This window comes from Parasteatoda tepidariorum, chromosome 12 (genome assembly GCF_982258835.1).
Source record: "Parasteatoda tepidariorum strain Cologne lab strain chromosome 12, Ptep-v5.0, whole genome shotgun sequence".
In the NCBI taxonomy this organism is placed as follows: domain Eukaryota; kingdom Metazoa; phylum Arthropoda; class Arachnida; order Araneae; family Theridiidae; genus Parasteatoda; species Parasteatoda tepidariorum.
This window is the reverse complement of record NC_141766.1, coordinates 6,236,010-6,346,718: the sequence shown is the minus strand read 5'-3', so window position 1 is coordinate 6,346,718 and position 110,709 is coordinate 6,236,010. Positions and strand designations below refer to the sequence as shown.

Below are 110,709 nucleotides of genomic sequence, written 5' to 3'. Positions count from 1 at the left end.
TCAGCATACTTTATTTACTTTAGGTCAGTCTTTGAAGATGATTAATTTTTATTTTGTATTTTTGTGGGCACCACATAAGCAGGAACGTAATTAATCAAAATTTTTGCAATTTATTTTGCAAGGAAACTATTTCACTAAAGAAAAAGTAGGGGTAAAAAAGACTTATGCAAGGTAGAATTTTTTATGAATACTGATGCACAAATTATGTTTTCACAAACATATTTATATTGAGTATATTAAAACTTGATGCAAAATTTTTTTTTAAAGGTTTTAGGAGCAATAAATTTTTATTTTCATTTAACAAGGTATATAAATACCTTTTTGCATTATCTAAAAGAGATCGATTTTTTTTCACGCTGATTCACTCGAAACTAAAGCGTCATAGAAACCTTTTAATTACAAATTCATATTTCTCGTCCAAAAATTTTCTGTAGTATGTATTTCTGAGCTTCATTCTGTTTCCATTATTTAATTTTTTTAATTACCGAGCACCGAGATTTATAAAATAATGCATTACAATTTATTTGCGCAAAACTATTAAGAATTTTATTTATAAACTAAAGAGAGAACTTGTTAGCAATATAGGAAATTGTTTTTTGTTTCCAATTGTCCGAAAGACTGGGTCACTAAAAAGTGGATAATTTTCGTATTATTTATGCATAATCTGTACGTTAGAGCTATAGAATCTTATTTACCAAAATGCAGACACAAAAAGTGGGTTATATTAAAATATAAACCAAAAAGTAAGTTTCAAAGGGAGAAAAATCACAGCAATAAAATAAGTAAAAATTTAGTTCTACAAAATCCTAGTGTTTAAGTACTCTTAGTTCTAAGAAAAAATATAAATTATGTGCACTATATTTAACTAAAATATTATTAAATATTAAGCTTGATGTGAATCAATGATGAGCCTCATTTTCAACAATTTTACGATCCTTATTTGTTGCATTTTGTAAATTAGAGAAAAAAAAATTTAATTTGACATTCTTCATGACACAGAACTTTTAAATTTCAAATTTCAGTGTTGCTTAACATGCTGCAAGCAGTAAAAATATCGAACCTCCTCCACTAGTTACGGCATTCAAAATATCACGAACATCTTACTTTTTTTCACATTTACAATAAACATTCATGATTCCTGCAATGTTCCTTTAAACTATTTTTTCAATATGAAATAAATATGAATGTGTTTAAGGCAGGGAATAGGGAACTCCGTGCATTTATAATACAACATTCTAGCTGTGTTTGTTTTCAAAAGTATTTTGTATTATGAGAGATTATAGTTGACAGTCAAAGTCATCTCTACAGCATCCCTCTATAGTAAAGCCACCAAGAATGGACACAGGACTTAAGAGTCCAATTTATTTTATATATATATATATATACAGGGCCAAACTAACCATTAAGCATACTAAGCACGTTTGTACATTGTTAAGTATGTAATTTTAAATGAAAAAATACAAAATTTAAAATGAAATAGGTGGAATAGTTTTCGAGAAATCAAATTTTAAATACACGACTTTTCATAATTTATTAACTCAGAAACAATTCGATCTATATCATTAAAATTTTGTATATTGTTATTTAAAATTACATACTTTAAAATGATGTAAAAATTTTTGAACATTACAACTAAGAAAATTTTGCATCTACTATTCGGAAAAATAATAAATAATCATAAATATTATTTATAAAGGAAATTATCTTTGGATTAACAAATTTTATAACTAAGTAGATGTATCTTTTGATTCGTTAAAAAATTTCTCTAGATTTAGCGGAGTGCGCAAAAAAGTGAAATTGACTTTAAGGGGTTCAAAATTTCGACTGCCTTTTTATTTAAACAATTGAGATCATATTTTCCAGACTGTGATAAGCTAACATCCATATTTTGAGGGTCAGAATTCCAAATCCGCGGGGAAAAAAAGTACGTTTTTCAGAGAAAATAAGTTTTTGTATCTGATTGAATTTATTGTAAAATTAAAATATCGTCTGAATTAATAAACTAGCGCATTTAAAATTTGACCCACTAACCCATTGAGTCCTAATACGGGAAAATCCGATTATTTAATGAAAAGTTATTCAGGATGTCCACTTTTTAATTTTGCACACGCCCTTTTTCAGAAAATATCGAATCGATTTTCAAATTCTCTCTATTTGCATTCTTTCCCTTCATGCATAAATTTATAAGTTCTTATATTTAAATAATATTGAATTTATCAGTTGTAATTTTTTTTCCTTATTTTCATGATTAAATATTTAATTGTATTCCTTTGTCAGAAAAATTTCAAACTCAGCATTATTTTTAAAGCTAAAATTTGCATCAATATTTAGAATATAATTGAAACCAGTTTAGTATAAATTGAAAAAAGGTTGCTCAAATTTAACTAGTTTAACAAGCTAATAGTTTCTCCATAATTTAATAGATTTAATTCAGTAATTTTTTATTTTAATAATTTTATATTTTAGTAACTTTATAAATTACTTTACTATAGTGATGCTTTCTGTAATTCCAATATTTTCTTTAAATAAAAAGAATTTTAACAGGTAAAAAAAGAGTAGTTGTAGTAATGAATAGTGGAGTGCACTGTTAAAATAAAAATTAACAACCAGTTTTAGTTAAATGTAATTTATTATTTTATATATAAAACATATTAGATTAATGCACTAGCTCAGCTTGATGTATTAAAATATTTCTAATTCTTTTTTAAAATCATAATTGAACAATACAAAACTTCTTAAAATAATATTAGATTATTTATGTGCAAAAATCCTGAGCACAATAAAAAATACTAGTTTAATTGTTAAGTTATTTTAACTATTAATTTAAAAATTGGTATGTATCGCTGCAAATGATTGATAACAGTCGCTTTTTAAATTTAACTGATTTAAAATCTTTTATTAAAGTGTCAAAAGACAACTTTTCTACATGATTATACACTGGTTATCATAAATTAAGGAAAAATCACAAAAATAGCGATAACTCTTTCAAAAGTAAGCCAAACCGTGCAAAATTTGCATATGTTGTCCACTAAGAGTAGCTGAGTAAAATTGCAATATGCAAATTAGTGGCGCTGCACTCGGCTTACGTCATCTGCCTGGAGCATAAAAGTCCAAGTTTGAGAGAAAGCACACAAATTTTACTGTGATTGCGACATTGAAAATCTGAGATAGCCAATTCGTAATAATGACCTCTAGGCATCATTTGCCTGAAGAACTACGATGGAGAGCCATCGGGAGACTAGAGGCAGGGCAGAGTCAATCAGAAGTGGCCAGATGGCTAAATGTGAGTCCATCTGTGGTTCATAGACTTTGGAGGCAATTTCAAACCACAGATTCGGCATCTAGGAGGTTCAGTCAAGGACGGCCAACTGTTACGACCAGTGCCGATGACCGATATTTGACATTAAGTGCACGCAGGAATAGAACCGCTACTCCGACACATCTTAGATCCTCTCTTGCTGCAGCCACCGGAAGGTTGGTGTCAACGTCAACTGTGCGCAGAAGGCTCCACGAAGGTGGTCTGTATGCGAGACGACCAGCCATTTGCGTGCCGCTCACATCACGCCATAGGAGAGACCGTTTGCAGTGGGCCCGACAACATGTCCACTGGACGTCAGATCAATGGAGGCCTGTTCTCTTTACGGATGAGTCCAGGTTTAGTCTAGAAAGTGACAGTAAACGTTATTTGATATGGAGAGAACCTGGGACCCGTTATCATCCATCAAACATCCGTGAAAGAGATGCATACGGAAGAGGCAGTGTCTGTGTTTGGGGAGGCATATCCTTAGGAGGGCGCACATACCTCCATGTCTTTCCAAGGGGAACCGTGAATGCTCAGGTTTATCGAGACAACATCCTTGATGCTTATGTGCGCCCATATGCCGGGGCAATTGGTGATTGCTTCCTGTTACAGGACGATAATGCAAGACCACACAGAGCTCGCATTGTTGATGATTATCTTCAACAGGAAACAATTACTCGCATGGAGTGGCCAGCTCGATCCCCGGACTTGAATCCTATCGAGCACGTTTGGGATGCTCTAGGGAGGCGTGTATCTGCCATCAATCCGCCCCCTCAGACCTTTGCCACGCTTGCAACTGCTTTACAAGAGCAATGGCTCTCACTTCCTATTGAACTGATAGACCGCATAATTGAAAGCATCACACATCGCTGTTTGTGCTGTATTGCTTCTAGAGGCAATCATATTCCATATTAAAGGTACTTTTTCTATTGCAAACCGATACTTCCAATTTGTTTATTTTATACATGTGCTAATTTCTATACTACTATTAATGTCTGATAATTTCTTTTTATGTTGTTTAATACCTTACTATGTGTTGTATATTGTGGGTAAGTTTCATAAAATTCCATGTGTAATTTCTTGAGTTATCGCGATTTTTGTGAATTTTCCTTAATTTATGATAACCAGTGTATTTAAATTTCACCTCGTTTGCGAGTGTGTTTTTTTGTAATAATTTGCGTTTAAAAACTCGCTGTGCCAGCTGACTATTAGTGAATTCACAATAAAATTAGTGTTCAATACAAGCATATTGTGCGTTATAAAGCAATCACTCTATCAGTCTTAATTTATATGACTTAAATACAAAACTCACTTTCAGTTGTTAATTTTTACAGAAGAAAAATCAAAATGATCTAACAGAGATTCAATTATGAAGTTAACTTATTATTAATTCAGAACTTTAGCTGTATATTCAACATATTAAATGTGTAGAATATTTTTGATTGTGATTGTAATGAATTAACTGAGTGTAATTAATTGATTGTAATAAATTTTTTATTTTGCATTATAATTTAAAATAAAATTTTAAACACTACGTTTCCGTTTCAACGTTTTAATTCTACGTTCAAGTGAGCGAAGAAAAAGAAAGAATTCGATTTTGCCACTCCTAAATCAAAAAACGCTGGACACATCACTTTCTAAAGACGGAGAGGGAAGAAAAAGCTTGTGATAGGATTATCACCAATTCCTTTCTTTCTCTCTCTCCTCCAGAAAGTGATGCTCCTATATTTTTCGTTTTTTTCTTTTTATTTCACCTAAGAAGCATAGTTCTTAAAATTTTTATTTTATATTTTATTTTTCTGATTTTGGACCTGTTAATGTTTGAAAAGGTCGAAATTCTGATTTCCAATAAAATGGAGATAAATTTTGATTTGCTATTTTTAGGAAACAAATGTAACTTGAATTGCCATCAGATACAGAGCTTCAGTTGAAATTTGAGGTTTCTACATATAAAGCGAAAAAAAGTTTTGTTTAACGAAAAATTCTCTTCACTGATAAAATGACGATAAACGTAGCTTTCAGTGATCCGGAAGCAAACTCTGTTTGTTGTGGTTAGGAAACGACTTGTATTCTCAATAAGTACACAGTTTAAGTGAAAATTTGAGTACTCTAGCTAGTTGGAATGTAGATGAACTTTCAATTGCATGCTACCATCGTTACAAATTCGAAAGCGAGTTAATTCAGTTAATAATAATAATAAATACTGTACGTAATGAGAAAACTTTTATAAATTCACGGAGAATCGTCATAAGTCCCAACACTCTCAGAGATGAAAGAAAAGTTGTTTGTAATTTTTATTGATTATTAATTCCGTTTTTGTACAGTATAGAGCTTCTGTTGTATGCTTTTTTCATTCTCTATAAAAATTCGTTAAAGTTCGATTTTTTTTTTTCATGAATAGTCACGTGAAATCCACAGTAAAAAAAGTTTTTTTCATTTAATTTTTAGAAGAAATAATAATTAAAAAATATAATTAAATTTTTAGCAAAATTATAATAAAAAACATTACGGAACACCCGGAAAGTTTGAATAAACAATTATGTTATATTCCATAGAATTAAAATGGAAAAAAAAAATAGTTTGTGGGTCAGGAATTTTTTTTTTTAAATAAAACACCAGAATTGTCAAAAATATTTTAGCTCGGCTCTAAGATCAAAAAATATGTGGTTAGCGTTGAAAACTCTTCAAAGAGTTAATTGTTTAATTTTGATTCCCGTTACAGATCCTCTGCAAAAACTTTTTAAATTTGCAGTTATATAAATTTACTTTTGCAACTTACTTCAATTTTATTAAAGAAAAATATTTTTTATTATTTTGTTGATATTTTAATTACTCTTTTAAGAAGCATAAAACTCCTTCAAGTAAGTGCTTAGGGCCTCTAACACTTTTAATCAGGTCCTATCTATCTATCTATCTATCTATCTATCTATCTATCTATCTATCTATCTATATATATATATATATATATATATATATATATATATATATATATATATATATATATATATATATATATATATATATATATATATATATATATATATATATATATATATATATATATATATATATATATATATATATATATATATATATATATATATATTTATATATATACATACATACAGTACCAGTCAAAACTTTAGGCTCACTTGTATTTATTTCAAAATTTTTAAAATAGTTAAATGCTTCTGAGCTTCTAACTCAAACATACAATTTATCAAACATAATCATAAACAAATATATCAAAACTCTGTTTTCTTTTAAAACTGTTCATTATTTTTTCATTTTGCATCGATTCTGTAGTTGATAACGAAATGAACGAAAGTGCATGTAAGTACCTATTCCAAAAAAAAGTGTAATTTATTTAAAAAAATTTATTAATTCTTAGTTTATAAACAATTTACTTTTCATTTTCTTTTATGAGGTTAATTATAAGTTTTGTTCATGTACATGACAAACTTTAAATATTGATATAATAGTCTTAATTAGCCAGAGTAAGTGGTATATACACTGGTGTGCAAAACTTAAGCAACAAGTGCGTTTTTTGTCATAACTCTACAAGAAATCATCCGATTGACATGAAATTTGAATATGATGTACATTATTTTGTACTTAAACGATGGTAAAAGAATAATGGTGCAGAAATGAATATGAAGCTTAAAGTAGGGAATGGAACAAAAAAAGGCTTTATATGACATATAGTGGCGTTACACATGATTGCCTGAAGACGCGTAAGTACAACTGGCAGATGTTCCCTAGTATGGGATATACCCTCCCCTTACTGTAATTGTTGCTTGACATCGTCTCTCCATGCTAAGCACCAGATTATCCAGGAGTTCTTGGGGTAAACGTCTCCATTCCTCCTTTAACGCATCTTTCAGCTGATGGATGTTACCAGGAGGATACTGTCGTGTCGCAAGACGTCTCCCTAATGCATCCCACACATGCTCTATGGGATTTAGATCTGGAGAGTAAGCTGGCCAATCCATTCGTGTGATATCTTCACTTTCCAGTAGCTCTTGAACATTAGCAGTACGGTGTGGCCGGGCATTGTCATCCATAAAAATGAAGTCTGTTCCAATGGCCCCTGCATCAGACGCACATGGGGTATGATTACCTCACTGCAGTAGCGGTCTCCAGTTACAGAACCTCGGTGGAAGATTTGATGCTCAGTCCGCCCGTTCAACATAATGCCACCCCAGACGACAACTCCAGGACCACCGTAACGATCTCTTTCCGCGATGTTATTGGGATGAAATCAAGCTCCAATCTCTCTCCAGATCAACTGACGTTGAGAAATGCTTGTAGCACTAAAACGACTCTCATCTGTGAAGAGGACGCGACTCCATTGATGAGGTGTTCAGGTTTCTTGTTCTCTGCACCACTCTAAACGATGCCACCGATGGCTAACTTTTAAAGGTATGCAGCGTTCAGGACGTCTAGCAAATAAGCCACCTTTGTGGAGGCGTCTGGCCACTGTAAATCTTGATACTTGTCGTCCTGTGGCTGCGCACAGTTGCTGAGATATGGCTCTCGCTGACTGAAAACGGTTTCTTTTCGCCTGGAGGACAATATAACGGTCATCTCTTGGTGTTGTTTTCCTTGGAAGGCCACCACCAACCTTCCGAGCAGCTGTACCAGTAGTTTTAAAGACATTCCAAGCACGAGAAACAACACTTTTGTTGATCCCGAACTCTTCGGCGACACTGGTCACACTACGCCCCTCCTCAAGCATCCCAATCGTTCTTCATCGAGTAAAGTCGTCTAAATGATTTCTTGAAGACATGTTTCTCAAAACAAATCACTTGCACTTTCAGCGAATGTCTTTAACTACGGTGCTCTTCATCCTTTAATCACAGCTTTGACCTGCGCGCGCCGACCCACAAGGTTTACGTGCACTTACATCACCTACGACGTTTTATTTCTAAAATTTGCATACAAATAATCTTTATACTGAATTTTTGCGTGCATATTATACTGCAATTTCATGGCTATCTTATACTTTGTTCAGGAGCTGTGGCTGAAAAACCACTTGTTGCTTAAGTTTTGTACACCAGTGTATTAAAAACAAAAGTTAAAATATTTTTATACAATTCATTACAGAAATATGGGTCAAAAACGAGAAATAAGTGTGGAAACACGTGCAGTTAATATTGCACTTCATGCAGAAGACTATTCAAGTTGACAAATTGCCTCTAAAACTAATACTTCTCACACCACTGTTGTCAGAACTTTGCAAAGGAAGAAAGAAACTGGCCAAAATAAGATAGGAGGATAAGTTTATCTGCATTTAAAGTAAGCGGTAGTGGACTCGAACAGCACCAGAAAATCCGAGAGGATTCGAATGCTACTCGGCAGAAAATTGTGTCAATATCTACTGTACAACGTCGACTTCGTGACTACGGTTTAAAAGGTTGTGTAGCTGCTAGAAAACCTCTTCTGAAAAAACAAATAAAGTAAAACGACTGCAATGGGCTTAAAAACATGTTACCTCTGGTCTTTAGAACAGTGGTCAAAAGTTTTGTTTACAGACGAATCAAAATTTGAATTGTTTGGAAGCAAACGAAGGCAGTACGTTCGTCGTTTAGTTGGTGAACGTATGACAAGTCAATGTTTACTACCAACTGTGAAGCAAGGTGGAGGTACAGTCATGATTTGGGGATGTTTTGCCTGTGGCAAAGTTGGAGAATAGAGGGTATTATGGATAAAAAAATATTATCACAGACTATTGCAGCGTTACGCTTTTCCATGTGGACAGAGAATCGTTGGTCAAGGATTTGTTTTTCAGCAAGATAACGATCCAAACATTCATCGAAATTGTGTAGAAACTACATTGCATCAAAAGAAAAGAAAAAAGTATGTACTGAAATACATGGATTGGCCCCCTCAATCCGCTGATATTAATCCTATTGCGCTATTGTGGGATGAACTCGATAGAAATGTTAGAAAAAGGAGATGTACCAATCAAAACAAGCTTTGGGAATCTTTACTTAGTTGCTGGAACCAGATCTCAGCAGGAACATTACAAAAACTGATAGAAAGAATGCCAAAAATATGTGCTGCTGTGATAAAGGCTAAAGGAGGATATTTCGAAGAATCCAAAATTGGTCGAAATTCATAAGTTATGCATGAAATTATAGTTCTTACCATATAAGCGTACCTACATTTGTCAAAATAAAGTTAATTTGATGCAATTTTCAGTTTAAAAACCTTGTTATTTGTCTACTTTTAAAAATTCAAGAGTGAGTTTAACCTTTTGACCGGTACGCATTCCTTTAAGATGGTGAATGTGTTAGGTTGTTATTTAAATACATCGTTAGATTGAAAAGGGTGCTAATGAATACCTCAAAATTAATAACCTCAAATATACCTTAATATACCTCCAGAGGTATATATGTATCAACCTGAGGTGTTTCATCTTACATCTGTGGAGATTTCGATACATACTACTTTAAGGTGTTTCGTTTTCATCCTTAGGTTATTACTTATCAACCTGAAGAATATTTTTTTTACACCTGTGGAAGTATTTATTCAACAACCTAAGGTGTTTCATTTAACACTTCAGGCTATTCTGTATCAACTTCAAGCGTATTTCTTGACAGTTGTAGAGGTAATTTTTTACTAACGTGAGGTGTTTTATGTTCTACCTCAGGTTATTACATTTCAACCTCAAGTATGTATTTTTATGCTTGCAGAGGTATTTTTTTCATAAACTTAAGGTGCGTCATTTTAAACATCAAGTTAGTATAGATCAATCTCAAGTGTATTTTTCGACCTTTGTTCGTTTTTTATGAACGTGAGGTGTTCTACTTTAGGTTATTATTTTTCAACCTCAAGTGCGGATTTATATAGTTGTTGAAGTATTTATTTATTTACCTACGGTGAGGTGTGACATTTCACACTTCTGTTTATTATAAATCAACCTCAAGTGTATTTTCTGACACTTGGAAAAGTTATTGTTTATTAACGGGGGATGTTTCATGTTCTACCTTAAGTTATTATTTCGTAACCTCAAGTGCATATTTTTGTATTTTAAGAGGTATTAATTTATCCACCTAAGATGCAACATTTTACACTTCAGGCTTTTATAGCTCAACCTAAAGTTGTTGTTTTTTAATACTTACGAAGGTAATAATTCACAAACGTGAGGTGTTATACGGTCCACCTATAATTTATTAATTCTTAACCTCACTATTATTTATATTATATATATAAAGAATAGGGTATACCTTTACATTTTTTCAGTAGTAGAGATCTTCATTTATCAACCTAAAGTTATTAATATTGCACTTTCGGCAGTAATTTTTTTTTTGTTAAGCTGTAAAAAAATGAAAAATACGTAATTCTTCTGTAATTTTAAAAGATTCAATTAAATTATTTTGAAATGACACTTATTCGAATACCACAGTTGAAAAAAATTATTTGTGGGAACTCACGTTTTTATAAGATAAATGTCTAAGGTGCTTGAATTTTACTCAGCTGACATTCAAAATACTTTTATTTACAACTAAAATTTAATTTATTTTTTTTACAAACCAACAAAATTTTTTAAATATTGATTCTGTCTCCCTGCTTAAACTTGGACGTATTGGAACCTAAGAGAAAAAAAAATGTGAGTTAGTACGGAAGTCATATTTACAAGAATAGCGGCAGGTTTTGAAACATTAAAATAATAGAAATTCGAAATTGTTTTTGTTTCTTTCATGACTTAAATTAACAAGATGAAATTAATTTTCTTTTTTAGATAAATGACATTCCACTTCTTTAATTTCTATTCAATCCTCGTACCTAAAAGCATTTGAAAGTATGACGTTTAAAAGTGTGTACATAAACTCAATAAGACAAGTCTATATTTGTAAACGTTTCGCAAGATTTACTAAAACTAATATTTTTTAAATCAATTTTTGAAGCTGATTCTGAAATGGACTTCTATTATTGTCAATCATATCAGAGTTTCGCAAAAAATAGTTATTTTAATATTTTAATTAACGTAATCAAGAATCAACAATCGTTTAATAACATAAAATTTTGAAGTTAGGTACCAATTTTTATGCATGTTTTACAACCAATCGAATAAAACTAACTACAAGCTGATAGGAGCATTTGTTTTAAAGTTGTAAGCAATTTTATGAGAGGAAAATGTGTACGATTAAATAAGAACGATTTGAAATAATGCTTTTAAAAGAGGTTGACAAAAATAATTCCTATGTAACTTAAAATACCGAGCAGAATAAAACTAATTGTCAGTTGCTGCAATCATTTGTTTAAATATATAAACATATCTCATAGGGTGAAATTTAAAAAAAAAATGCATATAACTTTCAAACAATAAATGCTTTTATTTGCAATTGATTTTATTCGATTCAGCATTAAAACCACATAAGAAACAATACCGACTTACTTCTAAAAAATTTAAGATTTCCGAAATTTGCAAATATCATAAGCAGCGAATCATAAGCAGTGAATCATAAGCAGCTGCGTACAAATGCTCATAAACCTTGAAACAAATTATCATATAAACTTGAAATCGGGTTAAATTTAATTCTGCTTAATATGGGTAAATTGCGAAAAAATAACGTGTAGTGAAATATAACAGTTCTCTGATCAAGCATGAAAAAGTGAGCTGATACAGTTATTAGTTTTCAGTTATGAAATATCAGCCAAACTATTGTTATCAACAATTACATAAATTCAGTAGTTTATAATGTGAGATTACTGTTTCTCTTTGTTATAAATTCTGAACTATTTCCCAGGGGAAGGCAGAGCAGTAGCTTGCTAGCCACTTCTTCTTCGTTGCTGCACATGTGCTATATACAGATTATGTCATCTAAGCAATATCAGGGTACTACTTGTGGATAAGCTCTGTTAATACACTGGTTATCATAAATTAAGGAAAATTCACAAAAATCGCGATAACTCAAGAAATTACACATGGAATTTTATGAAACTTACCCACAATATACAACACATAGTAAGGTATTAAACAACATAAAAAGAAATTATCAGACATTAATAGTAGTATAGAAATTAGCACATGTATAAAATAAACAAATTGGAAGTATCGGTTTGCAATAGAAAAAGTACCTTTAATATGGAATATGATTGCCTCTAGAAGCAATACAGCACAAACAGCGATGTGTGATGCTTTCAATTATGCGGTCTATCAGTTCAATAGGAAGTGAGAGCCATTGCTCTTGTAAAGCAGTTGCAAGCGTGGCAAAGGGTCTGAGGGGGCGGATTGATGGCAGATACACGCCTCCCTAGAGCATCCCAAACGTGCTCGATAGGATTCAAGTCCGGGGATCGAGCTGGCCACTCCATGCGAGTAATTGTTTCCTGTTGAAGATAATCATCAACAATGCGAGCTCTGTGTGGTCTTGCATTATCGTCCTGTAACAGGAAGCAATCACCAATTGCCCCGGCATATGGGCGCACATAAGCATCAAGGATGTTGTCTCGATAAACCTGAGCATTCACGGTTCCCCTTGGAAAGACATGGAGGTATGTGCGCCCTCCTAAGGATATGCCTCCCCAAACACAGACACTGCCTCTTCCGTATGCATCTCTTTCACGGATGTTTGATGGATGATAACGGGTCCCAGGTTCTCTCCATATCAAATAACGTCTACTGTCACTTTCTAGACTAAACCTGGACTCATCCGTAAAGAGAACAGGCCTCCATTGATCTGACGTCCAGTGGACATGTTGTCGGGCCCACTGCAAACGGTCTCTCCTATGGCGTGATGTGAGCGGCACGCAAATGGCTGGTCGTCTCGCATACAGCCCACCTTCGTGGAGCCTTCTGCGCACAGTTGACGTTGACACCAACCTTCCGGTGGCTGCAGCAAGAGAGGATCTAAGATGTGTCGGAGTAGCGGTTCTATTCCTGCGTGCACTTAATGTCAAATATCGGTCATCGGCACTGGTCGTAACAGTTGGCCGTCCTTGACTGAACCTCCTAGATGCCGAATCTGTGGTTTGAAATTGCCTCCAAAGTCTATGAACCACAGATGGACTCACATTTAGCCATCTGGCCACTTCTGATTGACTCTGCCCTGCCTCTAGTCTCCCGATGGCTCTCCATCGTAGTTCTTCAGGCAAATGATGCCTAGAGGTCATTATTACGAATTGGCTATCTCAGATTTTCAATGTCGCAATCACAGTAAAATTTGTGTGCTTTCTCTCAAACTTGGACTTTTATGCTCCAGGCAGATGACGTAAGCCGAGTGCAGCGCCACTAATTTGCATATTGCAATTTTACTCAGCTACTCTTAGTGGACAACATATGCAAATTTTGCACGGTTTGGCTTACTTTTGAAAGAGTTATCGCTATTTTTGTGATTTTTCCTTAATTTATGATAACCAGTGTATATCTATATACTACAAAAAAATATTTGAATAAATAGCAAATTATATTTGAATAAATAGCAAACAATTAAATATATACTATGCGTAACCTGTTGTAGGGATTCACCAGTAGCGTTACCCCAAGCAACGACGAGAAATATTCCGATTTTTCTCTCCTATTTCTAAACCTACAACAATAGCCTCTAAGAATATCCTCCGACTTCAACTATTAAAGACGCGTCTTTAAAACAAAAATAATGAAATTTATGTTTGAAAATTGAGTCATATTTAATTAACAGTGATTAAACTAAATCAATAAATGTCAAACATACTTACATCGAATTTCGCATAGACATTCAATTGTTAACACACACGCCATTCGCCGGCTCGCCCGGAACTCTGGTAGGTGAGCTAGTTTGCAGAAAGTGTACTTTAAACATCCTCAAAATTAGCTTAGGTATAAATAAACATGACTTCATGCACTTTTATAAATACCTCCCTTTCTTTAGTTGAATTAAGGTGAATTTTTTAATACCTCATATATACCTCTTTTGTGACAGAAAAACAACCTGGTAAGCTTTAGAAATCTCCTCATCAGTCTGGTTGAGATAAAGTAAATTTAAAGCAACCTTAAAATAAGCTAAGGTATAAATAAAATGTGTGTGATTTCATACTCCTCAACATATATGGCAGTACTTTTACTTTCGTTACTTGTACCGCCGGTACAAGTAAAAAGTACGTACTTTTACTTGTACTTCGTTACTTTTTAAATTTAGTACTTTTACTTGTACTTTCGTTACTTTTTTAGGGAAAAAGTACAAGTATTTGTAACGGAAATATCGAACGAAATCGTTACTTTTTTTCTAAAACTCGGTAAGTTTTCTAAAAAAAAATAATATTAAATTGAAAAAAAATTCTTATGTTTTTTTTTTTTTTTTGATTTATAAAATTAATGTGCAATATGCATGCATTCACAGCTAACTTCGTGTTTAAATACCTTCTGTTTCAACTTATACTGCACATTCAATTATTTTTTACAAGCTCAAAGATCACAAAGCTATCTGAAACCCAGTGTTTGCTTTGTTTATGTTTGTGCTTTTAAAACGCGTCTCTAAAGAGTAAAACAATCTTAAATCAATGGTAATTTAAATAAATAAAAATAATAAACTAAAAATTAAAATCAATAGATAAAATTTCTTTTTCGTGCAAATCCATAAAAAGTTTGAAATTAAAACTATATTTGATTTTAAAATTATATTATACGATTATATTATAAAATTATATTATAATATTCTTTCGAATTTAAAAATAAATTTGAATCCATAACTTTCAAAATTAGAAATAATTAAATAAATTACAGCAATTTGGCAAAAACTTTAAAGAGCATAAGAATATTATTCAATAAAATTTTAGGGTACTTTGAATTTTCGATTTCCTAGAAATGTACTTTTAAATCGTTACTTTTTTTGCTTAGTACTTGTACTTTTACTTGTACTTTTTACTCGTTACTTTTTAAAATAAGAACTTTTTACTTTTTACTCGTTACTTTTTTTAAAAATACTTGTACTTTTACTGGTTACTTTTTAAAAGTAACGTTGCCATATATGCTCCTCAATAAATACTTCACTCTCTTTAGTTGAAATAATGTAAATTTTTTATACTTCTTTATACTCTTTTACACTTCTTTATATTTTTTTTATAAATACTTCTTTTGTTACAAGTGTCAGAAAAACAACCTGGTATACCTTAGAAATGACCTCATCAGTCTGGTTGAGATAAAGTTAATTTAAAACAGCCTCAAAATGAGCTAAGGTATAAATACAATGTGTGATTTCATACTCCTCAATAAATACCTCACTCTCTTTAGTTGAAATAAGGTAAATTTTTTTATACTTCTTTATACTCTTTTATGCTTCTTTATACTTCTTTATTTTTCTTTTTATATATGAATACTTCTTTTGTTACAAGTGTCAGAAAAACAACCTGGTATACCTTAGAAATCACCTCATCAGTCTGTTTAAGACAGAGTTAATTTAAAACAACCTCAAAATCAGCTTATGTATAAATAAAATGTGATTTCATATTCCTCAATAAATACCTCACTCTCTTTAGTTGAAATAAGGTAATTTTTTTATACTTCCTTATACTCTTTTATACTTCTTTATACTTCGTTATTTTTCTTTTTATATATGAATACTTCTTTTGTTACAAGTGTCAGAAAAACAACCTGGTATACCTTAGAAGTAACCTTATCAGTCTGGTTGATATGAAGTTAATTTAAAGCAACCTCAAAAGGAACTTAAGTGTATGTAAAACAATCTTGTACACTCCATTTACAACCTTTATGAGGTATAATTTTTATGGTTGTTTTCCTTCCAACCTCAAATATACCTCATATAAGGGTGATTCTCACGAAATATGACAATTTACAGTCTCTTGCTTCAAGATCTAATACTATACTACTAGAAGAACTTTTTTTTAAAATTTTAATAAATAGCATTACTGTTAGTATTTTAAAATGACCTTGTACTAGCATTGACTGTTTTGTATATTTAAAAAATTTAATTGAATTTCAAAATGTCATTTTCCTGGTATGTCACAAACAATATTTCCATAGCTTCAAAACATCCCATAAATTTTTCAATATCAAATTTTTTTTTATCTCAAACGTTGTAAGCATTTATAGAATATATGCGGAGGGAATTATTTACAAAAACTTTGCTGAAAATAATTTTTTCTGTCAATAACATGTTCGTCACAAGAAAATCTGTCATTTTCCTGGCTACTTTTATTTAGTGATTTATAACCAAAGTAGATAGCGCCAGCAATCAATATCTTATGTTAATAGATTGATTAGAATACCATCCTATCTGAACATGTCTTATTGCATGAATAAAGTACCAACTTTCTGGTTCAAAACTTATTTCAAAAATTTTTTCAAGGAGAGTAGGTTTTTATGTTGTCATTTTCCTGTCTTCTTGAAATCCTTAATAACATAAACTGCATAGATTTACCTCAGTTTTTCAAGAAATCCTGCTGTCTTCTGCAGAATGTAAACATCTTAGGCTGAAATGTTAAATTAAAGTAAAGTTAAATGCTATATAATGGCAAATTGTCATTATCCTGGCTGTCATTTTCCTGGCTTATTAATGCCAGGACATTGAAACAGTTACCAGAAAATTTTTTAAACACTTGAATGTAAAGAGAGAAAGCAAATATTAACCTAATACCAAGTTTATGTAAGATTGTATTACACTTGAATGTAATCAAAGTTATTTTTTTTTTAATTTAATGATCGATTATTATACAAAAATTTATTCTGTACATATCAGCAACAAAAACATTTTTGATACTTTCCACAGTGGATAAAAGAATTAATTTAAGAAATTCATGGTCGATCTGACGCAAAGGCTTAAGTTGAGTTACTTACTATTAGCTTAAAATGACTGTTTTTCTTTAAACTTCTAAGCTAATATGTCATTTTCCTGGAATTCAAAATTTGGTGAATTTCTATTTAATTTTTTTTTCTTGAGCAAATGTCAATAAACTACACTGCTGTCTGAAAGATATTAATAAATGCAAGTAAATAAATATACAAAAAAAAATTATATTATTTCGATGACTTTAAATTTGAAGAAATTTTTTGTTCCGCGTTGTCATGTTTCCAAAGATTCACCCATATACATCAAAACAACCTCGATACCTCAAAACAATCTCAAAAATGCTTTGAATTTTCGTAAGGGTTACGAAGACAATTGGGTATGCATATATTAAATTGAAGACACCGTAAAATGCCCTTATGTGCCCTCAAATTTTGTCAAAAATTGCTATGACTGGATTAGAAAGGGGAAAGAAAAAATTCTAGATTGATTGTAATCAAATCTTAAATCTTGAGTATAGAATTTAAATACATAAATAAGAATTTATTTAACTAAGCTATCTTATTCTTTTTTATTCCCAAATAATGCTTATTTTTATACGAACATAAAAGTTAATTCCAATCGCCTTGCGTAAGAAAATAATTACTATGAAGGTTTATAACACGTTTTAAATAGTAGTAAAGGGCAAGAGTATAAGTGAAGGGCGAGAACTTGCCAGTAGTACTTAATAATTTCGATACAATCACTTTTTTTTGTCCTAATAAGAATGCTCTGAATAACTCTGTTAATGTTAATTGTGCAAAGCATGTAAAACTTTTGAGATTTTTCAAGCTCAGGAAAGATTTTGAGAAATTTTGTATCGCCAATGTGATTCTAAGGGTACGTGATGCATTCAGGACTTGTTAAGAAACCATGGCAAGTTTTAATTTCGATGTTTAATTTTATTAAATTAAGAAAGTTTCTCATAAACAATCAATTTAACAAAAAGCTTGAGATTTATTTAATTCCAAGTTCAAAGATTCTATACATACGATTTGCCTAATTTTAAGTGAGTTTTTAAACAATATTCTATATCCAACTAGGTAAATATTCCGAAATATATCTTATTTTAAATTCAAACTCAGTTGTCTGATTTAAAAAAAAAGTAGTGCTAAGTCTCAAAATAGAAGAATCGAAAAATTCTAAGAGAGGAATTGTTTTTAGATAAATTAATCTAGGCTTTTAATTATCACCTTGACCTAAACACACACAGAAAAATAAATGCATACAATTTTTTTCCGAAACATTTTAAGAAAATCTGATCCATCCATTCTCACTATATTTACTATTTAATCGTCTAATTCTTAGATATAGAATGCCCATAAAAACTAAAACAATACAAATTATAATAAAATTAAATTTAGAATAAAGTTCGTGTAAACTGCTACGTAATATTGTTATGCATTTGACATAATCCGGTCTTTCTAGTCCCACACTAAATTTTCAAAAGTTATTTGATAATGAAATAAATTAGTTTAAAACACATTCAACTAAAAAGTAAAAATTCAAATTAATTAGCCGTAAAGAAAGGATATATATCGAATGAAATAGAACTTAAAAACTCTGAAAACATTCGACATAGTCTTTCAAATTTTACCGAGAAATTAATCACAAATCAGAATAAAAATTTAGAATACGAGCATGCCAATGTTATTCAATACAAGTTATTTCATGCTATAAAGCAGAAATAAGTTAAAACACTAACTTTTGACAGTAACTAAAGCTAAAATGTGACTTTAAAAATTATTTCCCTTTGTTGATTGTAAATTAACATAATTGAAACAAAATTTATTTTTCATAAATATCTACTAACTTCAATTATATGCTAAATAAATACAATAATACTTAAATTCAATAATAACAGTAATACTTAAATTTAGTTGCATCGTAAAATGCAAATTTTTATTTTGCTAAGTCTTATATATACTATCTGAATTTTTTATAAATAAAAAAGTAACTTTTTAAAGGTTTTGAAGAAAGAACTTTTAAAATAAATCAAAAGTTTTTGGAAAATTTCGGTTATGACCTGAGCTCCCAATTGGTCTTTTCCCCAGAAATTAATGATTCAGACAAATCAGATAATAAATTTCGAATTTTCAAAGTATGCTGCCAGTTTTGAGTACAATCCGAACTCCGAACTCTACGCAAAAAAATTTAATTATTGACATACGGAAAATTCTTTGTCAGAAAGAAAAGGTGGTTATGAAAACTATTATGGTATATTGAAAAAATTATTACTACTAAGGAATATTTTCTGTCAGTATCATCCAATATGAATGAATCTGTCAATTTGCCAAAGTAGCAGACTCTTAGTTTTTGCATCGTTCCTACAAACTATCAATTACGGTTAAAAATTAAGAGTAATAGTACTTAAATTTTGTTTAGATGAAAAATTGTGTTTGAATTATTTATTTATTTACTTTTGAAAATCGTTAAATGGTACTTACGATATCACTTACATGAATGTGATAATGTATTAAAAACCATCTAAACTTTTTATTTAGAAAAAAAAATTACTTTTTCTGGGTGTTAAAAAAATGACTTCAAAAAATTATACGCTCATTACGATGATGCTTTTATGAGATAAAAAAAAACAAGAATGTTTTAAAAATTTAAAGAATTAAATTTAAGAATGAGATTTAGCATATATGAAATTAAAACCAATAAAAAACAGTTTATATGTCTTATTGTTCTAAATGGTGTCGAAGGGTGATTGCTCGGATTTATTATTTGAATAAAATGGATTGATTTTTTTTCTTTAATTTTAAATCCACTTATATTGTGGTTATCCTTAATACTGATTCCTCAGATTTTGATAAAATTCTTAAAAAAATAATAAATAATAATAAATAATAATAAAACTTACTCATATATTTACGACCTCAAATTTAGAGGTTCTAATGATATGGCGAGTTCATGAATCTTTTTTAAGAATTTAATCTAAATAGTACACACATTAGTGGTCGCATTCAATAGCATCATTGTTTTTTCTTCGTTTAACATCGAGTGTGCATAAAGTTTATTTGCGAGATCTGTCTATAATCTCCTGCACTTCAACTTTGATTAAGATTCAAAAAATTTATGTTATAATAACACCGTGTATAAAAAGTAGCAATCACGGAATACCCCATATTTGATTAGATAATTTTCATTTTATTATAAATTTTATCAGAGCATATATTTGCTAACTTTCTTAGTCGTTATTTGAAATTTCTATGTTCAACATGACCTTTTTCCTACTCGATTAAATGGAACTTAATTAACCCCTAAACGTCGGAAACATCGAAATTTCAAAGAACCTTTCTTTTTTAGAAAATAAAGCACACACATGATAATTTTTAAAGTTATAGATAACGAGTAAAAGTAATTTCTTCTTTTGTTCAATTTTAAATATTTGAATTCGAAAACCAGCACATGAATATTATATGACTAATAAATTTTGAGCACTTCATAGAAAAGCAATTGAAGTCAATACGGTTTCGTTGAGCATTTGTCGAGTTCTCCGCCTGGACCGAAGGGAAAATCTATTATATCGAAAATTATAATATCTATAATGGTGATACGTTTAGTTCAATGTGGTTTAATTGTTTTATTTTATAAAAGTATATAAATAAATAAATAAAAGAAAAATAAACTTTCAAGCGTAATAAAATATTCGTAGTGAAAAGGAATTTTTATACCAAATACACTATTGTACAAAAATTATCTTCGGTTTGAACTGTAGTAAAGAAATGGGTGATTTTAATTATAAAAGTTTCACTTTTTTCAATATTCTTTACTGTTTTTTACGAAAATCGGAAATATTTGCTCTCCCAATATATTAGAATTGTTTTTAAACCTTTTCAAATTGATTTTACTTTTTTATTAATCGTGGAAATCACAGGTAAATTTAAGTTGTTACCCTGGTTAAAGCTTCGTTTTAAATGCGCTAACTCTTAAACAACTCATTTTTAAATTACACAAAAATGCCAAAACATTTCTCCATTTTCATTTTATAATATTTTGATACCTATGTTTCTTTATGTTCTATATTTCGGAGCGTATTAAAATATAAGAAAATGTTTTTTTTTCTCTTATTATTATTTTCTCTCTCGAAATTTTACATAATCTGCAGCTTGTATGATAATTTGAACATTTAAAACTTGCACCTCTGACTTAACTTTACAGAAAATCTAATGCAACAGATTTTTATCGTATGGAAATGTAAACAACAACAATCTCGAGCTCTTTTTCAGGTTAAAAAGTATACAGCTGCTTACTACAGTTTATTCTACTAAGCGATATTTCCTAACAGTTCCTTTTGTTTTTAATAAAATAATTTTTTTTAATGGCGGGAGCTTGGGATGTATCGTCCCATTGGCCAGGAGTGCCAGAACCGCTACTCTCTTTTCGTTACCCAGTGAGCCCCTGAGGCGAAGCCCCGGCGGTGCAGAAGCGTCGCCCACGTCATACATCCACAAAACCGTTTATAGGGCGGTTCACATTCACACATAGGAGAAAGGACATAGAACACAGAGAGAAAGAAACATCCATGCCCTGAGCGGGATTCGAGCCCACAACCATCGGCTTCGCAGTCAGGCACGCTAACCACTCGGCCACCTGGTCGACTTAATAATTTGTTTTCAATAAAAGAAATAAATTATTTAATTTCTGAGCTCAAATCTGCTGTATTTCATAAGATATTAATAATATTAAATAATTCTGGCGATTTTAAAGTGAAAATTTGTTTTAGTTTTCTAAATAAAAAACCTCGTTTTCTAAATAAACAAACAACAGCTAGTTAAGCGGAAGTAACTTCACCCGGTCCGTACGAACTTCCGCTACATCGCTATAACCTTCTTATTATTATGTTTTGCTTCAGATTTCCAAACATTATTGGCGTTTTCTCTTATCTTGATAACGTTTGTTGCTTGGAAATTTAAAAATCTGTTTCATTAAATCGAAATGATGGCAAGAAAAAATTGTCAATAAAAAATAATATGAAATATATATTATAGAAAAAATAATATTCAGTTGTCTGATCCTTTTTCTGGAGAGTTATTTTAAAGTTTAAAATATGAAAGTTTTTAAACGACACTGTGTCTCTAGCAGCTAAATATTAAGTTAAGATATATTTGCCTCGCAGATATACTAATTATTCATGGCATTCTAAAAACATGCACAGCTTAAAACTTGTAACTTTCAGATATGACATTAAAAGAAGTACAAAATGTGGCTTTATTGTCAATTTGTAACAGAAATTTTATTTTCTTCAAAAAATTACACTTCCTAATGGAAATATTTTTTTTCGTTCTTAAATAAAAGCAATATCTTCAATTCCCGCACTCAAAAAAAAAAAAAAAAAAAAAAAAAAACAAGAGATATGTTACTTTATCAAATTTTCTTAAAATGCACTTATTTTATTTCTCGTTAGGGAGTTTAATTGTTTAAAGCAGGGGTGGTCAACACTGGAGCATCCTGAACATGGCAATTATTAATATAAATTTTATGTCAAGTCAATAAGTGCTACCGTGTTAATGTTGTTCGTTGAATTATTACACGTACAGTAACTTTTTTTCTAGATCAAATAAAGCTATACGTTAGCAAATATCACAGATGTTATCTTTAAAATCTTGAATTGTTTCTAGTGAAATTTAAACAATGGCTAACATTTAACCAATCACAATTTTTTGCTCATCATTTTTTTTTTATTTAAATGAGCAAGAAAATAATAAACAGAAAATTACATTTAATTACTTTTTTTTTTTAAATGAAATAATTTTACAATTACAAATAATAAGGAGAAAACTTACAAGGATACAAACACTAATGCAGGGCTGATTGTGCTCCGGAAGAAATCCGGATTTCCGGATTTTTCGCCAGCAGTGATCCTGAAGTTTCCAGAGATCGAAGGTCCAGACGTTTCAAAAAATTATTGATCACAGAAGTTTCCGGAAATCAAATTTTCAAAGGTGGAACTAAAAAACACAGTTTATTTTATTAGTTTGTGAAGGAGAGCCAGAGAGATACTTTATAAGCTTATATTCATGATTAATATTCAATTTTTATCAGTAAATAGTTGTTATAATCATAAACCCCAGGAAGAAAGACATATTTGTAAATTTTAATTAATTCTCCAGGTCATCATAGATATGTGCAAATGGTAATAGGTATGTGCAAAATTTTAAATATATTTTAAGTAAACTAAGAAATATTGAGAAAAAGGAAGAAAAAAAAACAATGTTTTAATTTTTTTCTAATTTTTTAATTTAAATCGTTTTTTTTTAATTTTTTTTTTTTAAACTCAAGAAATTTTCCGGAATTTTGATCTGGGATCACAATCACCCTGCTAATGTAATTTCTGTATTGTTTTAATTTTTACTAATTCTTTTATATTTAAAATTTTTTCAAATTTTTTTTTTTTTCAATTTAAATTAAGTTTGTGTGCCACATAAAATGCCTCCTCTGGTTTAAAGTAACTTTATTTTTTATATGTCAAATATAGCACACACGAATTTGAATTATTTAGTGTTAAAAGTCATGCTTCTCTATTCAGATATTACCTTAAATTTTACATTACATTAATGGAACATACCAATCTTATTTTAAATTACGCTTGATGAAATCTTGAAATTTAAAGAATAAGAATACTGTATATATTAGATAAAAAATTATTTTTGGAAAAATTTTAAGAAATATATACAGGAAAGTTCGTTTTGTTCAGATTATATATATTTTTTAAACTCAAAATTTCAGGAGAGGGATAGCATGGGCCCTTTGCTTCCTCACTGAGTAGAAACAAATATAGCCCATGCTAAAAAAAAAATAGTGTAGAGCTTCATTCTGTAATAATTCCAGGTAATGTTTGCGTATAGATCTTAATATTGAGTTATTTAGAGACTTTAAAAACAAACACACTTCAAAGAGCCTTTATTTCTTTTTCAGCTTTCATGTATTCAAAGAACCTTTATTTAGCTTTTATGTATTTTTCCTAAAAATGAACTTTTCATATTAATCAACGTTGATTGAATCAGTCTAAGTAAAAACATTAGAAAAGAAATAAGTTCCGGCTGCTCCGGAAGTTTATGCGGACCATTACGTCTGCAAGCGAAAATAAGCCCCGTCTGCAGATAAGGTGAATAAATGTATTGTTAAAAAAGGTGACATCATTGCTAGATTTAGAAAAAACTCGCTTTTTTGGCAGTCCCGATTTAGAATCTTTATACTTGCTTAATACTGTTTGTTCTTGTTGCAAGCCGTGCACCATCATACGTTAGTGGTAGCATATGGGTGATGTTTTCAGTGGAAATATGAGCGAAAACAATCTCGAGCTCGATACCTGCTCTAGCTCCGGTTAGAAATTTTGCAGCTGCTTACTGCATGTTATTCTGCGAGGCGATATTTTCAAACGGATAATTTTGTTTTCAATAAAAGAAATAAATTAGATACATTTCTGAGCTCAAATCTGCCGTATTTCATTAGATATTAATGTTATTATGAAATTCTGGTGAGTTTGAAGTGAAAATTTGTTTTAGTTATTCAGAAATAGATTGTTAAAAAAGGTGGCATGGTTGCTAGATGTTGAATAACTCGCTTTTTTTGGCAGTTCTGATTTGGCCTCTTTCCATTTGCTTATTACTGTTTGTTCTTGTTGCAAGCCGTGCACCATCTTACGTTAGTGTTAGCAGCACCTTTAGCATTGTAAACACAAGTATAGTTAGCATTGTTAACACAAGTAATAAGTAATCAAATACCACGCTTGCAAGAATCTCAAAACACAATGATCACGTTGTGAGCCAAATGGCTTTAAAATACACCGGAGACAGTAACCCGGAAGTATAGGCGGTATGGAGCTTGCAGCGTTCCCTAGTGTAGAAAACACCATCCATTGTATTTTGTTATGGTAAAACGTGTTTAAAAAAAGATGAATTATGGAGGTATCAAAACACTAATAGCAATTATTTTTTTAAAAATAAAGAATAAAAAAATATCTAAAATAGGTAAAAATAACTGTAACAGAAGTATTATATTCAACAGGGCAACAAATTGGCATTCTTTAATTTATAGCCAGTAGTAAGATAAACCGCCAAATTAAGGGAAACTTGAAAACTAATTTTTCGTTGCCACCGAAATGATAGGCATTTCACTTCCTTTTATAGGTTCTTATTATCTGTGGCATTTATCGGACTTTGCAACAGTTATTTAAACTTTTCAGTTTGTTTTCGAACGCCATCACCAGAACAGTTTCGAGCGGGCCCCGAAATATCGTAGCGGAAACTGACCCAATCTTTTGGTGTGAAAAACTTTTAGCCAAACATTTACGAGCAGCCGGTGTACGTGGAAAGTTGGACGCAAAAGTTGTGTTAAAATAGGTTGTGTTCAATGGGATGTTTTGTAGCTTTGTCCTTAGTTTTTTTGTTGTGTGTGTGAAAATTTGTTGATGAAAACAAAATGCTCTAACAATGATATATAATATATTGTAGTTGAAATACTCGTCAGTTAAGTAACTCATGGCCCAATTAAATCGGCAATCTTTGGATTATAGTGCTCAGGTGAGAATAAGTTATTGTAATTGCTTTGTGGTGCTATTTGAATTCAATATTCACTTTGTTTTGGCTGATTCAATTTTTTGATTATTTTGTAGATTTTAATCCAATTTTTCTGTTTTGAAAAATATTTTTTTTCGTTAAAAGTTTTCGGAAATGCGGATTTGAACTTTATTTTCTATTGCACTGTTGATATCGTAAATGATTGTAAGAAAAACGAAAGAAAAAATTTTCAAGTAGAAAGTTAGATGTTACCAGAAATAGATTGCCTTTAAAATTTAAAACAGAAGCATTAAAAATATTAAGTTAATTTAAAATTGTTTGAAACTTTATTTTATTCTGGCAAATTCAAGGAATTTATTGTCATCAACGTATGAAATGAAATCGTTTTATTGACGCGGAAACATATAGATTTATTGAAACAATGAATATTCACCATCTATTTTTCTAAAAGTTAATCAGTTACTCATATTTATCCATTATTTTCTTAAGTATTCTCCTGAAAATTTGGCCAATGTTTCATTTTGTTACAACAGTTGTTGATATTTTAAAATCATGAATTTTTCCTCACTTGATGATTCTTTTAACAAAAAGAAATGAAATGTTTGTTATAAACCTATTCATATTGAACAAAATAAATAAATAAAAAAATTAAATTGAACAATTGTTTTTGTTTAAAGAGGCCTTATTCCAATTTTATTAAATTATTATTATTTTTTTTTAAAACTGTTTTAATCGAAATTTTAGACAATTGAAATTTAAAGAGAAAAATATCTATAATTTTTTTAAATGGACAAACATTATCAATATTAATACAATAAATTGTCTAAAATGTTTTAGAAATTATAACTTTGATGAGGTACATATGTTTTTTAATTTACGTTATTTGTCAGCAGTTTTTCTGCTTTTTCCATTTCAAATTTTTCGTTCTTTCTAAAAACTTTTTCTTTTGGCAATTTTATATTCATGAAAGTTGAAATCAAATCAAATATGATTTATATTAAAATTAATTAAATTACATACTCAGTTTAAATGGAATGTAAATTTTATGCTATATACTTTTTTATTTATGGTTTTTCTTTTCCTCATCCATTGTTTTTGACATTTAAAACCAATTTATAATGTTAGGAATGTTAAATACCTATTTTTGATTTTAAAAAGTTGACCTTAATTTTTGTGGTAATTGTATTATTACAGAAAATAAAAAAAAATATCTCTGAAAGAATTGTGGGTCGAGTAAATTTTTATTATGTATTGTAATAAATATAACATAAAAATATTGTATTGATTAAATTTTTGAAAGTTTTATTTTTAAATATCAGAATAGATTATTTTTAAATGATAGTTTCTTTTTAACATTTTTCTTTTCTTATTTCAAATATTAAAATCAAATAATGAATTCAAATATTTACTCTTGAAATGTATTGTTGATATGAAATTAATCTAAAATTATTTGAGTTCATTGCATTTTCAAGTATTAAGATAAAACTTTTTTGAAAAATTTTTTAGACCACATTTTTATGACATAATTTTTAGACACATTTTACATTTTTAATATGAAGTTGAAAACATTTAATAAGCTTTTTTAAGTAGTTGATTATATACAATTATTCATATGTTTATTTAAATTGATACTTTTTAAGAAAAAAAAATCAAGACTTAAATCCCTACAAGCCTTGCATATTTCGGAAATAAAAATATTTTTTAGAAAAAAAATTTTTAAATTAATTTTTATGTTTATAGAACTAACATTTTTTTAAAAAAAAATTTATATTCAAAAACTTTTGTTCAGTTTTTAAAAATGTCCTTATTTTGTGATACCTTTAAATTAAATTAAATTTTTATCCGATAACTAGTGGAAAATTTTTAAATGGTACCTATATAACAGTGAAAGAGCAAAAATAGAAAATATCAATATGCTTTGCTGAATATTGATAAAAAAATATTTTTCTACCTTCTTAATATGGCCGTGGAGTCGGAATCAGAGTTAAGCAGAGTAAAAAGGAGTTTGAGTCATGGAGTTGCTAAAAACATGTCGACTCTGTCTCCACAGTTTTTTTTTTTGGACAGTTAGAAATTAGATTGAATTGAAAAAGGAAATTAATGATAAACTGAGTTATTATTTTTATTTATGGAATATTTATATTGATAAATACTTATTTATTTTCTATTTTATTGTCCTTTTAATAAATAAATGAGGAAAAAAGAAAGGTGTTTGCTAGACAATGAGAACTTGCAGTGCATGTAGATTCGAAACACCCAATTTTATTGAATGATGAGCAAATTAAAAAGACAATCGTCTATGAACTTTTACTAAGAATGAAAATTTTCCTCAGACCAATTGGAGTATTCAAATCCGACCAGACTTCAGACATTACAACTGAATCTTCCAATGATGAATTAGATTTTGAAGAATATCCAGATAATATTGAAAAGTCTTAGGCAAAACAACTGAAAATAAAGAACCAAGAGTGATATTAAAAATGACAAAATGCTCTTGTGAGACACCTCTTTTAGAACATCAGAACTTATACAAATCTGTCTTGAAAAGTTAAAAGAAGTTAAACTTGGAGCAAATTTATGGCTGTTATTAATATTTAGATAAAGTTAAAATAATCTACTTACTAGTGTTTCCATAGTTATGAATACATTAGCTGTTTTGTGTTCTAACTATAGTTTTATTTAGAAAATTAAAATATTTTCTTTATGAAAGAGAACTAAATATCCCTAACTAAATAAGAAAGAAAAAAAATATTACCATATTTTTATTTTTTAAAAATTTTTAACTGGAAGTTTACTTAGGATTTTGTTCTTCTTTTACTGTTATTAAGAATTGAATAATTTAGAATGTTTACACAATGGTTTTAAGTTATAATTTTAACAGAACTAACATCGAATTTTGCAATTTTGATTTTTTTTTTTGTCAGTTTTTATTTAAAACATTGTGAGTATAAGAATTTTAGTTATTAAAAAAAATTAAATGAATTAAAACAATTTTTAAGTATTATAGAAATTTGTAATTTCAGTTTTAATTATTCAATGACATTTCTTAATTTTACATAAATTTTATAAAAGATAAGCTATAAAAAGATCAAAAGTAAAATTTTTTTATCCAAGTAATACTTGCTCTGAAATATTACTGATCTGTTAGGATAAAAAGCTTTATTGATTGCAGGCACAAGATGTGAACATGTGTGCCTGTGAACATTAAATTATGTGTCATTTAAAAATTGCTACCAATGCCCTTTTCTGTCCATTTCAAAACCATTAACAATTTAGATGAAATGTACAAATTATATTTTAAATTAAAAAACCACTATCTATTGTTATTTTTAAATTATTATATATTAACTGGTGTTGTTAAGAAAGGCCGTTTTTTCTAATTCATTGTTCTTACTGTCCACTTACACAAAACACATTTTAAAAATGCAAACAAGAGTTTTGGTTCTTAATTATTATGTGTTTGTTTACAAAATATGGGTTAACTTAAGGTATAATTTAAAAATATAAGTAATACTAAAATGTTTTTGCAACGAAAAGTAAACATTTTTATAATAATTCTTAATATCTCTTCAAAATTCTAGATATATTTTTTTTTCCTTGAAATTTTTAATAAAATTTTTAATTAAGTATTATTTAAACTGTTCTCCTATAGTTGCTTTGATTCTCGATTCATAAAAAAAAAAAAGAAATTAAATATTTTCTTCCTGTGTTTTTAAAGCCTTTAAGTGAGGGACAGTAATTAAATTTTTCTTAGCAATTACAATTTTGAATTTTCACTAAATTTTTATTTTTTAAGTTTTTTTTTTATTGCTGATCATTGATTAATATACTTAAGCATATGGTCTTAATGTAGAAATTATCAACATTAAGTTAATTATGAGATGAATTTTTCCTAAATTTCTTTAGTAAAAGTAAGTTTTGAGAAAATCAACCTCAAACATTTATTCTATACTTAATATATTTATTAACAGATGTGTTCATTGGTAAAAAAATAAGACTCTCAATCTTGTCCCAGGGTGGGACTGGGAAAACTTCTGATGTGAATACTGAGGTAAATGACACATATGATTCTGGATAAATGCAAGTTGAAGAAGCGATGAACACGCCAGTCAACCTTTCTCAAAAAAAAAAAAAAAGAAAAAAAAAGAAAAGGGGGAAACCTTAAAATTAAAAGACATTGGCGAATGAAATTTTACCTTCGAATTGTCGCGAATTAAATATTAGCCTATCAGGATTAAATATTTACTCCTAATTTCAAAACATTATCCGTATTCAATTGTTCTAACAAACACTTTACAAGCTATTGCTGTGCAAATTACTTTGAACTCACTGACCACAATCTGCTGTTCATATCTACCATCCAATCAGCCAATATATTACAAACTGATTTTGATATTTACAACTACAATTGACAACTTCCAGCGCCTTATATTCTAATAGATTTTAATGGACACAAATATTCTCTGGAGAAATCAAGTATCCAACACTCGCGACTCTCACGTGGAGAAAATTAATCGATAATCATCAACTTTGTTTATTAAATAAAAATTAAAAAACACATTTTCCTTATCCAGCTCGAACTTACCATTCTATTGGCCTTGCCACCTGTTATCCTCTCATAGATCCGATTTGCCAGCTATCTGTGGAAAATAATCTATATCGCAAGGATCCCTTCCCGGTCATCCTAAATATATCAATATCATTATGACATATTAAATTTTTTTACAAACACCTTTCAGAATAGCACCTCTTAATTGCTCTAATTGTCTAATAAAATTTGCAAGGGTTTTCCATTAAATTGACCCTCTATACCCCCATACCTGGCAAAGATTCAAAAATCCATTTAACTATCGACCAATAGCGCTAGTTGTCTATGTAAATTATTAGAAAAAATAATAAATGTCAGACTTATTTATGTACCGGAGAGTCGCAACACTTTATCTGATAGACAAAGTGGATTTCAGAAATGCCGTTCGACAATAGATAACATTTTAAAACTAGAAACAGAAGTAAGAGAAGCTTTTTCTCAGCGTCGCTGTCTTTTTTGATTTAGGGAAACCTTCTTGCCGATCAAGGTGAGATTTTAAAGGACCTACTGATGTATAATAGTACTGGAAATATCTTTTACTTTATAGAATTTTTTTTTAACTGATCGGACATATCAAGTTGGATTGAAGCTAACTTGTGTTCTCCCTAAGCGTTTGCAGCCAGGTATGTTTGCTCTTTGATCCCTATAAATGCACCCTTTTTTTAAGATTAGCTGCCTTTTTATTTTCAGGAACTTTTCTTTTAAAGCACATGTTTTAATTAAAATAACATTCACACCCTGTGAAATTGATGTGTGGTGTCCACTATAGATTCACCCATAAATCTTGTCTAAGATAAGCGGCCTTTTCCTGGAAAAAGCGGAATAAATGCATGGGTTTAAACTCATGCCGGGAGAGAATACCATATGCGCTGTCCTCATCAAATTTCAACCTTATTAATTGCACAAGATAAAGGATCACATGCGTTATATCCTATGTTTCAATAAAATCGTTTTCTAATAGAGAAGTTTCCACGTTCTGTTCTAAATGTGAATCTCGTCAAACGTATGGATATTATAGATTTGTGTTTATTTGTACTTTTTTTAAGACCAAAATAATAAAATTATGCTGTAGAAAACGAAATTATAAAAAAAGAACTAGAAGAAAGCACCTTAAGCTGTAATTAAATTGAGTACTTTATAACTAAAAGCAATGTAAGTGTTCAATATGGAACATGTTATATTTTAATTATTAATATGGAGAATTACTTTTGTTTTTAAAGGAAAATGTAAGTTTTTTTTGCGTCTTTTTTTAATTCACTATATCCAATTCAAAATAAAATTGATTTTATTAACTGTGCGCATTATCACGCATTGTAACTAATGTAATCTTTTTGTGATTCTGACAACTACTTCAATCTTCTTTTGAGAAAATAGTAAGTTTGAAATATACGTGACTTCATTTTCAGTCTAAATCATATCTGTTTGAGGAATCAAAGTTAAATAGTTACAAAGCCAATTATTTCCAACATATTATTGTCTCCCTTCCACTCGAAATTTTCTGAAAATGTAATTTTTATTTATCGATCCAAAATTTATAAATATTATACTTCAAAAGAGCATATTTGGATAGTTTATTTTTTCGCTTCCTTTATTAAATTTTTATTTCTTGCTTACAATTACTGAAGTTATTTGATTTAATTCATATATAGTATGATGGTAAACGGAGCATTTACTCGCTTTTCCTCACCCTTTCTGTCGCTCTTCACAAAATAATGGAACAGGTTTAAATAAATAGTACTTTAATTGTTTCTAACTGCTTCAAGCAATAAAATGTTTTGTGCAAACAGATTCTGGGGTTAATGAAATCATTGACACGGTTCAATTGAACATCAATGAAATATTCTTGTCTCTTACGGCAAAATTTAAGAAAAAATTTCTATTTATGATTTCTGAAAAGATAAAAAATATGTTAAAACTATTTGCTGAGCATATAAATTACAGCTCTAAAATAAGTTTTAGTCCAAGAATGTCTTAATATATCTTATTTTAGTATTAAGAAGAACCTAAGATTAGAAAAAGAACAATTTTTCGAGATGATTCTAAAAACAGCACGATTTTGGAATCTTTTTATAATTTTATTTTTTTAGTGTTTACTTTTTTAACAAAATAAGGCATATTGAACATTTTTCTGACATAATAATATTTTGTGAATTGTACTAAAGTTGATAAATAATAACTTTTTTAAACAAATTTTTTCTCCATTATCTTTTTTAAAACAGCATATTTCTTAAAATTAGTGGGGGAGAATAAGTTTGAATGTCAAAATAAACTAGTAATTCCAGAATTTTTTGTGCTTTTAAAAAAACAACACAACCTGTTGTATTTTTTTCGTTGCGCACATAAGCATTTACTTTTCATTACACGAATAAATAAGAAACAATGAGAAAAAAAGAGTCAATTTATCTTCATTTTTCGAAAAAATAGTATGCTAAGTAAATAGCGTCTAGTAATTTTAGAGAGAATTTTTTTATTTATAAATTTTTAAAAGTTTAATTATCATCCATTCTAACCTTTCTTTCATTCAGTACTTGATAATAATGTAAAAACGAGAGTTTAATTTAAATGAAAATCTAAATTAAAATACTAAAGAAAGATTAGTATATTATTAAAAAATATTCTACGTGGTAGAGTGAAGAATAAAATTTTGAAAAATGAAGAAATAAAATTAAATAGTTGATAAAACAGTCACGTGAAACACGTTCAGACAGGTAATTAACAAGTGGTAAAAAATTTATTTTAAGATTAAGACGTTTCAGACGATAATAACATCTTGAGAAATTTTAAGATGTTTGAAAATGTTGACTACTTATTCGGCAACTCTATTCTGCATGAAATATCAAAATACGATTTCACGTTATCATCTTTGTTATTGCAATTTTTATTCAGAAAGATACAACAGTACTCTTTATAAAACTTTTATCTTCACTTCTGTAATTGCTTCATAATTATTAAATAAATTGATAAAAGTATTATTCCAAATCAATACTTACGTATGTATATTATTGAAATTGTATCAATTATTTAATGAACCAATTAAAAATAAAATTTGGAAAAAAAATGTATAACCACATTCTATTGAAACATGTTTTTATAAAACTCAACATTCGTTGAATATAATCTTTTATTCAACTCTCTTAGCTCAATTACGAATAAATTTTCAGACGACTTAAAAAGAAATATCCTATTTCATAATTAAAACAAAAGGATTAACGTTCGGCTAACAGCGGAAAAAGTATGAATGAAATGTTACGGCTACGCGTCCGTAAGTCAAGTTCCTCTTTAGCCACATTTAAATATTAATCGCCTCATTTCAATATTTCTACATTGTCGCCAAATTATTTTTTTAAAATAATTAATTTTAATTTTTCTAAGTTTCTACTTAATAAAAACAGGTGAAACTTACGGTTTTAGATTAGAAAAATACGTAGTTATATGGCATAAAAAATTAATGGCTCATAATTCAAAATTTTTTCATCCACAATTAAGTATTAAAAATAATAAACAATTATTAAAAAATATTGTTTGCATAAAGTTTTCTTTGGGTAAATGGGTATCATGAATAGGTGCATATTTTTTATTTATTTTTTAAATAGCTGAATTAGTTTAAAAGACATGACTGAAAACGCAGAAAAAAAAAAAAAAAAAAGGAGAACTGAACAATTCCAAATTTTCAGCCGCTCTTCTGTCTAAATCCTGCCCTATTAGGCCCACAAATTCCAGATTGCGGCTACCCTCTATATTTTGCAGGTCAAGAATCCAAATATGTAAAAAGAAGAAAAAAAATTTACGTTATTCGGAGAAAGTACGTTTTTGTGTCTGATTTCGTAACTTAATTAATAATTAGCATATTTAAGGTTACTCTCAGAAACCATTAAGATTGACCATTAAGCCTTTATTCTTTTCTTGCTTTTTTGTTTTTGTACTTAAGTTAAAATTTAATTTGAATTGCTTGTATGAAAGTTTATTGTAAGGTATTATCGTTTGTTATCTAATTTTGTCCGATGATACAAAATAATATTTGTAGAAAACCCTTTATCATTTTGAGTTTTCTTTTAAGAAGCATAAAAGGTAATTAGAAAATTGCTGGAAGCTTTTTAAAATTTTAAGATATTCAAAGCTTTTTTTTTATTTATTTTTTATGTTACCAAACACGATTGACTACAAAATTATGAAAAGAGAAAATTAAAAAAATTTTCCACGCCTGCGCAGTATGAAAGAATTACTTTAATTTCTTATATATTGCACAGTTTCTAACGATTTTTTTTTTCAAATTTTAAAGCTAAAATTTTGAAATTAATTTTAAATTGCTCTAAAAATTTTGTTTAATTTTATTGAGCGTTTCTAAAGAATTAAAAGAGTTTTTTTGTAAATATTTGCGTGCAATTATTGCACATAACCATAATAATTGTTACAAGTTGTTAACTTCATTACTGTATTTTTTGGCATAGGGTGTTCAAAAACACTTTTATCCGTTTGTAATTTATTGTCGGTCCCTCAAACATTTAACAGTTTTAAAATTTATTGCTATGTATGAGAAATCGCATGATCTAATCATCTCTAAGGCTATAAAATAATCCTTTAAGTATTTTTTGAGAAATTCAGAAAAATGCCAAAAACTCGACCATTTTTGTTGGGTAGTATATATATATATATATATATATATATATATATATATATATATATATATATATATATATATATATATATATATATATATATATATATGCACGTTTTAAAATTATTCTGACAGTATTTCTTGAGAAATATAAAAAAATCTATAGAAGTGTTTCCATTATTTTGTCCATTCCTTGTATTTTTCACTCCATATAAATTGTACATAATTGATTCCTAAAATAAATCATTGAACTTCAAACTTAAAATTCACAGCAACATTACATATAACCTATAAGGTTAAAAGTAATTAAGTCAAACATCGATTACTATTATTTCTTTAAAAAATCCTGTTCCAAACTGATCTGGTGTATTATAAAACCTACATGGTTAAACGTACACTTTTTTCGCGTTTTTTTTTTCCCTTACAAAATGTAATTTTTAATATTTTCTATCAAGAAGTAAATTGTTTATTACTAGTTCCGTTTATAATTATATTTTTAATGAATTATTGTCATGTTAAATAATATGTAATCTGAAATTTTTCCTGTAGAGTCTAGGAGAAGTGGGATAGGGATATAATAATGGGACTTAATAATAGTAATAATAATAAATATAGTAAGAATAATAAAAATGTTGCTGCGTAAAAATTTTATACTAGAGAGCATGATCAGAAGATTTTTCGTCCTCCTTTTTTTTTTTTTTTTTTTAAATTTAAACAATTGAAAACTCCATGATTTTTCGTCCTGGCGTTCTTTTTTTTTATTTATAAATTTTTTAAATCGATCTTCAGTATTCAGTATATTGACTACTTACTACTGCATTGTGAGAAGCTGCTTGTTGTTAAATTTATTAATAAAATTTAAGGGCATTGCATTTTTTTAAAATAAGGTTGATAATTTTTAGTTCACTTGAAACCCTCCTGGTAGCTCCGCTGCCTCTTCTGCTTTTTATTTTATTCGCAGAGTAATTAAAAGCCTTCTTATTCTGCAAGAAATTGCGTGTAATGTTAAATAGGCGGTTTCTTGCATCCCTCAACTTAAGTGGATTTTTTTAACTTTATAACCTGAAAGGGAAAAATTATAAAATTTTTTCCCCACGGAAAACATAAATTTGCTTATATGCTTAATATGTTTATATGCTTAATAAGTTTATATGCTTAATATGTTGCTGAAATTCTGAACCCCCCCTTTTTTTTTAATTGACTGGGCTATCTTATGGTCGATTAATATCTTTTAGTTTCTCACCCCTTTTTTTTCTTCTTATTGCTAAAAAATAATTTCTTTTTAGGCAGAGTTTATACTTTTATTTCTAAGTTGGTATATTAGGACCACTATTCAAACAATTGTTTCCCTTTATTTCGATCTTATAGTTGTATTTTTTATAGCTCGAAATCTAAGTTTAAAAAAAAAGTCACCTCGTTTTTCGCAAACTGATTGGCAGTTTTATCCCAATTATTAGAAATTATACATAAAAAAGTAAAAATGAGTCGTTAAACCCTCAAAAAAACTTCGTTAGGTAAACACGGTTTATGACCCTGAAGAAGTCCTCTTTCATCTTTTTATTTTATTTTGTCAGATTTAATTTCTTTGCCTGAGTACGCAATGTAAATATGGTATTATCGGTTCCAGGTTGCAGCAGTTAGAGCCAGGAGCTGTGTTTTCTCTGAAGCTTTAAATTTCCTCAGGGCTCTTTTTGTTTCTTAATAATTTTTTAGTCTTTTAAATTTTTCAGGTTTAAATGAAAAAAAAAAAGATTTTTGTTCTTTTAATAGAGATTTTTTTTATTTATTTTAATACAGATAATTTGTGTCTACCTGATATATTTTTATTTAATTTTATTTAAAATTTAGTTTTGCAGTATTAATTTTCATTTTAATATCTAATAATTACGATATACTAATCATAATATTATGGAAAATTCATTTTAATTTTTATAATTAGAATACTATTGGCCTTTTATAGTAATAATTAGTATTATTTTTCTAATAAAAACTTCAAATTAAAATATGCAGCTCAAAATCTCGCATAAATCTATTGTGAAGAAGCCGGAGTTTTAGCTAACTATCTGGGAGCAGAGGTGGAGCATTGAAAATTTTTCGGTTCCGGGCCCACTGATCGGTCCATGCTCTATTGCCGTTGTAAAATTTGGTTATTTAAAATAATATCTTTAAAAATTTTTATTCAAAGCAGTTTTGGTAACAGAAGGATAGTTTTAGTTACCATAGTTTTAATTATAAAAATTTAATATTTACTGCTTAAATAGTCAACATTATTCTGAGTAAAACTATTTCATTATTCGTGTTCGTTCATTTTCAAATTATTCTATATTTTGGATTTTGTTGCTTTGAATACGTATTATAAGTTTTTAATGCGGAATAGCCGCATCGTGTTATTTTGCGTTAAATTCTACATTCAATTCAATCTAACTTAATTTTATAAGGAACGGTGTTTGATTTCCGAGTAAAAATAATAGATTTGGACAATTTATATTGATTTTTTTTGAAAAAATCATGATAATGAAGCAAATTTTTAGATTCTCCGAATGATTGAACGTTTTTTTTTTTTTTTAAATTTTATTGTAGATAACTGAGCCGACCGGCCTGTGTAGGGGTAGGGAACTGCCCTTACATCAGAAAGGTTCTGGGTTCGAATCCCGGGGAAGGCATGGATGTTCTTTCCTTCTCTGTACTATCTGTCCTTACTGTGGGAGCAACGTTAGCCCACCTAATATGATGCCCCTGTAAGTGTGGCCAACAAATCTGTCCTTTAGGTGCCAGTATGACCTAGGTCATTATCCAGGTGGGCATTGAAAAAAAAATTATAGTTAACTGACCCCTTAAAGATCAAAACAAAATAGAACGATGTCTGATTAACAAAACCTAAAAAGCTTCGATTATGGTTGTCTCTCAACTACAAAGATAACGTGACAAATTTGTCTCCAAAAAATGTTGGAATATTGAAATCATGGTACTTAGTGTCTATACGCAAGTAATCTAAACATTTCATTTAAAAGCTTTCATTTTTGAGTCTGGTTCCGATTTGATCGGGTTTTAGTTTAATAATCTGCTTTACCATGCATAGAATTGCGTATCAAGTCAGTTTTTGATAAATAAAGTGACAGTTTTAAATAAGCTTTGGTGTTGTTCAACGTTTTTTTTTTTTCTTTGACAAAATTTTCTATCTAAAATTCAACCTTTTTTTTTAAAGATTAAGTAGTGTTTTCTCTAATTGGAGCAATTCTAAAACAGCTTATTGATTTTCAGTGTTCAAGTTTTATTGCGTTTTTGTTACTGTTCTAAATAGAAGCATGATTTATTTATTTATGAACGGAATTGAAATTCTGGATGCTTCCAATTAGGCACTTGTGGTCTAAATATTTTGTGTTGTTTCAATGGTCTGTTAATGAGGCAGATGTTCCGCTTTCTTTTTTTTTCATCCTAAAGGCGATGATTGGGTTTAAAAAAGTGAACCGACCATTTTCATTATTGGATCTCTTATGTGAAAGTAATTATTTATAACCTAATTGATCATGAGCTAAATATCGATGAGACCAGCAGTAGGCCATTCTTCCTCCTCTTCACACCAACTGGAAATCCTCAACCGGAAACTGTTCTTTTTCTTGGATGAATCCTTCGATCACATTTGGGACAAGAAAGCATCCGTCTTTTCAGTGTCTTTAAGCAACAATAATCGGACCGGCCGATTAACTTGGAAGAATCATGCTTATTTTTCGTTCTGCTTTGTTGGGTGCCTGAAGCAATACGCATGCGTGAATGATTGTCACGTCTGTTATCGCACAATTATTGCGGTGGGAATGTCGACTTTACTTAGATTGCGGCCGTTACGGGTGACTACCATTTGGAAAAGCATTGTCCTTTCAACGCTCCGCGAACTGGAAGCTATGTTGCACTTTCTTTACCTATCTTTGCGTGAGTTCTTGCATTATTTTGTTTGAGCAAAAGCATGGCTTCCGCTGCTGCTCATACGTACCGGAGTTATTTATTACATGATAGAAAACATCAAAGCGTAAGTTCATTTATTATGATTAGAGAACTTTTACATAAAATGTACTTTTCTCGTGGTACAAATGTGGGAAGCTGAATTATCTTTATTTAAATTTAATAAATTTATCTAAATCTGGGGAAAGAAACACACTTCATTATCATTTATTTTTAATGAACATTTCTTTAGTTTAAGTTTAGTTTAGTTTTAATTAATATTTCTTTCTAGTCTTTAAAGTAGAATTTTGCTGTTATGTGAGAATTAAAATTTGTTCCGTATCTTCGTAGATCATCTGTTTTCTAGCAAGTCTAACCATGCTAGAAAAATGTATTTTAGGTCAAACATAGGGAGCATTAGTAGGGGGGTTTGCCGAAACACAATTGTTTTTTTTTTAAATATGAATGCCATACTTACCTACTATTCTTTGAAATATTTTTATTCATTTTAAGTTTGAAAAAGTTTAAAATATATTATACTATAACACTATTTATGTTTTTTTTCTTCTCAAATTTATTTATTTTGAATATGATTTTTGTTAAGCTGAGTTATTGTGATAGTGAATCTTTTTAGCTATCTTGTAGTTATATTAAGAATTCCATTTACGTTATCTGCGTGTAATTGAAAAAAAAAAAAACTTCTTCACGATTGATTCTGAGGAAAGTGGCTTGACAACTTTGCTCCTTCTATTGCTAATGATATGAACGCTAATATAGAATTTCAAACAACTGATAATTCAAAATTTATTTTAGTATTTTATTTATTTTTTGTAATATGTAGCTTACCATATAAAGATGCCAAATATATAAAAATCTCAATTTTTAATGTTTTGTCGCTTGCGTTGATTTTTCAATTGCACGGCAGTAATAACAGTTACTCTTTTCTAAATTTATCATCGGATAATTTTTTTTTCTTCCAATGCCCACCTGGATAATGACCTAGGTCATACAGGCACCTGAAGGGCCAACGTTGCTCCCACAGTAAGGACAGATAGTACAGAGAAGGAAAGAACATCCATGCCTTGCCCGGGATTCGAACCCAGAACCTTTCTGATGCAAGGAGCTAACCCCTATACACAGGCCGGTTGGCATGATCGGATAATAAAATGACTGATTATTCTATAGATGTAACGAATATTCGGCCCCTATTCGGAATTCGTCCCTTTTGCCGAACATTCGTTTGGTCGAATGCTCGGCCAAATATTCAGCAAAATATTTTTTTAGAAAGGTGTTTGTCGACAATTTTTTAAAAATATTTAAATAGATCTAATAAGAAATAATCTGAAATTATAGTTTTTCTATACATTGTTAGAAATACTTTTTACACATATTTTTTAAGTTCTAAAACTTGCGCGCCGCTAGCAAATTTATGTTCTGGAAGACAAATGGAAAAGCGAAATCGGAAAAATAGAAACTAGATTACTTAATACTGAACCACGAGTTTTGTACTGATGATTTTGTAAAATTATATTCAGGCAAGCCAATTGCGTCATTTTTTTAACACTTACATGTTTTGTTTCGTTTTGGTAATTTTTTTTTGTTTTTATTGGCTCGGCCTTTTAACGGAGCATTTCTAAAAAAGAGACGTATTCTTTTATTATCATTTTTTTCTTTCTTTTTTGTACGTTAAGACAGATAACTGGGTAACACAAAAATCTGAGATTTTCGACGTTAAACTTAAATTTTAAGAAAAATTTTTTTTTTCTGTTTCTCTCTTGCTTTTTCGTTAACTTTTCTTTTTATCTGAATTTTTGTAAAAGTTACTTTTTCTAATGCGCGTTGTTCTTTTATCGTCACTTTTTTCTAAAATTAGTCAGCGTTAAATTTTTCGTTTAAAAATTAAGATCGATATTTTTTTTGGTTTCTATTTAGCTTTTTCTTTTCAAAAACCTTTTGTTTTTAACGACGTTTTTATTATGACGCAGCAATTAAGAGAGTTTTTATTAAAACTTAGTTTTTTGGAAAAAATGAGATGTTCAGCCTTAAAATTTTCTTTCGAGAATTAAGATCGATTTTTATTTTTTCTGCTTCGCCTTTGTATGTAATCTTTTGTTTTCATGATTGCGCGGCATTTTTATAAGTGCTTCTGGTAGACTATATATATATTTTTTAATGTTTAATGGTTACTTTTTTTTTCTAGAAAATATTATTTGAAGCGGTTAACTTTTCTTTTAAGAATTAAGCGGATTTTTTATTTTTATATTCGGTATTCGGCTAATTTTTTTTGACTGAATATTCGGTATTCGGCCAAATCACTATTCGTTACATCCCTAGTTTATTCTTAATAATAATATTTATAAACGTGAATTTCTAAAATTTTGGATCCTTTTAATTGTTTATTATGCTTCATAATAAAATTATTTTCTAATATTGCGTCATATCTTTTCCTTTCCCGATTTGGTCATATTTTTATATTAATTTCGTTTTTGTGGTTGAAATCTAACATTAAGGAAAAATTATAGGTTATTTCAATTATTAAGAATCCAGTTAACCATAATTTTTTAACGGTATCTAGTAAGCATGAAAGGGTCGAAAAATACACGTATAATTTTTGTTTAAAAATCTTATTCTTATTAAAGTGTTGAAATTAAATATGAGCTATAAATCTATTTTACTGGTAACGTAATCTCTTGGATTACAATTCCTTTTTTCTTACTTCGGGTGGTGTTTTGCATTACAATAGGAATTTTCCTTTACAGGATTTTTTTCTCGTTTCGTTTTATATAATATTAATTATTGGCTACCAGTAAACCAGTATTATTTCCGTATGAGTTGGTAAAGAACTATTATTTACACGAATAGTCTGAAAATTAGCTCTTCTTTTTATTACCCTGACGAGCTATATAAGTTCTTTCGTTTTTACCAATTTTTAACTCAGAGAATTAGTTATCCAGCAATTTTTAATTTCATGCTACTCTTTTTTTAATATACACGCTTTCGATATATTTGCAATTTCACAACTTGATTTATAAAGTAAGTTGTGCTAGCACAATGACCTCTTAACTTCTGGATCTTAGCGGCGCCCTTTATGAGTTGTTTCCTATTAAAAGCGCAATGCATCCTCCCCGATATCTTACATTAAATTTTGATTGTACTTTTTTCTCAATGTGCCTCTGAACTTACGGATTTGTCTATTTTTTTTGCATTTAGACTAGGTTTAGGATTTTAAGTTTTGTCGGTATTTTACATTTTTGTATTTGTCTATATTTTAAGCATTTATCAATATATTTTTTTGCATCAAGTCTTTAAATTTTAATTATTTCCTTGTAGTTTTTTTTTTCATTTCGTCTGGCAATTTTAAGAATTTTTGCAGTTTTTTTTTATTTATAATTTTTTTTTTTCATTTCGTTTCCGAATGTTTAAATTTTTTTTTCTTCATTTGTCGCTTAATTTTATAGATTTGTCTACATTTAGTTTGCTTTTCGTCCCTAAATTTTGAAATAAATTAGAAAGTTTGAAAACTAATTTATTACTCACGATATAGTTCTATTTATAAAAAATGTTTCTGTAAACTGACTTGGTCAATTTTTGTTTTTTAAAGATACTTTACTTAATAGTAACTCAATGATACTTTTAGATAACAAAGGTATGTTTACATTTTTCAATAATAATTTAACTGATTACAGTCTCAATAAAGTTTCGGTTATTTTCTGTGTATGAAGCTTTTGCTTTCTAGTATTGTTATAAATGTATTTACAGTAGTTTGAAGTATGTTTCTGTACATGATGTTTTATTCTCTGATTCGTCAATATTTTTATTCAAGCAAAAATCACGGTATCATAAATCGAATTAATGTAGATATAAGTAAAGGCCTTATTGTAAGACAGTTATAGCCATAAAAGAAGATTTATAAAATAAACAAGTTTTTGAAAATAATTGATTAAAGGTAATAGTTTCTTGTTTAGGTGTCTCCTCAATTCTAAAAAGTCATATTCAAAGATTTTTGTGATTATTTTTAGCATGATTTATTTAATCGTGTTAATCACAGTGTTTTGAATTATGAGGTAGATAAAAAACTTTAAATTTATTTGTGATAAAGTACATATCTATTTTATTGTTTAAATAATGAAATTACAATATTAGAAATAAACAGCTATTAGTCAGTATTCTTTTTTAATTTACTTTTTAGAAAAACCCCAATAAAATCAATCATATATTTATAAACTCTCCTTCCAATGTCTCAAACAAGTTTTAAACAAATTTTGCTCAAATTTTAAGGTAATATTTTTGTAATTAATTTTAAATTGCTCTAAAAATTTTGTTTAATTTTATTAAATATTTTTAAAGTTATAGCAAAAATCATAAGACAAAAAACAATACAAATACAAATTTCTATAACTTCATAATACTAATCTATATCTTTATACAAATTTCTATATCTTCATAAATATTTAAATACAGGCTTTCAAAATTTGTGTAAATATTACAAATCTACATTTTTTGGTATAGGGTGTTTAAAAACAATATTTACTGTTTTTAATTTATTGTCGGTCCCTCAAACCCTTAAAAGCTTTAAACTTATTGATATGTATGTGAAATCTCATGATCTAAACGCTTCTGAAGTTATAAAATGGTTCTCTTAGTTTTTCTGGAGAAAAAATGTATTAGTATAGAAATTTTTCCATTACTTTGTCTGCCCCTATATGCTCATTGCTTTTCTTTGTTCGATGTTATCTTTAATCAGTTTTGTATATTATAGCCTCCAGTACAGTCAAAATATAAATTTAATTGCTAAACGATTTCAAGAAAATTGTGGGTCAAAATTTAAAACTGAACTTTGAAAACTGTCTGTATTAAATCAATATCTTTTATAAAGTAGTGTCTTGCTCAGCGTCCATTATATTAAAACGGATATATCGGTTGAGTTGTTTAATGCTTTTTTTTTGTGAAGCATGTTTTGGGTTGTTGCATGTAGTGATTTTGCCTGTATGTCAAGCGTAACTAACGAATAAAATAACATCTGTCGTGCCACCTTGAAAAATAAAGAAAAATAACAAATATTTAACGGATATGTGTGGTTGTCAATAGGGGACCTTTATATGTGTTTTCTAAGATTTTCTATTTATTATTTTGAGAAATTTTTAAATTTAATTCATTGTTTTGAAAAATGAAGAAGCAATGTGTCTCTAGATCTGATGGCGCATTGAACACAGGCGTTGGTTATAGGAATGTTTTATGGAATTTTCTATTTTGAGAGAATTTAAAAATATAACTAGAGAGGTTAAATATAACTTAAAAAAAAATACATTAGCTAATCAGTTTTTAATGATTAGAGTAGATAAGTAAAAAAATATATATTAAATGGAAAAGTAAAATTTTTTTCCTTTTACTTATTTTTTCTTCTTAACCGCTTCCCGAATTAACTCGCGTATGTATATATTGCAAATATTCATTATCCCGAAAAAACTCGGGCGTAGCAGAATTTGGCATTACGTTTTGTTCTATCACGTTTTTACTCGGCCTGAAACAAAAGGAAAAAAAGAGTAAAGAAAATGGCCTTCGCTTACGAAAGTGAAATTAATTCAGGTGATTTTTCAGATTATGGGAGGTGTGGAAGGTGTACGAAGACTAATATTTTACTTCTTTCATTTGCCCGAGATAACGCGAGATAGTAAAACTACTGATGTTAATTAAATGTTTTTTACTCATAAAAAAGAAAAAACTTTAAATTTCAACTTGAAACTTTGTATTACTTACTTACTTTGTATTACTTTGTTTTGTTTTACTTCCTTGTATTTATTAATAAAGTAAAAAAAAAAAAATTAATTTTAGAATTTTTTTCCTTCAAAAAAGTTGGTTAAGGAAGCGTTTAATTAATAGGTAAGGTTAGTCTCTGTATGCAACTTTTGATTCCACCAATTAAAAGTTTTATTTATCTGTTAGCTAAAAATGTTTTTCATACAGAATAATTTCTGCAGATTTCATATTTTTATCATGTAAATTATTAGACAGAAAAAAATCTTTTTGTAATTTCTGTTGTCTTTTTCCGAAAAATGATCTTGGAAAAAAATCGATCTTTGAACCCGAAAAATGATGAAACAACTGGATCAGCAGACAACTTGATTGTTGGCATTTAATAAAAGAATCTTCTTCAGGTTATTGCCTGAGGAGTTTTCTTTCTTTCTTTGATTGGAAATTAGCTATGCAAGAATGGTAGCATTCATTTTTTTTATTCTATTGTTTAAAATAGACTGTTATGTATGTTTTCAAAAATTTTCCTAACTTAATAGCTTTTTTTTTTTTACAACTTGCTCACAAAAATAACTATTTAAATGAATCTTTGTTTTGAAAGGAGGATATTCGAAGAGCGAACAAATAAATATAAAGGGGTTCCGAGTAATAAAATTAATCCAACGCTATTTAATAGCTTCAGTGGAAAAATATATTTCTTTCTATCCAAGTAAACATATCAAATCTTTTTAAAGAGAAATATTAATACAATATTTAAAATAATTTATACAGTGTGCGGAAAAAAATCTTTTTTTAAATTTTTTATTTCCAATGCCCACATTTCGTCAATTAGGCATTTAAAGGGCAGATTTGTTGGCCACTCTTTCAGGAGCACCATATTAGCAAGGCCAATGTTGCTCCCACAGTAAGGACAGAGAATGAAACCATGCCTTACCCGGGATTCAAACCCAGAACCTTCCTTATGCAAGGACAGTTCCCTGACCTCTACACAATCCGGTTTGCGGAAAAAGACTTATTGCATCGTAAATGTTAACTAATTTCTTCTTAATTTGTGTGTCTATCTCTTTGATTAGAAAATATTTACTAATACATCTCATAGTTTACTTTTTTTGTGTGGCTTTTTTAATGTGTCAAGTAAGAGTTATTTTAGAATTGTTTACTCAAGGAAAGCGACAAATCGTTGTACGCAAAAGTTGGGCTTCGGCTGTCCCTCTACATCGATACTTTCATACAGAATAAATGTATTTATTAGTTAAAATCTTCTTTTATTATTATTTCTTATATTTTGTCACTTTTATATTTTTAATAAAATTGTATCAAAAATTGTTTAGCCGATTTTTTTTTCTTCCACACTTTGTAATAGCAATCTAGTCTCAATATTAGTATTAATTTCCAAGCTATTAAATGTATCGTTTTTTACAAAAGCTAAAAAGGAGACAACTGAAAAAAATTATTTTAGGAATTTTTACGAAATTACAATAACTATACTTCTTATATTTTTCGAAATCAAAATTTCTGGAATATATTACGTATAGTAAAAACTAACTGTGTCGAAAGCTAGTCTTTTGCCTTTTTGACTTAGTAATTTTTAAAATTTAAATTTTTTGCTTCTATTTATATTTATGCTCTTCATTTTTTAAGCCAAGTGAACAAGGTATGAACCTATAAAAAAAATCAGTTTATTTAAAAAATAAGATTTATTGTCGTATGTTAAGGACTCGTGTATACCTTAGTTATGTTTTAAAAGCGTAACAGTGTCATTGTTTGGCTTTAATTTAAGGTTTTTAAGATTTTAAATTTAGTCTTTTTTATTGTACCTTGCTTATTCATTAAATTTTTTTAATTTTATAAACTTTTGCAATTTTTATGCGAAACTTTTTACACTCGAGTATGCAGGTTTGCTTTTCAGGTTGCAAAATCAGGTTTGCTTTTCAGTATGTATATGCGTCTATGTCTATACTTCTGTTATTTCTGTTCAATCAAAAATCTAAGGTTGCATTCACACCGGTGCAAAAAACAAAAACAAAAGAACAACTATAATCCGTACTGTGTGCTTGTAGACATAATGCACCAATCTGATTCTCACTCGTTGGGCGCTAAAATAACATTTTGATTGGTGCAATATCGAAACGCATGATACATATACATACGAACCGTATTGTGTAAACTTGAAAATTTTTTATTGAGATAAAAGTAATTAAAATTTTGCAGTGAGTGTTTAAATGATCTTTGATCAGTATTTTGCCCATGGTCCCAGCTTCTCTTAATTAGGCCTCGATCATTGTACAAGCTTATTTAACAGATAAATGGTGCCATGAAAGATTCTAGATGAAATGTAATTAATTGTTGCGTTTAATTATAAAGCAGTCAAAAGCGGGATATACTGCGCTGAATAAAAACATTACTTACGCAAGATAACAAAATCAAATATTATTACCAATTTTGATGAATAAATTAGAAAGGAAAATAAAAGTATGATTGATCACTGTGGTGCTTCGGAGCCCGTATTTACATAAGAAATTTATGTAACCGTTATGTATTAAGTTTGCAAAAGTTGGGTATGAAAAATCACTGTGTTTACTAACTTCAATCGGTTCACCTACAGTTATTATAATAAATCGATGTTTATAAATCGTTGTGTTAAAAATCTGCTATGTGGTTGGCATTGTTATACATCAGTGAAGCAAGGGTGTTCTGAAAAAGATATAAAAATATGAGTTTTTATTTTTTGTTAATTTCATTCACATTTCCTGAAAGACATCCCTCCCCCCTGCTTGTATCAATGTGAAATAAATGCCTGCTTTTATTTATTTTTGTCTGAGGCGTTTACCTAACACAGTATTTTGACAGTAAATAATATTCTTATGGGAATATTCTTCTGAACACACTTCTGCCGTTTCAGGGATGTAAACAAGGGTGCCCTCAAAAAGTTGTTAAGTGGGTTGGTTCTATTCACCGATCCGAAAGTTAAAAATAATTTTATATTTTCTTTAATGATATTTCACTTTGTACGTATCATCAATTAAGCGCAAGAGCTACATTTTTCAAATAGAAAGTTTGCTGATCTTTATTAGGAATAACTGACCTATAAACTAATCATAAAACTTTTTTTTCTATTAGTTAGTCATTTGATCCAAAGGCTCCCATTCTTTAACGGTACTCCAGTTCTAAAGATCTGTGGTATAATATAATAAAAAATTATTCCTGCTACAGTTGGCAAAGAAGGTATTAGAAAGAAATGAGAGAATAAATATTATTGTATAATGCAACTTTTAGTTCAAATTTAAGTGTAACCACTTGATTAAGTTAAGCACACTAAATATATCTCCATGCTCTTGGAGATATCGTAAATATTGTTCACATCTGTTTTAGATTGAATGATATATCATTCGAGTAAGCAAATTTGTAGTAATGAAATCTTATTTTACCTCCAAAATAATTTTCCTTCTCCTTTTTTTTTTTACTTTTGCACTAACTATATATAACTTGTATGTAAGATTAATTTAAATCTGAAAGTGTTCTCCCTAAACGTTTTTTAGAAGAGCGGTCTGCCCTGTTTGACTTTTGATTCCTATAAATGCACCCTCCTTGCCCTTTTAGTTAAGATAGCCTTGTTGTCTTTTTATTTTTAAGGAAAATTATTTCTTTTTTTTTTTCAAAGAAAAAAACTCTCCTCCTTGGCACCACATGAAACCTGTGGTGTCCACAATAGATTAGCTCATAAATCTTGTTCGAGATAAACTTCCTGGAAAAAGCAGAATAAATGTGAGGTTTTAAGCACCTGCTTCTGAATGTCTTTGCCTCTTCATAGAAAATAGGAGTTGAATCTAGTTTCGAACATGTGGATTTTTTAGATTTCTATTTTCTGAACTTCTTTAAGACCGAAATAATAATAAAAAAAAATGCTGAAGGAAAAAACGAAATTAAAAAAAGAATTAGAGAAAAAGCATCTTAAGCTGTAATTAAATTGAGTACTTTATTACTAAAAGCAATGAAGTGTTCAATCTAGAACATGTTTATTTTAATTACAATGATATGGAAAATTACTTTTGTTTTTAAAAGAAAATTTTAGGGCTCTTTTTTGCTCCTTTCTTTTTATTTTTATTCACTATATCCAATACAAAATAAAATTGATTTTATTAACGAAGCACATTATCATGCATTGTAACTAATATAATACTTTCGAATAAATGTTAACAGTTTTCTCCTTTTTGTAATTCTGACATCTTCTTCCATCTTCTGAGAAAATACTTGTCTACAATTTTATAAGCTAAAAGTATTTAATATTCGTTCTGATTAATATGCATTGTTTATTTTATCTTTTAAGTGAGATTTTTTTGTTGTTGCTATTTTAACAGCTCTATTCAATGAATGTTTTTATTTATAATTTTATTCATTTATTATTACGTTTATTATTTTATTTATTTTTTCAAGAGTGTGTTAAAATTTTTCTTTTCGTTTTAATTTTTTACAATACAGACTTTCCGCTTTTTTTTCTTCTTCTTTAAAGCGCTTGAGCGCAATTATACGTAGTTCATTTTCAATCAACTTCCATCTTCATTTGTCACTGATTATTATTATTATTTTACTCTTTCATGGCTTTGTTTTAAAAACTTAAAATATTTTGAAAATTTTCTAAAAACAAAAAAGTGTCCCCACCCCTTCTTCTCACGTCACGCCTATAAGTACATATGTTTCCTTATTTGGAACCCAGATCCATCTGTTCAAATAATTAGTTATTTTCAGTTCAATTTTACTTCATTTTATAATTATTTCATTTCTTATAATATGGTTCAACCTAGAGTTCAGTCATGAGTCAAGAGTGTTTACTTTTGAAAGTGCATGCTTTGACTTCAGCCATTCAAATAGATCCCCATCTGCATGGTTACTGATTATTTTTAAGTGAAAATCATTATTCTATTACTTCATGTCGCCTGTTTTAAAATTAGTTATTCGTTTCAATGATTTATAGACTTTTATGTTTAAATAGCAGTATGCGCGACGTCATTTTCAATTCAAATCATTTCTGTTCATGTAACTGATTATTTTGGATGTAATTTAACTTCATTTTATTCTGTAGAGTAATTATTTCGTTTCTGATTACTTGGTTTAATTTAGATTTTAGTCATTAGTTTAGAGCGTTTACTACAGAAAATGCATGCTATTTACTTCATCCACTTAAGTTGACTTATTTTGATCAATTTTGCAGTGAATCTGATAATTTTTCTATCATTTCATATCACTATTTTAATATTACTTATTAGTTTCTATAAATTTGAATTCCGGTAAGCAAATATGCGTGACATCATTTTCAGTCTAAGTAATATCTGTTTAAGTTGCTGATTATTTTGAATGCAATTTAATTTTAATCTTAACCCATCTTCGTGGTTAATGATTATTCTCAAATGTAACTTAGCTTTATTTTCTTCTTTTTTAGAGATATTTTCATATAACTATATTGTAATTTATTATTTTATTTTTTAAAAAGTTTAAGTTATAATTTATGGGTTACGTGTTTTCAAATCCATATACGCCTTTAACTGTTTTATTTATTTTATTATTATATTTTGTAATTTAGTTCGGAATTTAGTTATTAACTGTGTACCCAACACCGTGTACTATTCCGAAATAGTGGTTGCAAGAATCGTCTGTGCTGCTGCGGATATCTAACAAAATCCAGATTTGTTCGCTGGCAATGAGAGCAAACTTAGAGCATCTTTTGTGATATTTTCACTTATCTAGCACACAGCACATGTAATATTTTTGACCAATAAATATTTCAGATGATCTCATCCTTTTATCTCTTTGCTTCTTGTCATACTACTTTCTCTTGAAGTTTGTTCCAATAATCCTAAATATAGTTAAATTCACACGATATTTGGTCTCAGTGACACAGGTTATAAAACTCTGAAGGTATTAAATTCTTTTTTTTTCAATAATTTGTATTACATTTTTTGAAGATATTGTACTATTAGATCAGATTATTAACCAGGGATTGGATTTTTTCGGAAAAATTATATATATTTTTTTAAAGACACTGAAAAAAACATGAAGTAACTAAAATCTAAAAGTGACCAGTACAATTGTTTAGCAATAAGTATTAGCTTAAATTTAAAAACATTAAACTCAATATAGTGCAAAATTTGAAAGTTTCTCTTCACATTTGCCCCCTTAAAAAAATAATTGTTTTCTTATTTTACTTTTATTCAAAAATATTAAAATATATTTAAATTATTAGAATTTTATTTTTTAATGGATTAAGTCTTATTTTCCTGAATAAAATATAAATTCGTACTCTTACATCTAGGTAAATTATGTGTACTTAATATATTTAGTTATATTCCATTTAAAAATATTTTAATTCACTGTCTAGATATTAATTACATACTGGTAAAATTATCTGTGTATGAAGGTTTCATTTTCATTACTATTACAAATATTTACTTTGATAGGATTATTCACCACTGGTTAATTTTTTATTAGTTGTTTTTTTGGGGGGGAGGGGGTATATTAATAAACTTTCTAGTGATTTTAAATTTTACAATGAATTTTTTAAATAAATACCTTTTATTTAAAAATGCACTTTTAAGTGTTCATTTTCTTATAATTTTCAGTTAAAAAAAAAAACATTTTTAATTCTTTTATCAATTATTATTTTTTGTTTACATTTTTGAAGAAAATTATACACTCAGAATTGTCTTTTAGCATGCCTTTAACTATTTTTTAAAAACGCCGAAATTTTTCTGTTATTTTGATTGAGTGAGAATTACTTTTTGAAATATGCGCATAAAGTAGTATAAGGGGTAGTTTAAAAATTATTGAGGATCAAATTCAGTTATTACACAATATTATTCTTTTTGATAAGTTTTAACGGTGGTAAGTGAGTGCCATTTCAAAATTCGCCTTTTTATGTGAGGAAGCACCTTTTTTATTCCTTGATCGAACTCTGATATCATACGTATATAACGGGTGATGTGTCAGCTTTCGGTATATTAATTCGAATTATAAAATATGGTTGTAAATAACCATTTCTCAGCTTTTTTATTTTTTTAAAATTGGAACTACAACATATAACTACAGTTAATGCAGACATGAAGTTACAAAGAGTGTGAAAACGCTCAGTCTTCAAATGGAATACTAATTTTTTTTGTCGAAAATATCAAAAACTTTGCTACTTTTGAGCTTTTATTTTCAAAATTGAATCTGATAAAAAAACATATTTTAAATCAATAATGACTAATGTCCGCCTTTTCTTACTCGTTTCTATTGAGAATGTTTCTATTGAAATTTTTCTGTTTTAATACACCATTTCGCTGCTCAAAAAGCTAGAAAAGTTATATATTTTTTGCAATTTTTTTAATTAAATTTGAAAACCATATTTTTTCTTACATTTGCTGAATCTTGGATAGATATTTCCGATTACTTTGATATATTATTCATACCAGTTAACTTACATTTCCAAATGTATATAATTCCTTTACTGTAAGGGTTTCTTCTTTCCTTCATGTTTATTTACATCGGGAACGGAATTTTTAAAATAAGAACGGGAATTCAACTTTGATGCCATAGAAATAAATAATATTAAAAAGTTCAATTAATGCCCATTTGCGAGTGTCTGTGGAAGGTAATTCCTAAGAACGGCCGGGAATAATATTAATAGAAAAATAAATAATTAAATATTAAATAAATAAATATTAAATAAATAAATAAATAGTAAATAAATAAATAATAAATAAATGTTAAATAAAAAGCAGGGTTGGCATAATTTAAAAAAAGTTACTTAAAAAAAAAATCATTGATTGAAAAAATCATCACGATTTTAGTAGATTTATGTAGAAAATATTATCTACACAGAACTGCACTATCTAATATGTATATATTTAAGGCTACTGGTATTATTTTTGCATTTTATCAGTTTCGATCGTTAAACGCGAATTTTTTTTTTTTTTAAATCTATTGTTTGATTGTATTTTTAAAATAAAACATGATTTTTAAGGACCTTGATAAAATGCCTCAATGTTTCGCCCAAAATCCTAAGCACTGGATGTACTTCCTAAATATCCATTTGCATTAAAAAATAAAGTATCGTCAAGTAAGTTCGAAGCAATGTTTCTGTTTTAAGTTTGTATTGGAAAGAAATCGTGCCCGAAATCTCAGCTGTTCCATATTGACGAAATCTCTTACATTGAAGAAATTGATGGGGGGTTTCATGGGTGACCTTCTGTTGTCTTCACCGGATGCTATGCTCCACGCGTCACTGCCAAGCACTTTTTTTCCCACCTCATGCGTGAGAATCTACTCCAGGTGGAAGGATCACGTGACCGCAAATGTGTACGATTTTTTGACATAGATTCTAGACATATTTTCTGTTTGTTTTACATATTTTTGCCACTCTCTTTTTATGCATTTATTTTTAATTAGCCTTTTTTAATGAATTTTATTCGAAATATTTTCTTTATTGTTATTCCGTAGTTTTTTACAATTTCTTTGTATGGATTTGTTGACTATTTTATTTTGGGTTCAATGCGGTAATATAAAAATAAAACCACTGTGTATCGAAGTATAATATTAAAAAATAATTTTATTTTTTATATTAAAACTAATGTGTTTAAACACTAAATTTCAACGGCAAATTAAATGAGAATAAGGGTTACCTTCTATGTCGTTAGATGAGTAATTTAAAAAATTCTATTTTTCGTCGAAATTTAAGTAATGAAATTTTATTTTAAATAAAAATTTTTCAATTTCATTTAACCCTCATTGATGCTTAGCTTTTTCCTCTTTTTGCATTTATTTTTTCCCGAGGAATGGAAGAAAAATGAATTCCTAAACTATTTATTTCACTTTTTATGTCTCTATGAGGAAAAATAGAAAATAAAAACAAATAAAAAACTCAATCTATTTTTTCTTAAACATCAATTTGATATACTGCATCATATATGATACATTGGGCAATAAAGCCAACGTATAATGTTGATTAACTTTTGTATTTATTGGTACATTTAATTTATCATATATCATTCTGATGCAATAGATTTCCTCAGTTACATACTATCTAGGAGTCTTTAGTGTTTAAAAATCTGCTTATGCTCTAAATATTATTTTTCATGCAAATAGCTGAAGCAAAAATAAATCAAATAGTGAGAAATTTAACTCCTTTTATACATATTTGTTTGTATTATTAAAAACGATCAATTACATTAATAACAAAACATTAATTTGTATCTAAGTCCATAACTGTATTTTTTTTAACTATAATTGTTTTCACCAAAGTGAAGTTTTAAAATGATTAAATTATGTTTACTTTTTAAAAAGGAAAGCCTCATATTAACTGTTAGCTAAAAGTTTGGAAATGAATGACTTAAAAATGAAACGACGTTCCGTCAAATGTGAAACATTCGGTAAACATTTTCAATATAGGATCCGAATTAAACATTTTCTGCAAGGAAAAAAACTGATATTTGAAATTGAATGTTTTAAGAAAAGTATATTTTGCGCAATTACTATTTCTGCTATTTTATACTATACAGTTATTTTGGAACTTTAGTAATCTCCATATCTTTACATAAGTCTTCGGATACAATTTTTAACCCCTTGCAAACACACTACTTTTTTATTATTTATTTTGATAATCATGTAAACCCTAGTATCAGTAGGCTTTTCAATCAATCACTTTAAATTTTGAAATGGAAGGGGTCTCTTCATTCGGATCAAATTTCTTATAACCCTTTGCTAAAATTTTGATCCGATTTATTTGCCCTCAGAGGGATAAAATAATTTTTAAAATATAGTTTTGAAAAGTTTATTTTTTTAATGTGTGAGGAAATTTATTGTATTCAAGATAATACTTTATTAGTTCTTACAGACAATAGCATAGTTCTTTCAAAACCTTTTGAGGTTGAGATTACCATTAAAATCGCTGAAGAAGAAAATAACGCTTACTGAAACACTTTCTGCCAGAACATAAAAAAGTGCTTTCTTACAAAGGGGATAAAAAGAGCGTCTGTGGATTTAATAGTGTTAATTCTCCGCCTTCTTTCAATTTTTTTTGTGATGTAGGAAGTGGGGAAACTTGCATTTGTAAGTCACGCAGGTGTATCGCCATAATTCTCCCCCATACTGCTTTTTTATTAACCTTTTTTTTAGGTTTCTGCACTCTTTGAACCACTATATTTACTCACTGCGTAACAGCCTTTTCATTTGTTGATATATATAATATAAACTTTTTTTTTTCTTTGTCGTTTTGGTTGAGGAAATCTCATGGGTGTTTTTAAAGTCTATTAACACTGGAAAAATATTAATTTAAAATGTTGGTGCTTATTTTTTTCGATTCTAATTGTCATTATGAATTTTCCTTTATTATTATACATTAAATTATAATAATCCGTGGTGATGTAGAGCAGAGCATTTGTAATATCGAATAAAATTGACATTCATTTTTAGGATATTATACGGATAGATAAATAATAAAAAACAAACAAATACCAAATCGTCTTTATAATTAACAAGAAAGAGTGCAAATAGTTGGGAACACATAGCAACAATATTTTGTATAAAAAGTACTATCAACAGTGGCACTATTACTCCATATTTTAAGAAATAAAAAAATATATTATTTCCTTACCATTTATCCAAGCGGTTTCCTATTTTTCTTTGATCGTCTTTCTTTTAACGTAACCTTCATAAACTAAGTTTATTATTAATTCTGAACATATTAACCAATGAAAGACTTTTGAAATGTGAACAATAAAATTCTTTCTTAGTGTTATTAATAATAAAAGAATTAGTGTTCTGAATTAGTGTTTGGTGTCTGAATTAGTGTTTGGTGTATGCAAAGGCTGAATTATGGTTTTTCGTTGGTATCTAAACATAAAAGAACTGCTATGAACGTTGAGAAGAGTTATCGAGAAATTTTCGAATTGAGAAGTTCGACGGAAAGAAAATGTTTAATTTGTTCGATGAAGAAAACTAATGCATAGCTGCCACTCTATCGCATTTTGCGTAAACTTTCCGCTTTTTACTCCGATTTCCAACTTTTTGCGTCCGGACTAAAATCTTACGTATTTTGGAAATCTATATCTAAACTAATTTTTTCCCCCTTCGCTTTGTAATGACTCAAATGTGAGTTATTTTAAATTAAAAAAGCGCATTAATGATACCGTATTTAAAAGTTAAAATCTGCGTCTAAATGTAAAAATTCGAATAATAACTACCATGTTTGGCCAACACCTGGTTTCGCTAACAGACGAATTGTGAAATAGACGGAAGTGTATAAAAACATATCTATTGAATATCATGTACCTGTGTCAGGAGTCCTTACTTGCCAATTTTTATGACGCCAAAGACGATAAGAGTCTTTAAATGGAGAACTGATTTACTTCTGTTTCAATCGAAATAAATTCTACGTTATGTGAGTGAGTGAAAATCAGAGATTTTTCCATGGGAGAAAATCTTCTTGCTCTCGTAAAATATTAAAATAGGGTAATTCAACAAAGTAGTAAAAACTAATGAAATGTTTTAAAAATAATCATGCAAGATAGCGAAATTGCTGTATAGATATATTATTGAATTATTTTTATTACATTGATGAATTGATTCATAAAAAAAATTAATTAGCATTATCTTGAATTTAAGATAGAAAATTTCTTAGTTCCTTAAGTTCTTTTGATAGAGTATTAATAATTCTACAACTCAACATCTATTTAAGATTAATAATCCGATCTTTTATTAAATTGAGTAAAACAGTACATGATCTTTCTGAGAGTTTTTTGAACTATTAATCGGAATTTTCAACTCTGTATTTTTTTTCATACGTTATTAATTACGGTTCAAAGCAAAATTATTAAAAAAATTTTAAAATGTTTTTGCTCATTCGCAGTATGAAAATATAACTTTAAATGCTCATAACTTGCGAAATTTTTAACGAATATTTTTCAAATTTTAAAATATATTTATTGTTAATTAAAAATTACTCTAAAAATTTTGTTTAATTTTATTGAATATTTTTGCAGTTCCAATAAGAAAATCGAAATCAAAAAAATTAGTTTTTTATAAAAAATGTTCAGATCTCCATGAATATTTAAGATTTACAGAATTTTGTTTAGTTATTTCATATGATAATCAATGTAATTGACATGAGTTACTAACTTATTGCTGTATTTTTTAGTTACAAACTTATTGCTGTATTTTTTAGTTACAAACTTATTGCTGTATTTTTTTAGTTACAAACTTATTGCTGTATTTTTTAGTTACAAACTTATTGCTGTATTTTTTAATTACAAACATATTGCTGTATTTTTTTGGCATAGGGTGATTCTTTCAAAACATTCAGAAACATTCTTTTTTGTTCGTAATTTATTGTCGGTCCTTCAAAACCAAAGCTTTAAACTTTACTGATATGTTAGAGAAACCGCATGACTTCGAAAGCTGGAAGTATATTAGCATTATAATACATTAAATACATACAATCCACAATATTTTGTACATCCATGTCATTTGCAAGCTGCACCAACATACAATAGCAATAAATTTGAATGAGTTATTGATTATTGAAAAAAAGCGTAATATTCTTGAACAATCTCAATACAAAAGTTATCTTTTACTACTCATCTATTCCATTATTCATTAATGCAAGGGAAACACCCTGCTCTTTTTAATTCTTCGAAAGAACTCTGGATTCCTGCAGGGGTTTCATTTTGTAACACTGGACAAAATAACTTTCCTATGTTTTTTTTTCCGCAAATTTTTTATCACTCTGGTGATGTAGGTAATTTCATTTGTTCAGAAAATTTCGTTTTTTTTAAAAAAAAAAAGAAAAAAAAATTATAAATAAGATCAGATTATTTTTTCTAAGTTGGATTTTTGAGTCAATAACAGATATTGTTATTTTAAAATTATTTAATCTTCATTTGATTATTTTCGAAAACAATAATTTATGAATGTTTAAATTTGTATTATAATGAGTAAGAAATAACTAACCCACTTGTAGCAAAAAAGACATAACTGGTTGTATGTTTTTATTACCTCTCTCCATCAGTTCAGTTAAAATTCTATACATTGTACACTGAGATTTTTAATATAAAATTTCATTAGAAAAGGACCAAAAACTATGTATTTATAACTCTACCAAGTTAAATTTTAACAACATAGACATGACACAAAATTATTAAAAAACAAATTCATGACATAGCAAAGACTGGTAATATCTGGTATTCACATACTTTTGATGATCACTTTGTATTGCTTTGACAAAAGTTTGAAAGTTTTTGTTAATTGTTTATCAGTTTGTTAGTAATCCTAATTAATTAGTAATCATTTATAATAATATTATTTTAAAAAAATTGTAAAAAATTTTAGAATCATTTTACTGTTTTAGTAAAATTCTATATTGCTCTCACAGTTCAAAAACCGTTTCTTTAAAATAGTGATAAATTATCTCTATTTCTTTTACTTTAATGATCCAAATCAGTTATTATTTTAAATAATTCACTAAAACAATTATTTATATTTCTGATTTTAATCAGATAATTTAAATTGATGAAATCTTAGATGAGATTCACATGACACTGTAACGGTTTACAATTATAGTGATTGAGGTAATAATTGCAGGTTGCAACAGAAATGCAGGTTACTCTGGATTTTAGTAAACTATTTTTTAATGGCAATAAAATCTAAATATGAAATAAATAAAGGGTAACAAATATTAGCAAACTGTTTGAATAAACATATATCATACTGATATCTGGTGATGATAGTTCTACAGACTGTTGTAGTGAGAGTGGATTTGGGAATCCTTATAAAATTTTGGACTTGGATTACCTTATAAAATGCCTTATAAATAGTTCACGTGTTCAAATACTAAAATCTTGGAAAATTATAAATTGATACAAATTTTATTTTTAAAGGAGATGGAAACTAAAGCAATCTTTGCTTTTTGGGCAGCAATCAACTAAGAATAAATCTGTTGCCTAGAAACTTCAAAATATTTTTCTATTAACTATTTTTAAAAAAAAAAAGCTTTTCCACCCCCACACAATAAAATGAAGAATAGCTTCAGTTTTTATTTCGTTTTATTTTTATTCTCTTAACTCAATTGTCTAGCAACAGAGTATTTCTCTCTTGTCTAACCGCGGCTAGAGTATGGTTATATTAAATTTGTTATGGCGATAATTCTTGGCTTCTTTTTGGGACGATGCCAAATATATAAAACTTCCTAGCTCCCGAAATTTCCCGAATTCTCTATGTTAAGGGCCAGGAATCCAAATAAGTAATAAAAAAAAAAATCTTTCTTTATTAAGAGAAAGTGCTTTTTTTGTATCTGATTTCGCAAATTAATAGTTAGCTCCAATTAATTAGCATATTTGAAGTCACTCTCAGAAACCATTATAATGACACATATATACATATATATATGTGTATATACATGTATATATATATGTGTGTGTGTATATACATGTATATATATATGTGTATATACATGTATATATATATATGTGTGTGTATATACATGTATATATATATGTGTATATACATGTATATATATATATGTGTATATACATGTATATATATATATGTGTGTGTATATACATGTATATATATATATATATATATATATATATATATATATATATATATGTATATACATGTATATATATATGTATATATTTATATGTATATCAGGGGACTGTTTAGAAGAAATTTGGGTCCATTAACGGACCCTTCACAAAATATCTTTTCATGAAAATGGACCCTTCACAAAATAATTTATCTTTTAATCGGACCCTTCACAAATTTGTTTATCTTCATTATTGTTTCGTTAATCGAATAAACCCTTCCCAGTAATAGGGGAAAGAAAGATGTAAACGAACTAAATTTTGTCTTCGGCAGACGCTTCTTCCTTTATTAGGCTGAAATGAATATTCTGCGTTCAGCAGTATAGGCTAAATACCAAATATTTGTATGTTGCATCTCTAATTTAGTAGCAGCAATTGCTGTTTATTTTTTGAAATTTAATTTTTTTTAATTATAATTTTACAGTGTTGAGCAATAATCTTGTATGTCTTTACAATTTAAAAACTCATTGAAAAAAGTTTTTTGCAATAACAGGACCCTATTTGCACAAATTCACAAAAGCAGGACCCTGGTTGAAAGAACGTGACTTAACGCTTAGATGTCTTAACAGATGTCTGGATATATATATATATATATATATGTTTATATGTATATATGTATGATTTTTGACTATAAAAATACAAGGGGTAGCCGTAGTCTGGTAAATATGGTTTCAGTAATTTAGACAGGAGGGTGGTTCATTGGAACTCTGGATCCCTTTAATGTTAATTTCACTCTTTGCGAATTTTTAAATATCTCAAGAATTTTTTTAAGTGAATTGAAAAAATTTTGCACACAATTAAAACATTCGTTTATCTATATATAATTCCTTGTAAAAAGTAACTTTTAATATTTTATTATTAATTTGTTGTATCATTTTATAAGTGTAAAATAATTTTGAATTTTACATAATTTTAAACTATGCTCTTTTAAATGACAAAATACAAACTTTGAACAAAATCGGTCGCATAGTTTAAGTTATAGAATTTTAAAAACATGTTTTTTTTATTGTAAAATTTTATAACTTTTAAACTTTAAACTATTTTTCCAATTTTGAATTATTATATACAAGTTGTCCCAAGATTTTTAAGACGAACTTGAAGAGAAAGTAGGGAACATCACAAGGATGCAGATTAGCATAGCAACCCATAGTCACAAACATCTTTGTTCGCCCCTAGGTGGTGGTGTTGACACAATGGATTGGGTGCGGTAGACCGGTCCCTTAGCCATAATGTTCTCCTAATTTATGCAGCATGGATTTCTTTCTTTTGGAGTGCACTAAAAGGTGCTGTGTACGTGACACCTGTGGATTTCAAAATGGATCTGGTGGCAAGACTCGTTTGTGTTGCTGCTAATATCCAACAATATCTAGGTTTATTTATTCACCAATTCTTGGCTCGAGAGTGTAGCGCATGAATCACTAGCAATGATGGAATTTTTGAAAATCTTTTGTAGCATTTTCACTTATCATCTACCACAACACATGTATAAATAAATATTAGATCAACAAATATTTCTGATGATCTCAGTCTTGTCTCTTTGTTTCTTATACCTGTCATACTACTTTCTCATGAAGTTTCTAACCATGGGTTACTATGCAATTCTGAATCCTTATGATGTCCCTTACCTCCCTTTAAAGTAAGTTTGTCCAAATAATCCTGGGAGGCCATTTACAAATATATATATAATATTGAACACTAACGAAGTTTTTTTTTTCCTGCTCTTTCCCATACCATATTTTCCTATTCCTAAAGAAAAAAAATTTTCTCTCCTCGTTGCGTATTTGTCAAATTTCTCATTCCTAGTTTTGTTATAATATAATGTTAAAAAATAGGAATTTTGAAAGATCACGAGAAATTCATAAAATATAAGTTCAGAATTTTGATCTAAATCTAAAACCACATTGATTTACGATGAAACCACATAGATTTCGGTGCAAAATTAAAATAGCATGGTCAAAAATCGTATGGTGATTTTAGGTACTCATATGCGCGATTCAAGAGTCATGAGTCTTTATAGTTTTGTTTAAACTATTTAGAAACTTTTTAAAATTTTCGCCATAAGATTTATAGCTTTCAGAGATTTGGGAGACCAACATTAAAATATGAAAGAAAACAGGTATTTTTGAACACCCTATGCCCGAAAGTCAAGCAATAAGCTTGTAACTTGTATCGATTACTTAGTTCTTAATTGAAATAACTGCGTAAAATTTTATAAACCTAGAGTATGAAGATTTGGGCAGTTTTACAGAGAAACTAGTTTTTTTGCCTTATGTTTTTTTAAGATATAAGTATTTTAGGTAGTTCTTTTATACTTCGTATGCCCCGAAAAAAAATTTTCTTCTTAATTTTGTTGTGAATCATATTTGATAACCAATGTAAGAACTTTGAATTTTAATATCGTAAAAATTTAAAAAGTTCAGATAAGTAGTCATAAGTTAGAAAGAAGTAGTTTTTAAGAGAAAGCTCTAAATTATCAGGGGTTTTCCACAAATTATATTTTGTTTCATAAAACAAAACTTAGTAATAACAATTGATAATACCTTACAATAATAGTCTGGAAATTAAAATATGATGGTATAAAAAAAAAGAGAACATGCAAAAGAAAACATACTTTTATGGGAGATGATCCCCCACTATGATCTAATTTTTCCCACAATCTCATTTTTTGATCCTATTCTCCACAATCTCATTTTTATTAAATCTTGTTTAATTGTACAAAATGAAATGATAGGAAAACCAATTATCTATTTGAGCTTTCTTTCAAAAAATACAAAAACTAAATAGATAATTGCTTGAAACTTTTTAAATTTTTAAGATATTTAAATCACACTTTTTTCAATTGCTGCCTAATACTACAAAATTAAGAAAAAAATTATTTAAAATTTTTTCTGTGCTTGTGCAGTATAAAAAACTACATTAAATACTTATATCTTATGCAGTTTTTAACCATTTTTTAAAAAAATTTTAGATAAGTAATTTTGTAATTGATTTTAAATTTCTTCGAAATATTGTTCAATTTCATTGAATATTTATTAAGTTATAGCAACAAAAAAAATTAGTTTTTTTTTATAAAAATGTCCATATTTTCATAAATATTTAGTAAAGGTTTATGAAATTTTATGCAGCTATTAAAAATAACAATTAAAGTAATCAATACAAGTTATAAGCTTATTGCTTGATTTTTCTGGCATAGGGTGTTAAAAAATACTTGTTTTCTTTCATAATTTATTGTCGGTCTCCCAGACCTTTGAGAGCTTTAAATATTATTGTTAAGTATTAAAAATCACATTTTCCAAACATCTACTTTCTTTAAATAATCTTTAAGTATTCTTTGAGAAATTTAGACTATATTCAAGAACTCAGTGTTTTTTCCATTATTGTAGGGTAGAGTATATGTATATCAGCAAGTAACAAACCATTGGACATGTAAGCTATCATCTTAATTGTAATAGTAAAACTAATTATTCACATAACCAGGTGAGGAAATCTTCTGAATATTAAAAACTTAGAAAACTGATATATCTATTAAGTTTTCAATATGAGCCAATAACTATAAATTAAAAATTTGAATCATATTTACAAATAATTGTATAATATCATTGTATACCATAACTTTTTTACAGCTGTATTTATATACAGAAAATAACTGAACTAAAGCTCAAATAACCAGAATTATGAAATTTTATTAAAAAAAATAATCAAATATACAGTAGTGGTAAGGGTATGGTAAAATAAAGATTTATCTTACCAATCTTTTGTCAATTATATTATTAAAATTTGATTAGGAAACAAAACAAACTATTTTACTTATTTCACTTTGTATGTACAGTTTTGAGATCAAAATAATCAGTTCAAATGAATTTAAGGAATAAAAAAGAATTTTTCCTGTAATAAGTTTTCAAAAATCAGAACAATGAAAAATTTGTTTCAAGCAATTGGAATATATTTCAGTTGTTCCTTTTTTAGATGGAAAAATCCAAAGATATCAAGTAGCATGATCAATTTACTAACTGCAAATATTTTTTAGTTTAGTTGTAATACTTGAGCCCACCTATAGTATCAATTGATAAAGATTGAAATGGTTGCTCTGTACTTCATAACAACCCAAATCTTTCTTTGGTGAGATTTTTTGTTAATTGACAAGTTTAACAACATTTAACATAGAGTTATTAATTATTATATTAGATCAATAGTAGAAAGGTGTGATTAAAGCAATAATTTTTTTTAAATACCAACATGACCATATGAGTTTTTTCTAATATATTCATTCTTAAAAAAATGGTATTACTATTTTATGCAAACCTTTTTTCTTAATTTTTGGTAAATCTTTAATTGTTGCGAATTTAGAATAATTTAAATTATCATTTAATTATATTTAAATTCGTAATGAGTTACAATTGGATTATTATCAAATAAACTAAAAAAAAAAAAATACAGTATATCTAGAATTCATATGAGCATCAAGATTATTTTGACCCTTAACATATTTTACTTTATCATAGATAGATAATTTTAATGACCATCTTAAAATCTACCTGTAGGATTTTTTATTTTCTTTAACCAAGTCAACACAGAATTAATATGTTTAATAAATTTATAATAGAAATAATTTTATTTCCATGCAAATAACAATGCTATTTATTTAAAGCATTAATATGAGCTAAATATTCTTATTCAGTACATAATAGAATAGTTTCTTTCATGTTGAGATAAACATTTAGCTACTAGCTACATCTAGTTAGCTAACAAAAAGCTGTGGGGTGCATTTGGCAATCTGGATAAAAACATCTAGTTCCAAAACAGCAATTGCTTCTTTTTAGGCATCAACATACATAATGGATAATTAGGCATGTATAATTAGGATTGTACAGAGTTAAAACAGATTTAAAAAAATAAAGACAACTTAAATTGATTGAATGATGTTTTACATTCTATAGTTCAATTCCATTTAACATTTTCCTTATGGAGATTTTTGAGTGTCAGTCTAAGTTTTGGATAATTTTTAATAACTTTATGTTATACATTTATACTACCAAGAAATCGTAACATTTCTTGGAGATTTCAACTGTCTAATAGCTTCAATATTTGCATTTTTAGGTGAATATTCACCGTTTTTTATTTCTTATCCTAAAAATTTTATTTTAGTTTTAATTTTTAGGATGACATTTTGAGAATTTAAGATTAAAATTATCAGTTTCACATATTTTAAAAATGATCTGTAAATGATCTAAATGTTCTTAATAGTTATCAGAATAAATGATGATATCATCAAGATAGTTTAAAGCAAAGTCAACTTTATGTTTTTGTAAAATTTGACGAAAGCTCTTTGAAAGATAGCAAGGGAATTTTTCCAAATCAAACCATAAAAATGCATATCGACTGAAATTGGTTGTAAATGCTAATTTTTCCATATCATTTGGATCTATTGCTGAATTTCAATAGCTACATTTTAAATCAATAGTTGAAAAATGTTTGGCATTGAACAATTTATCAATTAAATTATCAATTCTAGGTATAGGTTCAGAGTCAGTTTGGTTAAGCTTTCTAAAATCTACACATAATCTGGTTTTATTACTTTCATCTTTCTTGTAAACAAGAGGGGGGTGGGGACTGGTGATAAGTATGGACTAGGAAAGGATTTGATTATGTTAGCTTTTATTAAATTATCAATTTGATTTTTAATTTCAACATTATCTTTTTCAAATGCTCTATATGTGTGTAATGAAATAGGCAATTCAGAAGTTAAATTTACTTTCACAGATTTAACTTGCCAATATCAAAACTAATTTTAGCAAATACATTATCATAACTAGGTAAAAAAAAATTTAAATTTGCCCTATCTTCTTCAGAAATTCTAGGTTACATATTTTGAATTTAGAATGTCATGTTGCAGGAGTGGTACTTTAGAAATACTAAACCAGAGAAACTGAGTTATTATTTTATGTAATACAATGGTGGCCAGGACCACAACAACGAGGTATCTACAGAGTGATGATTAGTTTGACAAGAAGGATTTGACCTTGAAAAGGGTTTTATAACTTTCTGGACAATATATTTAATTATTAATAGGTCTTGGTAACATGGGACTGATCAATTTCATAAGCTACCAAAGACACATCATGACATTTTCTGAGATAATTAGATCAATATTATTACTTTCCTTGTGGGAAAGGTTTTAATTGATTGTGCATTAGATATAAGTTCTATTTATAGATTAGATTTAATACATAATTCTTATAACATTATATATATTTCTTCTCTTTTCATTAATCTTTATATTATTTTCCATGTTTTCTCTGTATTTTTAAATATTTTATGAGTTCTATATATTTGCAGCTTATACGCAGTAAATAAAACATATTAATTTTCTTCATTTTTCTCTTTTTCTTTTTATCCTTTTTGTCTTCATTGTGCTATATTTTTTTTTTTATTCCATTACAATTATTTCTGTTAGATATGTCATATAACCAAGTAGAATTATATTAAGTCCAGATAATGTAAGTAACAGGAGAAATTATGTAAGCATGAGACAAACTTCCTTAATATACAGATTACCATGTTCATTGTGGAATCAAGTGATATCACATGCATGACAAATTTTTTCTACAGTTTGCGTCAATAAAACAGATTACGTGGTACCAAAATGCATATTGTCATTGATATTATTTTGTGGTAAATATGCTTTCTCATGACAATAATGTGATAATAGCATAATGTTGTCTAAAGTTTATCCTTATATTACTATCTAGTCTAAGAAGTTCTAAAAAATTAACCCTAACATCTTCCTATCTCTTTCTCTCAAAGACGATGAAACAGCTACATTTTTCATTTTCTCTTTTATTCATTACTCCTTTACTCCTCCCCAACTGCAAAATGATTCATGATTTAAATTTTATAAAATAATGCAATTTATAGTATGTTTGTATTTTGGTGTTCAGTGTTTCATTCTTCATTTGTTTCATTGTTTTTAAAATGTTATTTCATTTTAGGTGGCTGATCCTTTAGAGACAAATTATGCTGCTGCATCTGCTAATTCCCAACAATGCTCAAGTTGCCCAAATCCACAAGGGGATTCACTCTCAATGCAACAGTCTGTAGGACTACCATCACCAGATAACAGTATGATATATTTTTATTCCTATTGTTTGCTAATATTTTTTACTGTTTATTTATTTTATTGCCATTAAAAAACAGTTTATTTAAAATATAGAGTAACCTGCAATTATTTTCTCAATCACTATAATTGTGAAATAATTAAAGTATCTTATGTGCATCTCATCTAAGATTTCATCTATTTAAATTATCTGATTGAAATCAGAAATTTAAATCATGCTTTAAATTAATTATTATATAAAATAATTACTGATTTGAATCATTAAAGTAAAAGCAATAATTGAGATAATTTGCCATTATTTTAAAGAAAGAGTTTTTGAATTGTTAGAGCAAAATAGAATTTTACTAAAATAGTAAAATGATTTTAAAGTTTTTATCAGATTATTATCATAAATGATTACTAATTAATTATGACTACTAACAAACAAAGGCTTGCAAACTTTTGTCAAAGCAATGCTAAGTGATAAAAGTATGCGAATACCAGATATTACCTGTCTTTGCAATGTCATGAATTTGTTTTAAGATCTAAGATTTAATATGTAGAGTTATTAATACATAGTTCTAATACTATTGAAATTTTATGTTAAAATTCTCAGTGTGCAATGTATAGAATTTTAATTGAATTGATGGAATAAGGTAATAGAAACATATAACCAGTTATGTCTTTTCTGATACAAGTGGGTTAGTTATTTCTTATTCATTATAATACAAATTTAAACTTAAACATGTATAAATTATGTTTGCGCAAATAATCGAATGAAGATTTAATAATTTTAAAATATCAATATTTTTTATCAATTCTAAAATTCAACTTATCTGATCTGAAAAACTAATCTGATCTTAACCCCATTTTAGGCCAAGCATAGAATTTCTATAAAATGTGGTGTTATTTTTATTGAAATATGCTTTCATTCCATTTGTTAATTTCATGAGTGAAAAATTATATATTTTTCAAGAAATAAAGTTGTACATACAAGCACCATTCACTAAATCAATGAACAAATCATTTAGTTGAAAGCTTGTTTTATGAAATTTTTTATTTACTGACTTGCAACTTTAATATATTATAAAAACATATGATAAATCTCAAAAGGAATACTTAAAACATTTAAAAAAAAGTTTCATTTGTCAATAACCGTTTTAAGTTAATAAGCTAGAGTTGTTCAAAAGTTTCTAAACAGAAAGTGTTTACTCTAATTAAATTTCTAATATATTATAGATGTTTTCAGAACCCTTGACAATAGCAGAAAAATAAAATTAGTGAAAAATATTCGCCACAGTGTTAATAAAAAAATATTTAATGAAATGGTGCATTTACGCACCTTTGGCCAAAAATGGGTTAATTATAAAAGAAATTTTCATAATTAAAAAAAATTGTTATTTTTTTTTTAAATTAGAAGTTTTTCAATCAAATGAAACTACCTACTTTATCAGAGTGATGAAAAATTAGTGAAAAAAAATCATAGGAGAGAGATTTTGTCTAGTGTTACAAAATAAAACAACTGCAGGAATCCATAGTTCTTTCTGAGAATTAAAAAAGGCTAGGTGTTTTCCTTGCATAAGTGAATAATGGAATGTGTGAGCAGAAAAAAAAAACATTTGTATTGAGATTGTTTAAAAATATTAAGCTTTTTTTCAATAATCGATTAGAATTTTGCTGCTGTATGTTGATGTAGCTTGCAAATGACATGGATGTACAAAATATTGTGGATTGTATGTATTTAATGTATTATAATGCTAATATACTTCCAGCTTTTTTTTTTAATTTGAACATATTAAATTAAATGCAAGGTCTTTGTTCATTCTGTATGATATCGGCACACAATATTTTGTTGGTCATTTCGATCAGAGCCTGCTTAGAAAGAGAGTGAGTTGCAGTTCAGTCTAAAATTTTGCTTTGCAATGAGATGTTATGTGTTTTAGGCTGACAGACCTACCTGTGATAGTCATGCCGCTTACAACTTTCATATATTTTTTTTTTGTAAATTTATTATTTTTGTAATTTTGTGTATTTATTTTCTGTAAATTTTGTAAAAAAATGTATGTAGTTTCTCTAATTTAATCTTAAAGTTATTTATAAGTCTTTTATTATTTTAGTATGTAGGTACTAAGTTTGAACGATAGACTTACAGTCTAAATTTACAATATTTAAAACCGTTATTCAGCTATTAAAATCTATCTAAATCTATCTGTTTGTGTAATTGAGTAAACTCTATGAATTTATCATTTGTATTAAAAGTTTCACTAAATTAATTCATGATATAATCTGTAATTTTGGGTAATAATTATTAACCCAGTTGTATACTCAATCTTTTTTGCAGTCTATTTGAAACCCAATCGGCTGTTTTCAGATAATTAATATCCTAATGTCTTAATCACAGTTAAATTTGAAGCATACTTGAGCTAACCATAAGCTTCAGGTGTTATAAATTTTTTGATTTTTTTTAGTCATTAATTTTTACATAGGCGTATAGTAAGGCTTTGTGTTAGCTTGTGGTTAGATTATTCAGCAATAAGTGTACACATGTCGATTGCAAATATGTTTAAAGTTTTGTTCCAATCGATTGTCAAAATTTACTCATGGTAGTCTAAAGTCATTTTAAAAAGATAATAAATCAAAGTAGTTCTAAATATTTGAAAGATTTATTAAAATATAACACTAGTTAAAATATGAAATTAAACACTGGTTAAAACATCTTTAAATTTTAACTTTAATTTATTGCCACAAATGAGCTTAGGAGCATTTTTTGTTCAAGTTTTAAATGACTTGTTCCTAGATTCCAGTAAATAGTTCTGATTCACATCTTCAGTTGTTTTTCAGTATGATTAATTGATATCTCTTTTACTTTATACTACAGATGGGACTACTGATCAAAAACCAGCACTTCCTCCAAAACCTTTTTATGGACCACCAATTTACAGAGAACCACCCAACCCTCCAAATCATGATGTCCCCAATCATCATCATCACCCAGATATTTGCATGAACACATCTACACCACCACGCCCATCGGTAAAAATATATAAATTTATATTCACACTGCCTAGAAATGTAAAATATAAACATGTGTATAGTATTTTATTTTCATTTAATTTAGGATCCATTACCTTATATGCATCATGCTCACCATTCTGAAAGACCAGATCGACCTGGTTCTCGAACACATGCTTGGGTGCAAGAACATAAGGTACAAAAAAAGTTATTTTTTGTAATGATGCAAAAAAAGTAAAAACCTCCTTGAACAACTTCTGGATATAAGGATTCTATATAGTTTCAACTGTGAAATGCAATATTTCAGACTGAAAAAGCTTGTCTTAGATAATTTAAATGTTTAATTGTAATTTTAATAGTGTCTTAAAACATTTATAGCTTTAGCATTGAAAATCAAATTAATGATTTGTTTGTATGGATTTTAAAAAAATTATTTCAAAAACATGGTTTTCTTATTGATTAATTACTTTAATTTTATTATCTTAATGCTGAATCAAATATGAATGTAAGCTTGTATAAAAAAGCACGTTTTATGACATTTACTTGCTTTAAATTGTTACCTAAATTTGCATTTTAAATTTTTAGAAATGTTAGTTTTTGGTGCACAATATGTTCAACAAAAATATGGTCCGGAATTCTGAAGTTTTTTTGGAAAAGTAAAAAAAAAAAATGAATGAAATGCTATGCAAACATATTCTTATTAAGCTAAAAGCAAAGTTATATATGTATTTAATTATTATTGAAATAGTCATGACATTGGACAGTTAAAACTTATAAGTTGACAATTTCTCACTAAGTTAAATATAGCTTAACTGCTTTAAATTAAAAATTCTTCGAGTTTTTTATTTCACTTTTGTTCTTGTGTTATATTTAAAATTTGTTTATTATTAAAAGTTATATTTAATCCTAGACTTCTGGAAAACTTGTTGGTGAAAAATGGTCTTCCCTTCAAAGGAAACTCCGATCTTTTCTAACACAATCTACTTCTAGTAAAGTATGTTTCGAGCTCAGTTAATTTCTTATCTATTTTCAAGTGCTTTTAAATATTATATATATTTTTTCCTTTCTATGAGCTTTAATAAAATTTCTCTCTAATTGTTAATTATGAAATATGTTCCGTAATTATCAGTTTGGATAATTTAAGTTAAATCATCTATTTCCTCCTTTGGTTTAGTTCTGCCATTTTTCCCACTAGATGTAACATATGTTTTTAAAGAAGGTTATTAATAGCTATCAGCTTTTTTATTTTACAGGGCCTTTTTTATTTTTACTTTTTTATTTTTTTTCCGCCTCTTACCGGATTTTCAGCTTTTTATGTTTTTTTTAGATAAATTTTCCTCTTTTTCTGCCTTTTAGTCACCATTTCGAGAATCTTGTATATTCTAACATGAAACACTTTTCTTACGAAAACTAATTTTCCTCCTTTTCAGTACGAGGTCACCTTTTATATTAGCCAGTAAAATTGCATGTTTTCTTCTAACAGGGACAACAAAATATGATAAAACATATTCTTTGTGACATTCAGTGACAAAACCAGATATTTTATACTTTTTAGCATCTTTCTGTCGTAAATTGCGAAAACGTCTTAAGGAAATTGGAACTAACTTTAAAAACTACTTATGTTAAACAATTGGTGGTGTATGGTTTTGATTTTTTTAATATACATTTTCCCATACATAATTTTCGCTAAAGGAAGGGAGGAATTGTGTTCCGCATCGAAAATCTCGTAATTTCTGTGGGGCTGAGTTTTCTTTGCTTTGCCTTTGGCATATATATATATATATGTGTATATATATATATTTAGCAAAAATTCAGCTTTTAAAAAGTTTCACTCTTTCTTATCTTTGTTATCTATGACAACATGTTTTTTCGATCATTGCTCTAACGATCCTTCACTGACAGAATTTCTCACTAATCATCTTCATTTTTGTAATATGCATTTAGTTTTCGCCCGATATGTAATGTTTCTCCAAGTTTTAAAAATGTTAGTTGTGCTAACTTTATTATCCTTAATGCTTACCAACTAGTTATTTTAATTTTACTATTATACATAGGCAAGTTTTGTTTTTATCAATTGACTTGTGAGTTATGCTTGCAATTTCCTAGTTTCTACATCAATCATATTTCATACGCAAATATCACTTTGTGTATTTATGCGATTTCAAAATCAAGCATCATAATTTGTGTTCACACGGTTTAAAAATCACGCACCAAGGTTTGTATTTATGTGATTTAAAAATAAAGTTACGTGATTTAATGCATTGGGATTAGTTTTCTCACCATTTAATATCAAACATTGTTATTTCATATTCATGCTATTTTAAAATCAAACATTATGTTTTCTGTTCACGTGGTTTAAAAATCTCATATTATGATTCGCATTTATGTGAATCAAGAATAAAACAATATAACTCTCATTTACTTGATTTTAAAATCACACAATGTGATTCGTAGTCTTATGATTTTATATCAAGCATCGCAGTTCGTATTTACAGGATTTAAAACAAACTATTGTGATTTGTGTTCACATTGCTGAAATATTACTCCTCGAGATTCGTATTCATGAGGTTTCAAAATTTTATAGCACGATTTGTACTTACAGAATTGTGATTCATATGAACATGATTTAAAAATTACATATCACAATTCATATTTACATGAATTTAAAAATCAAATGTTATTCACATTCATGTGAATTTAAAATCAAAAATTGTGTTTCCTATTCTCGCGATTTTGAAATCTAACATAGTGATTCGTGTTCATGCTGTTTAAAAATCTCACATCCCAGTATCATACCTTTTAGACTTAATTTTTTTCTGGGATATCATATCTGGATTCATATTCTGGAATTTCCACCTTTTATGTTTTTCTAACCACTGTCATCCTTAATTTTAAAATGATGTTTTTCAAATTTATATTATGCTGATTGAACCCTATTTATTCAAACTGTTAATATCTATCAAATATATATATATATATATATATATATATATATATATATATATATATATATATATATATATATATATATATATATATATATATATATTTTGTATAAGAAAATATTTCATAGTTAACTTGAAGTGAGATTTGGTAAATTGTCTAAATGGCAGTTTGCAAGCACTGTAATAAGTTTGTTTCTTTTCAACAACATGCAAAATAATTTGTCACTCTGTTAAATTTCTGAGTGAGCATTACTGAAATATTTAGTATTTTTTTCCTAAACAAGTCAAATTTATGTTTCAGAAAAACAGAATGACTTCTATTTGCAGCTTCCATAATTTTACATTTTAACTTACATCTACTGATTATTTCTGCATTCAATTATTAAAGACCTTGAAGTCCTAAATTTTGAAACATTAATTTAAATTTTAATTAAACCAATTTTAAATTTTTTGTTGTATGCATTTTTTATTTTATTTAATGGTTTGCATCAGGATTTTGACTTTAAGATTGTATAAAAAACAGCAACAAGTTAGCTCAATTGTTTTTAAAATAAATAAACTGCTATATATGAAAGGGGCAGAATTGTATAGTATCCTTTTTAGTGCCATTTTTGCATTTTAGAGCATAAAAGAAAACTAGTTTTTACTAAACTAGTTTGTGTTAAAAAACTTGTTTGCTACCTGCTTTCCAAGTTTAAAGGTGTATACTATAATTATATTTTTAATCTCAATTAACTACTTGAATTTAAATTTTAAACAATTTTCTTTTGAGTAGGAGCTTACTGAGTTAGAAAAGGGACCAAATGATGAGGAAAAACCTAGAATTGAGGTATTATTTGAGTCTTACTTAGTAACTTTTTTGTGTTAATGTGTCATGAATATTTCCTTTTCCTATATTTATAACATTTTCAGGAGTCTCAGGAATATAGTATGCCTGGGTTTAATGCAAATCCTTCTTCAGTTGCTGACCAACGTTTAAGTTACATATCTTCTTCTTCATTCAGTGGGAATAGTGTTGCACTTAGCCTTTCTCAACCTGTTACTCATATGCATCACTGTAGACCATATCAAGTTGAAAGGTACTACCTGATTTTATGATTTTTTCATGGCATTATTTTTACTGCCTGGTAAATTTACCATTTTGCTATGCTGTAGCTAATGAAAAAACAGTAAGTTAAATATATGTTGATATCAGTCGAATGATTATATAAGTTGTACATATAAACATATTATTAAAATCTGCACTTCTTTCGTGGACTATCTGTTCAAAGTTGAAATTTAAAATAAATAAGGTATTATTTGATTACTAAATTAGCTTAAAATAGATATTCTCTTAAAATTTAATTAAAATAAATATCTTAGCATATCTTGATATGTTTTTTTAATGGAGATTTTTAATGCATCATAAACACCATAGCTCTCGATTTCAAAACATTAAAAGTAGTTAATATTTCTAAGCATATATTTATGATAATTTCTTTTTGTGAGGTTTTTAATTTTTTGGGTGGTGGAAAAAATTACAGTTCAATTTGCAGTTAACCATTCTTGCTTTCCGGATTTTTGTCCAGTATATTTAACAATATTATTTTTTACTTTTGTTACATTAGTTGAATTATTTTTCATAAAAATTATCTTTTCCAATCCTTATTCTGTATTTGAAGACTTTTAAATATTTTATATGTTAAGTTATGTTTATCACCTGGGTACCAAAAACGTTTTCTTAAAAAAGTTGTTTTGGATTTTTAAAAATTTTTTTATTGAGTATAATGACTTCTGGACATGTAGTACATTGTTATGTTTTACTCTTTCTACACATATATTATAATCGTATTCACAAACCTTTAAGTTATTTAATTCTTATTTTGACTTCCTTTTCAGACACCCTTTTGCAGCTTCAACCAATGTTTCTGAACATGAACATGACCATGAAGAAGCTACTGATCCAGATCAGTTACGTGATACATGCAGCAAATTTTTTGCTCGAGAACAGAGAATTAGCTGGTCAAATTATCTTAGTCCAAGAGTAAGACAGCATTTGTTTTATTATTCAAAAAAAATTTGCAGTACCCAATTCTGTTTTATTTGTTTTTATTATAAAAATTATGTTTTATGAATTAAGTTGCCTGCCTTAAATGATTGAGGTAATGCCTAAAAAACTTTTTCAAAAGACCTAACATAATTTTTAAATAATTAAATTCCAGGTTTTACTGTTTTGTATAATTTTATAAGTATGTGCTTAAAAAGTCTTAAAAGCACAAATAGAAATAGTTGTTGAAAGGCATTTTTAATTATGCTTGAATTTTAATTGTCCTAATTTAGTTATGATATTTAAGTCTTAAAAATTCTGACTAGCATTTTAACATCTAAATATTTATCCAGGAAAACTTTTGTTTACTGTGCAGTTAAGATTTTTTGATAAATTTGTATATATTTTTTTAATTTCTTTTTTATTACTCTTTTATAGAACTGCTATTCTAACAACATCAAATCATCTTATGATTATGATAAGTTAGTGCCAAAAGAAGTTATTGGGCGACCTTCCCAGGAAAAAAGGCCTGAAGTACCAGTTAATCCTGAGGCTATTTATGGAGGTATAGCTCCTTTTCCTAGTTTTAGTAGAACTCATGACTCTGTATCACAACCATCTCAATCACAGCAACCTGATTTGCAATCAGGAGTTGCAAGTGGAGCTTGCTATGCCAAATCAGTACACAACACAAATGAAGAGAGTTCTATACCAGCTCCTTCCAATGAAGTTAAAGTGCCAAATAAAAGTAATGAAACTGTATCTCCTGATAATTTGCAGCTTAATTCTACAGATTGTGGTGATAGTGCTGAAGTGTACAAATCTTCTTCTGAATCAGGTAGAGGTACAATGCACAGTAGTATGCATGGCTCCAAAAGTGTTGTTTCTCCTCACAGTAGTGGTGTTAGTGTTGCAAGCAATTTAGATACCAGTCTGGATTCTGATCACAGTGTCAATGGTGGTATCTGGGATCAACAAGCTCGTGAATGTCAGGATAAACACTATACTAAGGATTGTCAAGTTAGTAAAGTTAGGCATGTATATGAGACGCCAAATACATCTATGACTTGTAGACAGACTAATGAAAAAGATGAGCAGAATGATGTATCTAGTGAAAGTCTTTATGATAATCCCTCTCATCAAGCTGTTTCCCTTGCTGCTTCACCTCTTGCAAGTGCAGAAAATTCTCCAAAATTACCATCAAGATCCAAGTATAAATTTTCAATGAGGTATGTGATATTTTTTATTGTATTTTTCCAAAATTGATTGCATTCTTAACTTCATTCTCTAATTAGAGTTGGATAAGTTAACATTTCTGTGAAAAAGTTTAATTATTTCAGGTTTCTGCTGGCGACTAAAAAGTGACTGTTTACTATTTTTCTTTCTTTTCTTTTACCTTTGGCAACTATGGCAAAAAGTTGAAATTTCTATCAGATTTAGACAATTATTTTTTCATATATTGAAGTGAAAAAATAGATAAATATTTTTATGCTTTTATTCATGAAACAATGGGAGTAAGGAAAATTGAAGTTTGACAATTAGAAGGGAAAAGAAAAAGCATATGTTCTTTAGAGTTGCTACAATGCGACCAGTTTCTGTTTGCCAAATTTTTCGTTGCATTGAGGGTGGAAATGTATCATAGTTGGCAGAGAGACTAATAATTGGATTCATTTTCACTCTGTACACTGTTTCATCGACCTTTAAATCTGCTACATTAGCTTTATTATCTTTAATATTTAACTATATGCTACTTTGTTAATACGGAGAAGAATTTTTTTTATCATTTCTATTCAGCTTTCTTCATGCAATTTTTATAGTACATGGGCAAAATGTAATACTTCAGATTCACTTTTATTCTCCGCAAATTAAGATTCGCACGTCACTGCAGGCTTTGGGATGTATAATCTATGTGATCTTTAAGTACCTCATTTATCAAATTTTATATACAAATAATGTTTATTATAAAATATTTGATCAATGTGGTTCTCGGAGATCGCATAGATTAAACATCCCAAAGCGTGTTGTGATATGCGAAGTAATGCAGGTTTGAATCCAAATAGTACCTGGTTGATATGAATTCTGCTCTAGGCTTTTACACCAAGCATAGTGCTAACTAAAAAATATCAGCAGCTGTAAGTGGATCATGAGTTAAAATTCTCTTGCTATTGAGCTGACTGTGGGAAGTTTTTGTGGTACCACACGATGTATCACATCCTGAGATTAAAATTTCTGTTTAAATTGGTTTATCCAAGGTTTTTGACAATTTTTCTCTTTTGAGTGAGAGTAAAATATTAAAATTTCATGGTAATGGGATCAAAGATATGGTTTTCTTATCACATCTATAATTAAAGAAAATCAACCTAATGCTCAAGATGTATTAGAAAACAAATAATCTAATTTTTCCCTCACCAAAGCATAAGTAATTCCTTATAACCTGTTATAATATTTCTAAATTTAATGTCTCCCATTAATAAGTTTTTCTCCACATCAATTAGTGGTGATAAATTATGGTTGTTTGCAGATCAATTATGTGGTAAACAGTGTACCCCTTTTTTTAACATGGTGAGTGCTAGATAATAAAGACCACTTTTGGTGTATTGTTTAATGCCTGTTTGCTTAACTAAACATTTGATAACTTCAAATCATCCCATAATACTCTACACTTAGTATAATAATAATATGCTTAACATTGAAAACAAATGCATTCATTCAGATTAAAATTGTTGGGAAACTTGACAAACAGAAATTCTTTATTTTAATGTTAGGAATCAATTCAGTAAATGTTAAAAATAATTTTAGACTACTTTAGTACATCATTTAACTTTCAAATAAATTTATTCATCTTTCAAAGTAACTGATATGATTTTGCTGACTATGTAAACTTAGCAATATTTGCATGGGATGAAACCTTTTGACATCCTTTCTTAAAGACAGCCTTGTCTATATGGCATTTGTAATTATGAATTGTAATTTTTTTCTTTAAACTAATGTATTTAAGGGGATTCCCTCGCCTGTCTACTCTTTAATCTAGCTCTGGAGAAATGTATCAGAGATAGTGGATTAAACCGAAAAGGCACCCTTTGGAATAGATCAGTCCAATTACTGGCATATGCCGATGACATCGATGTCATAGGAACATCAGAGAGAGCTGTGAGAGAGGCCTTTCTGTCTCTTGAAACTTCTGCCACAAATATGGTCCTTACCATCAATGAAGATAAAACTAAATTTATGGAATCTCCAGCCACAACTGTAAATCATGATCCTTTATTCATAAATGGTTACACCTTTGAAAAGGTTAATGAATTCAAATACCTTGGAACAATGATCAATCACCAAAACAGCATAAAAACAGAAGTAGACAACAGAATTAAAATGGCAAACAAGTGTTTCTTTGGACAAAGAAAGCAATTAGGATCAAGCCTAATCAGTCGAAAAACTAAAATTAAAATTTATAAGACTCCTATTCTACCTGTATTGCTCTATGCAAGTGAAACATGGACACTAAACGCAAACACTCAGCGTACTCTTGGTGTTTTTGAAAGGAAAATCCTTAGAAATATTTTTGGCCCAGTACAGGAAAGAGGCTGTTGGTGAATCAGATACAACTTTTAATTATATAGACTCTATGGACAGCCACAGATAGTGCAGGTCATCCGAAGCAATAGATTAATATGACTTGGCCATATCTGGAGAGGTCCAAAAAATAATGCAGTCCGAATCACCACTGCTCACCTTTAAAAATCATTCGGAATCTCGGGCTAGAGGAAGACCTCCAACTAGATGGCTGGATGACACTGCTAAAGATATAAAAGTATTAAAGATAAACAACTGAAAAAAAGTCGCCATGGACAAGAGGCGTTGGAGGCTATGTGTGATTGAGGCAGCCAAGGCCTGTAAGGGGCTTTCTTGCTGAAGAAGAAGAATGTATTTAATATATATTGCATATATCTGTTAATTTGCGCAATATTTAATAAGTAAAATTTTCATTTTCAATTTTGTATTTACTGTACAAATTTACAGATATATTTTTCTTCATATTTTAGGACTGTTCCTTTCGGAATTTCAGGTACTTTTTTGCTTGCCTCATTCAGCTCCTAACTATTAATATAACTTTTATTGTTACTCATACTAAAATTCCTACACTTAGAATTTCTTTACCTTTAGTTAAGTGCGTCAAACAAACTTTTGCATATTAGGCATTTAAGGTAGGAGTGTACAACCTTCCAATGAAGGGCCGCCTGATGAAGTATTCATTCAGACGTATTGACAGCAATTTTTATATAAACATCATTGTTCTAGGCACTAAATTCTTTTTTTCAGTTAACCTTGTAATATCTTTGCATAAAATTAAATACTTATAAATGTTTAAAATTTGAAACTGCAAAACAGATTATTTAGGAAAAAAACAGAATCAGAAAATCAGAAACAATTTATTAGAAAAAAATTAAATAAATTGAAATAAACTTAAGAAAAATTTATGTTTCTTTTTTATCATATTACATAATACAAAAGTCCATTTAAACATAAATTTTAACATTAGAAAAATTGTTCATAGAATTAAATTAAAAAATAAATATTCTAGTAATTAAAATAAATGTAAGATAAAAACTTTGATTTAAAGAAAGTTTTTGAGGTTAAAATTATTAAAATTAAAAGGATCAAAATTAAAAATGATGAAAAAACGCAATCGAAGAACTACATTGAGATTGGGTGAGTTAAAAACTATTTAATTTCAAATTTTCGAAATTTTTTAATTTAAGCAAAATTCTTTTTTCATTTTGTTTAGATTGCTGCCATGGGCCGCACATCGAGGGTCGGATGACCGCATATGGCTTGAGGGCCGCATGTTGGGCACCCCTAATTTAAGGGGTAAAAAAAGTATAAAACATAGCTTTTTAGTCTATGTTGACAGTTCAAATTTCACAAGATAATTGTAAACAAGTCAATTTAAGTTTAATAATAATTTTAAATTAATCAAAATTACAATCATTTTCGCTTATAAGGTGCTGGTGTTTGTAAACTCGTTGTATTAGAACCTAAATACTTTTTTTCAAATTAAATGGGGTGAGCTCAGTTTTTCATTACATAATAATTTGCTCCTAAATATCACGAACCTGGTTTAAGACATAAATAATGATGGTTCATTTTTCACGCCTTTCATCTTCCTGTAAAAAAATATTTTGTTTGTTTTCAACTATGACTTTTTTTATAGCTTGGAAAATTGCTTCTTACTTTAAGGTATGATTTTTACTACAAACAAAAATTTTATAACTAATGTTTGAGCAATTTTAAAAGTTACATGAATACTGTTAAAATATCTTATAAGAAGAAATATGTCGAGATAAGTTGTTTTCAGCTGTCATTATAATTATCTATTTATTTAAAATGATGAATAAAGTTTTTCTCTTAGATTTCTACAAAGTCTAGTTTAAAAAATTTCTTGTAGAAGTTTTATTTTGTATGCACTATTAGAATTTTTTTTCTCAATACATTTCATTAAGCAATGCAATTCAGAAAATAATTTTGAAACATGCTTTTGAAGTAACAAGTTTGACTGTATATACAATACTAATTTATATTAGTATAGTATACATTTTAGAAATTTTATAAATAAGAGTTAAGGAAGCTTCCTTAGAATCTTCTACCCTTGTTTGTGTGTATATATATATACACTGGTTATCATAAATTAAGGAAAAATCACAAAAATAGCGATAACTCTTTCAAAAGTAAGCCAAACCGTGCAAAATTTGCATATGTTGTCCACTAAGAGTAGCTGAGTAAAATTGCAATATGCAAATTAGTGGCGCTGCACTCGGCTTACGTCATCTGCCTGGAGCATAAAAGTCCAAGTTTGAGAGAAAGCACACAAATTTTACTGTGATTGCGACATTGAAAATCTGAGATAGCCAATTCGTAATAATGACCTCTAGGCATCATTTGCCTGAAGAACTACGATGGAGAGCCATCGGGAGACTAGAGGCAGGGCAGAGTCAATCAGAAGTGGCCAGATGGCTAAATGTGAGTCCATCTGTGGTTCATAGACTTTGGAGGCAATTTCAAACCACAGATTCGGCATCTAGGAGGTTCAGTCAAGGACGGCCAACTGTTACGACCAGTGCCGATGACCGATATTTGACATTAAGTGCACGCAGGAATAGAACCGCTACTCCGACACATCTTAGATCCTCTCTTGCTGCAGCCACCGGAAGGTTGGTGTCAACGTCAACTGTGCGCAGAAGGCTCCACGAAGGTGGTCTGTATGCGAGACGACCAGCCATTTGCGTGCCGCTCACATCACGCCATAGGAGAGACCGTTTGCAGTGGGCCCGACAACATGTCCACTGGACGTCAGATCAATGGAGGCCTGTTCTCTTTACGGATGAGTCCAGGTTTAGTCTAGAAAGTGACAGTAGACGTTATTTGATATGGAGAGAACCTGGGACCCGTTATCATCCATCAAACATCCGTGAAAGAGATGCATACGGAAGAGGCAGTGTCTGTGTTTGGGGAGGCATATCCTTAGGAGGGCGCACATACCTCCATGTCTTTCCAAGGGGAACCGTGAATGCTCAGGTTTATCGAGACAACATCCTTGATGCTTATGTGCGCCCATATGCCGGGGCAATTGGTGATTGCTTCCTGTTACAGGACGATACTGCAAGACCACACAGAGCTCGCATTGTTGATGATTATCTTCAACAGGAAACAATTACTCGCATGGAGTAGCCAGCTCGATCCCCGGACTTGAATCCTATCGAGCACGTTTGGGATGCTCTAGGGAGGCGTGTATCTGCCATCAATCCGCCCCCTCAGACCCTTGCCACGCTTGCAACTGCTTTACAAGAGCAATGGCTCTCACTTCCTATTGAACTGATAGACCGCATAATTGAAAGCATCACACATCGCTGTTTGTGCTGTATTGCTTCTAGAGGCAATCATATTCCATATTAAAGGTACTTTTTCTATTGCAAACCGATACTTCCAATTTGTTTATTTTATACATGTGCTAATTTCTATACTACTATTAATGTCTGATAATTTCTTTTTATGTTGTTTAATACCTTACTATGTGTTGTATATTGTGGGTAAGTTTCATAAAATTCCATGTGTAATTTCTTGAGTTATCGCGATTTTTGTGAATTTTCCTTAATTTATGATAACCAGTGTATATATATATATATATATATATATATAAATTTTAATTTACTGTAAAGCTTGTTCATTGATAGTACATAATTTCCGTTCAGCTCTTGACTTATAAATATGAAGACTTGACTATGTTTGAAAGTGTCAGTAATTTAAAATTATGTTTATTTTAAAATGATAAGTACAAAATAAAACAATGTTTTGTCAAATATTGTGTTTATTTTAATTTTTATGCTTTTTTGTAACTTTTTAAACTATAATTGCAGTGCGTCAGCTTTAAATAGTTGCAAGAAGTCAATTGATCATCAGCAGAAAACCACAGACACAGCAGTAAAAACCTCTGGTAAAAAGACAAGTATGCGTAGATCTACCAGCTCTAATCAAGTTAATTGTCGCCATCGCAGTGGTAAAAGTTCTCAGTTCAGCAAATCCACTTTTGGTGGCCATAGGTTAGGCATTGCCCATGGCAATTACAGTCCGAAAAAATGCAGCAGTTCTCCTCCATCCACGCATCATTCTAGAAATCAATTAGGTATTTTCTCTTATACTTGCTAATGTTTTACACATTTCTTTAGCTCTTATTGTTTCAGGTATTTTGTATGATATAGAAACATATGAAACAAAACAAAAATGTTTGTTAGGAATTATTAGTTTCTTCGAATTATTAGTTTCTAATTATTCTTTATAAAAAATGACACTTTAACCTATCCACAACGGGAGTTGCAAACACACTTTTGGCTGAGGCTGTGAGCTTCAGTCACTAGTGCCTGTTCAGTCCAGGGGATGTTTTGCTGTCAAGCCTTAATCCATGTAGGCACCAAAATATGAACATGTGCTGTGTGCCAAAGAAAAAAAAACAGGACTAGCTTTTGATCTAATGATGACATTCTAGGTTTCAATCTTAATGGTTCGCAGGAGTGACCTCAAATATGCTAACTAATTAGTGCAGACTGTATTTTCTTTCTCTGAATAAGCATACCTTTTTTTTGTTGATGGATTCGGATTTTTAAAGTTAAACCCCTTTTTCGAGTGGATGTGTCAACCAGCAGATGATAGTGTTTCGTGCTTGCACCTACATGTGATAATTGGCACAAAAGGGTTATAGTCTAACCCTTTTGTGCCAACACTTATTAAAAAATAATGTGGAAAAATTATGGGAAAATTTGTGAACAAATTATGGGAATAGTCTAACCGTTAGACTATTCCCGTAATTCCCCCCCCCCATCCTTCCAAAGTTTCAGTGCTTTTTGTCTTTGATGTGTTTAATGGGCATTGTTCTGTTATTGCCAAATTTTTTTTTAAATGTAATTAAAAACAGTCTTATTTATGAGATTTGATGTTTAGATGATATCTTTCTTAGATTCAATGTCATCTTGAGTTTACTAAAAAATAGAGTTCTGTATATTTTGCTTCTGCAAGCTTGACTATCATTGATGAACTGTAAAGTTTGATTTTAAAGTAAAACTGTCTATTTTTATAATAGTTGAAATATATTTTGTGGTTTTTAAATAAATTTTATTAGTTTCAGTTTTTCCATGTTACCTTGATAACGGTGACCCAGAACTTACATCCAATACAACTGGTCTTGATATGGAAAGTTTATTAGATGATGAAGAGGATTACAGTAGTGATCTTAGTGCCACAGCAAGTACTCTGGAACCAACTGAAGTGTCAATGATCAGAAAACAGCTTGAAGGCTTGGAGACAATGTATTCTGAGGTGAATTTTTTTAATTTCTCATTAGTCGAATGTTTGAAAAGTTCAATTTTTTTTGTCGTTTTTGTTTCTTCTTAATTTTGTTTTTTTACTTTCTTTCCTAAATCTTCTTAATTAAAAAAAAAATAGAACCAGAGACAAACATGTTCATTTTTACATATTTCAATCAGGTTCAAGTCCTTAAACTTGTTTAAATTATTTCATAGAATGTTTTAATGTTAGTTAAAATGTATTAAGTTATTCCAAATTGATCCGTCATTTTTATTTTGTTTAATTTGCTTTTCCAGTTATGTATGAAGGAAAAATTTAGATTAGACAGAAAAAGAAATTTTTTTTAATGAAAATGCTCAATTCTAATGAAATTATCTATGATTATTATTCCTATAACAAAGTAATTTGACTTTAAAATACATTTCCGTACTTTTATTTATTATTTAAATAATTTGTTATCTGCTGTAAGAGAAATATTCTAAATTAGATTGAATAGCATAATTTTTGTTCCTCAGTGTTTTAAAGCTGAAAGAATTTCAATTTTGTAATACAAAATATTTTTAACTCATTAATGCCTGGCAGTAAAAGATTGTTAGTATGAATTTCTCCATTATCTACTGTATATTTCTGAATATAAGTTGAAAATGTTCAAAAGTTAATGTGGGGTGTCAGCTTTTAATCGGATCCACTAACTTTGAAAATTTCCTGGAGGACATCCCCAACAGAAATACTTTTCTTTTTGTCAAATATTAGCAATAATCAGTAAATATTATGAAACATATATACAGAACATAAAGGTACATAAAATAATAGTTGTAAACAGAGTGCCTATATATAAAAATTACACTTATTCTTCACTTTATCAGTTTTATGAGCTGAGAATGAATCGTTTACCTTGGTAGGTTTTTTAAACAAAGCGGTTCTTTGTGATGTTTTACTTAAGCTTTCTCCTAAGTTAATAGATGTTGACATTAGTCAATAATGGTAAGTGAAAAGCCTGAAGAAGGAGAGAGGGGAGCAAACCTGGTTGGGTTAATAATATGATAACTATCTGTCTGGCAGTCCCTTTCCTTGGTCCTTTGTGATGCTTTACTTTAGCTTTCTGCCAAGTTGAACTGCTGATGTCAATCTCTAATGGTAAGTGAAAAGCCTAGAGGAGGAGAGAGGGGAAACAAAACAGGTTGGGCTCATGATATGACACCAATCTTTGTTGCTCATCTGAAATACTTGCTGATTAAAGAGTGGGTACATTTCCAAGAGTAGCGTGCGTGCCTACTTTTACATCGTTTTTTTACACCAGTTTTGAATTTTGGGTGAATTTCCAAATAACAAGTGTACTCCTCTGTTAAATACAGATGAGCATTTGAAACTTTTATTTTCAATCTCTTAATTTATTTAGTTTCTAAAATAAATAATATTTGGGAAATTAAGATTTTGTTTTGATTATAGTTTTTAAAAAGTAGTTTTAAATTGTTTTGTTGTTTGATTTATTTAAATAACAACTGTCTCAATAAGCTTGTTTTTACAATCTGTGCTTTTTCATAGTATATTATTCCATTAACGATAATATTCAACTTGATTCATGATATCTATGTTTAATATTTATAGATCTTACACCTTTTGGGTGTAAAAAACTCATGTAAAGCCAATCCATTTGCTGCTTCAATAGAAACATCACGTCATTCTAGACACAAATTAAACGGTAGCCTCTCATCATTAACAGGACCTAGTTCTACTAGTCGCGGAAATCATAGTTTTATGGAAAAGAGGAGTGCATCGGAGAAAAGGCGTACAAGAGAATGCAGGACAAGGTATTTGCAAAAATGCTCTTCAGTTCTTTTTTTTCCTTCCTTCCTCAACGGCACGACAGCCCCGGGTGGGCCCTGGCCTTCTCAATTAACTTCCTCCAGGCCTGCCTCCGCCTGGCAGTTGTCTTCCAGTTTGAGACTTTTAAGACTGAAAAGTCTCTTTCCACGCAGTCGGCCCATCTCAGCTTTGGTCGACCTCTGGGCCTTGATCCGATGGGCTGAGCCGAAAAGATTATGTTTGTGGAACGCTCTCTGTTCATTCGAATGATGTGACCAGCCCATTTAATTCTTTCTCTTTTTTTTGCATTGTCATAAAATCTGAGCATAATTTATTTTTCTGTGAAATCATGTGATTTGTCGATAGAAAATAATTTCTTTTTGTGTGAACTAATATTTTTTTATTTTTAACTATGAACATTACAAATAAGAATGATTATTTTTTAGATTTTAACTATCAAAAATTACATAGAAATTAATAGAAACAGCTTGAGTTTATTGATGTTGCATTCAGTTATAAATATTTCTTTTTTTCAAAAAAGGGGAAAAAATAGCGACGTTTATTTAATAAATTTTTTTAGATGTTTATTGATTTGGTTGGTAATCTTGTAGTTTTTATTTAAAGTTTTTGGTTAGAGGTTAATATTTTTTTTTTCTGATTCAGTTGACAGCAGGTTGAGGATTTAGACAAATTATTGTGAGATAGACTATGATAAATGAATGACTAAGTGAAATTTATGAGTGTTAGAACTGGTTGGTATATGTTAATCATAATATGATTTAGTTATGTGCAACCTATATATTCAACTTCTTACTTGTTGTGTGATATTTTTTCTTATATTATTTCTGCCAAAATTGATTATTTTAATAATTCTAAACTAATTGATTTTTGATGTCTATGTATTGCTAGTGAAAAGATATAAAAGAGTGATAAAAGGAAATTGAGTTGTTATCAAGAGTTTTTTTTTTACTCTCTTGCTATATGTTTCATTAACTTATACAGCATTATAAATAGAGTTTGTCCAGTCACATAATCTAGAGCAAAAACCACAAACTAAGAGCACTCCAACCATATACTCAAAGTGCTAAATTAGTGGAGGGAAAAAATTTTCAAAATGATATTTTTTTTCCTTAATGATTTTTAAATCTTACATAAGCATAGCTTGAATCCCTTTCCTTTTTGTCTGAAAAAAAATAGCAAACTTTGTATATGTATTTCTAATATTTGTATCTTTAAAAATGAAATATTTTTTTTTTTTACTCATTTGTTGCAAATTTAAGATTTTATTAGTAAATATTACAGTTATATACTTTATAATGTTTTAGTTCTGCTGGTAAACGTCTTCAAAGATTAGAGAGTCATGTTGTTACTTTAGCTAGAAGTGTAGCTCACCTTTCTTCTGAAATGAGAACTCAACATGTTCTTGTTCAGGAGCTAGAAAATATGCGGCAAGATGTGACATGGGTTCAAGAACGATTGCGATTGATGCAACTTGCTCAAGGATGTCATCCAAATAATGGTGGGGGAAGGAATCCAGCTATTGCAGCACCAAGAGCTTGGGATAATTTTCATAAAGAGGTTATAGAATTGCTGAACCCTTGCAGAGCAAAAAAATTGACTAAGTTAGTATAGCTTTTTATGTTTTGACTTGTCCAAATGTTTATGTTTTAATTATGAATGCTTATGTTTTAATTTGTCAAAACTGCATTTTTATAAGAAATAGACTGTGTAACAAATGAGGAGCTTAGTGGCAGAACCAGCTAAGTGACATTTATGAGTATCAAAGTTCATGCATTCCTCCTTTTCTTTCCGGAAAACTTTGTCTTAAGTATGTTAAGTAAACCAATCAAAAACGATTCAGAGGTAGCGTGAGCTGAAATTTTGTGGAGTAGATATTTTATCAGTATGTATCACTTAAATTGTCAAGAATTCTGTAATTTTTTTTATCTTAAAAGAGTATTCTTTTAATCAGTGCTGATTGTGGTCAAACTGTTACATCATATTATTACATATAAAGGTGTTTCTGAAATTAACTAAAAGTATTTTTAATAGTTCTCATATTAAGAATATCTAGGTATTTTTGTGGAAAAACATAAATTATTTTTAATTTTTCATTAAAGCATTGTAGTTTCACGTAAGAATGATACTTTTTAAATTATAAAACAGTATTTGGTATTTTTCTATTTTGGTAAATGATCATGATTAGTTTCGCAACTCTCATTTTTCTTCATAATTCAGTTTATTAAGTTATTACTTCACGAATTTCCGCCGTTGATCACCAATCTATTCAGTGGATATGCCACTTTTTTCTTTTCATTTTCTTAGTCTTGAATCTAGAAGACAAAAGAACATGTATTTAAAAAACATGGTGATGTTCACTTTCAAGAAGAATTATTTTTAGTAAAACTAATTAGCATTGCACAAAAAGGCGGTAAAACTACTAAAACCTTTTTAGCCTACTGTCACTGTAACTCTATTAAAGTATAATTTGCATCAACACTGCGATCTCTGTTGGCAAGAAGGAAAATAAATTTTATCCATATATCTCTGTGATTCCTTCACATGTATTCATCTGTCTTCACTAAGCCATGCCAATTTTTATCAAAAATTTGCCATTAGTTTTGCCAAATATATAAGATATCAATTCAGATTTAACTCTTAATATTTTAAGTGGGCACATATATCTTAAAGATTGCTGATGAGCCCTTTGTTATCTTCAATTTCAAAATAATATGAAAAATAAAAAAGTTTTTGGTAATTACTAATATTATGTTAATTGATACTATTTTAATATGTACTATGCATGCTAATAAAGGTATCACAATACCTATTATAAGTACTGTAAAAATAGGTTTTTTATATCCTAGCTAATTTGATAAATATCGGAGGAATTTTTTGATTATGGTAATTTTTTACTCTCATGAGTTGATCTTGAGCAATAGATTTATGCCAAATTATACTAAACATTGTTAATTTTGATTTTGCTAGGATGAACTTTTAAAAACATGTTTTGATTAATCTAATGAAATAAAGGCACCAAAAAGAGCTGCAAATAACAATAAATAAAAAAACTGGAATTGTTTTAATGTGTTCTCTTCTTTTTCTCTTGTAATGTATTACTTATTATGGTATTTTATGTAAAATTATTGCTTGGGTTAAAATTCTTTTTGTATGATTGAAATAATGCCCTTAAATTATTTGGTTTAAATATAATTATTGAATGCAATTAAATTTATTTAATTAAAATCTCATGTGTTATTACCAACCATTCTTGCAGTTTCCTATTTTTTTTAAGTATTGCATAGTTTGTCAAAATGATAACAAAATTTTATAAAAAATATTTACCATATTTTTGTCCACTCTTCTCACCTTCCATTTGGATGAGTATTTCATTAGTAATCTGTTGCCACCTTATTTTCGTCTGCAAATAATATAATTTAATGAAATGGAATAGCACATTGGTTACATTATTCTGAATTAATAATATTTATTTTTTTGAATTGCAGATTTTTTGGTGATGAGCCACCTCTAATTAGGCAGTTTCTAAAGCGGTTAGGATATGAGGTATGTTTTTTCTTGTAATGATTTTTAATGAGTAGATATAAAATGGAAAACTGATTATGTTTATAAGTTACTTATAATTATAGAAACATTCTTATTATGAAAGAGAAAATGTTAGTTTAAATAAAGAAATTAATAACTTGATTATTTTGAATAGAAACTTGTCAAAGTGCATTATAGTATATTTCTAACAGAACCTATGTTCATAAATTGTCTATGGTCATTCTAAATGTGAAAAATTCCTGAGTTAAAGTACTTTTAGTATGATTGAAATACTATCTTAAAATTATTTGGTTTAAATATAATTATTGAATGCAATTAAATTTGTTTTAATTTAGTTTTAATCACTAGTCTAAAGGCAACTTTTTATTAAATGGACAGAAAGTATTTGCAGTATAGTTTCTTAGAATTTGTAATAGTTAATTATATTAATACTGATTCTTAGTTTTAAAAAAAATTCTACATATTCAAAAGGTTTAATTACGCAACCTTATAGAAGTCTGTATGCAATATTCTTTGTTGCTTGCTGTAAGAAAGAAGAGGCTAATGTGGACAGGTTTCACAAATTTGCCAAAAAAAAACAACAAAAAAATTTATTAACCATTATTTTGAATATATTTTGTATTTTTCTAGTTAAAATGTTAACGAAAAAAAAATCATTGTCTTTATTATGAATTATAGATAAGCTAATTTGGATGTAAAGTTTTCTAATAATCTTTTTTTAAAAATTTTTTGTTAGACATGTAAATAGGCTGGGGTTGACACTTCTTTAAACTCACTCTTTAATCTAGCATTACATATTTTAAAGAATCAAGTCAAATCAATATGGAATTAATTTTAGTTTAAAACTACTGTTTTGAGTAGATAGCCTTACTTAAAAAAATTAATGTTAAAGCCTAATAAAAACTTAAATTCCAACTTCTTCATTTTAGCGAGAGTTTTTTCTTGATTATTTAAAGTGGTAGCCTTTTTTTTAATTTGATATTTCATTTTTGGTATAATAAAGTTGTTTGATGATGATTTGGCAACTAGGATATTTAAACAATTAAAATAAATATGCAACAACTGATGATAGTGAGCAGAAGTTTTTAAGTGATGGCCAAAATAAGAATTTTTACTAACATTAATTGTTATTACACTAAATTTTGTAATAATCTACAATTTCTAATTCTAGAAATGTGTAAATATTGTATCAGTGCTCTTTGAAGTTCTGAAAACTTTAAATACTGGTAACGAAAATAAAACAAAATTTGATCGTTTGCTAAATTTGTGATCATCACTGTGCATTATTTTGCAAAGTGAATATCAGCATGAGAACTGAGGGCTACTTGATCTCTAAACATTAGCATTAGAGTAAATTTACTACCACTAAAAAGTTAATCTTCACACTTACCTCTATCTCTTACTGCACATCCAGACTAGCTGTGTGTAGTCATCAGTTCTTTTATTCGTTAATTAAAAAAAAGTTAATCAAAAGTGACTCCTAAAATATGTAATAAGCATATTTATTTATAATATAACTCCTATTTTTAAATAATGATGAATTAAAATAGTTTAAACTTGCAATTAAAGCAAAAATTAAAGTTACTTTTCCACCATTTATTACTTATTTATTTGCTGCATAACTATTTCGTGTTTTGTCTTGAAACTATGTCTATGAAACTGTAACACAGTTTTGCCAATCTGCTATAATTTACAGAGTCTTTTAAACAAAAGTATTACATTTGTCTGCACTAGCCCCATGTCAAGACTACCTCCTCTCCCCTATTTCTTATGAAAAAAGATTTTTTTTTTGGAAGTGATATAAGGAAAACTATTCTAAATTTTCTTCTGTTTTATATGTTAAAATTTCTATCTCAATGCTATGGTTTTATTGTTTTGGTTACTTAATTAACTATACTGTAACAAATCGTAATCAAAAATACAAATCATTATAAAATAGTGTTAACCAAAATTATTATGTGTCTCTAAATGTTTACAAAAAATCACCATCTTATATGTTACAGATCTATGAAACTTCATGTAATGTAAAGACGTAAGTTCTATATAAAAAAAAAAAAAAAAATACCAAATAAAAGTAAATTTAAAATGAATTGGAACAAAATTTAATTTGAGAAAATTAACTTATGTTTATATTACAAAAACTAAGATGTTTTTTTTTTAGTTTTTGTAATATAAACCTAGGATACAATTAATTTGAATGTTATTTACCACATTTTTGTGAAGAATTAGTACAGAAAAGAAAAACTCGTGACAAAATGTACCATATAAATTGAACTCAAAAATTTTGAACCTTAAACCATTGTGTAACAATTGGTAAAGTTTTGCTGCTTTTCTTATACCTTTTGAACTAATTTCCTTCATATTTTGTATTAGTATAATAATTTGAATAAAGGTTTTTTGTATTAGTATAATAATTGGTTGAATTTTATTGGTCGAATATAAAATAGTAAAAACTCTCCAATTAAATAAAGTAATTCAGTGCTAAAAATTGCAAGTTTCTGACAATTATTTTAAAATATTTTGGAAAAGTAATTAGAAAAAAATTGTCATAGAAAAGATTTTAACAAAATACCAATAAGAATGCACAAAAATGCGAATTTAAGATGTTGTAATTAAATATCTATATGAATTTTATTTTTGTGACATATTATTAAGTTTTATAAAAAACCTCATAGTCTCTAGAAGAGTAAATCTATTTAATGCATTTTTATGTTGTGCTCTTATGTGCAAAATAATATATTTTTATTTTTTGTTTTTAGAAATATGCTACAAACTTTGAAACTGAAAAAATAGGAATAAAGGAATTACCATACTTAACTGAAGAACGTTTGCAAAAGATGGGAATTCCTATGGGACCTCGTATTAGAATTCTACAAGAAGCCATATCTTGTTATCCACAAAATCAATATAAAGTGTATATTGTTTAATCTATATAAGCTGTCTCAACTTTTTATTATAAAAGTTACTGTTCAGCATTTTTGTTTTTAAGGCTCATGAAATCCATTTTCAAGATTACAACATGATTTTGTGTAAGGATAATTCACAAAGAGTGAAACCCTTATTTTTAATATGTTTTTTATTTATCTAAATCTTAATCTCAGAAATATATTACACCAGTTTTTTTTTTTTTTCATTTTGTCAAATCAATGTCTAATAAATTTTGTTTTCTAATTTTTTTATGACTGGAGCTCATAGCAGTGAATTTAAGTTCTATTTGTATATAAATAAACTTTATTGTAATATTTTTTCTGTTTTTCTATTTGTAAATGTCACTTGTTTTTAAACCGTTTTTGTACTGTACATATTGTTTGAAATTTTTCTCTTATACAAAAAATATTAAAACCTTTGTGATTTTTTTTTACACCAAATAGGTTTCCAAATATTTCTTTATACAGTTGTTTTGTCTATCATTTGTATATTTCATTCCATAAATGTTGTAAAATGTAATTGTACTTATAAAATGCATGCATTGTGATAATGAACAATTTTTTTCTACTTAATTTTTCTACTCCTCATTTGTTGTAAAATGTTGTTTCATTATAATTTTTACCTATTCAATCTCATAACTACTTACAAAAAGTAGCATCATGTTTTTATTTGAATGTTGAATATACTTTTCTTGTATTATGTTGAAAATTTTATATGTATTTTTTTACAACAAATAATAAAACTGAAAATTTTTCTTTTTGATTTCTTATGATAATTTACATAGAATATAAGAAATGATTTATATGTACCAAATCAAATCAGATGAAATACTTTTTTTTTTGGTTAATGTTAAAATATGTTATTTTTATCACTTATATAAAGTTCTGAAATATGACACAAACATAATGAAACTTTTAAAAATAATATTCTAAAGAAATGTCTTAAACCTAGCTTGAGTTTAATTTTTTCTCCCATTTGTAGGCGTCTAATGATCCCTTAAAATTATTAAAGTGGTGGTATATAAACTTTTTTTTTTTTAAAGTTAACATGAAACATTTCTGATCAAAATAATTTGATAATACAAAAACATGCAAAGAGTTATGTTATGAATGGGGTGAAAATTTATCACATTTAAGTGGGTGCTGAGCCAGATGAATTTCCATTGCTTTGATGATGAGTTAACTACCTCTATAACAATTTTAAGGGACCACTGGGATGCCTTGCATTTGAAAACTTGAGCATTCAAGTTGATGATCAAAGCAGTTATTTACAATCACTTTGTGAAAGTACAAATGAAAAAAGGAAAAACAGTGTGAACTTTCCCATTGCGTCATAGAATCAACTGAATAATTATAGCCAAGGGCCAAAATAGACGTTTCTTATTATCTCCTATGAAGACTATTTTTCCTACACTGGGCTCACAAGATCGTTTATCATTATGTTTCTGCACCAGCTGTCCAATATATTCCTTCCTAAAGCTCTGTCGTAGATCATTTAATAGTTTAATTCTATATTTTTTATTTTACTAGGACTTAATGAATCCAATCATATCATCATCAATATCCTCAACATTGGAACTCCGGTTCTCGATACGAAACATGGTGGGTCTTAGAGGGATCAACTCTTCCAGATCTTCTGATACTGAAAGTAATATTAGGCTTGATTATACAATTTCGGACCCAATGATATGCATTAGTAATTCCTAGCTTAGCACAATATTTACATGGCTTAGGAGGTAGCTCCTGAGAAGTGTAGGCAAAATGACTTGTTTTTGGTTTATTTTTATTAAATTTGTCACTTTCTTTATGAGTTCTAGGTTTACTTTGGAATTGTTAGTTGAAATTTTGATTTTTGTCGTCGATTATTATAATAATTTGGATTAACCAAGTTATTAATAAATTGCCACCTTGGTGTCCAGCGTTGAAATTGTTGTCTATACCAACTAAATTTTGATTCTGGTATTTTTTCTTTTTGGAGTAAGGCAGTGGGGGCTTCATAAGTTATTTTTTAAACAATTTTTAGCCAATCGATAATGGTTTTGGGTTCTTTTAGAACTAAAAGTGTCTTTATTTGTGGGGGTAATTCCATAAGCTAACCCTCAATTATATGTTCATTACTTAAATTTATTCTAAAATATGAGTTTAGTTCTTTAGCTCGGCTAGAAAATTTTGAAAACCATTTAAACCAAATGGAGGTGAAAAATAATGTTCTTGGAGAAATTTCAACTATTTCCTGAAAATAATAATAATATAAACAGTTATTAATAAATAATTTCAAAGCTGAATCACGAATAAATTTTTGAAAATTTTTAAGTTTCCGTTCTTTATTTAATTTAGAATTTCTAGTTTGTTTTTGGAAATGTTCGCGACTGACTATGAACTGAACACCTACGGCAGGCTCAGATATTAATATGGCCGGTTTTTCTTCGGTTTATCTTCATTAAAATTTAAATTTTGAAAACTAGTATTTAATTTATCTACCAAACTATTTTTATCCCTTATTACATAATTTGACTCTTTCACATTTAATTTATAATTTTTGCCACTTCTTAAAGGCATTTAAACATTTAAAATAAATTACAATTTTTGAATGTTTTAAATTGAGAGAAAAAAATTTAAATATTTTTTTTTGTATTAAAATCAAGCACCACATAATTAATTTCAAAAATTCTAAAATTTTACTCTTGAATGTATTATGTAACACATATACTAAACATTACTAATATTAAGAAAAATAACTTGCAATAATATAATTATTATCTAAATAAGGAATATGATCAACAGAAATAAAAATTATTTTTTACCAATTTTCATTATTAAAATAACCTTTTATGAAAATCAATTACTTTTTTCATAAATTGAAATGCTATATAATTTTAAAAATTGTCAATATCGCAAAATGCATGTCAAATAACTATCTTTCAATATGAAGATTAATTATATATTTGTTCAGTAATCAAAATACGAATAATAAGGTCTATACATTTCGAAAAAAACTCAACACGTCTAGCATATATTGCCAAATACGTTGACAATATAACTTAAGAATTGTTCCCACCTCCACCTCAAAGATGTGGAACGCACGCACATGCGCGCTTTTCATAAGAACATTTTAAAATATTCTAAAACACTTATCTCCTCACACTATAAAATGGCAATACTTTTGCTTCCGTTACTTGTAACGAAAGTAAAAAGTACGTAATTTTTCTTGTACTTCGTAAATTTTTAAACTTCGTACCTTTTAAAATTATATTTTAGGGAAAAAGTACCAGTATTTGTAACGAAAATGTCGGAGAAATCATTACTTTGTCTGGATTTTTTTAAAAAGTTTTCTCAAAAATTCCCCCCTCGCCCGAAAGCTTTGAATTTTTTCCTCAGAACAAATCTCTGCTTTCTCTTCCAATACCCTATGCTAAAAGTCAAGGCCATCAAACATCTCCATCTCCTTATTCAGGGCTGATTGTGCTCCCGAAAAAATCCGGAATTTTCGCTAACAGTGATCCGGAAGTTTCCGGAGATCGAATGTCCAGACGTATCAGAAAATCATTGATCACAGAAGTTTCCGGGAATCAAATTTTCAAAGGTGAAACTTAAAAACACGGTTTATTTTATTTGTTTGTAAGGGAGAGCCAGAGAGATACTTTATAGGCTTATATTCCTGATTAATATTCATTTTTTATCAGTAAATAGTTATAATCATAAACTCAAGAAAGAAAGACATATTTGTAAATTTTAATTACTTCTCCAGGTCATCATAGGTATGTGTAAATGTTATAGGTATGTGTAAAATTTTAAATATATTTTAAGAAATACTGAGAAAAATGTAAAAAATCTTGTTCAAATTTTTTTCAATTTAAACTTTTTTTTTTTAACTCAAGAAATTTTCCGGAATTTTGACTTGAGCTCACAATCACCCCTGTTTATTACAAGGCCTTTTGAAAGCAACTGGGGGGGAGGGAACATGAAACCCCTTAATTGGCCTGAAAAAATAGCAATTTCAGTGAGAAACTGAAGTTCGAAGGTCATTTGGTGTATCTCAGCCCAATGTCCAGCTTTCTCCAGACTTATCTTTGGGTATTCTTGTTTACCATTTAGTCAGTTGTGAAAACCTCTTTGAAAAATGTTTTCCGAATTTGTAGAATAGATTTAACCCCTATTGTAAATTGGGTAGAAAGAAGAAAAAACGCATATCCCTCCACAGAAGATGCCACCCACGTTTGGACAAAAAGGAGACTTCTTTGACTCGCTTGACAATTAATTTGAACCTATCAAACAATTTAAGATTGAATACTCCCCCTTCTGTTCTGAAAAATAAAAACAGATGAAAGATGCGCGTTTAAAGATGTGTAGTTCCTTTCTTTACCTTTTGAGAAAAAAAAAAAAGATTTTTATTTTTAGTTAGCCTGTTTATCGCAAACCTCTTTATCTCAAAAACCTCTATATCTCAAAATTTCTAAAATTCCTCACATTTACTATCTAAAATCAATGTATTTTCCATGTCTTTCTCGAAAACATCTTTTTCAAAACCTCTGTTTCTCGAATAATAATAATCGAGCACAAATGCCCAAACAGCATAACAAGCAAGACATCAAAAATTCAGTGTTAAAGTTAGGTTAAATATGGTGTAATCAATTTACAGAAATACATGTATTTTTCTACTAGAAACTATTAAAGCACTTTTAATCAAAGTACCTGTATAACTCTTTATCAAAAATTTTTCTCCTTTCCCGTGAGATTTGAGATAAACAGATTAGACGTGTTTGATTCTGAAAAGTAATTATTTCTTTAAATATTCAAATAAATGCATTGAGTCATAGCCAATTTATTTACATCCGTCTGATACGTTAAAATTTGTTACTACTATGGCATAGAATCAGTGGAGGGATCAAGAAGAAACATTCGCAGCTTTCTCCCTCTACTAAATTTAAAATTACACTGTGCAATTTTTATATGTGACTATTTTAAAATTTTAATTGCTAAAATTTCTTTGTAATTTTTGGAAATTTATTTCATTAGAAAAAAAAAGTTTACTTTTTTTCCCTTTTTTTTTTAATGTACTAAACAACTTTGCGTTTCGTAAAATATTAATACAACAGTGAAAAATTTTTTTTTCAATTGCGTATACTTAGTACTATATTTAATTCATAATATTATAATTTTTTATTTATTTTACAATTAAGTTGAAATAATATGATAAAACTGAAAACCTTTGGTTTTGTAGATTTGAACATATTTGTTAAAATTGTTGTTAAAATAGTAGATTTATTAAAATTTAGGATAACATAGGTAAAAGTGTTTTTTAAAATTAAGAAGAAAAAAATACATGATTTTTCAAATATTTTGATTAATTTTTTCTATTTGCAATCTCTCCGTAAAAAAACTTTGGATATCTTTGGTTACTAGTACACCATGAATGTTGGGATTTCAATCATTAATTTGGCTCAAAAATTGTATCCCATCAAGGAAATATATAAATAACAACAATAGTTATAAAAATGAGCAATTTTGAAACCAAATTTTTTACTTGATGGTATTTTTATGAAGCGAATGTTATATTCCTAGCTCCTATACTCAGTAAACCTTTCAATTTTTTTTTTAATAATAATAATAATCTAGAAATGATTAATCTATGATGTTAGTAATGATGTTTCAACCCTAAAAATCCAGCAATGATTTTGCAGTTCGAAGACAAAATAAAACTTATAAAGTAACGTTTTTTTCTAATCTTAAAACATCGAAAATCATTGCATTATCATATTTTCTTTAAGGGATATGATCAATTTAGATTTCAAATTCACCATAATTTAAAAACTATTTCTGTGGAAAAATTTGTTCCACGAACATTTTCTTAGTTTGTTTCGGAAAACGATAACAAAAAAATTCAACATTTTAAAACGATTTTGAAAATAAATCATTTATAGAATCGTTTGTTCTATTATGCTATTTATATATGTTATTCATGACTAATTATTTTAAAAAATGGGCATTGGTAAATTAAAAATGAATATTATAATTAAATTATTGTCGCTGTCTATTATATTGCTTGAAATTAAATACTTACCTTAATGAAAACAGCAACTAATGTTGAAATTTCAAATCTTTCATAGGCATTGAAATTTCTTGAGAAGATATAATAAAATATGTTTAGTGTTTATTGAAATGCCATTGTCCCTGTTAGTTGTGCTAAGAGGAATTTATTTTTGTTTCATTTATAAAATTATAGATTTCGAGCTGATAATTTTTCGTTTTTTTTCTGTTGAAAGTATGGGGAACGCGTTGCTATTTAACTTTCATATTGGTTACCTTTATATTAAGAAATACTCTTCAAAATCTGCTTATTTCAAAGTTATATCTTAGGATTCAAACTTTGATTTCTCGAAAATTATTCGATCGAATTTTGTCATTTAAAATTATGTGAGCTGATCGCGAGATTATATCTTTTCCTTATTTTATTTTATTTTATTTTACAGTTTCTTTTAAACTTAAAAATTTCTTAAATTTGTCAATATTTTTAAATAAATTTTTAATAATTATTTTCTTCTCCCTTAAAAATTTTTCTATCTCTTTCCTAGTTTTCTTTATGCTTTTAACTTATATATATATATATATATATATATATAGCACACTAAAGAGACAAAAAAGAATATAAAGAAGAAAAGATAGATTAGCGTGGAAAATAAAATAATAATAAGTTTTATTTAATGCGCATAAGCCGCAAATAAATAGAACCCAGAAAATAAATAAAAAATACTAATAGAACAAGGAAAAAATATTTTTAAAGAGAAGAAGAAAATTTTTTAATAAGGAAAGCGAAAACGTTTTTAAATGTAATTAAAAAAAAAAGCCGGAAAACTAAATAAGGAAAATATAGTATCTTGTTGTCAGAACTCGATTATATTGTAAAAAAAGAGTGTAGTATTGTATTATTATAACCAAAGCAAAATATATCAATACAGTAGTGTGAGGAGATATGTTTAAATTCTGCTTTAGCTTTAATAATCACTATAGTGGTAGAAAAGGCAAACCACTCAGACATAACGAGTAATTAGTGTAATCTCTAAGGCAGGAGATTTTATTAAATGAAAATGAAGGAAAAAAATTGGAAAATGTACATCAATGAAATTTTTATTTAAAATTTTTGTGTATATGTAGGGGAGAGAAAGGCCAAAAAAGCATATAAATCTCGAAGCTTATTAATTCTAATTATATATACAGGGGTTAGACAAAATAATGGAAATACTTTAATACTAGAACATTTTTTAATATTTAAAAAAAAATACTTAAGTAAATCAGTCTATAAATTTAGAAGTGATTAGATCGTGCGATTTCGCATACATATCAATGAAGTTTAAAGCTTTTTGAGGTTTGAGGGGCTGAAAATATAGTAATAAATTTGTAATTTATTGCTATTATTTTGGTTATTATATGCCATATTGCAAACCTAGCTTAAATATTTATGGAAATATGGACAGTTTGATAAAAAACGAATTTTTTGTTTTTGCTATAGCTTCAAAAATATTCAATGAAATTAAACAAAACGTTTGAATCAATTTTAAACTGATTGCAAACTTATTGCTTTAAAATTTGAAAGAAATTCGTTAAAAACTGTGCAAGATAAGAGTAATTAAAGTAGTTTTTTTTCTACTGCGCATGTTATGCAATGAATCGAATCGTATTTGACAACTAATAAAAAAAAGTGCCATTTAAATATCTCAAAAATTTAAAAAGTTTCAAGCAATTTTCTAAGTAGTTTTCTTACTTTTTAAAAGAAAGCTTAAAAATATAAGGGATTTATGATGGTCCGGACAATCAAGTGTGATGGTATTAGGAAATAAAACATGCGAAATATGAGATACTGATATGGGAATGATAGCTTTCTTTTAAAAAGTAAAAAAAAAAAACTTCTTGGAAAATTGCCTGAAACTTTTTAAGATATGCAAATCGGATTTTTTTTATTAGTTGTCAAATACGATTCACAACAAAATAAAAAAATTTTTTAAAAAAGTTTCTCCATGCATACGCAAGCATAAAAAAACTACTTTATTTTCTCATATCTTGCGCAGTTTTTAACGAATTTTTTTCAAACTTTAAAGCAATAATTTTGTAATCAGTTTAAAATTAATTCCAATATTAATTCCAAAGTAATAATAAAAATTAATTCCAAAGTAATAGTAATAAGTTACAAATTTGTTACTACATTTTTAATTGGTCCCTCAAACCTCAAAATGTTTTAAACTTCATTGATATATATGAGATATCGCATTAAGAATCTAATCATCTAAATTTGTAAATTGATTCTCTAAGTATTTTTTGAGAAATATCAAAAAATGTGTTTGTATCAAAGTGTTTCCATTATTTTGTCCAACCCCTGTAGTACTCTTTTAATTAAAATTCGAACATTTATCTTTAACTTGAATAAAACAATTGAACAATATGAATTTACTAATTTGGAAGAATAATTTTTTAATAATATTTTTCTTTAAAAAAAATTAACCACACTAGTGTAGATATGTCATGGAGTTAGTGTGGATAAGTTATTATAAAATTAATTATTTAATCTATTGTTAAATAAAAAAAGTAAATAAAATAAAAACCATTTAATTTTTGATATAGTTAACTCTATTTACTAATATTTTTAGCCATCACTATTTTATTTTTTATATGATACTGCAACCACTGTGTTAATAAATGATAGAAAAATGATAAATTATAACATTTTTTCACCTAATTCAAGAATAAACAAATGAAGCATTAATAATTTAGTAAACTTTTAGTGTCTGAAATAGTAGTTTGAAACAGCGCAGGTGTGGAAATAATAAAAATTTTCTCCGCAAATTATAAAAAGTTCTATTTGAATAAAGTAGAAAATTCAAACGTTATTGGCGATTAGCAAGATATTTTTCTGAAACTTTTAAGAAAGCGTTTGGATAAGGAAGGATTTAAATAAATTAGATAAATATATAAAACCTGTTAAATATGCTGTGAAGTTTTGTGATAAAAATATTGCGTAATCATTTTTTTATGTTAATTAATAATACTCTTGATTTTAACATTGATATTTTTTCTTTCATGATTTTAACAATGTAAATATTAATACATTATTGACTAGCTGAAAGTAAAGAAATAGAACAGTAAAAAAAATTAATAAATCAGTACTGAACAATGCAATAAGATAATTTACAAAACTTTAAGGCATATATACAACTAATAAAACTAAAATAACTAGATTTTTTCCTTTTTTTATTAATTGTTGCCCTTTACGGTGGCTTTACGTTATTAGATTAAGCAGAACATGTTCTTAGAGTCGTTCATATCATCAAAATACGTACTAACCGTATTCGGTATCATCTGGCTTAATGCTGATCAGCATTCATCAGAATGTATCATCTGGCATGATGCGGGAAATTTACCACATTCAAGCTACTTTTTCCTGTACTTATATCTTCAAGGAGCTGTAAAAACCCAATTTTCCAGTACCTATCCAAAAAATGTATACTATTGATGCATCACTTTACAGGCACTATATTTATTCAGGAAATATTCTGTACTTAAATAAGAGTATATTTTGTACTTATTAAAATTGCATCGATCTTCTTGCATCTTCCTTGCCTCCCGCCTTATCAGATAAAGTAATCTTCTTTATGTCTCTTTTTTTGTCTTGTAGGAGGCAGTAGATAAAAGAGAACATTTCCTTTTGGTATAATCCATGGATAGTGCGTAATTGATTAAATAAAAGTGGCTCTATTTTAAAGGTTTCATCAGCTCAAATTTTTCTTGTCAAGCACATTATTTTTAGGTTTTCAGTTGCACAGAATATCTGAAAAAAAAGAAGATAAGTACAATTTATAAAAAATTTGGTATAAATTTGAAAGTTGCGTAGCAGTTACTTAGTATATTTCATATTAGTATATTTTATATACTCTTAACTTATAGAAACGGATGTATAAGTTATTTCTGTTCGTGTCAAATCTTAGTCCGAAACTGAAAAGAGTCTCTAAAGTGTGTAAGTCTTCAGTAGAGTTATTTATATTTTTTTATTAATATAAAAAAAAATTTCAAAATTTTCTGAAATCTTTATCTTATATATATATCTAAATATATATTAATGTAAGTTATTGTATAGGTACATGAGCGTAGGTGTGTTATTTCAGTGCATGCTTTTTTGATAGTAGCAAACTTCGTAACTTTTGATTAAATTAAAGGAAAAAGTTTCCCGAGTTTCCATATAAGGACAACAGATTCAGCTCTGTTGACTGTCTTCTGTTACTACTTTCATTGCTTTCATTTTAGGATGAATTAAAAACAAAAAAACTGACATAGTTTAAAAGATAAATAAATTTTTAAGAACTGGTTTTATGTACATTAAGGGAAAATATAACCTTTTTTGTTATCTCATATTTTGAAATTCGGCATTATCGAAAAAAAGGGGAGAGTATTTTTATGAGGAAAATAACCATTTTCGTCATAAAAACTTAATTAATTTTCATTTATATTTGGTTTCATTAAAGAAAGGAGACATAGTTAAAATAAATATATAAATTTTGAAAAATGTATATAAATTTAAATAAGTATATAAATTTTAGTAAAGTTAATATGTATATAAATTTTGAATAAATATATAAATTTTAATAAATGTATAAATTTTAGAAAATTAGTTTTATGTATTAGTTTTGTGTATTAAGGTAGAATATAAACTTATATTGTCTTATCTTGAGATTTATCTCTTATTTTTCTTCATTCTTCATAGAGATTTTTTCAGTAATTATTATTTTAAAATTCGACAGAATCAAAACAAATTAGAATTAAATATTAAAAATAAAATCTTACTCATACATTCTTTTTGCTGGAATTTTTTCTTTAATTGCTCGTTCCTTCATTTTCTCTACGAAAGTTCTTCTAAATATAGTTTTTTCTTCTGGTTCATGGTTAGTATTTCCAGACATCGAATGAAATAATCCATCTTTGATGCACATCCAGTACGCACTGTTCCGCAATACCACAACGATTTTTTTTTTTTTTTTTTTATGTAATCGTCGCCGAACAGTCGACCCAATTTTTGGGTTTACCACTACTAATGTTCAACTACGCAGCCTTGTAATTTTGAACCCAATCCAGAAGACAAGGGAACTCCTGGATCAAGTATAGGGAAAAAGTTGCTTTCGTGGAGGACTTTTTGATGGAACTCACTCGCATTTGTGTTACGTGGAGAGGAAGACCGCGGGAACCACCCACAGTTAGCCTGACGGTAAGGGCACTCTAACCCATGATTCGTCTACCACTGTCAGCACTGTGGTCGGTGCAAGTCGGATGCGGAATTCGTATCGACCAGCCATAGCCGGGATTCGAATCCGGTTCACCTCATTGGAAGGCGAACGCTCAATCCCCTGAGCCATCGCAGCTCTGCAACAATGTATTATCTTTATTCTTTTTACGTATCTTCAAAAATTAGGACTTTGCCTCCTCTTTCAGAAAGAAGAAATTAAAGGTATTTTCGGACATATTAAAATGCAAATATGTTAACGCAACAAAACCGTAAGTTATCATTGATATGTTTAAAATTAGTTCTCTTCACAAACGTCTCACTCGCATTGGTATATGCTTATATGAACCCAATTAGTTTGGCGAAAATACATTTAAAAACATTTTTATCAGCAAGTATGACTCCTCAGTTCAACCTCACGCTTAATTGTTGGCGCGTCACCTCTTCGTAAGGCAAAACGAAGGGGCGTGAAGTCCATCAGCTCTCCGTAAATCCCCATATCATTACCTCATCCATCAAAGATTTAGCTTTTTAGAGGGGTGGGAGCTGTAATCCAGGTGCATCTAAAAGTGAATGAATCTTCCAAGATACCGGGGAGGGGAGTAGTTATCTGTTATAATCAGGGCTGGCATTATTTCCAGAAGATACCTTTTTCTCCCAGATGACTGGAAGAAAGAGGAATAAAATGAAAAAAAATGAAGAAACTGGACGAAATGGAAAACTCTAAAAATGACAAAAAATATTTTTACTATTAATATTTAATGGATAATTAAAAAAAGAATCATTTTGAAAATTATTATTTTGTTCCTTTTCTTCGACTGCTTTTTCGAAATTATTAGTAGTAATTCTGTTTTAAGTCATTTTTTTTTCTTGTAAAACAAACTGATATAATTTAATCATTAATAATAAAGTACTAATTTTTCACAGTAAAATTTTAATATTATTAATTCCAAAGCACAATACGGTAAAGCTACCAAAATAGTGGAAATTTTTTTTTGTTGTAACATTTAAATTTAAAACTTGCAAGTTTTATATAAAGTTAATACTCTATAAATGTAAATGTATTTTTATATGTTCATTCGCGATTTCATGTTTTGATTTATTACGAATGATTATTCGCGGTTTTCATGATTTTCAATTCAAGCTTTAAAGTTTTTTACAGCTTGAATTTCTTAAAATTTTATAAAATTAATCATCGAATAAGGAATCTAGAACATCAATAAACATTATGATTCAGAATAGGAATAAGAAATAAAAAAAATACTAATAAATCTTTTAAAGAAATTAACATTTATAAAACGCTACCATATTTTACTTTCTAAAAATCACTTGCAAAAATATGAAAATTTCGAACAGTTATTTGTGTTTACTGGGACATATAGGCTTACAGTATTTAAAAATTATGTCTATAAGGTATGGATTTCAATAACTATATACTAACGAGTATAGTTTATTTTAATGCTAAAAATTTATTATTTTATGATAATATTAAATAAACAATTGTGCATAGTGGAGACTAGTAAATTTAACCATTAAAATAATGTTCAAAGGACACATTTGTAACTAAAAAATGTGTAATTTGTACACATTTGTAATTAAAATATCAAGAATTTGAATTGAAATAAAACTTCAAATATTTTTATTTCTTAACCATTCAAAAATTAATGTAATTAGTGAAAAAGGGGCTAAAATATTTAGAAATGATCAAAAACATTAATTACTTTACGAAATCAAACAATCTAAATTAGAAAAAAAATGATAAAAATTATTGTTGATTGGGGTGCATTATTATAAAAATGATGAGAAAACTGAAAAAAATTGTAATTCAAATGAAATAACAATGACTTTGGTAATCGAAAATATAAACCATGTAAGTATTTAAAAACGAAAGAACCTTTAAACAATAATATTAAATAAACTTAAAAAAAAAAATTAAAAAAAACTCAACTCAAAACCTATCAATTTTCTTTAATTATCAATTTTCAAACACTTACCGTTACGAAATAAACATTACGAAAGCTGAAAACTTCTTAAAATTACAGTCTTTGAATAACAGTTGCGTAAAATTTGAAATTTTAATAAATGAATTAATGAAATTTTAATTTTATGAATCTTAAAAGGAAATGTAAGTGTATACATCTATTTTAAAAACAGAAGGAAACGAATTCTTTCTTTAAAAAGATAACAATAAATTAGATTTATTTAAATATTGTTCAGTTATTTGGACAAAGGGGCATATTTATTACATTTAAAATCTATTTCTTAACACTGTGAGTGTTAGAGAATAGAGTAATATTGTATGTAAAAAAAAAAATTTCTTAACAAACTCGTTTACGAAAATAATTTATTATATCAAAATCATTTTGAGTTTTCAAAATCATTTGGAGCCATCTAAAAAAGATCACACGCGAATGTAATTGTTGTGACTATTCGTGACTCTTTTGTGATTTACATATTTAATTTTAAGAGATCACAAAAAACTGCTTACATGATTTTCAAATGACTGGTCTATCCTAATGGAGTCAATTCATAAAAAAAAAAAAAAAAAAAAAAAAAAAAAAAAAAAAGCTCCTGTAAGTCGTAACAAGTCGTTCTCAAGTGACTAGTTCTCATGTGACTTTAGTTCCAGTAAAATATAGGTGTGACTACTAGCTGACAAAAGTCACAATAAATAATCGGGGAAACTCTGATGTGATATCACGAAATAAAGTTACAATATGACCTCATTGGGACAGTTTAAAACTGTCACAGTTGTGATCATTTTTGACTTTTCTATGATGTTACTGTGACTGTTTGTGCTATCTGGGACTGGTTACTCAAGATTGCATACATAACAATAAATAAATGAGAACACATCATTGTGATACAGAAAGTACTTTTAAGAAAACGCGTGTTTATGTGTTCTAGCATTGACATCCACTTAAGTATTGCAAACTACTAATTTCATATCACGATTTAGATATCTACATAATTAATATATTATGGGGAACTTGAATGTTTTGTTTTCCCATGATAAATTTCAATTATGAAACTCCTTTTGATAAAAGAAGTACATGAGAACGATGATTTTTATTCCTCCAACATTCTACGAAATATTTTTAAGAGAACTAGAACAGGAATTTTTATACTCACAGAATTACAAAGCATTACAGAAAATTTTACATCTTGGCAACTAAGTTAAGTAAGTCATTTAACCAACATTTCAAAAGCTTTTTTGAACCTTTGAATTATTTAAATGTAGTGGTGTGGGGGAGAAATCAAATTTACGAGATATAGAATCATACATTAAAACATTAGCTTAGTTACCACTAGAAGAAATTTTCCCAATAAGCGTTGGAAATTGGCAACACTGTCACTATGAAAAATATTTTCCGAAGTAACGGAATACATGTTGGTTTATGCCTAGTGGATATTTTTTCTATTATTTAGGTAACACTTTAACCTGCTGCATAAATAGCACGAGATTTAAGGGTAACGCACGATTGAGAAATAATACACTATATGATAGGGGTGCACAGCTCTTGATGCGTGGCCCACGCCATCACCTAAACATAATAATAAAAGTATTATAATTTTTTTTGGAAAATAAAAAAGAATGGAAAATTTTCAATTACGCATCTGAGTTTTGGATGCGCCAAATTTAAATCAGTGTAGTTTTTCGAGCTCTTTTTTCGGTGGTTATTGCTACAAATTTCTATAGTTTTAAAAATCCTGCCACCCATACAAAAATTTAGAAGGTGGTAGCAAAACTCCTTCATTTCCACTCTGTTTTTCAAAGAAAATATTACCGGTATATGTAATCAGTACTACAATCGTTCGTCGTAATTTTTTTCAAAAATTGAAGTGATAAGTTTGCTCCAACTTTTATGAAATCCTGCGTATCACTTTTTAAATTCTTTTATCCATAACAGCTGTAATTCATTTTTTGGAGAAATTCCCCACATGCATTGTGTTAAAATCTCGATCTTTTTAATACGATATTATAACGAATCGCGAAAATCGTTGTTGTTGTTGTTAATTTACGTCGCACTAGAGCTGCACAATGGGCTATTGGCGACGGTCTGGGAAACATCCCGGAGGATGATCCGAAGACATGCCATCACAATTTTGATCCGGATGGATCAAAATTGTGATGGATCAAAATTTTGATCCGGAGGGGATGGCACCCCCGCTTTGGCAGCCCGACGACCTGCGCGCGAAGTCAAGCACTTTACGGTAGCACAGTTTAACGAGGACCAATACCGCACACCCTCGGTCCCTACGCAGACTGATCCAAGTGGTCACCCACCCGCACACTGACCGCAGCCAGTGATGCTTGACTTCGGTGATCTGCTGGGAACCGTGTCTTATCGATCAGTCCACTGCGGGACTCGCGAAAATCGAATCTTGCATTTTTGACGTGTCTTATTTGTGTCAACTTAATCGTAAATACAAGCCATTTTTTTTAAAAAATAATTTTTTCTCTTAAAAATACCGATGCTCTAAGCACGACTCCACTTGTGCATTTCAATGTGCGCTGCCGATCGCAAATCTAATTTTTTTTTTTTTTTTTTATAGTCCTTTCTATTGCTACGCTTTTTGACAGGGCTTCGAAAATCCTGATATTTTTAATCCGGTGCTATAACGAATCGCTATTTTCGATTCAGGCATTTTTAATCATCACCATGGATGTACTTTTTTTGTGCGACTTCATCATCAATCCAAGTTAATTTCTTTTTTAAATCGATATTTTTAATACAAAACGTATAATTTGAATTTAGGTTTTTATACTGCTTACTTTTTTTAAACTTTGTTTCGAATTTTTTGTAACTTAAAGCGGTTTTAAGAATTAACATTCATGAAATTTTTTAAAATTTCACTATAAAAATATATGTCCTAAAGTTAAAAATGTACTGAACTGAATAACAACTGAATGTTGAATCGTATTTTGAGCTATAATGCTTTTGTTTTATTTTAAATCATTTTAAACTTCATACAATCCCATTAATTAAAATATGTGATTTGCATTTATATTGCTCAATAAAGTATTTTTTACATTTCATTTAATTTATTTTAAAATGCACTTTTGTGTTACGTGAAGTGATAAAAAAAAAACCACAACTTATAACTTCAATTATTTGAGTAACCGCGGACAGTAGTGAAATATTTTGTTAGATTTATCTAGGATAACATTTTATCTAGGAATTAAATATTTTGTTAGATTTAAATTAGAATAAAACTTTTGTTCGTTTGTTCTTGAAAATTTGCTACCATTTTTCATGTTTTATAGGCTGCTGAGACCACTGATTATGGTGAAAATCTTATTTAGATATGAGACGCATGAAAGCGCCGAAAATTCCTGATTAAGAGGCATAGTTAAATATTAGGTATTAATTTAGTTAATTTTTTAATATTTAGTTAATTTTTTAACACGTTCACTCCGGGAAAAGTGAAAATACTGGTAGAAGAACTATTTCAATATTAGATAATATTCGGGAGGAGTTAATCTATTCTCAACAATAACAATTCACTGTAAGAAAATTTATCACTGTGAAGAAGCAATTGAATTCGGCGTGAACGTGTTAATATTAATTTAGCTAATTTTTTTAATGAAATTATTTTTTTTCCTTGAAAGAAAATTGCATATTTCTTTCACGGAATTTTATTGATTCAATCCCAAAATATGTTTTGATAGAATCTAATAAAACTTGTTAGAATGGTTTAAAATAATTAGCTTAGATTATATTTTTTCGTATCAAACTTTCCTTTTTTGTTTTAGTAATCTTATTCATTGAGCTTGAAGATAAAATTTTAAATATAAAAACTTGATACTACTTATGATTTTCAGACTAAATTATTACTCTATGGTTATACTCAAATTGTTCCAAAACAAAATTATGAAGTATATTTTTACTTTAAAATGTTTTAAAATTAAAGAGTAGTTCATATGAATTTGAACTTTCCTACACAATCGAAAAATATTTTCTTTTAAAATTATTTTAACTCTATGAATACGTAACAGTAAAAACTTGCTTTGGTTTTTATTCATTTATTGCTTCAGTAAAAGATTTGAGTAATTTAAAAATTTTCATTCTCCCCGCTAGATGGTATTCCAATCCCATTGTCACTCAATCGTTTCGTTTTGGGGAAAATTTTATCTTCTCATACACCCTGAAGGATTAACTGATTTTCTACCATTGGTCGAATTCTGCTTTAGAGCTCCGCCTTAGAAAACTTACGCATGCGCAAAACTACTCCCTAACACTTTTAAATATGTAGGAGATCATTAAGAGGAGCCAGCTATAAGTGAAAGGCTCTCTTCGATACAGTCATGCCTGTCAGTGATAAACAAATGAAAATACGAAGATCAGCTAGAGACGTCAATCATGAAGAAATACAGGCACTTCTGTCAAAATTGAAAGAAATAGTGCCAAATATGCCTCGAAATCGAAGGCTGTCAAAATTGGAGATAATTCAATACGTGATTGATTACATTGTGGACTTGCAAATTGCTTTGGAATGTCCACATGGAATTAGTCCAATTAATTCATCACATAGACAACCACTTGGTGTGATATCATCTCCTTCCAATTCTAGGCAAGATGTAAGTATACGTTCTTTTAAAATATTTAAATATTACGGTCAAAACTAATAAATTGACAGTATGGGTAGATATAAAATATTCTCACAACATATATTAATACCTATATATAGCAGAGGTACAATTCAAAACTTGTTTATAAATGAGATAATCCAAGAGTAACTTGAAATTTTATATTATGTAGAAGTGTAGAATATTTTTACTACATATCGATATGCACACATATGGTAGAGGTATAATTTAAAGCTTGTAAAAGTATGAAATATTTTTACATTATATTCAAATGCATACATTTGTTGGAGACATTTTTCAAAATTTGTGTTATAAAAAATAAATTATTATTCAAAAGTAAAAAATATTTTCCTATATATATATATATATATATATATATATATATATATATATATATATATATATATATATATATATATATATATATATATATATATATATATATATATATATATATATATATATATATATATATATATATATATATAATGGTAGAGGGATAATTTAAAATTTATAAAAGTACAAAATATTTTTACAAGATATTCAAACGCATGCATACAAAATTTGTGTTATATAATTTAAATTATGTAAAAGACATTTTAACAATAGATTTTTAACCGTACATATGATAAATAAACATTTGTGTTACTCGAAGGATGTAAACTATTAGACATGATATTGTTAGTAAAAATATATTTAAAAGCATTCATGTATTTTAGCCTTTTCGGGACAGACTAGTCAAAAATGTATTCGCGGGGAATCAGGATAGTAAAAAATCAAAAGCGGTATCTTAAGTTTGGGCATAGCTAATTTGACAGACTGCTTTCACTTTAAATGTAGCGCATCCAATCCTTGTGTGTTAAAAGTGTAAGTGTACAATTTTTAATTTGAACTAAGTAGTGGTGAATTAAATAAGGCAAACTATTATTACCCCGCCCACAAATAAACTGCCATAGTTTGACTACCACTTTTTATCTTTTTTACCCTGATTTACGGCACCCTGAGAATGCATATATGACTCGCCCGTCTCGAAGAGGTTAAGGAATGGTAGAACTCTTATAATATTTTTTAAAACTTGAAATAATGAGGCATATTCTGTTATTTCCAGTGAAAAAAAAAATGGTAGTAAGAAGGTAAGGAAAAATTGCTTTCTTATTTGTGAAATTTTTCACAAATAATTAGCCTAAAAATACAAAGAGTGGTGAAACAAAAATCTATTTAAATAGATTAAATTAGCGGAATTTTCTATCAGATTAAAATTAAATGCGAGACATCATCAAAATTTATCTGGGTTCCTGAGGCCGGCCCTTTTCCCATCCATCTTGAAATAATATCTTTAAGGTGGCTCTTTCTGGTAACTGGGTTGCAAAGTGGAGTGAAAAGAAAATGAAATATTTTGTATTTTAGTTAGAATTGCATCGCTACAAAAATAAGCTGCCATTGACCTGAGGTTTTGTCTTCTTTCAAGTTTTCAAAAGTAAATTTTCATTGAATCCTGGGGTGTCACAATTTGTAGTCATTTCAAAAAATT

The 110,709-nt window shown here is 28.3% G+C and overlaps 2 protein-coding genes across 6 annotated transcripts in view; both read left to right on the top strand.

The window, feature by feature from the left end:
* The first annotated feature begins 25,260 nt into the window (after nt 1-25,260).
* On the top strand, nt 25,261-92,089 carry LOC107453362 (uncharacterized). 5 transcript variants are annotated; one of them, XM_016070166.4, is made up of 15 exons: nt 25,261-25,601; nt 66,090-66,219; nt 69,072-69,226; nt 69,312-69,401; nt 70,116-70,199; nt 72,926-72,979; nt 73,063-73,229; nt 74,029-74,173; nt 74,615-75,405; nt 81,589-81,854; nt 82,845-83,041; nt 84,638-84,840; nt 86,161-86,457; nt 88,342-88,399; nt 91,159-92,089. In XM_016070166.4, exons 1-15 carry the CDS (start codon nt 25,560-25,562, stop codon nt 91,324-91,326), a joined length of 2,847 nt encoding a protein of 948 aa, XP_015925652.1. In that variant the 5' UTR covers nt 25,261-25,559; the 3' UTR covers nt 91,327-92,089. The 5 variants fall into 5 exon arrangements, with proteins under 5 accessions (XP_015925652.1, XP_071044497.1, XP_015925651.1 ...); XM_016070165.4 differs by lacking the exon at nt 25,261-25,601 and adding an exon at nt 38,641-38,825; XM_071188394.2 differs by lacking the exon at nt 25,261-25,601 and adding an exon at nt 38,657-38,825 and having other exon boundaries at nt 82,851-83,041.
* Nucleotides 92,090-108,839: 16,750 nt separating this feature from the next.
* LOC107453353 (DNA-binding protein inhibitor ID-3) overlaps nt 108,840-110,709 on the top strand; it is a 16,713-nt gene continuing 14,843 nt past the window's right edge. Inside the window, exon 1 of the mRNA XM_016070144.3 lies at nt 108,840-109,169. Within this exon, the coding sequence (XP_015925630.1) occupies nt 108,897-109,169 (273 nt within the window). The 5' untranslated portion in view covers nt 108,840-108,896. The remainder of the gene's footprint in view (nt 109,170-110,709) is intronic.

What these genes read in the sequence shown, in the direction of transcription:
- LOC107453362 (XM_016070165.4), top strand. Translation starts at nt 38,763, where the DNA reads ATGGCTTCCGCTGCTGCTCATACGTACCGGAGTTATTTATTACATGAT. An exon ending in ACTACCATCACCAGATAACA is followed by an intron (nt 66,220 to 69,071) that starts GTATGATATATT and finishes TTTATACTACAG; the next exon opens with ATGGGACTACTGATCAAAAA. An exon ending in AGACCATATCAAGTTGAAAG is followed by an intron (nt 73,230 to 74,028) that starts GTACTACCTGAT and finishes CTTCCTTTTCAG; the next exon opens with ACACCCTTTTGCAGCTTCAA.